A 144,179-nucleotide genomic window follows, 5' to 3' on the forward strand; every position below is an offset into this window, starting at 1 on the left:
AAGCTGGAAATTTTTTTTTATAAGTTTGAAATGAAAAAGAAATTAATTCGAAACTACGAATTAAAATCTAAAATTTTGTTTGGAAAACCAGACATCAGGCTATTGCCGATCTATGTGCTTGATATTTGAGAAACGTGAACTAATTTTAATTGGTCAGAAACAGTGACATCACTTGAAAGACGTAGGCCAGGTGGTGAATAATACTAGCACGTGGGGTTTGTTATCTGTTATCGGTAAAGGGGTAGATAGCAATATTGATAAAGTCATTTTCTCAATTCGCCTCGATGTGTGTGTGTGGACGATCCGAAGTGCTGTGGGATTACGGTAGTTTCTTTCAACAGCCGAGTTGATTTGCGATATCACGGCATGCGTTCTGCAAATCGACGATGGGCAGCCAGCCGTATGCAGTGATTTCAAATAAAACATGCGTGTAATTGTAATTTTGTGAGATTGAGTTATAATTAACAATCCACTTATTACAATTTCATTCACTGTTTTTAAATAACTTCGCGATAGCTGGTACTTGAGGGATTTCACCCCAAAAAGGTTAGTCTTTTGTACTTAATTTTAGTCAGTATTTAGCTATAACTTAATTTGTCAAAATTTAGATTAAGTTTCTTAATTTAACGTATAGCTGTCCATTTGAATGTATCGTTCGAAAAGGATAAAGACTAAAATAAATGATATCGATTTTGTTAAAGAAATTAGTTGTTAAAGTAAAATATTATTGGGAAAATGAAATAGCCAAAGTGATTCTAATTCATGAAGGTTGAAAATTTTGTTTTATTCTAACAAGAGTGCTTGTATGAAAAAAAAAATAATAATAATAAAGTAAAACACTATGCAATAAAATGACTAAGTTAAATACTAATCAAAAATAATTAATAGAGTTGATTAAATAAAATGTGATAAATTAAATGAAACTCTTGAAAAGCATATAAAGTGATGAAATGTAACTTGAGTGCGAAATTTGCTTACTGGAAAAAATTAAATAAGTTGATTTTTAAAATCCATGAAAATTTCTTAATGATAAGTGTTTATTAATGCTAAGAGTAAATTGATTCCAAGTTTTGAAATGAATTTCAGTAGAAGTTATTTTTCGGTAAGTCTATTTTTAAAATTTGCTGACATGAAGTTTTGATACTTGACTTATAATTTTAACATTTCTCGGGTTCTTCATTGATGTTTAACTTTTTTATGTGATGTGTTTTATTTTAGCGTAGGTAAAAATAATTAAATAAAAGTGAAATTTATAAATTGTAATGAAAATTCTGTTAATGAAATTAGTTGGTTGTAAAGTAATATTTTGGAAAAGCTGTAATGAATGATAAATAGTAAAACGCAGTAAGTAAAATAGTAAAGTATGGTAAAGTAAAATAAAATAGTCAGAGGGGATTTAATTCATGAAAGTTTAAAAATTTGTTTTATTCCATCAAGAGTGTTTGCATGAAAAATAAATAAAGGAAAATATGATTAACTTAAATATCGATGATAAAAAATAATTATTAGAGTTAATTAAATGAAATGCGATAAATTAAATGAAACTCATGAAAAGCATATGTAGTGATGAAATATAACTTGAGTGGGAAATTTGGTTACAGTAAAAAATTATTTAAGAAGATAATTTTTAAAATTCATGAAAATATTTGATAGTGATAAGTGTTAATTGAGCCGCTCAGAAGCCAATGCGGTTAAGTCCATTTTTGGATATTTTCTGATTTTTGGAAATTTTGATAAAATAAATGTTAATCTTCTTAGTTATTAAAGGATTTACTCGTTGGTTATTTTTTTCTAGGTTAGACAGCCCTTTTTTTAATAGCTTCTGAACATGTTGTATAATAATTTCAGAAGCCATTGTGAATAAGTCCACCTTTTATTAATATTTTTTTACATAAACTTTGAAATAAAAATTAAATTATTCTTCTTCTTTCGATAAACGTTGGCAACACTGAAAAACAAGAAATTCATTATACAAGAAGTCATAATCCCAGTAGCAGATACTTGAATTCATATTTTTCTATTGCAAAAATGTATAACCTGTATGTCGAACAATGTAATGAAGAGCAAATTGTACCAGTAAAGGAAAAGTTTTATTACCATATATTTTCGACAAAATTTAACTTACATTGTAAGCAACCTTCAAAAGATACTTGTGCAACATCCGAATATTTGGTAATAAAAAAGCAATCTACAATAGATGAAGAAAAAAATGCAGCTGAAGTTGAACATGACGAACACTTGCGAGATGCAGAAATTGCCCGCAATAGTATGGCTAATGATCGACTAAGAGCTTCAGACGAAATATGCATGTTCAGTTTTGATTTCGAAAAAGCATTACCATTTCCGAAACTATCAACATCAGTGGCTTATTACAAGAGAAACTTATTTGTATACAATCTTGGTTGCCATGATTTAAAGACTAACGAGGGCTACATGTATGTTTGGCCTATAACCCAAGCATCGCGGGGTTCATAAGAAGTGTCATCGTGTTTATCTAAACACATTAAATTGTACGCAAAGGATTTTCAAAAAATCATAATGTATTCAGATTTATGTTCAGGACAGAATCGAAATATAAAAACTGTGTTAAGTTTAATGAAATTGGTTCAGAGTGAAGATATAAAGGCTGAATCAATTGAGCTTAAATTTTTATTAAGCGGGCACAGTTATTTGCCCAATGATGCTGATTTTGCAGTTATAGAAGCTTATGCAAAAAAATTCTGTATATTTATAACCCTAGTGACTGGTATCATATAATACAAAATAGTAAAAGGAAGAACCCTTTCAGAGTTGTCGAAAAGAATCCATGAGAATTTCTTTTCACAAGACCATTGGAAGAAGCTGTTACCAACAGAAAAAAAAATCAACAAGTGTCAATTGGCTTAATATGTCAACAACAGTCAATTGGCTTAATATGAGATGCATAAAATTGGAACCCAAGCAGCATTAAGTTCAAACATAATTTTGACGAGGATGATACCTTTCATGTAATTGATTTTAAATAAATAAATAAAAAAAGGTAGGCCAGTGAATTTAAAAAAATGTAACTCAACCTATATTCAGAATAATTTCAAAAGAAACAAAAAAAGACATCATATGTTCAGTAAAGTATATACCTCCAATTAAACACTACTTTTACAGGACATTAAGGACAACACATGGAGATTAAGAATTACATTTAAATAACTTGTAAGAAGATGGTTTTTGTTATGATGAATAAACATAAAACTTATGACAATAAATGTTATTTTATTATTTTTACATAAATTTCTTATATTTTTCATCTGCCAAAAGGTATAAGTCCTAAAATTTTTAAGATGCTGTCATTATTTCAATAAATACTTACGTTTTTATTTACACATCGTGTACATATCTTGTTTTTTTGCAGAGTTTACATTTCGAAAAAAGATTTTATACACTTTTCTAATTAAATTAATAAACCAAGAATTTTAAAACTAATGTATCAAAAAACATTAATTTTCTCAATTTTTGTGTTTTGGACTTAACCGCATTGGCTTCTGAGCGGCTCAATTAATACGAAGAGTAAATTGATTGTAGATTTTGGAAAATTAAATGGATAAATGTATAAAAATGATAACGTATGTGATAATGTAAAATATTAACAATGAAAAAAGAATCAAAGACGATTAAATGAATCTAAATCGTAAATGAGTTGCTATTTTAGTAAACTCAAACTAGAGTGAAAAGCATTTTAGTAGGAACATGTTAAAATCTCTTGTGCTAAGAAAAATAAATAACTTTTAAGCATAATTTTGTAACTGGAATAAATGTATGATAAAATGATTAAGTTAAGTATTAATGAAAAAGTAATTATTAGAGTTAATTAAATGGAATGTGATAAATTCAATGAAACTCTTGAAACGTATATGCAGTGTTGGAATGTAACTTGAGTGCGAAATTTGCTTACTGGAAAAAATTAATTAAGTTGATTTCTTAAAATCCGTAAAAATTTGTTAATGATAGGTGTTAATTACTACTACGAGTAAATTGATTGCAAGTTTGACATGATTGCAAAAATTGAAGACATGATAACGTTTTGAAAAATCTGAGGTTTCAATTCCAGTCACTAATTGTGAAAAATTTCTAAGTTTAAAAATATCGGAAAAAAAACGATAAAGTAAAAACAAGCGAGAAAATGATCAAACTCTAAAATATACTAAAAAAAAATCGAAATCACGAAAAAATAATCTAAGTCTGAAATGCTTGAAATTAGTTAAAGACTAAAAAGTTAAGAAAATAGTTAAAGACTGAAAATAATTGAAAAACGCTAAAATAGTGAAAAAAAAAAAAATCAAAGTGCTAAATGACAGGAAAAAACGTTAAAGTTCAAAATGTGTGAAAGAATATTTAAGTTAATTATTTCTTCGAAAATTTAACAAGTAAGAAAAAATATTTTGTTGTATGAAAGTCAAAAAAAATTAGTTAAGAAAATTATTTCTTCGAAATTTTTACAAGTTAGAAAAAATATTTGTCAATTTGACAAAGAAAAAAGAAATTAGTTAAGAAAATTTAACAAGTTAGAAAAAAATAAAAATGATAAAGTTTGAAATGCATGAAAAAGAAAATCAAAGTTTAAAATATATTTCAAGTCCACCAAGCATTGAACCAAATCTAAAATCTCGAATGGGTTGTATTTAAATAAATCTTTACTTAAGTGAAAACTTTGTTATTATGAAAAATAATAATAATGATGATAGTTTCAATTATGAGCTGAAATACAGTTAATGATATGCCATGATTAGTACTAAAGAGTGAATTAACTGATGGTTTTAAAATTAATTTAATTGTAATATTCGTTGTCATGGTACAGATTCACATTAAGACTGAAAGTGTAATGGAAAATATAGCATAGTGGTTAGCATACGTTTTTGCTAACTCAAAGTTTGGGTGTTCGATTCCCGACACTCTGTAAAATAAAAATAATTAAATTCGCAGAAATGTTCTAAGTCCGGAAAAAAATATTCAAAGTTCCGATAGATGGCGCCACGAACGTTCTTAAAAGTAAAAATCGAAAAGTAAAAACATAGCAACAAGTGTTGCCACTCGAAAACTGGTGTTGCCATCCAAAAAGTAAAAAACCTCCTAATCTTCTTCAAAGTGTTGCCATTCCCTAAAACGAAGTCCAAAAACGCGGGCAAATATTCAAAAACGCGGGAAAATAACCTCATCATCTTCTTCAAGATTCAGGCGCAGCCCAAGGTCGAGAGGCGGTGGGAGGGGGATCGGCAGGCGCAACCAGGCGAGGTCACAGGCGCAGCCGGCTGCGCGGCTGCGCCTGCTGCAGGGAAACCGGCCTTTTTACACTACTAGTAACTTCACGTTTATGGAACCAACTAGTGGTACCCGCACGGCTTTGCCCGTAATAGAAAAATTAAAAGGTCTTTTGGTTCGCCTGTATATTTACAAATAATATATGGTGAATTTTCTCGCCAATTGGCTTGTACCCATGTTACGGTTCCATTTTATGATAATTTCGTACCTCGCCAATTGGCTTGTGGCCATGTTACGGTTCTACGTTATGATAATTTCGTAATTTACTCGTTCATCTTAAGATATTTTTGTCCTTAAAATTGGAATAGAAAAAGAACCACATCAAATTTTCGAAAAATCGCTTCTAGGTGCACACCCCCATGCTACAAACTAACTTTGTGCCAAATTTCATGAAAGTCGGCCGAACGGTCTATGCGCTATGCGCATCACAGAGATCCAGACATCCAGACATCCTCCTTACAGAGTTTTCAGCTTTATTATTAGGAAAGAAGAAACTTTTCAAATTTTTTGTTGTATAAGTCTTTATCTGTTGAAACTCGTTTGATAATTTGGCAACACTGTTTTTACTATAGTTATGTTTAGTGAACCTGGCAACGGAAAATGTTTAGAATTACTTTCTTTTGAATTGTCGTTATTATACGTCCTACGGTTCTAAGCTAATTATATACGATTATTATACGTTTTAAGTTGCTCAATATGTTTAAGAATTATATCCTGTGTATGTCATGTCGTCTACAATAAATTGTATACCCGGGATTTACGAAGTTTTATTTGAGTAACAACAAGTGGCGTCCGTGATATTTGAACTTTGTATTTTTTGATTCGAAAAGCGAATATGTCTGACAACGAAGACAAAGATGATGCCGTTATCACTCAGAATTTCGACAAATTTGAAAGATTACGGAAAGAAAGAACTAATTTACGAAGGTTATTTACCACGACTTGTAATCAATTTGAAAGAACACAGAAAGAAGAAGTCGGAGGTAATGAACTTGGCGCAATTTTTAATAAGTTGGCGGATAAAGCCGAGCGTTTATTTAGTGCTGATGCTCAATTATTGGAAATTTACGAGCAAAGCGATAAGGAATATGATGAAATGGAAACGTATAGAGATCGCTTTATTGAACTTAAAACAGAATATGAGCATTGTTTACGGCGTAGTACGATTAGCGCTTCTTCGCCAATTGATACAGCTACGATTGGGAAATTGAAGCTTCCAAAAATTGAATTGAAAGAATATGACCTAATGCCAAGGACTTGGGTTGCCTTTTGGGCGCAATACAGTCGTATTCATGAAGATACTAGTATATTAGAAGAGGATAAGTTTCAGTATCTTCTGTCATCATTGAAGCCTACTTCGAAAGCACGCAATATAGTAGAAAGTTATCCACCATCTAAGAAAAATTATGCCAAGGTTATCGAACATCTCGAGTCCAGGTTTGGCAGACGTGATTTATTAATTGACGTGTTTATACGAGATCTTTTAACATTGGTAAACAACCGAGCTAACATTAAGCTTTCTGATTTGTACGACAAGCTCGGTTCGTGTTTAAGAGCTCTGGAAACATTAGGCGTCACTACGCAAAATAATGCTGCCATGTTGAATCCGGTTGTGGAGTCGTGTCTTCCAACTGATGTATTAAAAGCTTGGGATAGATATTTATTAAACAGGGAGGTGGATGATGAAGAAACCGTCCAAATTACGAAAGAGAAACTGTTGGAAAGGTTGATGTCATTTCTTCGTCGCGAGATAGAAGGGGAAGAGCATCGGGCTTTAGCCGAAAGAGCCTTTGGTCAGCCCGCAAAAGTTAAGAAGGAATCTTCAAGCAAAGATGAACCTACAGCAATGACTTTAACATCTTCTTACGAAAGGCCTTGTAAGACTGAGTGCATTTTTTGTCAGAAACGTCATGACAGTCAAGACTGTCATAAAGCTGCCTCAATGAGTACAGAAGAGAGAAAATCAATTGTAATACGTAGACGCTGCTGCTTGGTGTGCTTGAAGATTGGACACATGGCGAAAAACTGTCGCAGTAATATTCATTGCCTTGTATGTGGAAAGCGACACTACGTAATTTTGTGCCCAGAATTGCCTAGAAAAAATAAGGTTCAACTCCCTAATGAATCAAAGATAGAAGTGAATACGTCCACTTTATTTACGGAACTTACACCTCAGAAGGTTATATATTTGAAAACAATATTGATACGTTTAAGAAATGGAAATCAAGAAATTTATGTCAGAGCCCTCCTTGATGATGGATCACAGCGATCTTACGTAACCAACCAAGTAGTTAAAGAGTTAAGGTTAAAGCCTTCAGGTACAGAGTTATTGTCCCAAGGACTATTTGGTGGTAAGCAAACAGCTGAAGTTAAACATGGTCGCTATGACATCAACGTTCAGAGTATCGATAGAAGGTTTTCGTGCAACATGTCAATTTTGGACCAGCCCAAGATATGTTCTTCTTTGCCTCGCATACGTGACGCAGATTTAGTACAAGAATTAAAACGTCGAGGAATTGAACTAACAGACATAGGTCCAGAAACTCCTCCTATTGACATGCTCATCGGTGCTGACTTTCTGGGAGGAATATTAACAGGAAGAATAGAAGTTCTGCCATCTGGTATAACAGCCGTAGAAACGAAACTCGGATGGAGTGTTTTAGGTCCAGGAAAGAAGAGCAGCATAAATATGGTATCGCTATGTATGCATCACTCAGAGATACACAAAATTTGGGACTTGGAATCTTTGGGTATAACAGATCCCACTGAGAGGAAAACAACTAAGGAGCTAGATGAAGAAACGGTCACATTTTTTCAAGAGACAATTCGGAAAACTGGAAACAGGTATGAGGTGGCTCTTCCATGGCTAGCAGGACATCCTGACTTGTATGATGGATACGACCAGGCAGAAGCAAGACTTCGCACCGTTACAAAGCGTCTTTTGAAAGACAATTACTACGAACTGTATGATGGTGTCTTACAGCAGTGGAAGAATGATAACATCATAGAGGAGGTGACAGAAGCTGAAATGTCAAGTTCAAAGGCTTGTCATTATTTGCCACATCATCCAGTCGTTAAATCATCAAGCGCTACAACGAAGGTCAGGCCAGTCTTTGACGCTTCATGCAAACGCCCCGGATATGCCTCCTTAAATGACTGTCTTAGTACAGGACCAAGTTTATTAAGTGAAATCCCTCGCCTCATAAGTAAATTTCGTTGTGGTGCCATTGGAGTAATTGCAGACATTAAACAAGCATTTCTTCAACTCTCTTTAGCTTCCAAAGATAGAGACTACCTAAGATTCCTTTGGTGGGAAGACAAAGAACACACTAAGATGAAATTTTACAGGCATTGTCGTGTTGTTTTCGGCGTTTCATCAAGCCCCTTCTTATTAAATGCCACGATTAAATTTCATCTTGAATCGCAGGAATTCCAATCAATAGTCCTGCAAAACACGATCAATCGAATGAAAGAAGGATTTTATGTAGACAACTTAGTCACGAGTGTGAATACCAGCGAAGAACTGGAACAATTAAAATCGCAAGCTATAGAAGTAATGCAAAAGGGTTCCTTTGAATTGAGATGCTGGGCTTACAGTGGAATTGAAGAAAGTATAGATCAGAATGTACTTGGCCTGAAATGGGACACTCATGCAGATGAACTTTATTGTGCTGGCTGTAAGAGGACTTCAGAAAAGATCCTTTCAAAGAGAAAGCTTCTCTCTATAGTTAACAGCATATACGATCCTATTGGATTTACGTCACCTGCAACGCTTCTTCCAAAATTATTGCTTCAAGAAGCTTGGAAAAACAAGATAGGCTGGGACGACGATCTGCCTCTAAATATTCAACATAGATATCAACACTGGGTGAAGCATATTGATCTCATAGAACAGTGCAGAATACCTCGTCGATTAATGCTAGGAACTCTTGAGAATACAAGCCTGCATGTCTTTACCGATGCTTCCACAGCTGCATACGCTTGCTGTGTATACTTACGCTCTGAAGAAGAAACGGGAACCTCTGTCCAATTAATAACTGCCAAAGCCAGAGTAGCTCCGATGAAAAGACCGACGATTCCACGCTTAGAGTTGCTTGGAGCTACAATGGGTGCAAGAATAGCAAGTACCGTTTTAGAAGCAATACAGCAACCTTTAAAAATTTCCTTTTGGGTCGATTCAATGGTTGTTCTAAGTTGGATAACGAAAGGAGAACCGTGGAATACTTTCGTCGGTAACCGGGTTAAAGAAATACGTCAACTTACAAATGTCGATAGTTGGAGATTTGTACCAGGATCTATGAATCCGGCCGACTTGCCCTCGCGTTCTTGTAATTGGAAGGAGCTGATAGATAGTCGATGGTGGGAGGGTCCCACTTGGCTACAAGAAACAGAAAATACCTGGCCAAATACTGAGATTACGATGCCTGAAGAAGCTTTAGTTGAAAGAAAGAAAAGTGTTATCTGCAGCACGAATATTAACTTACAGGAAAACTTCAGCAAGAAGCTTCTATACTTTTCTAAGTACAGCAAAGTTATAAGAATGGTAGCTTGGATGCTGAGATTTATAAATAATGCTAGGAATAAGTCCACCCGAGTTATCTCCGAGTTAACATGTGAAGAAATACAGAAGGCAGAACTCGCCGTCATTAAATTGGTACAAACAGAACTGCATGCTGAATTGAAGGAAAAATACTCGAAGTCTATACGATTTTCCGAAGAGTCTGGAGTTTTAAAAGTTGAAACTAAGTTAGTTTTGGGTGAAGACCCAGAAGATTTTCAAAAACCAACCGTACTACCAGATCATCCCATCGTGAGACTGTACATCGAATACGTTCATAAAGCTTTGATGCATAGTGGTGTTCAGACAACTCTGAATCATATTCGAGAGCTCTACTGGATTCCTCGCGGTCGGAGGGTTGTTAGAGAGGTTATAAGCAAGTGTGTGATCTGCAAGGGACATTCAAGCAAGCCAGTACAGCCGAATACAGCGCCTCTACCCATTGATAGAACAAAACGCATTTCTGCATTCCAAGTCACTGGTGTAGATTTGGCGGGACCTTTACACTTACGTCAAGGTACCAAGGCATGGATTGTTTTGTTCACATGTGCTGTATATAGAGCCATTCACCTAGAGCTCGTCACGTCATTGTCAGCTGAAGCATTCCGGCAAGCAATGAGAAGATTCTTCGCTAGAAGAGGGAGATGCTCTGTAATGTATTCTGACAATGGGTCAAATTTTACTGGAACAGCACGAGCCCTTCAATCATTGAATTGGGAGGAAATACAATCTGAATGTGCCTTGCAAAACATCAAATGGCATTTTAGCCCACCCACCGCGCCATGGTATGGTGGTTGGTGGGAGAGAATGGTACGTAGTATTAAACAAATTTTACGGAAGTGCTTGGGAAAGGCTTGCGTGACATACGAAGAGATGCTCACGGTGTTGTGCGAAGCAGAAAGTGTCATAGGAAGAGACCACTCACCTATATCTCGGACGATCCGAATGAAATGACACCTGTAACTCCAGCTCATTTCATACAAGACATAAGAGGATCAGAAACACATGACTTGGACATCCTTGACTCCCAGCATTTATTAAAAAGAGTGCGTTATGTGCAAAGTTTGCGCGATAATTTTCGAAAACGCTTCCAGAAGGAATATTTAGGTGAACTTGTACGCAATCCAAAATCTAGATCAAAACAGCAGGAAATTTCGGTGGGAGAAATAGTTCTCATAGGATGTGAGGACACTAAGAGATTGAACTGGCCATTAGGTCGTGTTGTTGAACTGTATCCTGGCAGGGATGGTATCCAAAGAATTGCCAAACTACGAGTTGCTAATGGCTACCTCGTTAGACCTTTGCAGAGGCTGTATGCTCTCGAAATGTCAATCAGTGATTTGCCATCAGACCTAGCAGCAAATGGAAAGGAGGTAGCAGCTAATCTCGATTCTGGATACTTGGAGTCCACAGCAGTTCCTATTCCAAAAACCCTCAACCCTGACGCTGAGATTTTCATTCCCATGACCGAGGTACCTCAGCCAGTGAAACAAACCCGCAGTGGTCGACGAATAGTCCCTCCACAACGTTTGGACTTGTAGACTTCAATTATTTTTTTTTTCTCGTACTGTGACTTCAAAATTGTGTTAACTATTATTTGCATTATTCATTACTGTCTTTCATTTTTGTTATATTTTGAAATTATTTATTATGTATTTTATTTTATTGTAGTTTTGTATTGCGACCAGCTTTATTTGCAATACAAAAGGTGGGAGTATGTTGAAACTCGTTTGATAATTTGGCAACACTGTTTTTACTATAGTTATGTTTAGTGAACCTGGCAACGGAAAATGTTTAGAATTACTTTCTTTTGAATTGTCGTTATTATACGTCCTACGGTTCTAAGCTAATTATATACGATTATTATACGTTTTAAGTTGCTCAATATGTTTAAGAATTATATCCTGTGTATGTCATGTCGTCTACAATAAATTGTATACCCGGGATTTACGAAGTTTTATTTGAGTAACAACATTATCTACTACAACTCCAGACAGGTAATGAATCCAAATATCTTCGCTTTTGCATTGATGAGTTCTGCTTGTTACTTGAATTGTCTATTTAATATATTTAATTTTCAAAGGTATCAACATAGAATAAATAGCTCTCAAAATCTTGTTTTCAGAGCTTTTCAACAAGTTCTCCCATAACCTCCCATCGGCGTGTCCTGACTGTTTTAACTTATTCAGTAATCAAATATTTGGGCTCACAGCAATTTTACTTATTTCTTCTTTCGCTAATTTTACTCCGATTTGAGTGCACAGCAAGTCATGCAAAAGCTATCAATTAATAATTCTTTTTTCAAACATATAAACCAAAATTTTTCAAGTTTGTAAACAATAGACACACCTGTATCTACTGGTTCTATAACCCGAGGGTAAGTACTCCACTCTCTGTTTCTATATAATGCATGTTGTACATCGTAGTCAATTTCTTGGATTGTTGCATCAGAGGCTCTCCCAAGAACAATATGACATCCTCTTCCCTTACCTTTCATTGGAATACTTTTCATCGGGTCTTCGATATCCCCGCCAATCATGTCAATAGATCGCACACCTTTATATTCCATGAATTCAAATTTTTCTTGTAGCCATTTTTTTGCATTCTTTGCAATTGATGTGGTGCATAATGATGGATCAATATCTGCTGGATCTTTAATTTCATCAATCATTTCCCACATTTTTTCTTGATCCTCGTTCAACTTGACCAAAGCAGCTATCATAGCGGGGGATATTATAAACGCCACAATCGTCAGTTTAACTATTTTTCCATAATGTCCCTTCACGTTATCTTTTAGGAAATGTTGTACTTCATCTTCCAAATCATCATGAAAAATCTTCATTGGACAAAATACAAAATCGCTATCTTTTAAATGAAAATATTCCTCAAAAGTTTGAAGGTTGCAAACTTGTGTGTACTCCTCTCTAAAATGTTTAACTTTTTCAAACAAGTGGTAAAAAAATGTAGCAGCTTCAATTCTCATAAGTTGAGAATTACCATCATTTAAAATAAAACCAAAAAAGTAGTGTTTAATATAAGTTATTACCGGTACAGGATCATCGGTACAGCGATTGGGATGTAATTTACGTAACGTTATTACAGGTGGGAAGATCAGAAGAATGTATAAAAATTCTTGTGCTATAAAGAAGTAAAACTCCAATTGTTCTTTGTCTGTAACACCATCAATAGCTATTAACTTGCGACCACTTTCACATTCTTTTTTCGTTTCATTTTTAACAAATCTGTGATAATCATCTACATCCAATTTATCAACTTCAATTTCTTTATCTTCACAATAGCTTTCTTGTGTAAACACGCGAACGCTCCATAATGGCATCAAATTTTTGAGAGCGTTATTTTTTCTTGCGCTTTCTTCTCCTAAAAATAAAAGGATGGTTTTCTCTCCTCTTATATCTAGCTCTTCTTTATATCCTGATGAAAAATGATTAAAATAGTCTTGAAATTTAGCAGCGTGCTCATGGCTTAGTTCCTCAAGATGATATTTTATACTTGAGTTGTCGTCTTCCATTTTTAAATTAATAAATTCGTAGTAGCTACCAACCAGTCAAAGCAAAGCTTCTCAACAGTTGCCAAAATCAACATTACTGATGTTAAAAATTTAGTGTTCAATTATTTAAAAAAAAGGCACTAAGCAAAACAAAAACTTGCATTAAAACGAAAAATAAAAATCTACTAAATAAATAAGTAAAGTCATTAAAATATAAAATAATCTACCAAATAAGAAAAAAAGAAAGAAAACAAGTCATTAACTAACAGGAAACGTTCCCTTTAAACATACTGAAGTTTGAGCAAGGCTTCACTTGATACGTGTTTCTATGACACGTATCGAGTGAAGCCTTGGTTTGAGGAATAAAAATGGCAGTAGTTTTTTGAGCAATGGCAAATGTTTTTGCCAATTTTGCTCCACTTTATGATAATTCCCCCTTACTGAATGATATATATTTCACTTCCGACTTCATAAAGGGCAAATAAAAATTTTATCTAATGGTAAAAGACTATCCAATTAGCGAAAATAACACAGAATGTAAACCATGATGTAAGGAAATATTGGAAACAATCAACTCGGTAATACAAATCTCATCAAAAACAACCCTGTTGTAAAAATTTCCCCGCCAAGAAAACCTTTAACTTTTCCGCACAAAAAAGAAAACCTGCATCCTAAACCCAAAAACCCCTCAGCCATAAAAAGTTATGATATCTAGTTTGCCTGTCAAGTATCTGCCAAACTATCATCCTCCCTCTTCTCCTTTTTCATTACAGCTACTTCCATTAGAACCTCCTCCCACCTTCAACTCCTCAGAAATATGGAAAGATCTTTTAAATTGTTTATCTTGTTTGGCGGGAAGCTTTTTGCTCACCAAGAAACCACTTCACCTTGAAAAGCTTCCCGCCAAACAAGATAAACTATTTAAAAGATTGGTGAGTGTGCGCTTACAACCGGTTAAGAACCACTGCTTTAGAAGATTATAAATCTATTCATGAAGCATATGCAGTACGTAAACCATGTGTAAGTTGACCACTTGCGATGCAGTGCTTGAGTGGTCAACTTAAACGGATGTTCAACTTATACAGAGGTTGATCAATATTATATTGATTCAGTGCTTGACAGAAGTCGTCCCCTTAGACAGGCGGTCAACTTACTGGGGGTGGCCACCTTTACAGGTTTTACTGCATTGCTTATTACGAATGAAAGGTGTAATGTCAAGTTCTATGTTTATTTTAAAACAAGAAGCACAAGTTCAATTGCAAATAAACTACTTTTTTTTTTTTTTTTTTTGAACCATAGCTCTGCAGAGTACTTTGCAAACTCCCTATCTTTTACGGCGAAATTTCATAATCTTACACAGAATTCTTGCGAGAACATACTAATAGGCTTATGCAGATGACTCCTAATTTAATTTTATCATGAAAAACTCCATTATCGAATAAATTCAATTCCAGATGTCATAATGCATGATCGTTAACGTAAGAGTAAAATCAATAAATGCGAGAAACTTGCGATATGCGCTGTCGTTCTGAGAGCGTCATGGCTTCTCTCATTTATTATTGCCTTATGCCATTGGAATAATCGAAAGATCGATGGTATAGTTGAAAATAAAGCAAAATAGTCGAAAAGCCATTTACTCAGGCTATTAAGTTCGAATTGAAAGGGATGTATTTATTAAAGGTATCGATTTGTTTCGAACGATCTTTTTAATAGAATTTGGCATCGAATGAGGTTTGATTTTGAATGTGAAAGTGCCATAGAGATGAATTGCCATTTTCACAATAAGTGAAAAGTAGATTTCCTTTTAATGACTTGGGCGATGATGTATTGAGCAGTGCCTTTTTATTGCGTCAAAGTTTCATTGACGTGTTTTTAAAAGAATCGCTAGACTTTTCTGTTACACATTTGAGTTCATATCCAAACACATAGTGATTTTGTTTCGAAAAAAAAAAATTTTTGGTAGAATTACGGTAACCGGGTCGAGGCAATAAATATTTCATTCTGCCAACCCGCTACCTTACCTTGGCGACGGAGCAATTTCGGCAACCCTGCACCAAAGCTTATTCGCTATTCGTTTGGCCAATCAACCATTTCAGAGTTCACAACACAAAATTGTAATTTACTTGTCTACTACTGTTTGACCACGGATTGTATGTAATTCGGCAATCTGCCAAGTAAAAACTATTCCATCTGAATGAATCTCCCAGGGAAGATGGGAAAATAGCGATGGGATATTGATACACGCGTTTTATAATGTCACTAGTGCCTTATTCATTTATTGTATTTTCGAAAATAAAATGAGGGGAAACAAAACTAGTTTCCATGGAAACAGCAAAAAGAAAATTAAACATTTTCATTTCGTTCAGGAACGTAAAAGCAAAATGGTAAGTTCAAAACTTTGTTGTGAATAAATAAATCAATTAATTTTTGTCGTGAGGATATAGATCGAATATACTGTAGATTTAAAAAATGCTGCTGTGAGCAAATATTCATTTTTACAAAACAAAGGCTATAAATAATAGAGAGGCAAAAGTGCACATCTGAAACAAACCAACTAACATCCCTATAAACTAATAGATACGTCCATTTCCGCCTATAAACCGGATATTAGCTTTTCCATGTAATCGATGGTCAAACAGTAAATATTTTTATTTTAATTCCATCGAACAATATTTTTTTAATTTCCCCAAAGGAGTGATTCCATACCAACTCAACCAAAATAAAAAAAGTTGGTTGCATGACCAACTCGGATTTTCTTTAAATTTCGTACACAGATTGATGATTTTGGTCCAAATTTTTAGGTTCCTGCTCCACTTATTTTTTGAGATACGGGTCCTCGAAGTTTGTCCATCCGCTCAAAATGCCAAGAAAGTGATGTCATTTAATTTTTTTTCTTAAAAATTCTACTCATGCAATATAGAAGTGTTTGGTATCTATGAAAATTAGTTACTCCAGGCATTCAGGAAAAAAATATTACAATGTTTAAAATGAAAACGGTTAAGGTACAGTACTCTTAGAAGTTACTACCACAAAAATTTGATTTTGCCGATTTCGCTGAAATTGAGACATTGATTTCAAACGAGCTGATGTGTGCATCACATGACTTCCTTTTACACCAATTTAATGCTATTTCCCTATTATTGCAATTTTAATGGGATTCTCTCTCTAACTCTTTAAATATCACTAGCAATGGCCACATTGAAAGCAGATTTAAAAAAAAAAAAAAAAAAAAATCGCCAAATTTTTCGCCAAGTTGGCGACAAAACTTGGCAACCAAAAGACTGGCGATATATCGCCAAGTGACCGCCAAATTATAACACCACTTGAGTTTGCATCGAAATTAACAATGATTTCCCCCCAAAAAGGTGCAAAAGACCCCTTTAGAAACACCCGAATGCAACCAAAATAGGAGGTGCACAACTAGACCCCACTACGAGTCTATGTACCAAATTTCAACTTTCTAGGACATACCATTTTTGAGTTATGCGAGATACATACGCACATACGCACATACACACATACGCACATACATACAGACGTCACGAGAAAAGTCGTTGTAATTACCTCGGTGATGGTCAAAATGGATATTTCGCGTGTCTATACATTCTTAGGCACTTTTCCGCATGTGGTCGAATCGAAAAAAAAACTCAACATTCATTTGGGGGTGAGCAAAATGGAAATTAAGGGCGATTTTTGAGTGAAAATTTTTTCGCGAATACAATACTTCCTTTTTTGTAAAAGGAAGTAAAAAAGGGAAACAAAACCAATGGTTTGCTCGCTTTCTGGTAGTCTACTGGTGTTCCCTATAAATAACTACACAATAAATTATTTGGGTTTCACACTCCTTCTTGGAAATATTTAAGCTGAAAGACAACCCATAAGTCAAAAAAAAAACGCAATTTTGACCATTTTGGCAGCCGTTTTTTCCTAAAGGGAGAGCACTAGGAACTTATTTCTTTTTTACTTCCTTTTACAAAAAAGGAAGTATTGTATTCGCGAAAAAATTTTCACTCAAAAATCGCCCTTAATTTCCATTTTGCTCACCCCCAAATGAATGTTGAGTTTTTTTTTCGATTCGACCACATGCGGAAAAGTGCCTAAGAATGTATAGACACGCGAAATATCCATTTTGACCATCACCGAGGTAATTACAACGACTTTTCTCGTGACGTCTGTATGTATGTGCGTATGTGTGTATGTGCGTATGTGCGTATGTGCGTATGTATCTCGCATAACTCAAAAATGGTATGTCCTAGAAAGTTGAAATTTGGTACATAGACTCGTAGTGGGGTCTAGTTGTGCACCTCCTATTTTGGTTGCATTCGGGTGTTTCTAAAGGGGTCTTTTGCACCTTTTTGGGGGGAAATCATTGTTAATTTCGATGCAAACTCAAGTGGTGTTATAATTTGGCGGTCACTTGGCGATATATCGCCAGTCTTTTGGTTGCCAAGTTTTGTCGCCAACTTGGCGAAAAATTTGGCGATTTTTTTTTTTTTTTTTTAAATCTGCTTTCAATGTGGCCATTGCTAGTGATATGTAAAGAGTTAGAGAGAGAATCCCATTAAAATTGCAATAATAGGGAAATAGCATTAAATTGGTGTAAAAGGAAGTCATGTGATGCACACATCAGCTCGTTTTTAAGTAAGCTACTGATATGTTAGCTATTCACAGGAAAAGAGTTTACTTTTGGTTATTATTTGCATAAAGAGATATCCCGCTGATAGCATATGCATGTTTTCCTCGTAATACCATATGCTTGTGTTCGTCCCCTCAGACTTTACAATAATAGGAAAGAAAAATAATAAGTTCAACTTCAAACGCTTCCCCAGTAAAATTTAATTTCTTCGTATTGTGGCATCTTCTAAATAAGCAATATGTAAAACAGTTAGTTTCTCAAAGCCGGGGGGGGGGGATTGACCTCGCTAAATTACGGGTCTGGATATTTCGATACCTGGAAGTTGGTATGGCGCGGTCCCCAAAATAAGCCAGGTCCGGATCTGCGTACCCGCAGTATGGGTAGTCCCACGTCCTTAAGGGGGCCCAACGGCACAAGAAATTGATAAAAACTAGCACTAAGACTTATTAACGTTGCAAATATACACATTTGGCCTCTGTGGAGGGGCCCGACGGATTTTTATGCAGGGGGGCCCACAATTCATAGATTCAGGCCTGCAATAATCTTCTCAAAATGACGATATCAGCAAGTACGAAATACATTAGTACCTATAGTCTTTGGCTTCGAAAAAATTCGGCGCCAGTTGAAAAAACTGGCAAGACTCCCGATTATTGAAAATTCCCCAAACAGCGTTAAAGAAAGCAACGTTCAAATGTTTAGTTTGTGACTCCCCTAAATGCATTGGCATCTAGTTCTTTCTGATTGTCAATACGAACTTTGACGATAGTTTGGTACGAGGAAACCACTAACATAACACTGAATACAAATTTGGCGACCATTTTCATTTATGTTTGACAAGAACATTGGCGACAGTGTTCGATTGAATGAATTCACTACGATGAGAATCGAGTTACATAATACGCAAAACTTCTCACTTGAAACTTTTAAAGAATGAATTCAAGTTTATTGTTTACTATCACACGAGTACACTGTTGTAGTTTAAATTCGTAATGACAGATAGAGATACTAGCCCTAGTTCTGTATACTTTCAGGTACAGCTATCGAAGAGACACACAAATCTCTAGATGCATTTGGAATGCAGCGTCATCTCTAGATTAAAGAAAAAGTTGCATGACTATCATCGTATTCACTGCATTTATTCTTTGGCTAGATTTTTCCAGACCATTACAGCTTTTACTTTTGTCAAGTGCAAATGCCGAAATCGAGATTGTATTGTACAGCTTCTACGCAGGAGTTTCCAAAATGGGTGGGGTATCGCAGGAAAAGGCGAAGGGTTCCGCGAAGTGTCCATGATACGATACCAATATTTTTCTTTATAAGGGTTAGAAGAAAATTCTAATCCTTCAAAAAGTGGTTTGAATCGGAAAAGTTTGGGAACCCCTGATCTACGCAACTAATGCCAGAGTTTACTTTAGTCCTTCATAAATAATAATTCGTACAATTAATGGATAGTGGTAATAAAATTTTCTCCGCTTTTTTTTTTCAAGTTTTATAAATTGTTGTTAAAACAGAGACATTCTGATTTTATATACTTTTGATTAGGTAAACGAAAGCTGAAAAGCAATGAATCGTGGTCCTTCCAGACATTCTGAATCAAAACTATTGCCAGATTTCAACTCCAAAAAAGGTCTCAGATTTGATTTTCCAGATCCCCCGCCATGTTGTGAAGCTAAACCTGCAGTACCTCATGATTTTTCCGGCCCGTATAAAGAGCAAAACCCTCCTGGAACAAGAACTCCGGCAGTTGGAGAAAAAGAATGGGGTGACGTGCCATACTTGCCATCGTACCAAGATCCAATGTACCGAAAACGTGAACCAGTATGCGGCCCACCTGATAATTTGTTGACCAGGGGTCCTTTCTATCGTGGCGCTTCTGAGACTCATGAAGAATATTTTGCTCGAGATCTGCCACCGAAAAGAGAATATCATAAATTTGTACGCCACTACCAGGAGCCCGGAATGAAGTATGACAAGAGCATTACCCAGACGGATTTCACGCCACCGATGCCGATGACGCCGAAAGACAAGTCGCCATGCTTACAGAAAGAAGATGCCAAGTCGTGGTATGAACCAAAGCCAACGGCAGCCAAAAATCCTCACGCCAAGGAACACGAAGTGCGAACACGAGAGCCGAAAATGGCGTACTTTGATGACCCACCAGAACATGTCTTCGAAACGGAATACGGCGACAATTTCGTTTCTTATCATTCGCCGAAAGAAGGTGACAAGATGAAAGACATTGAACCTGTTCCTGGTGAAATATTCCTGACGCAAGCTCGCAGAGCTCATGCTAAGTGCAACCACTCACCACCAAAAGCAAATTTCTGGGATCCCAGCTGTGGTAAAGAAAGCAAAATCAAATCTTCCCCTTGTAAAGGAAGTGTCGAAAAAAAGCCTTGGCTGCTATGTGGGAAAAATTATTCATTTTGTAATGGAGTCCTACTGCTCCCATGTGAACACAAAGAAAAAGAAGGCTAGCTGTGTACAGGTGTACATCCAATAGCGGCTGAAAAACTAACAAAGGAGCAAAATTCAAGCGTGTTTTTAGTAACGAATCCATCTCTTCAGTAAATAGAAAAACATGCTTTCAACCTCCAATTCATTTCAAAACTCTAGTTATTTAATAAGTTCAAAACGTTAAAGAGCTTCATCTGAAATTAAATTTGAATATTCTTTCAGTATAAAATAACTGTATCGTTAGGTTCCATCAAAAAAATATTTTTCAGCCTAATAGTCCTAGTATCCTAGTTATCCTTGTAGTCTTTCTTTAGCTTTTTGACAGATACGCAAATGGTACGGATTTTCCACTGTTGTCCTGTTACCATTGAAAGGTTTGATTATCCTTGGTAGGATAAAGTTATATAGAAAAAGAAGAAGCAATACAGGCACAAACCATACTGCCATGGGAAGATAAAGGGCAGTATCTGCAGAAATGAGGTTTTGAGATATTTGAAGAAACGCGTTTTAGATTCCATAGTAACAATAGGGAAATGTCAGAGTTAGACGTTTTTTTTTCATGCTTTAATTTCAGCGTCAAGCAAATAAGCAAGCTTGTACGATAAAGCTAAAGTACAATAGATGACAAAAATTCAAAAGAACCTCACCCGGGATCCGCCCATTGCTTTTGTGTCATTGTTTTCCTTCGTCGATGCCATTTATCTGTAATTAGTTTTCTCATATTACGAACGCTTGCAAGCAGTTACAATGAACGAATATTTTTTTGCATTATCCGACAGACGTTCTAATAACTTTCAAAGCATATGGTACCCCCTTTATTTTTCAATTTCGCCAATCCATCGCGAACTTTTGTCGCATTAACTAACTTTCTGCAAGTGATCAATCTGTCCGAAAAGATATAAAACCAATCGACTCTCGATTCTTGAGTTTCACAATCGGATCTCCACTCGGGATCTCATAAATCGATTTGCTGCCAAAAGTACTTTCCAAGAGAGGCAAGTCTTGAAACATGAATCTTTAAAGTACGTTGCATATGTCGTGTTGCCAGCGGAAGAAATAAAAGAAGAGAGAAAACCCTTCCGGCCTTTATCTTCACGGAAAGGATGTTTGGCGAAGGGTGTGTGAAGAGCTTTGGGAAATTTATTCCCCGATAGACAAAAATGTTGAAAGAAAAATCGATTTCTGTCTCTTGCCAAGGGTGTGTTCAGTACTTGACAGTTTTTTTAAAGCCATTTTTCTTTCTACGTGAGATTCCAAAAATGCTATTTTCCGTGTAGTTTATGGGCTACAGCGGTTTTTATGACCAAAGATTCAGTACGCGGAAGCATCTATTCAAACATGCAGCAGTTGACATTGAACTAGAAGTTGACACTTATAAAGAAAAATAAAAATGCATAAAAATTACAGCGTAGTGATTAAATTTTCCATGCTACTTTTCAATTTACTTTTAGCTGATCTTTCGGCCCCAGTGTTTCTCTTGTCCATCTATATTTTCTTTATAAGTGTCAACCACAGATCGTTTGACTTATAATTCCCTAAAATCAATTCATTTTCCAAAAAAAAAAAAAAAAGCGAAACACTTCGCGGAAAAGAAAACGTGTGTAGGGTGCAGGGGTGACCCGAACTTAAATTTTTGGGATAAAAGAAATTCTTAATTTTCCAAATGATAATTTTGTCGAAACGTCTGAAAAAAAAATCCGAATAAGGAAATGTTTTGGGAGGTCACAGTGACCTCCTGTTGGGGCGCCCCTGAACGTGTACTATAAGAAATTACATTCAATGCTACGTTTTCAATTACGAATTGTGCTTTAAATTCATCTATATTAGCTTCATCTAAATTTGTGAGTCTCTTTTATACCTCTTTTCAAAAAGGCTGACTATTATCTACTTTAATAAATAGCAGTTTTTTTTTTAAACAGCTATGAAATAAATACATGAATGTGTATATGCTTTTATTCCTCCCAATAAAATACGATTGGTGTTTTTTTTTTTAAATGCATAGCTGTTGTAATTTTTTTTCCCTATATTAAAGGAATTTTTTTGGTAGACTTCTTTAAATAGTTGCCTGTCATAACGCATTTGGAATAAAAATCATCGTAAAATCTTGTAAAGGATGAATGCATTTCCAGTTTCATGTAATTTAAACTGCTTTTCGCCTTCGGAAATAACTGTTTACATGTTGGGAGATTAATTCACGCTCTATTAGTAGAACGTTAAGCTATTTATTGAAAAAGAAGATACATAAAAAATGAAGAAAAATATCCATTCATTCCCAATCAAAATATTTCATACTGTATTTCGCTGTTACGGTATAAGTTCGAACTAGAAATTTATTCTCAACAATACTTAAACATAGAGTTAAATATTTTAGACGTTACTTTTTTATCCTTTGAGCTTAAAATGAATGGACTGTTGCCTGTTATAAGAGTTTTGAAGGGATAAAAATTTTCGATTTTCATTTGAAGTACATAAATAAGACAAATAATTCATCAAAATCCGCATCATTTTAGGTAACATTGTCATTTAAAATTAAAAGAATAATTAAAAAAAAAGTCAATTTCCTAAAATAATTACTGCGGAAAATGGGGAAAAAAAACTTATCTCTATCTTTATTCTACAGGTTTTTAAAGTCTGCATCTTTCACTTGCCATATTGTTTAGAGTTTCATTATTATAGTCGTTCAAGGTAGTTCTGATCCACAACTTCTCTATTTTCACTGACTCTTTATGTTTTGGTATTTTCACTGTATCAGTTTTCTTAAAACTGAAGAAAAATTTCTGCAGTATTGTCTAGTTATCCAAAATTAAGAAACAATAATTTAAAAAACCATAATTTAAAAAACCATTTAAAATAAAGTTGAATAAATGGTTTATCCCTAGTTTCGCTTACATTTCAAACTTCCTTCCCCTTTTAATGCATCAAAAAGTATAATTAGAACTGAAAAGTAGGAGGGGGGGGGTCAACGACACTGGGGGGGGGGGGGAGCACCGAATAAATAAATAACTTCGTGCTTGAAAAATAAAGTAAAAAATAACAACGTTAATTTGCACAAAATTGCAGATAACTGCATGGACGTGTTTCGAAGAAACAAAGAACACCTTTTTCAATGCAAAATAAGTGAGCTTAAATATGAAAAGACACCCGACAAAAGATTTTGTCGTATGGGGAGGGGGAGGGAAGGAGGCAAAGCATCCGAAGTACACCGTCGAACAAGGTGTACTACGGTACATCGGGGGAACAGTATGTCGTCTTTGCGGGTAGTGTTCTTTTAATATTGTAACGGATCCGGCGCGACTTCCAACTTTCTTGAAAGGACGACACAATTCTTGATAAAAACACAGGAGCTTTATTTACACTATGTACAGAAGAAATCGTTAACAACTGCTAAATTAATCATCAGCAATTAAACAAATATCACTCAACACCGTAAACTCAACGGTTACACACGTATTTACTTCCAAATACGAAAACAACACAGCGAAATGCCTCGCAATAAACAGAGCAAATACGCTCCCAGTTCGAATTTTCAATCGAAACTCCACTTTTTATCACGCGGGACGCTTTTATAAACATCGAAAGAAATCTCTCAAATATTCCACAAGGTTCCAAACGCTTCTGGAAAATAGTAGACCATTATCAAATTTTATCAATAAACAAAAAAGAAATACGCGGAACGTATACTTTAGCCGAATGTATAGGGGCTGTATATTCATTACGGGAAACTATTTACAGGTTACGTTACTACAATAATTACTATTTACAGAATTTGTAACAATATTGTATAGTGAAACAGACGAAATAAAACAAAATCTTGAAAGTTTAACGAGTCGGAGTAAGTTGATTTGCTTCATGTGACTTTCCAGAGGATTTTCTTGATTTTTTTTTTTGGGAGCAATATAACGTTCAATCAATAGAAAACAGCAGAAACAATATGTCCTGTCTACTTGCTATATTTTTCATAAAACATAAGATTATTCATCAATGAAATTTTATGCATTAAAGAAGTTTAAAAAATTAAATAACGAAGGATCTCTATCAGAATAAGAGTATTTATTTTTACCGAAAGAAATTATTTATTGTTATTTTTCTATCTATAGCACTTCCGCATTTATAAATGCTACTCATTATAGCATTTTAAACAAATTTAGTGAGAGGTTTTCTAAGGCTGCATTCAGTTTACCTTTGTTTAAAGGGCATTGACCGGAAAATGAAATTAAATTAAAAGAATTAAAAAAAAAAAAGTTTTTTTGACCGAAACCAGGAAATGAAGTTTTAGGTTACAGAACCTTCGGCAACCATTAATTAAAGACTTCGGTAAATAATACATTTTGCCTATCCTCTAGTAATGTATTAGTCAAGATAATGTAAATAAAAAAAGCATTTATGTGGTAAAAAAAAAAGAAAAATTTAATATGAATGACAAATCAAAAGGAAATAGAACTACAGAATAATGTACGATCAATTTTAGCCTCTTGTATACGTTTATTTTTAATCAAAATAGGATTAGCTAAAGAATGTAGTTTCTTAAAACATACAAGGCAAGGGGGGGGGGGGGGGGGGTATTATGGCGCGAGTTGCGCCATCAATTTTTTTTGGAGGGGGGGGGGGGGATTCTTCCAGAATTTATCTTTTCTTTAGAACATAAAATTTTTGATTTTTGGGGAGGAAAAAATATTTAAATTTATTCTACAAGAAATAGATGCATAAATACTTTTTTCACGTACTCTTTCCACAAGTTAATGACCGTGTCTCTTTTTCAGTAAAGGGAAAATCAGAGACGGGATGGAGTTGGTGTTAGTTTCAAGGCTGGATCAGGCGATTAGCTTTCTTTTTGATTTATTATGAATTTTCTCGACGTAGCACAATTCTGCATGATTGATGCGTGTAACAGTGATGAGAGGGAGAGAGATCAAAAATGACTAAAATAAAAAGTTTTTCCCTCTTCTTTACTTATTGTTTGAAATAATTCTGACCACTATACTTGAGTATTTCATTGATTCATTGTACCTTGACAATCGTTAAGAACTAGTTTTGAAGTTTTGCTAATAACATATTTTTAATCTCTCCGATCGACAATTACTATATTTTCTTCATAAACTAGCTTAAGTTTATGTAGAATTTTTCATTTCACTTTACTATCATTTCCACACACAAAGGAATGGGGTTATAAGTTTGACGTGTGTGTGTATCTGTGTGTCTGTCTGTGGCACTCTAGCACTATAAGACGAGAGAGAGATATCTTCATTTCTCGAAATCAACGATTTTAGGTCCCGTAATATAATATTTTAAAGTTAAGTACTGGAAGAAATCGGGTTTCTTCCACTAACCAAATGATCAGAAAGTACAGTACCTATAGCAACATTTGTTTCTCAGCTCAAATCCTTCTGAGTTTTGGCACCAACGTCAAGAATACTTTAAAGATTATCAAACTAATCAGTACATTATTGAAGAAAAAGACGGTGGAATTTAAAGACGAAGCAAACTTTATTTTCCTCCAGATAAATTACAACAGGGTAGTTCTGTACCCAAAAGATTAGTGCAGTGGAAGATTTTTATCTTTGGTGGCTCCGTGTTCGGGGCAAGTTTACGCAACCGACTTGGACTTAAAAAATATTTTTTTACGGTTAAAAACACAAGCTGAGCAGCAACTGAATATACATATTTTGACTTAATTAACTGCTTTATAAAACCACAATGTATACAATTTCCTAGGCTCAAACATAAAAATTAGAAAATTCATTGAAAAAAAATCCTCGTAAATGTGCCCCGGCCTACCCTACATCTAGTAATGCCCCCATCCCAAACCACAAAGTTGAATCCACTCTCCTTGTAATTATTCATACGTTAAAAAAAAAAAAATAAATAAAAAATATATAAATAATAATAAGGTGTAGCAAAACTCAGGGGTCTCCAAAACTTGTTTACTCAAGGTCCACGTTGTAAATTTTGGGAAGGCAAGGCGGGTCAACAATCCAACTATTATTTCAGTTCAAATGGTATTTGTTAGCACTACCCCCCTCCCCCCGGGATTTTCACTGGAAATTAAACACTCTTAAGACTGTTATGTTTAACCCGATTCGAAAGAGAGAAAAAATTTAGGGGGGGGGGAATTCGTGCCATTGAGCTTGGGGGGGGGGACACCCCTGATATAAGGTCAATGTTCTTTCAGTGTCACACACTCACGGTTTTTTTTTTTTTTTTTTTTAAATATATTTTCGTCCCGGAAGTTCTTCGATTGAAATTTAGAAAAGGTAGAACAATAAATAGCGACTTCAGTCGAGCAGGACAAATGATAGTTTTCCCGCACTTTTCAGAATTTTTCCCCTCAAGAAAAATATATGTATATTTTTATTTATATTTTCTTTTTTTAGTTCCTCTTTATCCCCTTTTATTAATGATAAAATAAAAAGACTGCATGTGTGTGTGTGTGTATGTGTGTAGGCGCGCGCGTGTGTGTAGACGTGTGCGTGTATGTGTAGGCGTGTGCGTGTATGTGTAGGCGTGTGCGTGTATGTGTAGGCGTGTGCGTGTATGTGTAGGCGTGTGGGTGTATGTGTAGGCGTGTGCGTGTATGTGTAGGCGTGTGCGTGTATGTGTAGGCGTGTGCGTGTATGTGTAAGCGTGTGTGTATGTGTGCAAGCGTGTGCGTGTGTGTAAGCGTGTTCGTGTGTGCATGTGTGAAAGCATGTGTGTGTGTGTGCATGTGTGTAAGCATGTGTGTGTGTGTGCATGTGTGTAGTGCGCAGACGTGGTGGAAGTGTGTGGATAAAGCATGGACGTCGTCCCCTAGGAGGAGGTTACACTGGCGAAGATTAGTGGACAGTGAAAGCCCAGGCCCAAAAATCAAAGGAACATCAACTGCGGTCAAGTGAGGGCAATAAGCAATTCGTGATTACTCAAAAAAAGGTTATTTTACTCTACTGTCGTCGATTTTTCCTAATCGTCACACAAAATCTGCCGAGTAATGAAATTTTTGTCTCTCATTAGCGAAGTGCTTTGTAGATGTACAGAAAAATGTATGGGTCTTAGAATTTCATCATTGCATCACTTTAGTATTCTTCCTCCGATTCAGAACTTATGCGTGCCAGTGGTTATTAACTTAGCAAAGCAGATTATCTTATTCTGCAGAGCTTAATTAGATTATAAGTTGAACGTGTCATCATCGGTAGCAGTCTAGCTCCAAGCGAAACCCTTAATTGACTTTCTTGTTCTTCTACATTTATCTCGTACTAAAATATATCCGAGAAAGGATATCGATATAAACTTATTTCGCTACCACGAACGGTAAACTGCATCATAATCGATGATGGGTTTGATGGCGACTTAATATCCTTTTAGGAAGATATTGCGTGACTTTTAACTTGGAAGATGAGTAAAGGTTTCTAGCTTTCCTATCCTGGTCTAAAGGTACAGCAATTTATTTTCTCAAAGAGAGTTCAAATTTATTACTTGACCTACATAAAGTTAAGAGTTTGGATAAGGATGTATTTTGACGAGCAGGAATAATTTCATTTCAAAAATCGATATAAGAAAAGAGAGACAAAATAAAGATTTCCTTTCTGATGAACTTCCAATTTTCTTTCAGCAAAGAAGGAATAACATTGAAGGAATAAAATTACTCCTATAGTCATAGTGGCTAACCCTAATGGGTAATAAAGCTCAAATTAGAAAACGAAAATAGAAGTCAATTTATTTCTAATTTTGAAAAAGCGTTATTTTTATCGATTTTTTAAGCGACAAATTTGAAAGGTGTAGGCAAAAAAAAAAAAAAAAAAAACACGCAAGTCTGATGGAACCCCTGAGAGAGCTCCGTGGAACCCCCTGGTTCCGCGGAACAAAATGTAAGAAACGCTGTCCTAGAAAATATGGTTTCTACAAATAAAACCGTTGAATCCAAAGGTGATGCATAGGCGCTCTTAAGGCGGTTGTAATCAATACAACCACTTTGATCGATAAAATTCAAGCATGAAAAAAATTTTCGCTCTTCTCAATCTCCTTAATAAACGAAAAGAAATTGGGAACTAAGGTAATATATCAGGCTGTTAATGAAAACGTCGAGTTTCTAAGAGAACCTTGCTGAATTTGGGGTAAAATGAGCGCCGACTTAAAAACTGTGAAGATGTTTACATGAATATTGAAATTTGAAACATAAGCGCTTTAATTTAGTTTGACTTGAAAATTATTGATAATTTGAAAAGGTACAGTTTCTGTAAATATATTTTGTAGTTTTTAATAAGTAGAATAATAGAAATTGTGCTCAACATACAGCAAGAGATAGCTACAACATTTGACCACATTAGTCTAAAAGCTGAGTAAGTTAATTTTTTTTAAAAAATAAAACCCTAATCAAAAATGTTCCTCGCAGGCCCATCATTTAGAGGGGTTAGGGGAGTCTATCCCCTCATTTGGCTTTGAAATCTGATCTTAGATTTAAAAAAAAAAATAAATAAATAAATAATAAATAAAAAAAAAAGCAACTCTGCCAAATTTGGCGATAAATTGATAAATATTTAGTTAAGAAATTCCAAAACAGATCCATTCTATCTAAACAAGTAAGAATTTGTCGTCCTATTTTATTTGTGAACTGTTGGAATATGTTTGGGGCTTTTGACTTTCAATTCTCGTTAAAAGTAAGTTCACGCTTCAAGAAATTGGTGAGTAAAAAATAATTTCATTAAATGCAGAAATTTAACTAAGTTTTTATCTCATTCTCACATTCACTATTTCACATTCTCACTTTAAGCTATGAAGTTTTGAATATTTAAGATAAATAGCAAAAAAGTATTTTGAGTTCTATCATAGGTTTACTGGTGTAACACATTTCAATATTTTGTGTCACGAAATAATTAAGAATCTCCTAATCTACAGTTTTTCATTAAATGTTTTTATAGCTTTGTGATGTAACACGTTTAAATGGTTTGTGTTACGAAATAATTAGTTAGAAATCTTCCAATCTACTGGCGGTGTTCCGCTAAATGTTCTAATGGACTAGTGACCTAACACCTTTAAATGGCTTTTGTTGTGAAATAATTAATTGGAAAAATTTCTAATTTACCGCAGCATTCAGTTAAATGCTGATATGGATTTGTGATGTAACACGTTTAAATGCTTTGCGTCGCTAAATAACGGGACAGCATTTTCTAGCTCACTTCAGTACTTGAAACATTCAGTACATGAACTGTACTTATGATGAAACACGTTTAATGGCTTACTAACAGAATATTTCCTGTATCCGCCTGTAATCCGTCAAATGTTTTTCAAGAACTTGTGACTTTTGATCTGAGTGCATATTTATTCTGTATAGATGTATTTTAAAGATTTACAATTACTCAAATGATTTAACGATCTTTGGCTGCAATGTGTTTTCTGTGAGTTCATATTTTTACATAAAAATCACTCTTTTTTTTTAATTTTACGTTTGTAGAAGTATGGAATAAGACGAATATCAGTCTGAAAAAAGTACTCGTACAACATTTTTTTTAGCTAATACATTATCAAATTTTACTTTCTTTGCACATATTTTCTCAAACATCTATGAATAAATATTGCCAAATTTACTTTACAAAGTAGTGTTTATATTGAAAAATCTCTTAGGAAGGTTGAAAAAAAAAAACAGATTTTTTAAAATTTTTTTATTACTATATTGCAGTTCAAGAACATAACTTATGCCTAGGACCGAAGTGGCGTAATTTACAGGTTTAGGGACCCGTCGCAGTGGAGGGAAAACGCCAGAAGTCGCTTAAAAATGTTTTTAAACCTCTCTCGCTTGTTTGTTTACACACGCATGTTATTTATGGAGTTTTTTCGATTTGTTTGGGCTCAGGGTCTAAAGTTCGCAGGTTTACGCATCTAATTCCTTTTCAGGGTCTTTCTACAGACTATTTATGATTAATTAGTATTATTTTCTAAGAGGACATAAGAGGACTTTTTTTTTTTTTTTTTTGTAGAGTTTAAAAAAAAATAACCTTGAATTCCCAAGTTTTCGGTGCTGATCAATACCGATTTTCGGTTTGAGAATTCGATTACTCATTTTTTTTCGTCCTATTACTATCATTGGACACGAGATAAATTAAATGTACCCGCCTTTAGTAAGAAAAAAAAATAGACTGCTTAAAAACAATTTTTGTAAATTCCCGCACTTATGGTTCTTCAACTTTCTAAAGGCTCCCTCCAGCTTTGTAGTGGACGAAACGCTCTAAAATTCCAGTTCTGATTGCCTGAGAGGTAGGCCTGTGCAAATTTGTTAATCACCAATGTAGGAATCGATCGATGCATCGGCGCCGATGGTTCAACAATTTTACCCGTCGGCATCGGCGGCCGATGCTAACTTGCAGGAAACATCGGCCTTAAAAACATCGAAAAAACCGATGGAATTGGCAGATGTTTTCGAAAAACAACCTTTGCTGTTTTACTTTTAAATACAAAGTAGAGGGAGTTATTGTTTTCATATGAAAATGTTTACTTAAATTTCAGTATAAATTTCTATTTTAGTCACCCACGAAAGAATTTTTAATACTGCATTCAGGTACAAACAAATTAATTATTGCATTGTTTTTTTGCGACTGGATGTACGCATGTATCTCTCATAAGTCATAACTCAAAAATGGTAATCTGGTTAAAATTTCGTATGTGGGGTCTGCGAACGTTCCAGTTGTGCACCTCCTCTTTCTGTTTTCAATCGGGTGTTCTAAAAGGCCTATTTTCTCATTTTTTGTGGCTATTAATTACTAATTTCAATGCAAAACTAATATAGCGTCTTAGACTGACGATCATTTGGTGATATATTGCCGAATTGGGAACCAACTTGGAAACAAATATGAGATGCCGAAACCAATTTTTGTGACATTTTGTTAGATTCCCGTTGAACCAAGAACGCCCATATGAGGAGGGGGGGGGGGCAAGACGGGGGTTCAAGCCCCCCCCTTTAAAATTAGAACTTCCTTGCTTTTAGTACTTTTTCTTTAGAAAATGTAAAAACATTTCTTCTCCAGCCATTAATGAATAAGTTATTAAAAATGTCAAATTTTAACAACTCTAATCTGTACTGAAATCGGTTTCTAAGGGGAAAATACTCTGCTAAAACCATGGGGAAAATGAGCCCCCCCTTTAAAATTTTGATTATGGGCGCCCTTGCGTTGAACCGACGGTAATTTTTTAATTTTTCGATAGTTTTAATAAAAATCACAGTAACGCAGTCTTTTCTGTATCGCTTCGGCGAGGTTACAAATTTGGCCCCGGTCGAAATACATTTTGAGGCCCTCTTTCTCTATCACGGAACTTGTAAAACTATTATCATAAGCATTTTTATAACTCCTACGCTGCCCCTATAGTTATGGGGCCTCTCGCGCAATTGCAACATTTGCGATATTTAAAATCCGCCACTGCACGTCAAAATAAACTGGGGTGCGAGTTTTAAAATTGTTTTTTTGCTCAACGGTTATGATTATTTTGAACTCTACTTTTTACGACTATTTTTTTATTTCCGAGAAAACTTGCGTACCCTCCCTCTAAATCTGAAATTAAACTCTAGTTGTACTTCCGAGTTGTTTAAAACTAAAACCATTCATAAAATGAGAGTTTTTCTTTTTTTCAAGCTTTATCTATTGTTTAAGAAGAATTTAGAGCATTACTGGAAGAAATTGATTGAAGACGTTTTGGATGGTGACATAATTCGGAAATCAAAGAGACTTTTGAATTTTTTCTTCGAAAATGCTTAAGTAGATTCAGAAACTCTTCTGACGTTGGTGGTAGCAATTCTGCACAAAAAAAAAAAAAAAAAAAAAAAGGAAGAAGCCGAAGTTAGGGCCGGAGTTTAATGTTGCGAGTTGCTCCAAAATCAGAGGGTGACCCCCCCCCCCCTTCTCCCGTCATTTCAAGCATTTCTTAAATATTTAGCGATTATTTATTTTGCTCAAGAAATGTCATTTGGCGTTGTATTTCTTGTACTTGTTTTACCTATTATATCGTGATTCGCCATTGCATCATTTAGCGATCGATTTTTTTTTTCTATTGTAAATAACTATTTTTATGTATTTTTATAAAATCAATCAATAAAAGTTATTTTTGTTTTCGTCATATTTTTAATAAAATGTTTTAGAAAAGTTTCAAGGATTTCCTATTATGCAGTTTTTTAAATTTCAAAAAAATATTTTTAAATTGAAAAAGTTAATTTGAACTTGTTTATAGAGCTTCATAAAAGATTAAACAATCAAATTGTTCAATATTATGTGTGCAAATACCAGACCAAGTAGTTTTCGTTTTAAGTTATTATTATCTTGGTATAAATATCGAGTTTGTTTATTGTAGCTGCATTTTAAGAAGCTCGACCTTTTCATGGTTTATGAAAAATGCAAACATTTTTGTTCATAAATTTTAAATAAGTATAGAAATATTCCTTTTATGATTTAATATTGTTATTTATCTGTTACCCTTTTTGTTTAATTTGATGACTAAAAAATGTCTAAGTGCTATTTTTTCACTTTCATTGTGTAATTTGTTGACGGTTTCATTGTTTTTTACTTCCTTTTACAAAAAAGGAAGTATTGTATTCGCGAAAAAATTTTCACTCAAAAATCGCCCTTAATTTCCATTTTGCTCACCCCCAAATGAATGTTGAGTTTTTTTTTTCGATTCGACCACATGCGGAAAAGTGCCTAAGAATGTATAGACACGCGAAATATCCATTTTGACCATCACCGAGGTAATTACAACGACTTTTCTCGTGACGTCTGTATGTATGTGCGTATGTGTGTATGTGCGTATGTGCGTATGTATCTCGCATAACTCAAAAATGGTATGTCCTAGAAAGTTGAAATTTGGTACATAGACTCGTAGTGGGGTCTAGTTGTGCACCTCCCCTTTTGGTTGCTTTCGGATGTTCCTAAGGGGGTCTTTTGCACCTTTTTGGGGGGAAATCATTGTTAATATCAATGCAAACTTAAGTGGTGTTATAATTTGGTAAACACTTGGTGACGTATCGCCAAGCTTTTGGTCGCCAAGTTTTTTCGCCAACTTGGCGACGATTTTTTTTTTTTTTAAATAACTTGGTATTAACTTGGCCACCGATGGAAATATTTAGAGAGTTAATCATTGAATCACATTAAAATTGCCAATTTTGGGAATGTTAATCTGTACAGAACGTTTTACTTCCTTTTAGATAGTAAAAGAAGTATTGTATTCGCGAAAAAAAAATTCCCTCACATTTCGTCCTAATTTATTTTTTTATAAGATCGCAAGATTTTACGGTGAGAGTGCCTACTCTGACGACCGAGGAGTTTTAAGGTTACCCAAAAAATGACCAATTTAACTTTTTACTTCCTTTTACAAAAAAGGAAGTATTGTATTCGCGAAAAAATTTTCACTCAAAAATCGACCTTAACTTCCATTTTACTCACCCCCGAATGAATATTGAGTTTTTTTTTTTGCGACTCGACCACACGTGGATAAGTGCCTAAGAACGTATAGACACGCGAAATATCCATAATGATGATTCCCGAGTTAATTACAACGAATTTTCTCGTGACGTCCGTATGTACGTATATATGTGCGTATGTGTGTATGTATCTCGCATAACTCAAAAACGGTATGTCCTAGAAAGTTGAAATTTGATACGTAGACTCCTAGTGCGGTCTAGTTGTGCACCTTCTCTTTTGGTTGCATTCAGATGTTCATAAGGGGGTCTTTTGCCCCTTTTTGGGAGGAAATCGTTGTTAATTTCGATGTAAACTCAAGAGGTGATATAATTTGTCGGACACTTGGCGATATATCGCCAGTCTTTTGGTCGCCAAGTTTTGTCGCCAACTTGGAGACAAATTTGGCTTTTTTTTAAAATCTGATTTCAATTTGGCCACTGTTGGTGATATTTAGAGAGATTCTATTGAATCACATGATTGATTGATATATGATTCTATTGAATCACATTAAAATTGCCAGTAACGGGGAAATGAGATTAAATTGGAGTAAAAGGAAGTCATGTGATGCACACATCAGCTCGTTTTTTTTAGCTTTTATTCTTAAATTTTTTTTTGAATGATTAAACAACATAATTTAATATTTTTTAACTATGTATAGTGTACCTAAATCCATACATTATTACTGAAATCTTATGTTATATGTTCAATTTTAAAAAAATAAATCAGTTGGTTATTAAACAGTGTCTTTGTTTCCCCCTCCCCCCTTTTTTAGCCTACTTTCCCAGTAAAAGTCAGAAAAAAGCATGAAAGAAGGCTTAATGCATCTTAAAAATATCGCGAAAAAAAAAATCAAAAATAAGTAAAATAATTTCATAAATATTGAAAAATTGGAAAGTAGGGTATTGAGATGGGGAAAAATGTCTGTCGGTCTGTCCCCCCCCCCCCTAATAACTTTTGAATGAATAGTCCGATTTGAACAAACTTTTCTTTGTTCGAAAGATCTCGGCAAATACACCTCATTCCCATATTTCACTTTTTGATTTGAACTATTTTTGTTCAATTTTGAACAATTCAAAAAAGCTTAACATTAGCGCCTACGGGGAAATTCAAGGCAATTCCGAACTGTGAGGTGAATTTGCTTCAAGCGAACTTTGTAGGAAAAAACTTTTGATGAAAAACTTGTATATAAAATATATTTTTGATCTGAACAATTTTCCGTTCAATTTTGAACAGTTCAAATCCCTTAACATTAGCGCCTACGGGGAAACTGAAAGTCAATGTAGATTCCGTACTTGAAGGCGGATTTACTTCAAACAAATTTTGTTGGAAACATCTCTTGACGCCAAACTCCAGACTCCGACAATTTAGGGGCACCTGACTCCGACTCGACTCCTGTGCCCGATAATTAATCGGACTCCGACTCCCCGACTTCGACTCTGACTTTGTAGATTTGGCAAAAATTTATACACGGAGGACAGATGACTGACTCCGATTTTTCGATATTCGACTCCGACTCCTTTATCCCAAAATGAGATTGACTCCGACTCCACAGCTATGGTTTTAACTGTGAAATAATTATTAATGATATGGCTTGTTTTTATTTTCACCCTAAAGTTTTAATTTAGGCATTCAGTTTTCGGCGAATAAACTCGAAGTCATTCATGTTTCTACATAAAGATATACACAGACGATTTTTTTTGTTTGACAATGAAAATCATTTCTTTAAGTTGACATTTTATTGTTTTTATTTATTTTGGTAATTGCATTAGTTCGTTTAAAAATTATTTTTGGCAACAGGGGAAAAAGAACGATTTTTTTTAATATGATGTATTTATTTTAATAAGTTTATTAATTTTAATTATTATTTTTTCGTTTCGAAAGCTGTTAAAGAATTTTTTTAATGGAAAAAAGTGTATTAGCTGCTTTGTTTAAAAGGTGCTGCTTTTTTAAAGATAAGTGAGGAATATTTTATTCCTAGAAATCAGCTTAAAATATTTAAAAAGTATTTTTGAAACAATTTGCGATTTTAGCTATTTTTGAGAATATTGTTCAGGTACTAGAAAGTAGTATGGATATATGGGAAAGTAGGCTCGTTTAGTTCTAGACAGAACTTCTTGTCTTTCTTTTTTTTTGCTGTTGTTTTTCCTCTTTCATCATACAGCAATCAAAAAAGGAGAAGCATAACTACACCCTGTACAGATTGTACGTAGTACGATCCAAAAGTTCGGTGACAAGCTGTATAAAACCTTACCCAGAATAGTTCACAGTTCACATTACCGAAGCACATCCACTTTCAAAGGGCACCTTGAGCGACTATGTACTTCTGCCTATGTTCATATAACTTTTGGAAACACTCCTGGAAGCCATTTTTCGCAACCTCCTGGGATGCAACTTTATCTTCAATCTGACGAAAGAAAGCGGCGTCCCTGCATGTTTTTTTTTTTTTTTTTGCTGGGAATAGTAAAAGTCACACGGAGTTAAATCCAACGAAACGTTGTTATTTGTTTGTCATATCAGAGTATTGACCAATCGAAGCGTGCATCCTCAACATGGAAGTCGCCTTCTTCCCCACGATGAAGTTAAAGCAGATGCGCAAGAGGCCTTACAGGAAGTTGCAAAAAATGGCTTCCAATGCTTCTAAAAGCTATACGAACGTTGGCAGAAATGCATAGTCGTTCAAGTTGACACTATTTTGTTGATAAATGTGCTTCGGTAATGTGAACTATTCAGGGTAAGGTTTTATACAGCTTGTCCTCGAACTTTCAGATCATACTACGTACGTATGAGTTTTCAACTTTCTATTTCATAACGTTTTATAGCAAGTAACGTTTTGGCAAGTTTAAGCGCATGAAAAGATCGCACGAGAACTTGCGATAATTAACTGAGGAGGTGTTCAAAATGGATATTTCAGCCACCTATACGTTCTTAGGTACATATGCATGTACAGATGCGCCGAAAAAACTTGTGAACTTTAAATTGGGTGATCGTAAAACAGAAATTTAGGTATATATGTATCGATATGATCTTTTTGTGATTACAATAGAGGAGTAATTTATCAAAAGGAAACGTATCTGCCTTTTAGAAAAATTCATTTTATGACATTTTCTAAATCTTTCAGATGACCTTTATCAAATAACTTACTCTCAAGAAGTCCAAACGTGGAAAATCCTATTTTAATTAATTGTAAAGTATGGCTTTTTGATCAAAAGCTAACAAATCTATCCTCTGCATGTTTTATTTTGAACAAAAGGGGACATATCCTGAAAGAATCTGTAGTACGAAGACTTTTAGATCCGAAGGAACACATTTCCAAAATCCTCAAATTTTAATCCACTACTTTTAGGTTCATGTACTTCGATAAGAGAATTTGAGAAGGTGACATATTACAGTTTTGGTGAAATTGGACTTTTCAACATTCAGGTTTTCGTTCAAAAGGACACATATCCAAAATTAAGATGGCAATATCTCATTGTTTTTTTTTACACAAACGTTTCTTACTCTGGGTCATAATTTGCTGGGCTTTTTGTGCTCAATTATGTACCCAGAGAAGTTAATAAAACTATTTTGCTCTTACCGTATAATTCGTTTTTTCTCCCCTCCTGAACATTTTTAAAAAATGGACATGTTCCCTTTGATGAATTAGTCCTCAATTCCCTATTCGTAGAAAGGAAGTAAAGTGAAATGAATAAATGATCCTTTAAATCGCTGACAATTTTAGCAATTTATTCGCGTTTGATTTTTTTTTTTTTTTTTTTTTTTTTTGCCATCTGCCATTTGAAGAAAAGCAGTCGGCATCGGTCGAATCCGACCTCAATTTGGTTTAATATAGAAAAAAAAAAATCTTTTTGGTAAACTCTTTTTGGCGTTTTTGCACCAGTGCGTCGTAGTGCAAGGGTGCGCACCTAGTGGGGAAGTGTCCATGGCGCAGACTGCGCCATGGACATTTTTAGGGGAGTGTTTTTAAGGGGTACTTTTTTCGGTGGGGGGGGGGTGGGGGGAGGGGGTCTTCGGGATATTTAGGGGGTACGCCCTTGCTTTTAGGGGGATGGGCACCTCTGCATAATGTGTTGTTTTTTTTTTGGGGGGGGGGGTCGCTTTTGTCTATCACAGAACTATATGTAAAATATTTATGTGCATTTTTGCGCATAAATATTTGCTCCTTGGGTCATAGAGACACCTTGCGATTGTAAAATGATAAATCCGGCCACTGTTAAGTCCTAACATGAATTACAACAGCTGAAATTTTTTTGCGTTACGGATAAAGCAGTAGTTCATAAATATTACGGTAAATTTTACATTTAATTAATACCAAAAACAATGGTGCCCATCGCCACTCCCAGAGATAGATCGCACCCCCCCCCCCCCAAATTGCAATGGTACCATTCTGCGCCATGAATCCCCCCCAGATGGGGACCCCTGCCAAAAAGGAGTTGTTTATTAAAACTGAAGGATTTATTACATTTTAATTTGGTTTTCCTTCATTGAAAGAATTCATAAAGCACATTTCAAATTTTCTAAATGAAGGTTGCGAGATTTCTGGTATCTGCATGGATACCGAGTGTTCATTTTGTTTGGAAAAAGATGCAAATCAGGATTTTAAAATTTCATTATTCCTTATTTCGTAAACATGAACCAGTTGTTGACATTCTCAAATTCATTTTTGCCACGATACACTTTTAGCATTTTAGAAACATGATCCACGATACACTGGCGCACTAATTATAAGGCTAACTTGATTGGCCGGTGTAACTATGAAATCAATTAAAAAAAAAAAAAATACCGAGAGGCAATTTCCAAGTAAATGGTACCATTTTTCAACGAAATCGAAAAACTCGGTGTGCTTTTGCAGCGCATTTGTCGCAGGTTCAGCATTACTGCTTTATAGTAGGGGAGCTATAAGTTTCGTTTTTCAAACAAGCTCAATATTTGTTTACTTAGTTCTAGAGTTATTATTTTCAGATTAAAATGGAGTAATGTATGCCCCTTTAATGTAAGACTTTTTTTAAAAAAAGTTGTATTTCGTAAATTTTGTTTATAATTAATTTTATAGTACCGAAAGTCGAGAACATTCCGGTGTAGAAAATGCATTTGTTGTTTAAAACCATAAATAAAAGAAGAAGAAACACACTACAAAACGAACTTTTATTGAGAAAACGATATGTACAATGATGTGACTTGAATTCCAAGTATGATATAAACAACTTTTCTCAGTACATGATTTGCTATTTGTTACAGATCTATAAATGAATGAAATATTTGATGTAAAAAATCATTAAACGTAAATACGTTTTCAAATGAGAGCGACAATTTTGCAAACAAGATCACCAGAAAAAGTTAATATTATTTCACAAAGAAAAAAAAAGACACTTCAAGTATTTCCAAATAAATCAAATGCATAACTGCCGACATTGGAGAGTATAAATATGGGATATTTTTGCATAAATAACTTTCACAGCACTGTTTTTTAAACTTTGGTGATTTTTCAGAAATTAAGCACGAATTTTTAAAATTAGGAAAATTGCTAATATGTTTAAAAAACATTTACCCTAACGGTTATAAAAAAAAAAGTCGTTACAAGAAATAGGATAAAAATAGACCAGAAAATCTACTTTCATATTTAACAATGTAGAAGCAATTTCCATTTCCCTGTATGAGCACTTAATTTTCAACACTTAAAATCATTTTTGAGAAGAATTTCCCCAAAAAAGAATTTATGAATGCTGTATGACTGTACGACCCTCCTGCCCCCAGAAACCCTACTTAAACAAAAGGCCTTTTTTTATTCTCATAGAAATTCTTTTGATAAAAATTCCAGAGAATGATTTTGTATAAGGGAATTCGGGAGAAGGAATCAAAATTATGGGGAATCGTGACTCCTTCACTTATAGGATCAGCCAAGTTGGCAGTTATGCATATGTGGTGAGAATTGGTTATGGCAGAGCTGTCCAACATTGCGTTCTTTCAACCCATTGTGTAGCACAATTTGTAACTTATGTTCCTTGCAAATATACAAGATAAATATTTGGAGAAAAAGTCCGAAATTATATCCAGGGCAAGGAAGGGAATGCGAACCCTTCTGTCCTCAAGGCGTTAAACCACTCAAGGTTCCCATTATTCTGCTGAAACAGCAAGTAGTGTTTGTGTCCCAGTCGAGCAAACAGCAAATAACAGCACCCTTCATTGTTTTTCACAAGCTCAGGTATCCCTGCTTACAGAAGTGTTGGACAGCCCTGGATACGCCTTACAGCAGGAGTGCCTAACCTACGATTCACGGGCAATATGCGGCCCGCGAAGCTGACCTGTGTATCCCATTTGTCATGTTTAACATTACGAATCGAAAACTGTATTCTGGAAACTTCTAAATCAACCGATCATCTTCATTGGGTATTAGGAATGATTGTTGCAAATTTGGAGCCAAATGATCGAAATCAGTTTCTTAAAGACAGAAGGAAACTTCGCATTGATAAAAAAAAAAACATGTGATAATGATAGCAGCAATTCTTGGTTTAATTTTCCTTCCTTTTCCTATGTTATCGGGGGGGGGGGGGGAGGGTGATCACATTGTGTTTTAATTTTATTATTTTGTTCTAACCCGAGACATTCATCTAAATATGACGTGCAGCTCTCCGGTGGAAAATATTGGGCGCCACCTCAGAGCAAGAATTAGTAACTATATGACGCAAAACCATTCATTGGCTTAGGAAAAGCTGAGCCAAAGATCCCATGTCACATAGTTAAACCACGACGAATGAGAGATACGTTTAGCGTGAAACTAGGGAAATAAACCTGTTTTCTTCCAATACGTTATTTAAAATTTATCACGTGACTTGGGTTCCTTACTTCAAGAATTGATTGCTTCACTCTCTCTACCTTTTATCTCTTCTCAATGAGCACCACTACTATGCAGCATACTATAAACTAAATCACGATGTTATTAAATTATCGATTATGACATAACTTTTGCTGTGGCAAATTTTCGCTCTGTTGGAACTTATATGAGTACATTATAATTGTCCATATTAAATTATCAATTCTTATCTGAAGTTTTAGGGATAGTTCTAACCTAAACGTTTTGCTGTTGTGCAGTAGCAACCCTCAAATAATGAAACAAAATACCAAAATAATATAAGAGGAACATATGAGGGGAGCTTGTGTTGTTGTGTTTTTGTTTAGGAAGCTTTATCCACCACTGCCACCCGCCTTTGTCACTACACTAAACTTAGTGGCCGAGCTATTTTAGATATCACTGATTTTCCACAGCAACTCAGACCAGCAGTCTCTTATAGAATTTGAACCGTATAACAGTAAACATTTCTATCACAGAAACAGCAATAGGACACAAAAACATTACGTCATTGCTTAAAAATAATGAATTTATGAGGAGAAAATAACTTTTTTTATTTGTCAAACAACAATTACGCTGTATATGAGCAATAAATGCATAATATTTTTTATTTAGAAGAACTAAATTAACGAAATCGAGACATCTTAGGATAAAGATGAAAACTATAAAGACAGTAATCTCAAGCTATCACAAATCTTCCTCTGAAGAAATAGCTGCTTTTTACATCTTAGTTTCGCTTAAAAATTTTAAGAAAATGATGAATTCAGATGAAACACATATGAGAAACATTAAAATATTTGCACTTGATGACACACATAAATTGTCTTCAATACAGGAACACGTGATCACCATAAATGACCTGGGCTGCATCCTCATCGGGATTTTCGAACATTTCATCATCCCCATCTAGGTCATTTTCAAACTCTTCCTCGTCATCATCTTCGTTGTCGTCATCGTCTATTTCCTGGCTGGGGAGAATTTCCACAGTGTCGTTTTCCTGAAATCACCAATAAAGTATTAAACACATAAATTTAGGTAGCAATAATGAAATCATCATGTATATTATTTTTCAAAGGTGCTTTTTGTGACTACGTCATAACTTAGTCAATAATTCATCGAACTTCATATGTAAGAAATCATTTAAAAAGAATTTCTTTAATCGCTTTCGGCGAAAAATAAACAGAAAGCACACATTGTATTGGTTTTTCGAAAAAATCTGTTTATTCTGTTTTTTAGTAAGCATTTCTTAAATGTATAGCGCTTCCCAAGCGAGGCTGTGTGGTTCAAATGATAAGAGTGTTGTGCTAGAAACGCAAACATCGTGGGTTCTCTCCTGATGTGGGTTTTGCCGTTTTTGAAGGACCTTTTTTTCCTTGGGTTGATCTTGATGGAAATTTCTGATAATATATCTCAGTGCAGGATTCTGAGCAACAGTCGTACTGTTGCATTAAAATCAGGAGAGAAAACTTTTATTTTAGCATGATAAATAGCAGTATCACGAATAATCTTTATTACTAATAATAAAGCTGAAAGTCTCTCAGTCTGGATGTCCGGAGGATGTCTGGATCTCTGTGACGCGCATAGCGCCTAGACCGTTCGGCCCTTTTTTCATGAAATTTGGCACAAAGTTAGTTTGTAGCATGGGGGTGTGCACCTCGAAGCGATTTTTCGAAAATTCGATGTGGTTCTTTTTCTATCCCAATTTTAAGAACAAAACTATCATAAGATGAACGAGTAAATTACGAAATTATCATAACGTGGAACCGTAACATGGGCACAAGCCAATTGGTGAGATACGAAATTATCATAACGTGGAACCGTAACATGGGTACAAGCCAATTGGAGAGATAATTCACCATACATTATTTGTATACATACAGGCGAACCAAAAGACCTTTTAATTTTTCTATTACGGGCAAAGTCGTGTGGGTACCACTAGTACTTCATAAGAATAAGACTAAGTAAGTTATCCTTTTATTTTATTTTTCATTGCCATGGGTAAAAAATAATCAAACAATTCACATTGTGACTGTTCTTTGAAATTTAACCATTAAAAAAAATCGGATTTTTGAATTATCACTGTCAAGTACGAATGTTTCTCACGGGTCAGTGGTCAGTTAATATAATAAAATAATAAAAGCACTAAACATCGTCATCTGTTATTTGCTAGATTTATGACCCACGGGACTATCCATGAATAGCAAAACAGAAAATATAAATGATAGTTTTATTTTATTTCATCGCTTTAAAAATTTTTTTAGGATTCTTATATGCGTCTTTAGTGCAGAATTTTAATATATAAATTTTCCGAAATTTAGATTTTTGTTCCATTAAAAATAAAAATGTTTCAGAGAAATATCATCTAAATGCCCTGTCCCACAGCTATAGTTCTCATGTTCTACAAAATCTACGCATAAACTGTCTAGAGATTTCAGCTCCGTTTTTTTACAATTAAATATATATACATTAGGGTGGTTCTTATTTTTGAAGTTGCAGATATTTTACGCGACGCCCTCTCAATTTGTTCCATTATATAAACAAATGATCCCTGCAAAATTTTAAGTCAATCTATGAATATTAACACGTGCCCCTAGGGTCCCTTTTTTTGAGTTTCGAAGAAAAAATTGCGGATTTTCTCATTTTTATGTAAAAATAATTCTATCGTTCTATATTTAAAGTAATTTTGATCCTCAATAGGTGCTGCTACTTCAGAATCGTTCATTCTCTCACCTTCATTCTATAAAATTTAACATGTTACAGAGGGTACATGTACACCAATCAGGGGCGCCGACTTGCAAAAGTTATTGGGGGGGGGGGGGCCGGACATCACCGGGGCTTTAAGGGGTTATGTAATCTCTCGGAGGTCCCCCCCCCCCCAAAAAAAAATGTTACATTTTTGTACATTGAAAATGCCATATTTTCTGGTGTGTATAATTTTAACAAACAAACAGTATGTGACATGGCGTTTTCGAAGTAAAACAATCTAAAAATTGGTTTACAAATTTTCTGGTTCAACTATATCATGTCACTTGTCTTAGTAAGAGACTTTTTTTTTTGTTCTATTTTATGGGGATCCTTTCAGTGCCATAGCTAGGCATTGACAGATATAAGATAGGACACTTGACTTTCATGGACGAGTACTATCAGAGACGCCGACTTTAAAAAATTGGGGGGGGGGGGGGGGGGGGGACAGCGGAGTTTTGCCACGGGAAATTTTCTAAATGTGAGTGAGTTTTAAAGTATTTTTTATAATCAACATTAGAGACACAAAAACTCCACAGGCCTGACACATATTTTTTGGCAATGAAAAAAGGAAAAAATAAATATTAACGCGCACAGCATTTTCGTAAAAAGGTAATTTAATTTACGCATGTTTTTTTAAGACCCGTTGTTTTTTCATTAGTGATATCGACTGACATATTCAAGCATAAACGCAGTCTCTCAATGTCTAAGTCATTTTTGTAAAACTCGGTTGATTTTTCAAAATTTGTTTCACCTCTGTTTAATAAAAGCAAGCACTCTTGTTCAACTACAATGACCTGTGCGAGTCCAGTTGATGCAAATCACCCAATGATGCAAAATTGCACCATTTCATAAACCTCAATGTTTTGCCTGTGGGTGCCTTGTAGTACTCCTTTGGGATTTGGAAAGTGTGCGGTGAGCTGGCTTCGTTGTTTTCATACTTCTTTGGTATACGGTGATTCCGAGGACGCGATGGATCATCATTTTGTAAAGGTTTTTCTTTTAAACATAATTCCCAAAAGTATTCAAAACTATCACGCCTCCCCCCCCCCATTTAATATATAAATCAAACCATCATATATTTTTTCAAGATCAGCAACACTTAGATGAGCGCCGCAGCGCGACCCAGAGGCGACAGACTTGACTTCTATCTTCGCGCACTGGAACAAAGTCTAAGTGTGCTTGTAGCACTGAAACACTATCATTTCGTTTCCACTCGTTTTCAGTTAACATGATTACTACCGTAATAATTATTCATTTTATCTCATTACTGAATGTATTTTGCAAGGAAAACTATCTTCAAATAAGGAAAATAAAAGATAAATTTGTGAGTTTAGAAAGCAAAATATAACTATTAATTTTCTTGATTTATTGGGGGGGGGGGGCTTTGCCCCCTCAGGCCCCATGGAGTCGGCGCCACTGACACCAATGGCCTTGGGTCAAGCGTACCGCTCTTCTGCGCTTGTTCGAACCAAGTAGCAGGGGAATGTTTCTTCCTGCCAAGATGGACACAAGGAATTCTATAGGCCATTAATGAATGGCCTAGGTCACTAATGAATGGCCTAGGTCACTAATGAATGATCTTTGACAGCAACAAATTGCTTCCTCCAGGCTTTGGGGGTGTTGATTTACAAAATTCCCTGTGTATGTAATAGGTGTGGCAAATAGAGTCGCAAGGTTTCAATGCTATAAATATAAGTAATTGCAATTATATTTTAATTCGCTGTTCTTTAGTTATAAGCATACCTAAATGCTGATACAATTTTTAAAATATAAATTTCGAAAAATCCTCGATTACTAATAACATAAAAATATAGGGTCTAGTGGGGTAAAGTGGTCATAAAATCGCAGGTTTTCAACTTAGGTGAATAATAAATACAATAAATTCTTTAAACACTTGAACTTTTTTTATTGTTATTTTACATTGCATTATTAAAGAACACGGTGCAATGAATTTCAGGAAAAAAAATATTGATTTAAGTAGTTTTATAACATTTTCTTCTCCCTTTGTATTTATGACCACTTTACCCCCTGGGGTGGGGGAAAGTGGTCATAGCATGGGGTAAAGTGGTCACAGTTAAAAATAGATGCAAAACCGTAACAAATAACCCTAATTTTTGTATATTTAGGTTATTTTTATAGTTGCAAGTATATATACGAGTATATGCGGGTATACACGAGTATACTATATGTGTCATGTAGACATGAGTAAACATGTTCATATATGAATAGATAAAAGTATACATCAGATACATGCATGCACGTGCCTACTTAAGTATATACGTGTATACACGAGTATATGAGCATGTATACTTGATTACCTACAGGAGTGAATACGTGTCTACACTAGTATATACGTGTCCCATGTATATGCGAGTATATACGCGTATAAACGAACATCATATGCGTGTTTGCACGCATCTCGAGTATATACGTGCATACCTGAGTATATACGTATAGTCGACGCATATATAAGTGTGCATACATAGTTATACGAGTATACACGAGTTAATTCGTGGATATATCCAGTGCGTGTTTGTACGTGTCTACTCACGTGTGTATATATATATGGAAGCACGAGTATATACGTATGTTTACGTGTAAACACGATTATATACCTGTTAGACGTATATACGTGCATTTACGTGTATACACCAGTACATGTATCCACGTATATCCACGAGTATATCCGCTAATGTACATTAATGCTTACAGAATGAATCCAAGATCTTGAGCAAAATCTAAGTGGTGTGAAAGGGGAGGATAAGAAGCAAAGAATCATAAGGAACTTGTTTCGCTGACGCGCTACATGCACACAAGGTCAGAAACTGATGTTAGCAAAACAGGTCACAGAATTGTTACACAAAGATGATCTTAGCCGACAATTCAGTTTTTAAGAAATATTTAGAGCAGTTGTTGACAGTTACTGCCTGTAGTAGCTCTAATACACGCATCGCAACAAAGGCGCAGCGACTGATGAAAGTTTTTCAAAAGTCTCGTAATTGCAACAGAGTGATTACGATGCATGTATTATAGCTGCCGGTCGCAAATTTCCTCAATCACTTTAAAACTTTCTGAAAACCTAAAATGTTGTGTAAAATTATCTTTGTGTAATAAATTTGTGACCTGTTTTGCATCCATCAGTTTCTGGCTTTGCGTGCATCTAGCGCGTCAGCGTTGAGTTTGTGTCCATATGTTTCTTATGATTCTTGCTCTTATCTTCCCGTCTAATACCTTTTAATTATTTGCTCAAGAGTTTAGACTCACCCTGTATATCATATGCTTGTATGTAAGTGTCTACTCGAGTACGTACGCGTATATACGTGTCTCCCTGAGTATATAAGTGTTCGTATATATACGAGCAGAAGCGGGTATATACGTGTATAGTCGAATGTATATCTGTATACAGTGGCTCCCAAAAGTCTTCGTACACCTATGACTTTCAACGAAATAGGCCCCAAATCATTGGTTAGAATTAATATTTCGGAATAGGTATTTAACTATAAGATCTATGATCAATTTTTAACAAAACTGCATGAAAAGTTTTCAAAAAATATTAAAACTTAATTTTTTAAAAACCAAAAACCGAAAAGTGCCCGAAATTTTATCTCACAAAAGTCTTCGTACACTTTATAAAATGTCTATATATTATTGAATAATCTAACTTTTGATTAAGTTATTAATTAGTAGAATATCATACAGTATTCGTAACACCTTTTAAACGTCTGGGAATAGACTTCATTCTTTTTCTTTCTTTTTTTAGCGTAATTTCTGAGTAAGTGTTCTACCACACTTCGAGTATTACTATTTCTAGCTCTATTTTCGTTTTAAAGCCCTATTTTCGTAATCTAGCCTTCAGATATCTCTAAATACGTTACATTAAGTTACAATCTGGAGATTGAGGTGGTATTTTCTAAACTTTAGGACAATTTTCGACGCTCTAGACGCAAACGTTGAAAACCGTGTGCTTCTTACCGTTATCTTGATAAAAAACAAAGTTGTTTCCAATAACCAAATTTTTGGCTAAGAGTTCAAAACTGGTTTTTAAAATATTTAAAGGAACAGCATGATTCATTATTCCATCAAAAAATTACAAACTACCAAGTCCTGATGCTGATATGCACCCTCACACTAAAACACCTTCACCGTCCTGATTAACTGATCCAACTAAGTTCTTAAGATTAAGTTCCTAATTTTTTCTTCTACTTACAGTTATACAACAATTTAACCAAAAATGTTGAATTACTTTTTATCTGTCAGTAAGACATGATTCTAAACTGTTTTTAGCTTATTTATTATTGATTTTGGGATAAAAACCGTAAGCTTTCTGTTTTTCACACGACCAAGAAAATTTCTGCGGGAGGAAGTCCCATTTAATCCAGCTAATCAAAGAACTTGGCGAACAATTTTAGGTGAAAATTAAATGTAAAATGTTTCATTTAACTCTGCAGAAACTTTTACAGTACTCAAATGTGTATTTTTCATAAATTTTTTAACTTTAAATCTACGATCACGTTTTGTCAACTTTGCCGGTCGACCTTTTCTTACCTTGTTTTCGGTCCGATTCCTTTCTTTAAAGCATTTTATCAAGCACTTTACTATACAAATAAATAAATTAACTAATTTAGAGACATTTCAAACCAATTTACCACTACTGTGGGAAAAAAATTCAAATTTGAATGGAGTTTGCGGTTTTTTACGAATACCAGCCATTTTGTAGTAATAAGCAATATATTATGGAATAAATAAACAAAAAAATTAAAGCCAAATGACTTATAAGGGTCAACACAATGCAAAAATACTAATAAAACGGTATATGATAATTTTAATCATGAATTTATTCGAAAATATTTGAGTGTACGATGACTTTTGTGGCGTGTTATTTCTCTGTCTCTTCGTTTTCTGACCCATTTCAAAAAGAAGATTCGTCAATATTTTGAAAAAAAACCAATGGGTTATATTTAGAATGACATAGGAATGATGTGAAAAAATATTGGACTTCATATTCGAATTCAGTTTTGAGTTATTTTGGTTTTACTAAAAAATTTCAAAGTGTACGAACACTTTTGGGAGCCACTGTAGATAAAAAATACTAGCAGATACCCAAATACGTGTTTATTGGTGCATTTATGTGAATGCTTATATATACGTGCCTACACGAGTATATGCGTATACATGCGCATATACTCGTATATTTAACTCTGTTTATTTTAAAAACAATACATATTAAGTGAAATTAATATTTAATTTATATCTGCCTTATACTTAAAGATTAAGTGACTTAAGAAGAACAATATTCGTTAAGCCTAATATTATGACCACTTTACCCCATCTTACTTAAATTGTTCTAAAAAATTATTCAAAATAGATTCAGCTAACTGCTAATGAGTAAGAGTTCTTGAGACACGCAGGAAGCTTCCTGTGCAGTCAATCTGTCCATAATTCTAACAAACAAAATTTCTCATGGACGTTAAAAAAGGTGTTTAGATTTTAAAAATTTTCATATTTACACAAAATATTTCTTTTTACCAAATAAAATTTTGCCAATTGTAAAATTTTGTATTTAAAATGTAGTTTCTAAATGCACTACTCTAAAATAAAATTTTCACATTCATTCGAACATTAATTTCCAAGCTATAGCCATTTACTTGAATTATGACCACTTTACCCCATTGACCACTTTCTCCCACCAGACCCTACCGTATTTTCCAAAGCTAAAATATAAATTAAAAAAAAAAAAAAACAGACCAGAACAATGTAGAAATCTATCCTTTAAATTAATTTTTTTCTACTTCAGTACATAGTCCTTTATTATCATCAAATTCTTACGATTCAGAAGCTTTATAAACCGAAATGGATATCTATCCTAAACTGTTGAACTTATGTTTTCTACAGCTGGTTTACCTCAATGCAAAAAAGCTTGACAACTATTGATATCTGCTTGCCTTTCATCACTGTTAGACAAATGCCATATTAGGGATAAAGATGTTGTTCATTTATTTAAAGCCTATAAAGATGCAGTAAATTTGAATCCAAATGACCTAGTGATCAATGGTACATTCCTTAAGAGAGCAAGAGAAAGTCTTCGAGAGGTAAAATTAAATTTCATGAATTTAAATGTGGATTTTGTAGTTATTCACTGGGATACAAAGCTACATCCAGATGTAACTGGAAAAAGAACGCCAACAGTATTACCGTGATAGCTTCAGGTCCTAATATTGAACAGCTACTCGGAATGCCTTAGATATTTCTTCAGTTGCTTATGATATCTTATATGATAGCTCTTTATTACTAACTATTCTAGATGTAGTGTTTGATACAACGACTTGCAATACCAATGAATTGTACATGCAATTTTTTAGAGCAAAAACTGAACGGTGATATATTACATTAGGATTGCCATCATCATGCACTTGAAATCGTACTGCAGAGTGTGTCCTTAAAGAAATTCTTGCCTTTCTTAGTTCTAGATCAGATATTCAATTATTTAAGCGCTTCAAAATTTTGTGGAAAGATCTCCATCATTCAGAACGTATAACATTTCAATCAAGTACACATATCACTTAAATTCTAAAAGACGAAGTTGATGACATTTTATTATTGTTCGTAAAAAGCGGAATTGAGTAAGATTACAGATAATTCTCATAATTTGTAATAATATTTCCTGGTTAATTTCCTCCTATAGGGATATGTTTTGGGCAACTTGGATTTTATCCCTGAGCCACATAGGTGCTAAAAGGAACTTTTGTTTGAAAATTTTTATATTAGGAAACAATTTAAATTGACCTTACATGAAAAGAAAGCCTTTCAATGCTGTTTTACAAAGCTGTTTTACAATTAAATGCTGTATGAAGATATGGTTTTTCACAGCAACCCAATCGAGACTCCTTTATATACTATGTCCGAAAACCTAGCAGCGTACAAAATGACGACAAACATGCAGCAGAAGCAGTGATTGGAAAATTTATAAATCACTTATGGTATTTAGGGGATAAACTAGTAGCTTTGTCCATATTGGATGAAGGAATTAACTTTGAAGATAGGAAAACACTAGTCCAAAAAATGCTTGTGATAAGGAAGACGTGTCTGATGACTGTTTAACAAATTTCAGATAACTGTAGATGATTTGGAATACTTTCTTGGTAAAGATCTTCCTCTTCATAGAACCAATTACGAGTCAATAAAACTGCTTGATAAGTTACAAACACTACAATATTTTTTTTCTTTTTGATCCTAATTCACGGCAAAAAGAAGGAAACTCTTTAAAAATAAGAAAGATCGTTAAAATACTGAAAATTGTGAATGATACAGCTGAAAGAGGAGCACAATTAATCGAAGAATTTCGCAACTAATTTACTGAATATGAGTCACAAAAACAATTATTTTACAGACCGTCCAAGACTATCGGAAAAAAATACACACTGTAGAGATACATTGAGAAAAGCGGGGTACGATTAAGAAAAGTTTCTAAAGCATTATTTCATTCTTATTCAACGTAAGAATCTTTAGATGATATAAAGTAATTATAAAGAGTAATTTTAGTGTTACCTCACTGTAAAAATATTTTGCAAATCTAGGAGAAACGATGTACAGAGTCTGAAGTAAAATTTCAAAGATTTGTGGGAAAATTATCAAAAGTGTTAAAGTTCAACGGCCTAGGGGCACGTGTTATTATTGACCGATCGAGTTCAAATTTTGCACACGTTACTTTTTATTATAGTGTCACAAAACTAGGGGGCGTCACTTGTTGAATTCCGAAATTTTTTTTCCCCATATAAATAAGGACCACCCTAATATACATATATGGCGAATCCTCTAGGAAAGTGTTATTTTGCACTTTAAAATTCTTGTAAAAATTCAACTTTTCACAAGAGATGCAATTAGACACTTTTCAGAAAACAGAATATATTTTCATTGGTCACTTGTTGATAGATTTTTAGTTAGAAAATACGCAACCCAGCTTTTGGAATAATTAGATTAGAATTTAATGTAATTTTACCGGTAAGAAAAAATAAAAATTGACACAGAACAGAATGTGTTGGATGCACGCTTTGTGAGCCTTCTAGCCTGTAGAATTTATTTCAATGCGAAAATCGTCTGAATTCAATTTCAAAATGTGAAAAATCAAGTAAAATTGGGAAGAAGTGCTCGAGCGGAGTTTCCGTAAGCTCTTATGCAAATTAAGTAGCACTGTATATAACTACCACCGCAACAAGTTTCATGAAATATTATGTATATTGTATACTGAAGCACTCATATCTCTCGAGACGAAACAAAAACATCTAAAAGTTTCAAATTAGGATATACGAATTCTGATACCTCTACTGAAATTTTAGGGGGCGTTTCCTCTTCTAAATCGAAGTCGCTGTCATCATTGTCTTCTACTTTTTCTTCACTTTGATTTTCATCGTCTACGGTGAATTCGAACTGTTGGTCTTTGTCTTCTTCTGAATCGTCGTCCGTGGCTACTCGGGAATAAGAATTCTTCCCAGTATGTCTTACCTGCAACAAAAAGAGGGAACATGTTGGTAACAGCGCTGTTTATCTTCATTCCAATTGATAAAAACAGAATAAGATGTAGTAGAGAGTAACGGAAGTTTTCACACTGCTAGGCTAATACAATTTCGATAAATGATGATTAAGTCCCCCCCCCCTTCTAAAGTTATCTTTTACCACCGTAATTAAGACAATTACTATATAATGGATTTTGTTGAAGAACCAGAGTAAGTCGACAAAATAGAATTAAAATGATAAAAAATGAAAAACCTCTGCATTTTTCAAACAGTCCTTTACTTGGCTTATTTGTTCCACGATGAAATGATAAAGGGATTGATTCTCTTGAAATCCGCTAGCACAATCGGTTGGGAGATGGTTGGTCAACGGTGGAGCTTACGGTTGGCCAACGGTTGACAATGTCCGCTTTGGCAACCGTAACCCAACCAACTATTTGCTAACGATCTGCTACAGTGCATAACAATTTCCCAACGATGGCCCATCGAAAATATTCACGGTTGGCCCAACGATGCTCAGAAACGGTAGGCCATCGTTGGCTCATCGTTTGTTGCCAACCCGCCATTCCCCACCCGTTTCTACTGTTCTAAATCATGTTGTACAGCAGCACCCACCAGGGCTTTTAGCACTATCTCTTGCCATAAGATAGAGGAGAGTTTCACCTATCATTTGTACTCGTTATCTCCAAATTTTTAATTTTGCCACTTACATGCCTTTGCTTCTTACTACCTCATTTGTTCGCGGTCGGACTATAACATAATTTGTTTCTATTTACCCCGTGCTTCCTTTTTCCCCGACTGATCCCACCTACCTTAATAGGGCCGTCATCATCTTCCAGCAGCAGTCTGTTATCTCTGGACGGCACGAACAGAAATTCTGAATCGTGTCTGTTTTGGGCTTCAGCAGAATCATCCTCGTCGTCGTCATCGTAAGGCATGGGAACGCCGCCGTGATCGAGGAGGACACCTTCTTGGTGCGGATCTTGCTCTTCCGCATCGTACTCGTACTCGTCGTTGTCTGTCGTTGGGGAGGGTGAAGCGTGTGACAACCAGTCATCTGAAACAATTTACAATCCATGATAATTGCATGGGAGATACAGAGAGAAGAAAAAAAACTTTCCTTTTCCGGAAAGTAGTCTGGTCGTGAGACTCTCGCCCGGCAGAAGATTCTAAAAATTATGCTCCAGGGGTTCTCAAACTGGGTGCCGTAGAAGGAAGCGCGGTGCCCATGGTATCAATATTTGTGCTTTTCAACAGATGGAGTAGGGTGCCGTGAGAAAATTCTGATTTTTCAAAGGGGGTTGCAAATGAGAAAAGTTTCAGATAGAGGAAATGTCAGAACCCTCCCCCCCCCCAGTAAAGCGTCAAAAATCCAAACACACATTTTAAAGCCCTTTCGGTCAAAAATCTGTTTTTTTTTTCATTTTTTTTTTAAATACAATTTTTTGTGTGAAATTGTTGTATTTTCCCGAAGTTTTATTATATTTCTTTGTTTTAATTACCATATAATAAATAGTTCCTCACAGTCTACATGTAATATTATAAATATTTTAAATTTCTCTTTTATTATTTCCTTAAAACGATTTTTCAACGGATAAAATAATGCAATAAGAGAGGGGGGGGGGGGGGGGTCAGAGAAAAAGAAAATATAGATAGACGATGTATAAATTGACAGCTCCTTACAGAGATCTGGTTAATTTCTTCGAATATTGCAATAGGCTGTGGTAGTCAGGGCCGCGTCGTTCCTATGTGCAAGGTCGAATGCGCCAGGGGCGCCAGAGTCAAAAAGGCGCCGAGCTCTACCGATCAAAAATGCTCAAAATAAAGGAAAACAATCTTCAACTGAAAAAAAAATAAATAAATAAAATTGATTGTATCATTAAATCTAATGGTGGCGGTGAAATTAAACTGCTCATTGCAACAAGCAATCCGTCTCACTGTCTATCTAAAAGAAAATTGTCTAAACATGCTATTCAGAAGCGCATCTTTTGCACTAAAAATACGTAATGCTGATTAATGCATACTTTACCATTTTCCTTCCTAATGCGAACCGTGAATGCTATTGCGATATGTCTATAGTCTATAAGGCTGAACATAAGAGGCGCAGCAAATTTGCTACTCTCCATTTTGGTTCTTGCGATGAATATGTTGTATTATAATTTCTACAATATGTCTCTTTGTGATTTTAACTATCGTTCTTGATAAATCGACTGTTTTTTATAATAATGCATAAAAGATACGGTAAGTCCATTTGTATATTATTTACTTGTGAGTAATATTTATATATTGAAAAAAAAAAAAAATATAAATTAGGTTAACTTTTTAATTCTGAAAAGTTACGACTTGACCATAATTACACGATTATTCCCCTCCACCTTTTCTTTTAACATTTTGGGCCTAAAATAATAAAAGAGCTTTAGACAATGTATTCATCTTTATTTCAATCCATTTTTTAACCCTTCTTAATCTATGTTCAAATAAGAAAATCTTAAAAATGACTAGTCCAGGATGCCTCACACCTATACTGACTATCCCCAATTTGAGGAAAGCCATCAAACACCTTGTGCTTTAATATCATTGAAGATCGTCCAAAATTGCTTTTCTGGAACTTCAATTTCGAAACATTTGCCAAAAAAAAGTCTACAGTTGAGTTTTCAAGGCTTCAAATTGGAAATTTTTTCGAGGTGGGGGCTTTTCCTCTCACATCACCAAAAAACGAAGAGAATTTAGTTTAAAAAAAAAAGAAAAGCAAAGGGAGAACGTTTGATCCTTTCTCTCTAATGATAACATTATGAACGTCTAAAAACTTCGTTTTTAGGACTTTAATTCCGAAACAGAAAAGGGGAGCTAAATCGATCAAAATCAACCTCTGAACCTTATTACTTTTCCAAAAGGCAAAATATGGTTTATAATCGCGTTTTTGACATCAATTTCAAAATATTGAAGAGGTTCTAGGAACTTTGTCTTCCCCTTACATCTCCAAAAACCGTCTAAAACTGCGTTTTTAGAACTAAAATTTTGAAAAATTTTCGGGGGAGAACACCTTGGAATTTCTTTCCCCCATATTATGTTTGTCTACAAAACCTCACTCCTGGTGTTAACTATATTTTCCCTGAACGCCATTGCATAACGACGCTCAAAAGACATTTACACGACGGCGCCGATAAGGCTTGGCGCGAGCCTGGTGGCAGTGTAGGTCCCTTTTGACTGGTATCATTTACTGAGATTAAAAAAATAGTAATTTTATCGAAAAATGGGATAAATCCCTGTTGAGTAAAATAATCCATAAACAGGTACTAGATAAAAGAGAGATTTTATTAGAAAACTGACAAGGTAGAAGAAGTCAATATTTTATACTAATGGAGAAATATGTTAGGTTTATGCTTAGTCATAAATTAGATTACACTTTTATCATCGACAACTAACAAATAAAGGCCGCAAATAGAAATAGGAAGGACTCAAAAAACTTATCTTTTCATCAAATTCTATTTCCCGTAACATCAGACGAAAAAAATAGAAAAGGTCAGACCAGTGTGAAAAAAACTAAATGAATTCCTTAGAGATTTGACAGTCGAAGAGAGGACAAAAAAGAAACAGGTAAAGCAAATAAAAAAGGAAATGGCTATTTTCGCTAATGGCGGAGTCAATTACATGCCCTAAAGACTTCACAGCGATTTGTCATCCTTAGCAGAAAATTCCTTCCCGAAGACTGGCAACGAGAGAGCGCGTTGCTATGGTAACATAGTACTTTAATTCTTTTCTGTATGGCGAGCGAAAGGGGGACTGGGCTATGGAACTAATAATAGAAACCGTAGCATGTTACAACAGGCTTTAACATTAATGGAACTTGGAACTTAGTGGGGCGAAGTTTCATAGACTTCGAGTATTGAAACTGTCAAGAATATTGCGCCCAAGACAATTTTCTTTCCTTAGTTAGTATTATGTAACAAAGACGCTAGTAAGGCGGAATAATCTAGAAAGTAAGCCTAGGGTTGGATTAAAAAAACCTTTTAAAGGTGTTACCTTACTTACTATGTGTTGAAACACGGAGTTACACGAACAGGGTATCATCGGAAAAAGAAAATTAAGAAAACTGAGGCAATCGTTTTATGCCTGTGAACAAAATAATAAGTAATGTATATATATATATATATATATATATATATATATATATATATATATATATATATATATATATATATATATATATATATATGTTTTTTTTTCTGTTAGTTATAAAATTCTGTATCAGCGTTGGACATATTTGATACTGATTTCAGAAAGGAAGTTAATCATCCACAACATATGTTTTTTTTCCTTCTATCTACCCATACTGCTCACTGGACGAACCAAATTTTGATAATTCTACTTTAAATCCGTAAAAGATGAGACTCCAACTTAGTCTCGTACTTTCGATTGAGCACATTTGTTATTTTAGAAACGAAGTTATAGCTAGAAAATCAGTAATTTTCGTCTAAATTGAAAGGCATTCAGTTATACTTTCGTTTTAAATAAATGACTAAATATACACTAATTGTTTGAATAACGCTGTGCAGCAAGAAAATTTGTCACTATCAATACTGATTCTTATGTAAAATGATATTCAGACCGCAAATATAACCACCCTTTCCCCCATTATCCACTGTTTGCTGGACACAGCTGACACTTCCGCTCCACGTTTTTCTCTTTCTGATAGTTTAACGACCAAGGTTTTCATTTTGGGAGAAAACTACATTTTTCCTGAAGGGTTCGAAAAACGAAAAGTTTAACATCGTGAACATCTGAAGTAAAAAGACGGAGACGTCAGCTGGGATTTTCTCCCTTAAATTTTTTTTTTTAAAAAAAGAAAGAAAAGAAAAAAAAAAGAGCCTTTTGTTTGCTTTAAAAACTTGAGTATCGACGTCACTTGGAGCACGTCCGATATCCAGTGTATTGGGAGGGGAGAAGGCCGCTATCCAGGGTTCGGAAAAAAAAGTTTTTTTTGTTCAAACCAGGTTTTTTGGGTTTAAACCGGGTTTATTTGGTTTAAACACTATTTGTAAGAAGATTGTTTTTATTTTTGGAAAGTTATGAATATTTAATGAATTAATTATTAATGAATGTTCAATATTCACATTTGAACCTAATTACTTGGTGATTAATTAAATAAATTAAAGTAAAATCTTGTAATTTAATTTCCTTATAAGAAGAGCTTTCTATAGGAGAATGTTTGAAAATCTTTTACCTACTAAAAAAGTACCATAAATTTAATAAATAGACCTTGGCACAAATGAATAATCAAAGAAATAATTTACTGTAACAGTCAAAGACATAATTATAAATGGCGAAGAATAAAATCTTGTAGATCAATTTCCTCATAATTATATATAGCTTTCTACGAAAAATATATAAATAAAAGTGAAATTAAAATCAAGTATTCTGAGCATAGAAATTATTTTGTAGTATGTACAAATGAATCACAAGCCTGATGTACGTTTCACAATTTTAAAAATGAAAGGACCAACACATATTTTGTTTAAAGATTTAAAAAAAAAGTTACAGATCATCTAATAATGGAGTCGTTTCCAATATTTAAAAAAAAAAAAAAATCTGAAAGAACATGCTTAGAAAAATAGGATCTAACCATTTTTTAAATAATTTGTTTAAGTTTAATATTTTTAAAAAATTACTTAAATCGGTGATCTTTTATTGTTTACATTTTTTGCCGATGACATTACAAATGATGAAATGCCATTCTGTGTTGCCATTCACAGAGCAAAATATTTAATTCGCATCTTTACTCACGTGTATTGGCAACGATAGGGTTGATAGCAAGCGCAGAGCGCAATGTTTAATTCGCCTCCTGATTATCACAACGTGGAAATGCTGTAGAAAGATGCGCCAAAATGCATCACTTGTGACGTCATAAAGACCGCGCCTTGTTTGAAAAATCGGACATTTTAAGAAAACTATTATGTTTTTCATTGTAGAAATTATTTCTCTTGGTTTAATGCGTTGTGGAATACAATTTATTTTTGAAAAAATCATTTTAATTAAAAGTCTCGAATAAATCGGCAAATTCTAAAATTCCGTATTTTTTAATCACATAAATACAAATAATGAAACGATTCTTTTGAAACATCTCAATAATAAAGACACTAATATTAGAAATTAATGTTTACTTATTCTTCTACCATTCAAACATCATTCTTTTATTACATTGCATTGGAATTAAAAAAGTTCTTCAAAGGATGGAAATTTGACGTTAATTTTTTTTTATACGAGAACACAGTTACACACGGATGTTTTCTTTTCTCCAAATTGTATACAATCTTTTTTCTTGCTCCGAATTCATCGTCTATCGTGGATGCCAAAAATGGAGAGAGCGAAGTTTTTGTTTTTCTATCGTCATTGAAATATTCTATAAGAGTTTAGATTTATTTAAACTACAGATTGCTTAAATGATACCAAGATTTATTCCAATGAACCTTAAGTAATTAAGCAAATTTAGTAGTAAAATGTAGTTTTGGCTGAAATCTACTTTTTGGGCTATCTTGAAATGTAAAAGGGCAGTTCTCAAAAGGTGGGAGCAAACACAGACCTCAACTTTGAAGCTTCAACACCAAATAACTTTCATTTTTATTTACTCAAAAATTTTTGAGTTGAATTATAATACTGTATAGAGACAAGAATTGACATAAATTATGGAAAAAATGCTCTTTAAATGCCCTTAAAAAAATATTTTCTTTGCTAAAAGGCGCAATTTTGGACATACCAAAACGTTAACTGAGCAAATGTACCATTAAAGAAAATTTTTTAAAAATTATTTCCATACGTTTCAAAAAAAATTTAAAGGTATGAATCTCACACTGAATAATTTTTTGTTAATATTTTACACAAATAACAAAAGTAAAGACAGATTATTCACTTTGTAAACGATTTTAGAAAATAGTAAGTTTGAAATTTGATGCATGTCCAAAATTTACGATCTTTACAATGCTATTTTTTGAGAACTAAGTATATGATGTTTTCATTTTAAAGGTGTTTATCGAGCCTCAGAATCAATTTTTAATTGTTTAAAAGTGTTTTCATAAGCTTTTATGCAGTATCTTAGAAGAAAAATAATTTTTTTTAAACGTACATGTGAGATGTCCAAATGGCGTTACGATCTTGACGCCGATAATTCTGTCCATTTATTCATAATTTTTGATGATCTACTGTCTCCTAACCTCAATAAAAAACGTTATTATAATGCTATCTTCTTTAATCCATTAGTATTTTGCGTAATTATACGTTACACATTGAACAATACATAAATTACAGTAGAAACATGGCTGAATATGATCGAACCGAAAGCCATTTTGCGCTAAAATCGCCAAGTAAACCTCCGTTGGCGACAACACAGTGTACGATAAGCTAAAGGTTACCAGAGGGGAATTCCAATTTGACAAATGTAGTTTATCGTCAGCTGTACCAGTTTTGGCGACTCTATCACCTGCGCTAGCATTTTTTTTTTGTTTTTTTTTTCCGCTTTTATTATTTTAGAATTCTTTTTCTCTTCTTTCTTTTAGAAACATAATTTAACGATCTCCAAATAGAAATACGAATTTCTTTCTTCAATAATTCTTTTAGACATCATTTTAATTCTTATGACATTAGAAAAAATATTCATTATTAAAACTGATGTCACTTTTTACAATTGTATTATTTTTAATTTGAAGCTTTTTGTTAACCTTGCATCAATTTCTTGAAAATCATTCCAAAACTTTATTATATGTAAGGAGCAGCATGTATAGCCATTCAAGTATTTCATTATTATCCTCTTTATTATTAAATTGCAAAATTTAAAAAGTAGTAAATAAAATTTTCATTGGAAAAGTTAAAAATCAGATTAACAATTGTCAAAAATGGTGAAACTTACGTTATGATGATGTCCAAAATCCGTTACCTACAGGACAACAATGTCCAAAATTTGTTACCTACAGATTGCTGATTTAATTTGCTAATTAACAATTTTTACAAATACCTGCTGTCTTTTCATGTTCATATATTGTGTTCTAGGTATGCATACTATAGAATAAAAGCAAAATTGATGTCAAATTCGAAAATTTTTGAAATTGCTCAAAGTTAACTTTTTTGTTCCCACCTTTTGAGAACTGCCCAAAAGAGAAATGAAAGAAAAACGAACAGATAAAGACAACAAACTACTTCGATTTTTTTTCTATCTAATTTTAGAAAAACAGTTTTTCTGCCATATATTTAAGTACCTAAAAGGAAAAGTTGCATTGATTTAATAAAGAAAAGAAAAAGTGCTTAGCAAATTTGTGTTACACTAAAAAAAATAAAAAAAAAAAAAAGCTAGCAAATTTATTACTCTGTAATTTATTTCTTAAAGCTTTGCTGATTACTTTGCATTAATTGGATTTTACATCTCTTGTTTATATGTAAAATTTTTGGAAACATTTGGGAGAAAACGATTTAGTTTTTCATAGAAACCATTTAAAAAAATCCACATAACGTGCAGCATTATCAAATCACCTCAGTTGTTGACAGCGTTGATAGAAAATCGTCGATGCTGTTTTTCTCACACCTACTATCGTCAATGCGAAACTTTAGTAGTTCTATGGAACTGCTATCGACTATAGAGAGCAAGAAAGAGCGGTAGTATCCTTGTTGTATGGTACTGTAAACCAGGACTGCTTGAACCACGGAGAAAAAAGTGTTTAACATCTGCCCTATAAAACTCAATATATAGACTTAGTTGACCTTCTCCCTAATAGGTAGCAGTACTAGGCAGAAGCTGGTGCATGAAACAATGTTTCTGCTATTCCCGCCTTTTTCTGATTGAGGTTATGATTGCCAGTGTTTAAACAGATGTTTTTAGTGTCTGCAAACTTTCATACGTAAGTTCATGGAAACAACTGATATCATCAAGGAAAAGATTTTTATGTTTGCATTGTATTTCTTAATAAAATAAGTGTTTTAAGGGATATAGCTATATAATTAACACAGCAACTAATATAAGTTAGTAAACGTGCACTGGTTGCCATAAAATGGAGCCCCCCGACCACGTTTCATCACTAAATTATGTTAAGTAAGGTTTGTAAATAAAGAGGTTAGTTACTATTTATACCCGTTTATTTGCAAATTTGAGGATAAAAAGGGTTAGAAAGTAAAAGAGAGCATCTGAAAGTAGACAGTCGACTCCCGCTACAACACTAATCGACTTACGCGAAACGGCTATAACGCGATTTTTTCCTAAGTAAAGAATTTTTGACCTAAGGCGAATCAATTGCCATCAACACGAAAAATCCCCCCCCCCCCCGCAAATGAACCTTCATTACTTTAGCATCACTGACAGCTGAAATTCCCACAGTGTAGTAACATGAACATGTCTTTGTTAGTGCATACTAATAACTACTATTTTCCATTTATTTTTTCATTCTAAATGCGAAAGTTGATGAAATGTAATGACACCTAAGACCGCTGTTATATCTAAAGTAAGGTAACACGACAATTGGGTATAAGTCACTCTTCCATACGCACAATTAAAAGTCAAGAAAAGGAAATTCGAAAAGTTCGCCGAGTAGTGTCTAAGCAAAACGCAAAAATGATGAAAATGGAAGCTGCTCTTGTGTTGTAAATTAAAGATACCTGGAAGAAGGGTCTTGCCATAGATGGGAACGTTATAAAAGAACTAGCGATGCAACTGTATTTAAAATATATATTCGAACAACGCATTGATCCACGCAGCATAAATCATCATTATCTTTATTTTTTAAAGTTAGAAATATCATTACTGGATCTACTGTACAGTACAATATAATGCATTATTTTATTCGTTTACTGTACGTGCCGTACTAGTTTATTTTATCCCTCTTTCCCATTGATCATTGATTTTGCATTGTAACAGTATTTTATGTCGAATAAAACAGCTTTAAAAAAATAAATACAAATAAAAATTCCGTTCTTAATGTAAAAATGGGAAATGTATAGTTATGGTTTAAGACAGTTTGAGGTAGTGTTTACAAGCGTCTTAAATAATTGGGTATGCTTATAAAAGTTTTTACGCATACCTTTTTCCATACCGCGAAATTTCCGACTTACGCGAGGGTCTTGGAACGCATCCCTCGCGTAAGTCGGGACTCGACTGTATGCGGATTTTTCGATTTAGTCCGGAGAAATGTCTCAGAAAGTGGCATCAGCTTATTTTGACTTAGTATATCAACTCTAAAAAGGAAATTAAAAGATCATTCACTAAACAAGCCTGGGCATCCTGTAGTACTTAGTAGTGAGGAAGAGCAGGCATTAAATAATATCAGAAAAAATAAATCCACACAAGCTATAAACAGGGTTCGTACTCAATTTCCGAAATAAAATGAAGGAGTTTTGGAGGAGTTTTAAAGGAGTAAAATGAGCTGTTATAAAAATAATGTTGCACTTTTTTCAACATATTTGAAAAGGGGGAAGGGGGTTCCCCCTTTATCACAAAATGTCACACTTTACCTAACTCCTCCTCCTGTTGCATGCCATATTTTTTATACACTTATTATTACAATAACTGTATTGGAGGCGATTCTGTGTATGTACCGCCTCAAGCTCGTGAGTCTCTGGAAGTTCCCTCATTACCTGTCTCTGTATGATAAACTGTGTGCAAAGACTTACTTTATGATGCCTTCAGACTGGATGTTAAAACAATTAAGCTTTAATGCCAATTATAACATTGTGTTTCCGTTCAGAGAGCAATGGAAGGGTATACAGGATATTATTGGCAAAGCGCACGAAATCTGGTTTACAGATGGTTCCAAGACTGCATCTGGAACTGGTTCTGGTGCATACTGCAGCAGCAATAACATAAATCTCTGCTTCTCATTAGGGAAGTTTGCTACTGTCTACCAGGCAGAAGCTTTGGCCCTATTGGCTTGTGTAAATAACTGCCTAGAACGAGGCATGAGCGGGAAGATTATCAGAATATTCTCTGATAGCCAAGCTGTGTTAAAAGCTCTCAATCGAGACTGCTTCTCTACCCAAACCGTTTGGGAGTGCCATAATGCACTGGTAAGACTAGCTGGCAGTAATTGGGTTTCCCTTTACTGGATTCCTGGTCATCGTGACATTGTGGGCAACGAATTGGCAGATCAGTTAGCTAAGCAGGGCTCCAATGCATTATTTATGGGACCCAAGCCTGCCCTACAATGCAGTACGGACTATTGCAAAGAACCTTCTTATGGATGAATCATATGGCCTGTGGCTTCAGTCCGACTCTCAAAAACAGACTAAGACTCTGAACCAGCAGCTTCCCTGGCTTAGATCCAAGGAACTGAATAATTTGAGTGGGAATGAGATCAAGACGTCTGTTGGGTTACTAACAGGACACTGCTTTCTTAATAGGCATCTTAATCTGATGGGCGTTACCGACAATTCTTCGTGTAGAGGATGCCATATGGCTGATGAAAGCTCAATTCATGTGCTATGTGAATGTGACTTCTATTTTGCGCAAAGATTTGAGCACTTGGGATACCACTATGTAGATCCCTGGGAACTGCCTAGAATTTCGGTTAGGCAACTGCTGAAATTTATTTCTGTTACTGGGCTCCTTTAGCAGTCTAAGCGGGGATAGTACAATAGACCTTAGTTCTCAGTGCTCGCGCTCGTTCCAAGCGCCCTCCCTTTTCACTTCATACTTCATACAATAACTGTGTGATGTCACTTTTTGTCACCCTCTCTCTTCCCTTGTCACAATTTCATGAACTGGTCTCCTCCTCAAGGCATGGCATCACTTGCGGATGACACTTTTTACTATATCATAACTGCGATTTACTAAACAATTGTTTTTTTAACACAATCACTTAATGTAGTACATCTACTTATCTATATATATATAAAAGTGGACTTTGGTAAATTTGTTCCCTAAGATCTCAGAAACTACCCGGCAGATTTGGCTGAAACTTTCACCGTTTGTTCAGTTTGGTACTGGGGAGGTTTGTAGACCAGTTCGAAAAAAAATCCGATTGATAGTTCCCTTTTTATTCCAATTTTAGTCCCAATTTTCGCATAAATGCCCTAATACGGGGGCGGAAAAAAACGTGCACATATTAACATTATATGTCCATCGAAAGCGCCAATTTTTCTGCTAAAGATAGCATCTGTTCGAAGTTTCTAAGTTGTATAAAAAACGAGTTATGAGCTTTTTTGTTCCCTGTTCGAAGGCTTTCATCAACCCAAGTCATTATTTAGTGTGTCATCTCAACTCCCAAGCATTGTTGTATTGTTGAATATTTTTGCGTTTCGTTTGACTTTTTGAGGCTTTTCTCAAGTCAAATCTTAAAGTAACGTTTTTCCACATGATTGGCTAAAAATAAATGGATTTGGCTGATCATTTTACTTTTAAACGGAACTTATGTAGTTAATGGTTTATTATTATTATTTATGCTGATTCGACACTTGCTTTCGGTCACTTGGCGATATATCGCCAGTCTTTTGGTTGCCAAGTTTTGTCGCCAACTTGGCGAAAAATTTGGCGATTTTTTTTTTTTTTTTAAATCTGCTTTCAATGTGGCCATTGCTAGTGATATTTAAAGAGTTAGAGAGAGAATCCCATTAAAATTGCAATAATAGGGAAATAGCATTAAATTGGTGTAAAAGGAAGTCATGTGATGCACACATCAGCTCGTTTAAGCTTTATTTTCGGGCCGTTAAAAACGTGTGAATTTTGTTTACGGATCGGTGGAGTTTATTCCATTTTTCATTTTCTTTTTACAAAAACAACTTTCGACTCGAGAATCTTAAAATACTCGTGAAAACTTTTGAGAACGACTGAGGCTTATTTTCCTTTTTTACAAAATATAGTAAAAAATGAATTCATAAATAAGAAGAAAAAAAACTTGGTGTTAAAGAATTGTTATAAAAAATTAATGTTATGATTAAAATAGGTAATTATTGTAATAATTATAAAATTATAAAATAGAAAACAATGCTGAAAAATCATACGAAAATTTATCAAAAAATTCACGTAGAAGATGTTCCTAAGGTGTTTTCATCTTCTTTTTTTTTTTTTTTTTGAAGGAATATTTTTTACGAGGACGTGCAAAAATATCTGGGGACCGGTCAAATTTTTCTGCGGACCGGTTGAGAATCGCTGATCTAACGCATTAAAGGGCATAAATAAGAATTTGAAATTCTTAGCACACACATTCACGTGTAGAGAGAAAAGTAACTTCAAATAAAAATTACGACATTTTGGCAGCCATTCCTGACACGGTTTTTAAAAAAACCTCCCGCGCCTATGCATAATCAAACACTTGCCAGACGTTTTCTATTTATATAGCACTTAGCAAAAGGGCATTAGTGAAGAAATTTTGGCAAGCTTTGGACATTAAGCAACGAAAGCGATGAAATGTTACAACACTGATAAACATTTACTAGTTTGACGGCTTAAAGAATCCCTCCCAGGAAAAGAAAAAACAAAATTCTTTTCTGAGCAAGTTGTTCCAAAAAATATTAGAGAGCAAAAAGTAAGAAATAAGGCACGTGTAATGATTTTTTCAAATGGGAGCAAAACTAAACCTCACAGCTTATTCTATATTTCGATTTTCTCTTCATCTTTACTAATAATAAAGCTGAAAGTTTCTCTGTCCGGATCTCTTTCTGTCCGGATCTCTGTCTGTCAGGATCTCTGTGACGCGCATAGCGCCTAGACCGTTCGGCCGATTTTCATAAAATTTGGCACAAAGTTACTTTGTAGCATGGGGTGTGGCATCTCGAAGCGATTTTTCGAAAATTCGATGTGATTCTTTTTCTATTCCAATTTTAAGAACAAAATTATCATAAGATGAACGAGTAAATTACGAAATTATCATAACGTGGAACCGTAACATGGGCACAGGCCAATTGGTGAGATACGAAATTATAACGTGGAACCGTAACATGGGTACAAGCCGATTGGCGAGAAAATTCACCACATTATTTGTAAATATACAGGCGAACCAAAAGACCTTTTAATTTTTCTATTACAGGCAAAGTCGTGCGGGTACCACTAGTAGTAAATAAAAGTAAGGTTTCAAAGAAAATCTGGAAGGAAGTCGTGGCGGACGTGCGTCCAAAAGACCCCATAGCACCTACAGCCTTGAAATTTTGTACAAAATTACTTCGAGTCTCAGGGGTGTGACCCTGGGGTTTTATTTTTTAAAATTAGAATTATAGTTTTTTTCTTGTAATTAATTTTTTAAGCTCAAATTTCACGTAAATTGCCTACTAAAGGGATGAAAAATTATTTCCACATATTAATACTATATATCGTAGGAAAGGGATTTTCCGCAATATATTTTCCGTAAGGAATTTTCCGCATTCTACGCAATTTGTTCCAATGCTGTAAACTTAAATACGGCGGGAGTTATTTGCGTTTTAGCTAAAAACTTTTTAGGCTTAGCTAAAATTAAGGCACTACTTTCTTCATTAAATCTTTCAGTAAAAAGCGAAGGAATTGTCCTACAGTTTTCTTTTCGACATCACTGAAAAGAGCGGCTTGTTTTACTCCAGATTTAACTCGACCTATGATTGAAAAACTGAGCTTCTATCTCCAAAGGAAAAAAAAATACAAGCCGTTAAACATCAAGTTCGAATAATCTTCATCTCCATTAAAATTATTGATGTTTTATCTAGCGTTGCCATAGTTACGTCTCTTCGATTCGCATGTTTCTTCTTTCCCTCATTCACAAACTTTAAGGGTTTCGATTTTAACGGAAAATCTTAGGCTCAACTCAATTCAAGCTTCGAGCTAAAAAGCATAATATACAAAACTGCACCATGCAATGGTGCTTCTGACCATGAATGTACAAAACTGCAGTTTTGCAATGCTCAGGAGCCCCTTATCTCTTACAGCTCTTCTAGTTGGTACAAGTTATTTTGAAACCCGGGGAAGGGGTGCTTTTTGATCCAAAGGGCGTTTATAATCTGTTTCTGTTCAACTGACGATTTAAATCTTTGCGAATCAAATAAGATTGCGAAGCAATCTTCGGGGTAGGTGAGCGTTAGAGAGCAGGGGGCAGAGCCCCCTAGTGTCTTAAATTCACAGATTCATAACTACTTATCATTTCAATCTGTTATAAAGTTTATCATACTTTCCATAACTTTAGTGACTGAAGAAACATACGGCAGAATCTAGATGCCCTGAGACAGGGCCGACGGGAGGCCATGTCAGCCTAGTCAGATTGAGGGGATCCGGCTCGGAATCGTATATATTTGGCAAGTTTTAGGGGTTGCAGGGGGCCCAACGACCTAACTGACAAGGGGCCCGCCTTGGCTCTCGGCGGCCCTGCTCTGAGAAGGACAAAAGAATACAGCATAGCTAACAACCTTGAAAGCTGAAAATTACAGACTTATGAGCAAGATTAGAGAGACTTTGCAATAGTAAAGAGATTTTTGAAGTATTAGAAGAATTCTTTAAATTTAGCTTACTTAGGACCCGAAATTTGAAAATAGAGACAATACTTTTTTCGCAGCTAAAAGAACAGCTACTTTTAAGTTTAAAATTTTTTTTATAATAGGCACAAGTTTATTTTCTATTAAGTCATGATACAACCGGTAAAAATTTAGGAAATTCCGGGAAAATTTGTGAACATTTAATCGCATTTTTTGGAGAATAAAGTTTCTTTAAAGAAGGGGAAAGAAATAAACATGTTTAAAAATGATCAGAGATATAAGATTTTTTTTGTACTCGAGTATGAAAAGGGTTCGTTTTTGCGATCGTGTTCGTTTAGCTGTAGAAATTTTCCCTGAAATTCTAATCACTGAAAAAAAAAAAAAAAAAAAAAAAAAAAACTCTTTTCAATGGAATTTTGTTGTTCTGATGACATTTCGGGATATATTTACTTTATTAGGAAGTATTATGGGAGAGGCACCGAAATTCAGGTGGCTCCCGAGCAAATCGGGAGAGTTGGCAGCTATGATACAGTAGAGTCTTGAAAACTTAGCACCCGGTAACTTGGCCAAATCCAGAAAACTCGCCCCTTTTCGGAGTTCTGCCGTATCTGTGCTGCGAAAGAAGAATGATCTCTTTAAAACGGATGCACTGAAGATCAACTTTGATGTTTTGAGAAGTGCACTGTTATCTTGAAGATTAAGATGCAATCAGATCTCGATACCTCGAAACTTATAACTCGAATATTCCTTTATCTCTAAGTTTCTATTAGGTCCCAAACTTTTGAGACTGTTGTGGAAACTTCCCATAACTCGAACGTTTTAGCCGGTCCCTTGGGACTTCCGAGTTATCGAGAGTTGATTGCAGCTCAACCAAAGGGCCATCAGATTCAAAATATTATAAAATACAAATTTTGCATTTGTTTTTTGTGGAGTAGCCTCTCGTTATATCACGCTAGTCGGGAGACAGTACAAAAGCGCGATGTATCCAAAAATGCGATATAACCAAGGTCGTTAAAAATAACGATTGAACTAACATATAAGCGTGAACAGATAGTGTATAATAATACACTAAAACAATAAACATAGCTTATTCTTATATTAGGACCAATTTTTTTTTATTTAAGCATCAAAAGAAAATTATCCTGCCAAATGATTTTTTTAAACAGTATATAAAAAACAATTAAAATATACGAAAGGTTTTTGGTGAAATAAGAATTCAAACAGTTATAACAGAAAGTGCAGCGAATTCAGAAGATAGACATCCCCGTTTTAGTTATTGGCTAAAAAGGGAAGCTAAAGAATTTCCCTGAGAAATACAAGGTTTTTAGACTTTAGTGATCTCAAATTTAGAACGAAGTTTTATTATCTTTAATTTTTCAAGGAACACAGGGAAAGCACGAGATATCCGAAACAGCGACAATGAGGGATTACTGTATATGGATCCACCTTCCCAAAATCTTTACAAGAATGTATAAGCTTTGAACACTCTCTGTTAGAGACGTACCGAGTACTCGGTAATTACTCGGTACTCGGTCAATTTGCCGAGTACTCGGTACTCGGCCAAATTCTGATCAGATACTCGGCCAATACCGAGTAGTTGCAAAAAATTGAATATTGTCCAAGACAGATGCTAAAATTTATTAAAAAAAAAAAAAAAAAAAGAGCAAGCATAATAATCTGCAATCATTTACAATTAAAATTTATAAGTCAAATTTAAATTTTGAGAATAATGAAGTTTGTAATGCTTCAATGGAATAAATCTTTATTTTAATGTTCCGAAGTTAATAAAACTTATTTATTAAAAACTATGCAAAAAAGGTAAGTATAGAAAATATGGATTTTTTTTAATTAAAAATGAATTTTTGCTACAAACAAAAATTAGTTATAAAAAATATAAAAATACCTTTGCTTAAAAATATAAGGAAATAAAACAACGTTAAAAGCACAGTGGAGGAACACTGCAGACACGTGTTTTGGCGTTACAAGGAATTCCTTTTTCAGTGCACAAAAAGGGGGCTTGTGGATTTAAAGGCATCCGACAAAAGTCAGATTTTTTTGTCGAATGTCTTTACATTCTTTAGCTCACATGTTATGCACTGAAAAAGACGTTCCTTGTAACGGATGGGGGGGGGGGGGCGAATCACGTGTCTGCAGTGTTCCTGCACATTTGTTTTATCTGCTTTTAAAAATTATTTGTTTGGTGCACTAGAACTATGATTGATTGGTATGCAGTGAAACTCCTCCTAACGGGCACTCCTCTTATGCGGACAATTTTTAATTCCCCAGTTCCGATGCAAATAACAATATTAAACCCCTGTCCTGCGGACACCTCTCTATTGCAGACAAAAAAAAAAATTGCCCTGTTAGTGTCCCCAATAGAGAGATTTTTCTGTAATTTGTTTTAATTCCAACTTGATTAATCATACCTTTTATTTATTTATTTTAATTTTAAAAATAATTTTTTTGTAAAATTTTTGACACAAACAAAATTGTTTAGATAATGCGTAATTAAATTTCAGCAGGAATTTAGTTTTAAAAACTATTATATGGACAAGGAGGTCTATACTACTATTCCAATAAGTTCAAAATTCATTACATGTGTGTCGGTGGTTCTTCTTAAAACATAATTGGTACTTGGTAACTCGGCCAAGTAGTGAAAGGCCGAGTACTCGGTAACTCGGTACAGTAGTGAAAGGCCGAGTACTCGGTACTCGGCTACTTGGCCAAAGTGCTACTCGGTACGTCTCTACTCTCTGTATATATGACATCGGATAAGATGTCTATCAACTGAATGAGATGAATAATGCAATGTTGGATTTGCGAAAATGTACTGTTGTTTAAAACTGCACTTATAAAACATACATACACTATTCTATCCAGTTTCGGACAATGAAGCTGAACTATTCAATCAAGCACAGCAAACACGGGGCAAATCATTAATAATGAATGATGATGCGGAACAAAGGAGAGTTCTAACCACATCTTTGATAGACAGCTATTCGATTTAACGAGGATTGATCGCGTGAAACCGAATCTGTACGAAATGGTTACTGGAATTGAATTTGGTATTAGCCTTCATTAGTCTTATGCTCTCTAAAAGCATATAAATATTTAAAAGACTTAGATTCATTATGCCATCTCACAATTTAAGCGTAAAACAAGAAATCACTTTCTCGTTTATGGATCAGAAAGATTTCCCATGGCGCAAAGTTTTAAAGAATATGTCTTTCACATTTTGTAACCCGTAGCTTTTCATATGCTTTTTGCTTTATGTTCTTGTGATTTCTTTCATTTAAATCGTCTAGCACAGTGGTGCCCAACCTTTTTTTTTTTTTTTTCAGGGCTGCATCTCACATTAAGATGAATTTAGCGGGCCAAAACAGAAATACAATTTGAATTGATTTGAAATTTTTCTAAATGTCATCGGAAAAAGTGAAAAAGGACAGAAAATTAGAATGAGAAATTTTTTCACTATTTATTGCTCCTTTTTTTTTAATTAATGGGGGTTTGCAATGAGACCAATCTCTCTCAAAAATTGTAGCATTGTGAAGCCTGCATTTAAGAAATTGTAACAGAAATAAAGAATAAGAAAGAATAGCAGCAATGAAGTGAGAAGTGCATACCCACTCTCCAACATTGCTAATCAAATTCACAGTATTTCAAAACCCATTGAATATAAAAATCCATCGAATACGATGATTTTAAACTATGATACAGTTCAGAACTTTCAACTTATGACATCAAGACGAGCTGCAGCCCTCCACCGCTTCCAACCTCTTTAATCAATGCGAGCATGTTTTTTCCCCGTTCATTTTTTCAATTTATTATCATTGGAGACCGTGATAGAAAACTTTTAATTTGCAGTTTTAAATCCCTTTTAATGAAAACAAAAGCTTTTCCCTAAACGACAATGTTCATTCACCATGTTACTCGAAATCTTGAATTTTAATCAAAAACTCGTATGACATCTGCAAAGGAAGAATTCGAAAAATTTTGCAGGGAGTCTAAAAAGTAAATAGTTCGGTATGGTAGAATATAAAACCCGTTCAACATTGAAAACTTCGTCAAATACATTACCCAAAATCAGAATCCACCTCCCCCAATTCATTCTTTCAGTTGTTCACGTTATAAGGGAATTTCAGGATGACAATACATCCTGTCAAATGAAAGCGCGCGACCATTGGAATTCTGTGGTTCGAGCTAATAAGAAAAAGAGAAGAAAAGAAAAAAAGGGTGCATATTCTGCGGAAAGGATGCAGAAGTGGAAGAAGAAATGGTGGATTTATTCTTTTGCGATGCGGACTCCCTGAAGGGCGAGAAAATGAAGAGCAGGAGGAATGTCATGAATACAAAATACCGAAGGTGATGAATGGGTATACTGGGTATTAAATCCCATTTCATCAGTAGGTAATGTGAAAAATGATGGAGTTGTGAACGATTTTATTGTGATACTGTCATCCATCATGGAATATACGAACAAGATCGACAAAGCAGATGCAAATAAACAGGCACGTAGAAATTAAAAGACCATGTTGACAAGAAAACTCCTACGTATTCTCATTACATAATATTTAATACAATTTAAAATTCCAATAATGGTTGCTTAGCTGTAATTAAAAAAAATTTGGAAATATGAATGACATCCTTGTTGCAAATAACTTTTTTCTATGAAGCTTCTATCAAAGCAAGTGTGTATCATTTTGATTGCAAACTTGTGCATTAACAGTTTTGGATTTGCTAATGTGAACACTGGAGAAATATCCAAATTTTAAAGTAAGGCATATCAATAAAACTTAGGGGGTCTGACGCAGATTGCGCCATTAAAATTTTTAAGTGGACAGAGTCTTTTTATTTTCGAGGCGTATTGTGCTTGTGGAGTGCAAACTCGCTGGTTTGATGTCAGCCGCGAAGATTTTCCGTGTATGCTAATGGTGTCTACTTCTCGTTAAATATCATGGACACAAAGTTCTCCAAATTCTAATTCTAAATCAATAACCTCTGAGGGTACTGGATCAGGTGTTGCTTGGCTCCAGGCGAAATTTAAAATGACAGAGCAGTCTTCAGGACATTCCAACCGTTAAAAAATTTGCTGTGGGAGGCACGAAAGACCATGGGGTTGTAGTGCTTTGGAGGCGTTTCGTAGCTTTTTCTTTGGGGGATGGGGGGGGGGGGGAGGTATCCGGTGATAAATAGAACAACTTTAGTTTTTAGTCAGTTATCACGTAGTATCAATAAGCTGTTGTGAATGTTATAGCTACAACACAACTCAAAAACGTAAGTTTTTTTTTTCGTATACTTTTAATCAATCATTCTCGCGTAATATGTTCTTCTCATGTTTCATTCAAAACAAACGAAAGAACGAAAATAATGGGGAAAGAGAAGGGGTCAGGGGGGGGGGGGGGATCATAACATATTTTAGAAATGACTCGTATTCTTCACATAAAATCTTAATAATTCCTAATCCGCCTTGTGCAATATTCACTTCAGAAAAGAATTACATGTTGTCAAAAACTTCCATCAAATATAAGTGCTCGCTCGAGGAAATTCAAGAAGGGAATGGCTCATATTGCTCGGAGAAAGAATGGATGCAGCGGGAATTATTTTACTGCGGCGAGGACTTACCTGAAAGATGGAAATAATGGGCAGAAATGCCGTGAATAAGAAACACGAAGTGATGTATGGATGGGAGCATAAGGTCTCATTTCATCAATGGGTGATATGATAAATGAAACAAAATGAATGCTGAGGAGGGAGGTTATCCAAATGAGAAGAAATGAGAAACTGCTGTGGAACAGAATATCAGTAGAGCCCAAAATGCACCCTTAAGATTACCGCTATTTTAAGTTTGGCGTAACTTAGGAACCAGTACTCTTTGAAGGAAATTAGTTTAATAAAATGGTTTTTCACTCCATTTCCACTTGTTAGGGTAGATAACTACGTGTTGTAAAATTCTAAAAGTAATGGCATTAGTAAAGCTTCCCCTTCAGTTTTGGTATAGCTTGATCACGGAGAAAAGGGCGGATGACATTGAAGCGGAAACATCATTTGCATCACTTATAATAGGTTGTTATTATTTTGTAATAATAGATAGGATTTGCGAAAACGAGCCTCTTGCTACTCGGCGCTTTCTGGCTATTCCTACCTTTTACAAATAATACAAATGATGTTTCCACTTCAAGGTCATCCGCCATCTCCCCGTGGTCAAACTTTACGCCTGCTCCAGACTCTCCCGCAATAGCACGAGAGGTTTTTATCGCCGAAGTTCCTGTGACATCATAGCGAGAGGAGCGCTGAACGAGAGAGGCTTTTATTACACTCTCGGGCGAGTGTTTTGCGCGCGAGCCGGTGACGTCACGAGCATTCGCGCGCGTTTCAAATGTCAAACTCTGTTTCGTTTGTTTTGCAGCAAATTGATGCATTCAAATGCATGCATGAATTGCAATATAAAACCGGCTAAAAATCTCATGAACTCTATGAACACTGTCAAAACTTTTTTTCCTAGTTCAGCCGAATTACTCATTTTAATAATGCTGTTCAAGTACAGGTGAAATTAAGCTAGAACTTAAGGAATACGTTTTATAAATATCTATAAAGCCTGATTGAAAATTCTTAATATTTTTGGAGTTTTGATACCTTAAATATTTCATATAACTATACTAAAATAAAACTTATAACATTGCATGATATATTATACATTTTTCTTTAAAAAGCAGAAAATAATAAACTTGTCTGTGGGTTAGTTTTTTCTTCTCTCAGTCATTTGTTCATTAGTAAAAATCATTTAACTCGTAACCGAGAGGAATGAAATGTTCTTCAGTTTTAAAGAATTTCGTGCTAAAATACTTGCTGTCCAGACCTATTTAGCATTTTGTGTTAAACATTTATAAGTGTTTTATATATGGTCCTGAAGCAACCATCTGTTTATGAAAGAAATTCTTGTTTCTCGATGCAAAAAAAAAAAAAAAAAAACCATGACAATTAAAAACCCTCAACATAAGTAGTATAAGTAATACAGGTAAAAAAACTATGACAAGTAATATTGATATGATAGACCACTTTTAATGAGAGACAATGTGATAATATGTGTACTGTAAATTACATGGTTTGATAAAAATAATAATAAGAAAAAAGTGAAAACTCTTGAACTTTTTTTATTGATTATTAATTTCAAACAGCTGCACACTATGTTTCAGAAACTATTTAATGGAAGCAAATGTGCATAAGAAAATTAAGATTACTAGTAGAAATGGCCACAATCTTATATAATTTTGATGTGAAAATGAAATAAAAAGATCTTAACTCATGATTTTCATAGCATTAAATCACTAATTTAACTTTGGGTACAATATGCAGAACTGTTATATTTTTCAGAAAATTAGTTTAGGACATTAAAAAATATATTTTCCACAATAGGTTCTATTAAGTAAAATTGTTTACTTGGGTTTGGGTTTGGTGTTGAACCCAATCGATGTCAAAAATGCTCGCATTGTTTCAAATGCAAACCATACAGGTTTACAGACATCATCTGGTGATGCTCCGGACAGCAGCGGATTGGAGGGGGGGGGGGACAATGGGCTTTGGCCCCTCCCAAAGTGAAAAATTTAACTCTTTCATTTATTATTTTTAATTGACTTCTCTACAACATTTTTTTTTGTACAGTTATTTAAAAGAAAGCACACACATAAAGCATACTTGAATAAAATGATTTTTTTTTTTTGCTAAAGAAGTAATATTGTAATAAGAGGTCAGAGTTTCAGAAAACATTGAACCTACTCAACTAACTAGTTTTGAAATCAAGGGAACGTAATATCATGATTCGTCTATTAATTCTTTTTTGATAGAATCAATAATTAACATTTAAAAAAACAGTGTAGACCTACGTATTCACTAGAAGAGTGAATCGTAGTTTCTACCATGAAGCTAATTGCGAGATAATAGATTCCTTTTTAAGCTTTTAAGATATGCGAGATAAAAAAAAAAAACACCTGGTAGTTTCTTGGCAAAAACTATAATATTGAAGGAAACGGTATGTAGTACCAAAATGATATCTCAACTGCATCATGGCTTTAAGAACTAAACACCAATTGCTTTAAATTGTCTATGGTTTAGCAGCCCCGGATCCACGTACCCGCAGATCCCGCGGTGTGAGGAGGGGGGGGGGGAGACAGCACAAGAAACCAAAAAAAAAAAAATTTTTTTTTTGAAAAAACTATACTAAAGTTTTAACAGTTGAAAATATTTTTGTAATGTTTTGCTTAAAATATGAGAAAATTGAATCCCAACTGGTACTTAAGTTATGGCAGACTTGTTTTCTTGCCGACATAACTTGTAAATAAAATGAGTTTCCCAAAATCCAAAAAAATTAAACAAAACGTGTTAACAAATGAACTCAGTTTTTGTAGAAATATTGAAGCACTTAAAAAAATACAACCAACACCCGTTGATTTTTTTTTTGTGATGGTAGGGGGGAGAGGAAGCAATCTAGTGGGCGCTTAGGGGTCCTGTTGATTTTTGCAGGGGGGGGGGCGAAGTTAATAGATCTGGGCTTGTGGTTTGGCATTTAAAAGGCCGAATTCTCAAAGATATTTTGCGTACACATTCGAAGTATATTAGTGCATAATATTTATGTACCTAAAAGTTGACTTATTGTCATTGGATCCTTAAAGACATTTAAAAATAAACACATGAAAATTTTGTTTTTGAAAAATTTTGTGTGTGTGTGTGGTGGCGAGGGGGGTGGGGTCGCCTTACACGCCATAAGCGAGTCTTTCATCTTTTTCATAATATCTATAGGAATCGACATTTCCGTTGAAATTTAATGCCATGCATCAAAAACCTGCTGCTTATTTTTGTGCTTCGCATTGCAACTAATAATATTTCAATTAATAATTATATAATTCCTGTTTGCAAAAACTCTATAAAACTTAATTTCAAAGAGTTATTCCATACAATACTTTTGCCATGATGAACAGTGAAGAAAAGAGCTATGCTTGCTGAACACGGAAAACAAAGCAAAATCTGCGCGGCAGACAGCTGCCTTCGCGTTGAAAATGGAGACGCCACGAGGCGAGGCACCGCGCGCCGAGCAAAGAGTTCCAATCCACATTCTCGCCCTCGCACTGTCTCGGCGGGGTCTCGTCTGCGAATGGTGAGGAGGCACGCAATTCATTCAGGGTAACGTTGCGCCAATTCGTTTCTTTTAATTTGAGCCTCACCGACTGAACGATGGGGCTGAAAAAGTAGCAATTACCTGTCCTTGTATAACGGAACTAGCGAATAGGTATTTTCAAAGGGTGCGAAACTTGGAATATCGATTATTTAAATAAACGACAACCATTGTACCGTTTACGTAAACTATCTAGACTACAGGATAATTATATCACTTCTTACATGATCTATTTTATGACAAGCCCTCTCTCAAGACCGTGTGCCATTTTGCTAATTTTAGAGAACTTTTATGTCGAGCTCTTGTTTTAATAAATATGCAATATTCAGTGGCCTTGCCGAATATTGATACGATGCTCTATAGAATTCTTTTTATGATGAAACTAGGGGGCTATCGCCCCCAGCTTGCTATCGCTCGTCAACCCCTGGAACTGCTTCGCAGTTTCATGCGGATCCCTTCGGGATCCAAGCTTGTTCCGCTCGCCCACCTGAAACTACAATACTGTAGTCCAGTGTTGCCAGATTGGGGGGAATTTCCCCATTTTGGGGAAATCTGGTGCTCTTTGGGGAAATTTTGGGGAAATGGGTTTTGAGAGGAATTCACTGGGGAAATTTTTTTTCCTTTGGGAAAACCGGGGGAAAAAAAAACCTCGCGAAAAAAGTTTTTTTTTTCGTATTTAAATTCGCGTCAAGAAGTAGTGGGAACATAGTTTGTATCAAACAGCGTTGGGTTAGCTTTGCTCAACTTTATGGATTTCGCATTATGTGCAATACTATGCTATGGAATTCGCATTAATGTTCTGCGTGAGTAACTAGTTGATACGTGAAACAGGTAAAAATAAGTAATGAAGAGTGTTCTTGGATAAATATATACAAAAATCATAGTTTAAATGTACATACAGAAGCAGAGTAGTAAATGCGAGTAGAAAAAAATACTTGGTTATTTCTTATCTCTCGGTCAGGCGCTTGTATTTATGACTAGTGGCACTCGCACGGCTTTGCCCGTAGTAGAAAATTAAAAGGTCTTTTGGTCCCCTGTATATTTACAAATAATGCATAATGAATTTCTCACCAATTGGATTGCCCACGTTACGATTCCACGTTATGATAACTTGGTAATTTACTCGTCGATCTTATGAGAATTTTGCTCGGGAAAATGTTCTTAAAATTGGAATAGAAAAAGAACAAAATCAAATTTTCAAAAAATCGCTTAAAGGTTCACACCCCCATGCTACAAACTAATTCTTTGCCAAATTTCATGAAAATCAACCAAACGGTCTTGGCGCTACATGCGCGTTAGAGATCCTGACAGACAGAAAGAGAACCGGACAGAGATATCCAGACAGAGAGACTTTCAGCTTTATTATTAGTAAAGATAAAGATAAAGAAGACCAAAAAAAAAAAAAAAAAACGAAAATGTGAAGAAAAAAAAAGTTAGGGAATTTTATAAGAAAATTTTGCTATTTGGGGAAAATTTTTTCAAGAGACAAAAATATTAGAGGAAGTCGATTCATTTTATGAAAATATTAGTAGAAAAATAATTTTTGCATTTGAGGAATTTTGGTAGAAAACATCGCTTTTTGGGGAAAAGTTGGAAGGGAATTGGGGAAATATGGATTTGACCATCTGGCAACACTGCTGTAGTCTAGTAGTGATTATTCAATGTGTACAATCAGCACGGTATAAAAACTAAAATGTAAACTATAAAAATTACACGTTAAGCAAATGTAGGTAACTTTTACCCTTTTTCTGAGAGCAGGGTGCTCCGAAAACTTATATCAGCTTTGAAAACAGTTTCAACTCCAGGCATACATTCTAATACTTTATTATTTATAGACATATTTACTAAGTGTTGTATAAATAGCCTGGTATAAAAATTAAAATCTAAACTACAAAATTTACACTTTGAGCAAATGTAGGCAATTTTACCCTTTTTCTGAGAGCAGCGTGCTCTGAAAACTTAAATAGCATGAGTTTTGCACAACTCAACCACTGAACACTTCCTCGTGAACGCAATTGAATACTTCATCTTTTGGAGCTACCACAGAAACCGACTGAAAAGAACGTGCCCTTGAAAATCCCAAATATAGTTGCCCATGGCTAAAAACTGGTTCATTCAAAACTAAACACATCTTTTTAAAAGTTTGGCCCTGTGATTTATTTATCGTCATATTAAATGCTAAACGATTTGGGGTCAAAACTTCGCGGCCAAAACTGCACCGATCAATTACTTCGCGTGGACAAAACTTTGCCAATTCATAACTTCGCGTGGACAAAACTTTGCCCATTCATAACTTCGCGTATCTAAAACTTCGCCTATCCCGAACTTCACATGAATAGAACTTCGCGCATTCATAACGATGAGCTTCCATAAACATATCATATAAACTTAGCAAACAAGTAAAAATTTGGCTTTTTTTGGGGGGGGGGGGATTGTTCAATAAATTCCAGGAACGCATTAGACACACACTGTATAGAAAAACTAAATTTTAAAAGATTTTTCTGAAAGAGCAGGCTTAAAAACATAGGATCTGACCATTTTTTGATAAACTTGTTTACGTTTAATATTTTTAAAAAATTACTTAAATCGGAGGGCTTTCATTGTTTACGGCTTCTGCCGATGACATCACAAATGATGAAATGCCATTCAGTGTTGCTATTCACAGTGTAAAACATTTAATTCGCATCTTTACTCACGTGAATGGGCAACGATATGGTTGGTAGGAAGCGTAGAATGCAATTTTAATGCGCTGCTTGATTATCATAACGTGGAAACGTAGTAGAAAGATGCGGCAAAGTGCATCATTTGTGCTGTCATCAAAACCACGCCTTGTTTGAAAAATCGGACATTTAAAAAAATTAATTTAAAAAAAAAAACTGTTGGGAAAATAAAAGTATTTTCTGGGCCCATGTTTTTTTTTTTTTTTTTTTTTTGCTTATTCTATCCATTTCAATGACTAAAAGTAGTACTTTTGATTGAAGGAAACCACACCATTCTGCAAACGATCTCATTTTTGTGCATTCATATACTATCGAACACGTTGGAAATCACATACTCTTTTTCGAACATTTGCGCAATTAGAAGTAAAAAGTACATCAGCGATGAAAATAAAAGTTTTAAGTTATCACTCCCTAATTTTTGAGTAAATTTAAACAAAACATAAATAACTATGAAGTAAAGCATAACAGTCGAAAAGATCTTTTCTGTAGCACTTTTCTTCCCCCATTTGAAAGCTCGTCTTCTCTATATTTTAAATTTAAAATATAAAATAAAAAACTCTCCTCGATTTGATTTTTTTTTTTTTTTTTGCAGGTGTATTCCGATTTTTAATGCGTCGAAAATGTTTCTGGTTGCCACTTATATTATTGTACATAATAAAATTTAAGAACATTGTAGTAGAACTTTTTTTCTGCAGCTTTGATCTGTAAAAGGTCTAACATTCGAGTTGATGATGAAAGAGTTCTCCACAACTTCGCTCATTTTACAAGACGCACCGTTCAGGCTGCTTTGATAAATGAATGGTTCTACTTGATAAAAGGATAAGCGAACTTTTAATTCACCTTAAAATGAAGTGCCCACGTGCCGCCATATATCATACAGAGACAGTAGTACCATTGATCTTAAAGTTCAGCCGAATACTTCAAACCCACGCAAAATACTCATTCTTTGGAACACTTCATGGATGAGCAGTTTTCAACGGTTTAGGAACAAAGAAGTCGTCTTTTTGGATTCGAAAAACTTAAATAATTACTTTTTAAGAAAACGTCAATGTGCTCTTATGATTTCCTCAAGAGCAAAGTTCAAACATAATGGCGTTAAATGTTTTCGCGTGGAAAAACATCAAATACTAAAATATTGTATTCAATCATAAATAACCTCACGTATATACTTGCATTTGAATGTACATTATCAATTCATTTTGTGATCAATAAATATTTTTCATCACTATGATCATGGCCAAAGCATTAATTCGTGCATAGCTACTGCACTTTTATTGTTAAAACCGTTTCTTCGACTTTAACCGTAATTTTTATCCGATTTATTATCTTGGATTTCAAGTTTTCTCAAAGTTCACAAATATTGTGCATAGATTAAAACAAATTAAATTGATACAAAAAATAAAATATTATCAGTGATCTACCGTTTAATTTCATAATACTAGGAAAAACAGACTCGAAATAATCTTGGAATTTCGTTTAAAAATTTTTAAACTCAGGTTTTAGAAAAAAAAAGTAATAGAAAGTAAAGAGAAAAACTTATCAACAAAACTTAATGAACATAAATCCAGTTTTTATTATCGGTGCAAAAAAATGTCGCGTTTACAAATTGAAGGCATCAGAAGCATAATAAAATTTTTTTAAAGTCTATTGAAAAACTTCATTTTGCTACGCTGATCAAAATTATAAATTTAACAGCGATGATCGTCAAAACTAAAAAAAACTTATGTACCCAGTAACAATAATTTGGCCTTTCGATAGTTTTTGAAAATAGGGCCTTTTTTAGAGATTACTATAATACAAAATTTAAGACATTTTAAAGACTGCAAAGAACATTTCTTAATGTACCATATTTCACTTCTTTTCTTCGAAAATTTATTCTATTGACATTTATCGTTTGGTAGTTGACACTAATGAATTTTTCTGTCAAGGTTTGAAAACCTTAAGTATTTTATAATTTTGTAACTAACGAAAGTTGTGTCAGTTTTTCCTTAATAAAAACAAAGCACTGATATAACGACTTTCTAACAGGGTTTCCAGGACTGAGGCAAAATTTGGAAAATACACTGCTCGACATTGAAAATGCAACACTAAGAAGGAGTGTTCAGAAATTAATGCAAATTTTAGAGTAAACGTACATCACTGAGTTATGTAAATGATGTGAAATGTGCAGCTCTCCGACGCACGTGAAATAAGATATAATGGAAGGAACTTGCAGAATGGGCAATATTCGTGTCGTTATTTCTGATTGGAGAATTATCGAAGAAATTTTGTTTTTGTTTTGGAGGACACGTGTAACACGAGAGAATGCCTGGCCGCCATCAACGAAGGCACTTCCAGCAGATAGACCATTTTACGAGGGGTATGGTGATCGGACTGAGAAGGGGAGGTTGGTTCGTACGTCGAATCGCAGCTAGTACCCACATGGATGCGAGCACGGTGCATCGGCTGTGCCGAAGATGGTTGGAACAACGAAATATGGCAGGATTGAGGGGTGCAGGGGCAGCCAGAGTGACGTCAGAACGCGTGGATCCATGCATCCACCGACAAGCTGTAGCAGATCCACAAGTCACTTGTTCCTCGATTCTACAGCAGGTGCAAGATACCCTAAATGTTCCCGTGTCAACCAGAACCATTTCCCGTCGTTTGGTCGCACGTGGTCTGCAATCACGGCGTCCGCTAAGAAGACTGCCATTGATCCCACAACATAGACAACAACGTTTAATATGGTGCCGGTCTAGAGCGACATGGATGACAGAATGGCGAAATGTCGTGTTCTCAGATGAATCCCGCTTCTGTTTATCCAGTGATAGTCGCCGCATTCGTGTGTGGCGTCGACGTGGAGTCAGATCTAATCCGGCAGTAACTGTGGAAAGTCCCACCGCCCGACAACGTGGCATGATGGTTTGGGGCGCAACTACGTACAATTCCATATCACCTCTAGTTCGTATTTAGGGCACTATGACGGCCCAACAATACTTGGATAATGTGATGCGGCCGGTGGCAATCCCTTACCTTCAAGGGATACCTAATGCAATTTTTCAGCAGGATAACGCCCGACCACACAGTGTTCGCATCTGCCAACATGCTCTCCAAAGCACACAGATGCCTCCCTAGTCACCATACTCTCCTTACCTGTCACCAATCGAACATGTGTGGGATGTGATTAGACGCCGTTTGAGGAACTCTGTCCCTGCCTCGTTCAGAAGATGAACTGTGGCAAATGGTTGAAAGGGAATGGAGAACCATCCCTCTGGACACCATCTGCACCCTTACTGACTCTATGCCTAGACGTAATTCTTCGTGTATCGCTTATACGCGGTGGTCCTACAGCCTACTGAGTCGACGTCGTTCTCGCTCTGTACTCTGCCTATCATTTTGAAATTAAGATCATTTATTATTCCTTGCTGTCTCTGTCTTTTTTCCAAACTTCATCACTTTCTGACCACTCCTTCTTGGTGTTGCATTTTCAATGTCGATCAGTGTACTTCGTAAAAAATGGGAAAAACTGGAAAATTGCCTCGATTTCAAAAATGTACACATAATCCAATTGAGGTTTAAATCAAAACATACAATTGAGGCTTAATTAGGTTTTTTAATGATTTTAAACTGATAAAATAATTTGAAATAACACAAAAACAATTCGAAAAAGGTTGGAAATAGATAAGGTTTGAAAACTTGACTTTTGTGATGCAATGTTAAAAGGAAAAAAAAAATGTGTTCCGATAAAGAGAATCAATTGAACTATAATGGGGTCGTTTCCCAAATTTTAAAAGTATTTTTTTCTGAAAGAACATGCTTAAAAACATAGGATCTAACCATTTTTTAAATAATTTGTTTAAGTTTAATATTTAAAAAAAATTACTTAAATCGTTGTGCTTTCATTGTTTACATTTCTTGCCGATGACATCACAAATGATGAAATGCCATTCCATGTTGCCATTCACAGTGCAAAATATTTAATTCGCATCTTAACTCACGTGTATTGGCAACGATATGGTTGGTAGAAAGATGCGGCAAAGTGCATCATTTATGACGTCATAAAGTCCATGCCTTGTTTGAAAAATCGGACAGTTAAAAAAATCCACTATAATATTAAAATCTGTTCGCGTCCGTCTGTCTGTCTGTCTGTCTGAAGATCGATCTTCTCGAGAACCACTGCGAATCGGGAGTCAAACGAGATACCGATCACTTCGAAATTTTCCAAAGAAAACAATAGGACCAATCTCATAATTGTACGACTTTAATTAGCGGAGATATTAATTAAAACGTTAATTAACATAACGCTATTCAGGAATTTTTATTTCTTTCCTGTTGCCATTTTGCATATGGGTGAGCAAATAAAATTCTAATAATTGTGTCAAAAGATATTTTTTTGGCTGCTGTCCAAATCTTAAAACAACGTTTCCATCTAGAATTTCATTTTTAATTAGTTTAAAATTGGTTGCTCTATTCGGACATTTATCTCGTCTGTCCTTTCTTATTTTTTCACATTCAACGTTCTTAACGCTTTTCAGCATATGAAAAATGTTTCTTTAGTAATGTTTATTGATTGAAGTGTAAGTTTATCATTCACCGGCCTCATATTTGGGTACATTTAGGATGTGTGACTAATTATGTTTATTTTGTTGGACTTTTTTCCGTCACATGGGTGAGTTTTCGAATTGTAATAAATCTCTTTTTCCTTCCTGTTTCGATTTTTGCAATACAGTTTGTATCGTTAAAAGAACACGTTAAATTAAGATTGTTTGGATTTCTTTAAGTGAAACAGAGTTGAACAAAAAATATTGTTTTTAAGGATTTTAACTAAAGCTTAATTGGAATCTGATGGCTTGATATTAAATTAATGCTTATTGGTATTTAATAAGTCTTGGTGCTTTAGTTTCCGTAATCAACAAAAAAGTGTGTGTCATTTTATGTAAAAAGCTGATTGTAATTGTACATAAATATTTCAGATATATTCTATCAGATTTAATTCAGTTTAAAGTGAGCACATATTATAGTTGAGAATGCATATATTTTCATCTTTTGTGCTAATTGAAAATACTCATAACTTGAATTATTGATAAATATGATTAACGTTAAAGAGGTTTTTGCCAAAAATATGCTCTACTGGTGTTTTGCAAACCTTGCATTACGCGTAATTATTTACTCCTTAGCGCTTTAGAAACTGATGTCAGAATAATACAAAAACATCAATTGAACAGCTCTTTCATTTTTTAAGTAGCCCGTGCAACGCCGGGCACGCAGGCTAGTCAATTAATAAAAACTGTTGGGAAAATAAAAGTATTTTCTAGGTCCATGTTTTTTTTTTGTTCATTGTGTCCATTTCAATGACTAAAAGTAGTACTTTTGACTGATAGAAACCACCCCATTAGATCAAACTATTTTAGTTTTCATAAGTGAAGTTATACTTTATTTGTATTACATATTTATCATAGTTTTTCTTTTCAAATTCATACTATTCTAGTAACATAGCCAAATTGGTATTATTTCTAAAAGTTACAACCAAAGTCTGAGTTAATTTAGCCACTTTGGCAAACATTTGCAAAAATGTATTTTTGCCAGAACAATTTTCACCAGTTTCCTATGTGGTTTCCCACAAAAATGTACCCTACCCCCCCCCCACGCCCCCAACCCTAGTTTCCAGTTATATTATTACTTAAAAATCTAGTATTTTAACTAATAAAGGGAACAAAAGGGGTATATAAAATCCGCCAAGACATCATCAAAACAATCATGAAACTTTTTTAGAAGTTGGTTTTGCACAAACAGCTTCCAAAGCATCTTACATGCGAGTGTACAGAATCAAAATACGAAAATAAACTTAAATTCAATTGCATCCCATTCTAGGTAGACATTGAAAAATTGCAAGAATTCAGTTTCAGAAGGGCTTCATGGATACTTAATAAATGTATTTCCAGCCAAAATTGTCATGACTGCCTCTTAGATGTAGAAATAATGTGTAAGAATGAAATGAAACATGTTTTAGCATTTTTGCTACCAGTATCAGCATATTATTTAATTTATTTAAAAATGGAAAGGCGATGAAATGGATGCAAAAGAGAACTAAAAAAATTCTAGACCCTATTCTCTGCACAAAAAAATATTTCAAACAAGACTCAATTGATTTCATTTCATACCGTTTATAAAATAAAATAATAAAACTTAACATATTAATTTCCAACCCCAACCACAACAAAAATCATTCTCTACATCCAAAAACAATCAAAACTCTAAACAATAATTGGAATTTTAATTAAATAAGGCAAAAATAACTTAACGCAAAATAGAGTTAATAGTGGAATGCCGGTATTCAGTATTTCTTTTGATCAAAAAGAGCCAAAGAACAATTTAGACAAAAAAAAAAAAGTTAATGGCTTGTCTTTTTAAACAGCATTTTTAGCTTCATCATCGGAAAAATCATCCCGAGTATGTTTTAATCAGTCTGGATAACGTAGCACCCCTTCATATTTTTTGTATTATAGTAAATTTTGAAATCATTAAGAGCAGAAATCTTATTTTATGATCTCGCCAGCAAGAATGCATTACTGGGACTCCTTGGTGTTTTCCCCCCTAAGTCAAATAAAGTAAAAAGAAATGAGGTGGCGCAAAGGTATCCGAACCGTCTCAAAGATACCCCGAATGACTGTACTTCCCTGTTAAAACAAGACAAATATTCTAACTGATACACAAACGACATTATTTAAACGCATTTGTTTTGCAAAAATACCGAGTCCACTTAAGGGGACGACTTATACTCTCTTGGCATTTATCTTACTCTTTTTGAAATAAATTATCGCTTTGCGAATTTACTTTCTTCCTCTTTTTGGTTTCGCTTTCATAGCGAATATAGACACAACAAAAAGGCCAACATAAGAACATTTATTTCTTACAACTAATTTATTTGTGGAACTGATGTCTTTCAATCCGGAAACTAACAACTATTTTTAAACGAAATATCAGACTGCATAACAACGAAACGGAACTTTTCATCAAAATCTTCGTGCAGCCTATATTTAGGATTGAAGCCAAAGCGCCGGCTCTTCTCAGTGTTTACGCTTCGTCGCTTCTTGCTGGAGCGAAGCGGAAAACAAAAACAGCAATAAGAACATGTTTCGTGTTTTTTTTTTTTTTTTTTGGCACCTCCCCTCTTCTTACGTAAGATTTTCTTGACCTTGAGGAAAGTACGGAAGATTCAAAACGCACGCAAAGGAGAGCGTACTCCTCCCCCTCCCACCATTTTCTCTCATATCATTGTTTATTGTAAACAAAAGCGTAATCATGAGAAATGTTGACGCAATGAAATGACTGAAGAAACGTCAAGAGGCGCGTCATCGGGCAAAGCATAAATCAAGAACATTTTAACTAAAAATCGAGTTAAATACTAACAAGACAAATTATCTTATAAATTATTATCATTTGAAGACTTGAGATCGGGCCAATGCCCAGCGGACAGGTTATTTATAGATGGGCATTTTCCTGGGAATTAGCCCCAAACACGTTCAAGCACCCATAATCTGAGTATTTATAACAAGACATACTTTAAAAAACATTTTAACTTTTGATAAGTGTTACAGCTAGTAAATACCCTTACAATTATACAGAATGTACGAAAAGTCCTTGACACATTAAAAAAAATTCATAGAAAAGCAACAAATTGTCGTATCAATATGCAGCTTGAGCCGTAATACTTCACAGGTTCAAGAATTTTTATAACGTATTAAAAAAAAAGTAATTTACATTGTCGGCTGTACCATCACGCAGTAAGAAAAACATACTCTTACTGTGACAATACAGCGAATACTTATAGATATTCTTCTTTAACTTTTTTCTCTTTTTTTACGATGTGATAAAAAAATTCTTGATCCTATAAAGTATTATGGCCACACCTCATATTGATACTACAATTTGTTGCTTTTCTATGAATTTTTAAGATGTGTCAAGGGCAGGGTTCAAAATATCACGATATTTTGATATATATAGGATGTTTTGATATCGATCGGATATTTTGATATCCATCCGATATTTTTAATGATTACTAACAATACTACAAACTAAAGTCTTCAAAATAGTAAATGCGTCCTCAAATCATTCTTAATTTTCCTATATTATTATTACAATATGGGTTGTAGACTTACAATTAAGGTCTCTTTCATTATTTATATCTAATATTTCATTTTACATTTTTTATCAATTTTAATTAAGTTAATTTAGTATTAGATGTTCTAATCATTTTTCTTCTGTTAACTACTTTTACACAGTTATATGATTCAGGAATAAAAAATGCATTAGTCGGTGCACAGTCATAAAATATTTTCTTTTTTTTCTGACCAACGTTTAATACTTAACTATGCACTTTTAATATTAAAATTGTTACATTATCAAAAATTGTATGAATATAAAATAAAAAAGGAATAGTATATTACTTTGTTATGGGTAAATGATATATTAATACATCATAAAAATACAGTACAAAACTTTTTGGTTATTTTTAATAATAAATGAATAATATTACTATGCTTAATATAATTTTTATATAGAAAATACTGAAGTTGAAAAAATTAATATTGAAAATATCAAAATATCATGATATTTTCAAAATAAATATCGGATATATATCGTGATATATATTGGCGAACCTGGTCAAGGACTTGTCGGAAACCTTGTGTTATATTTCACTAATCAAAGTAATGAGGGTAAGTATATAAACGTCAATTTATATTTTTATCAATTTTAACATAAATCATGTAATAATTTCTCAACATGATAATCCGGTAATTCCTGTTGCTGCAACAGCGTTTAAACAGCAATGAGTCAAGTGAATAACGTCACGTCGTTGACACACCATCACAAAAAGCCCTTCGATTTTTGAAATAATATGAAATGAAAACCTTTGCATTAGGGGAGGTCGTTTTTCCGGCAAAAAATGCCAGAATTAGTCATTTTTGCTGGGGCAGCGACAAAAACTGGAAAATTGGCTGGATTTCAAAAATGTACTAAAGAAAAAAAAATACTTTTGTGCATAAATCCAATTGGCACTTGAATCAGAACAGACATCATACTCAAAAAAGTTTAGAAACAGATAACATCAAAAAACTTAATGTATTTGATTGCATACGGTAGGTAGCTCAACGCAGATGTGGGCAATTAAAGATTTTTAAGGACAAAATAGAGAGGGTGTTTCTAAGGGCCCTTCAATTTTTCAAAGCAAATGAGGCCTTTTTAAGGATTTTCTAAAGTAGCGATTCTCAACCGGTGTTCCTGCGGACTGGGCTCTGGTCTGCAGAAAAATTTGACCGGTCCTCTGATATTTTTGCTGTTCAAGTTGAAAAGGTTTCCTTACTCAAAAACAGAAAACACCATTAAAAAAAATCCTGTAAGACATCTTTTACGGAAATTTTGTGATTAATTTTCGTACTTTTCTATGATTTTTTAACAATGATCATCACTTCTGGTGATTATCATAATAATTACTTATCTTATCCTTAATATTTAAATATTTTTTGCTTGAACACCAAGTAAAGTTCTAATTATATGTGTATATATATATACTAGCTGACCCAGCCACGCGTAGCTGTGGCAAAGAAATAGGATTAAAATAAACTTTTACTCATTATCTTGATAGAATCAAATAAATATTTTTAATAAAGCTTAAAATAGTATAGCCGATTTTAAAACATATGAGATTGATAATGGGAGTGATTCAATGTAAAAACGATTCACAAATGTTCCTGGAAAATTATGGGCAGCTGATGTGGCCAATTTCTGCTAGTAACATGTCATGCCAAAACCCGGAAAGTTCTCCGATAAAAGTTAATAACCTTCCTGAAATCATCTCGGAAGCCTCTTGAAAAATTCGAAGATCTTCCCGTTTGAAGTTAGTCGTGTTTCTGCAACTTTAGTGTAAACTTAGGAAGGGATACAAAAAAAAAAAAAAGCTTAGCACCTTTCTGATTTATTAAGGAACTTCTATAAGCAGTAATTGAAACATAGCCGAAGCTTAGCCAGAACTGCAAGCAAGTATCGAAAATTTTTACTCAGTAATGTTTCGGATTTTTTTTTCTTTTACAGTGCAGGCTGAAGAAAGTACTTATTGAATTCAGTAAGTACTAACTAAATTTTCTATGGAAAAAGCACTATACTTATGCTTGGTAAATTTTGTAAGTATGACTTCCGCAAAAAAAAAAAAAAAAAAAAAAAAAAAAAAAAAAAAACTTGAAAGTGATAATAAATATCGAAACTAATTGCAAAACAACCGAATGTAGAAACTAAGCGTAAACCACCATACACTTTTAGATTCTACACTACATTTTATTCGCCTCAGCTTTCTCTATAGTTTGTAATCAATAACTTCTTTACAAAATACACTAACTAAATTAAAAACATATAAAAATTAAATATTTTCAATGAAGTAGATAACATTGACTTCGAACTATTGTTTCTATTATTTGAAAACTGAAAACTGTCTAAGCACTAAGCTCTGCACAATGTTCTTGCTTTACCAGTCTTTTACTAATACGAAAAGTATGATAACTTTCCTCGTGTGAGTAGGCGATATATGGTTGCCCATAAGAGAAATATTTATGTTTCAAGTCCAAACCGAAAGAAGACATTGTTCGTTCTTGAAATCTATTTATGGTCTTTGCAAAAGCTAAACGAATCAAAAATTGAAACCTTTCAAATGTGTTTGAAAATTATGACGCTATTAATGGATTACGTGGAAACACAAACATTTCTCCTTTAAACTTTCCCGACACAATTGTTGACTTTTGATGAAGAAACGTGTACCGTTGCGTAATTTAGGTGGGTTTAAATGGCGAAAAAGAATAAATTGTTGAGCGAATTTTCAACCGGAAATCGTGTAGTCGCATTCCTGGTGTATCCAGGGAACTGAAAAATTCAGTTGGAATGTTTACTGCTTTGTTTTCATCGACAAATGTATTAGACTTCTTCAGCATCAATGGGGAGTTTTTTTTCCAGCCGTCAGTAATGGCTCATTATTCGCAATAATTTTAGCTAAGACAGAGTCATTGCTCTGTTGTTATACGTTGCAAATCAGTGTTAACTAAGTCGGTGGCCCAACTATCATGTGACGGCATATCATAATAACTAAGTGGCAAATTTGAAATTGAAACGCAAAAACCTTCAGTTAAAACTAAAGCTTCATATTCATCTCTGGTGTAAAATCTGGATTTGGACATTTGTGTGTTTGTTAAACTTTATGAAATACGTCTTCAAACGTGAAAGTTATATAGTTTCTCCTTAAAAAATAATGATTGTGTTGGATAGTATGTCGTCAAAATTGTTTTAAACAGTTGACGAATACTGTTTCTCCTTATGTCAAACCTGCATTAGAAAGTGTCAACTCCCAATGACTTTGTGCGCCCAATAAATACAATTTGCGACATGCATCGGGATAAGTATTTGACAGTCAACAATTGACGATCTACAAATATTCCTATCTGTTCGGGAATGTTTATCAAAAACAAAATTGTGCTACAAAACCAGCGCGATTACAGAGGCAATTATGATTTTTAAAAAATTAAATTTATCTGGGAATAGACTCTCAATTAGTTCACTTTTCGTCTCAACGGCAGTGTAAATTGTCTGGCTATTTGTTGTACTGTATATTTTGATACAGTTCAATTTCACCGTTTCCAATACTCAGCAGTTGCTTAGAAAAGACTTATACGATTAGATTATTTTGCGTTTATACTCGCATGTTCATGGCCAATCGCATTATCTCGACATTACGCTATAAAAACGATTGTTTTAAACATGCGTTGATTTCATCGGAATAACTGGTAATGTCTGCCGGAAGTCCCTAGACAGTATTCAGATGATTTCGCCTAAAAGTTTATCGTTGCCGTTCAAATCTTGCACAATCCTAGGATGTGCTTCGAAGGAATGCTTTTACTCATGAGCCATAATACACTTATTCCAAATTATAATTTCACTCTCTTGCAACACTACAGCCATACCACGTTTTTTTTTTTTCTTTAAAGTTACACATTGCGTTTAGTTTGTTATGAATATCTAATAGGCAACTTTAAAGTTGAATATGCTGTTCGTCTACCATCTAGAAAAAGTAGCAGCAATGCCTGACGATGCAATTTTCACTGCAATTTTCTGTTGCGAACGTATCTTTGCAAGAATTAATAATAATAAAAATCTCTTGGGGAACAAAATAAAGAAAAAAAATTGTTTTTTGCTTAAGTTCATTAACCTTCCTGAAATTAACCTGGAATATTTTTGAAGAACTCAGCTGTCTTCTTGGTTAAAGGCAGTTATGATTCTGGCACCTTCAGAGAAGCCTAACGCAGGTTTAATATAATAGCATGGAATCTTCCTGCTTTTCTAAGAAAGCTCTCAAAGCATTAATACACGCATTGCCAACGCGAAGACAGACTCTCAAGCAAGTAGCTCGAATGTAACTCCTTTGCAACTCTTGCAAAGCTTCGTGATCCAAATATCTTCTCACACTCATTTTGTGTTGAGTCAATCTAGACAAACCGTACTCGCTCCGAAACCGATACACCTATTAAATACGTTTAGTTAATCTTGATACTGGTGGAGAAAAATACTTTTCACAACGGTGTGAAAACTGCAATTTGTAGCAATTCAAGGAAACGTTTTGAAAAATATAGTTGATTTTCTCAGGAAGTAAATAATAACCTGTAATATCCCGAAACGTTATATGGAAATTCTAAGCAGCATATCTGAGTTTTTTTATCATGGTGTTTTTAGCAGTAAGTCATAAGATGTTAGAGTTATATCGATTAATTAACTTACAACGCCATCTATTAAGAAATTTTAGAACTAAACAATTAATTCACACTATTATTGCATAATTAATATGAAATTTGCAATAAAAAATTATAAAAACTATCCTATCTTTTAAGTTGGACCAAATGACGCATAGGTATGAAATTTGATAAAAATCAGTCGGGTAGTTTCGGAGTTTACCCCGAACAAACATCGTGACACGAGATTTTTATTTATATATATATATATATATATATATATATATATATATATATATATATATATATATATATATATTTATATTATATATATATATATATATATATATATATATATATATATATATATATATATATATATATATATATATATATATATATCTTGATCTATTTACATATTTTGTAAAAACAGAAAATCATCCTCAGTCTTTCGCAATATTTTTTCACAAGTATTTAACGATCCTCAAGTTATTTATTTTTTTTTTTGGAAAAAAAAAAGAGAGAGAGAGAGAAGAGGAGAGAAAGAAAGAAGAGGAAAAAATCTGGTCCGCGATTTTTTTTTCAAAAGCTCTTGCCGGTCCGACGGTCAAAAAAGGTTGAAAAACGCTGTTCCAAAGGGTTTCTGTGGATCTGATACGCATAGTAGTTGACTCGCAAGTTTAAAATGTTATATTGCTTGTTACCACTTGCGGAGCCTTTAGCAATCCTTCTCATGGGAACCCCAGAGATCCAGAGGTTCTTGACGTATTTATGCCTTCATCTAGTAATACAACCCTAACATGTCATGACTGGCATTCATCTGAAATAGCTTGCCCTTTGTAATTACATTACTATGTGTGAATATTCCTCTCCGATCTTCAGTTCTTAGTAATGAAGACTTACAATTCTGCATATAAATATATTTTTACTGGAATGATAATCACCCAACTTATTTTGAGAAAACAGGTTATTATTTCCATAAAATATGTCCTGATGCCCATCTGAAAGCCATTAGCAAATGCAATTTTCGTGAGTAATTTACCTCCAGGTATTCATACAAGTAATACACGAAGGGGTTTAACGTTTGTGAAAGACAGGAATTCGCTTGGAAAATACCGTCAACTTTCTTTGCAGACAATTTATCTAATGCGTTTCAATAACAAAATACGTAATGTTCAGTGGAGACGCGAATGCAAAGAGATTCAAAATGGCTAGGCATTTAAAAAAAAAAAGCCTTCTGGAGATCCAACGCATGCGTAAAAGTTTCTTAGGGGCTGGTCTAAAATTTCATTTTTTCCCTTCAATAAAAAAGTTTAGAGACAAAGTTTTGTTGATAATTTAGAATTTTTTTTCCCTATTTCAGTATATACAGGATTTAAAGTTGAGTAATGCACAGGGTGGCAAAAAAATAACTTGGACACACATGATACATTGTAACTTTAATACTAATGAAAATATTACGACCTAATTTCAAAATAAATATGAAGAAATACATTATTTTGTCTAATATATTTAGAAATTTCTAATGTAGCTACCTTTAGCCTTTATACAGAGCTTCAAACGTGTCACAAAATTTTCGGCATTGTGTCGCAACTCACTCACTGATATTTTATCCCATTCCTTGCACAAGGATTTTTTTTAGAATCGCCAAATTTTTTTGAGGTTTAGCATACGCCCTCGTTTCAAAGACCTTCTTGCATTGTTGACCGGCGTCAACGACACCAATCTGTAATGGTTTGGTGTAGGATATGTGCTAGTTCGAAAACACCACTTGTTTTTGATGATCAAGGGATAAATATAAATCAAAAAACATACCGCAAACTCATTTTAGATGTTGTCTTACTTTAATCGCAAAAGTTCTTGGAAGCGAAAGATTGACCTTCCAACTGGATTCCGCAACTGCACACAGAGCTAAAGGCACTCCAAGATTGGGCAAGACACATTTTCCCAACTTCATTGGAACTTAAACATAGTCACCGTATCCCCCAGATTTGAACCCAATGGATTATTCTGTTTGGTCCATATTATAGCTTTTTGAAAAATTTTAAATATATTAGATGAAATAATCTATTCATATATACATTTTGAAGTTTGGTCGAAAAATTTTCATTAGCTTTAAAATCATAATGTATCAAGTGCGTCTAGGTTATTTCTTGTCACCCTGTACATTGTACGACTCTCAAATGTGTATTTTTATCAAAGACTTTTATCATTTGAAGAAAAGAAGTGTAGTTTCTGTATGGCAGAAAACATTTTTTCTCGATATGCACAGAGAAATTGAGGAAGTAGTTCAGTAAAATTAAGCCTCGGGTTGAAAAATTGAGTAAGGTAACAAAATGTCTAATTTGTTAAAAGAATAAAGTGCAATCGTCAGAATTTGAAAAGCTCTGAAATTTTTGTGTTAATTTCGGAGATAATATAAATCATTAAGCAAAACAAAATTTAGCATCGTGTGCAGGGCTCAAAAATATCATGACATTTTCAAAAATATCGAAAATATCCGATATTTTGGTATATATCGGATATTTTGTATATCCGATTTTTCCATTAGCACAAACACAAGTCTTCAAAATAGTAAATGCATCCTCAAATCTTTCTTTAATTTCTTATATGATAGTTGCAATATGTAGACTTAAAATTAATGTTCCTTTCATTATTTATACCTAATATTTCAGTTCACTTTTCTTTTAATTTGAATGGAGTTAAATTCCCATTAGCTGTTTTAATCATTTTTCTTCTATTAGCTACATTTACAGTTAGTACCTGGACGACCGAGCCTCGCTCGGTTTTAAAAGAATAATTTTTTGTCAAATTGTGTTTTTTTTTAAGGTTCAATACTTTTCCAAATATACTTGAAAAGCTTCACGTTAACGAAATATTATGTACTCGACCTTCTTATAACACTAAAGTACCAAACAAAGAAGATTCTGAATGTAATTAAATCAACATTTTGCTTTAAACTATCTGTTACGTTTGTTTCCACTATACGATTTTATTGTAAGTAATTAAAATATTTTGACCTTAGTTTTGCTATGGTGAAATCGATTTTTAACCGAATACTTCCTTTCATACTATGATGCGTTTCACGATTTTATCCCAATCGAGATTTTCTTTTTGAATAAGTACTTTTAGTTTTTACGCCAAAAAATGCTACATACAGCATGATATCCATCAAAACTGATGATCCACAAACCATTCCAACAAATGATAACAACTGTCTTAACAAAACATAAACAATCTCAAGACATACACTTCTTTGAAATAAAATTTAGATGTGTGATTTAGAAAACATGTTAAACTATTTGAAGTGTAAAAAGAAAATAAATAAATAAAATAAAATAAAATAAAATAGGATGATCAAGCAATAGTTTCACTTAAAAAAGGAAAAAGCCTTGCATCGACTTACATAATGCTTTTGAATTTGTTTTCAGCCAAGTGTGTTTGAAATTAGCCAAAGTGGCCAATATCAGCCAAGCCTGGTAACCTTAAGCAAGCATAAAATTTTGAAGCGAGAAGAGACAAATTTTCATTGTTATTGTTGCAAATCGTCTGCCTGATGCGTATTGAAATACTCTTTTTTGTAAAAAAATCGCGTTTTTACAGAAAAAACACTGATGTAGATCAACTTAGAATGCTAATTTACAATTAAATCCAAAATTTCATCCAAATCGTTAGAGCCGTTTTCGAGATACGAAATATATACATACCCATAAGAATTGCTCGTTTAAATATATAAGATATGATTCAAAAGAAGTAATATGCATTAGTTGGTGCACAGTCATAAGACAATTTTTTTTCTGAGCAATGTTTAAATACTTAACTATGCACTTTTAATATGAATTAAAATTGCTACATTACTAATATTTTTATGAATATAAAACGCAAGTAAAAAGGAATATTCTATTACTTTGATATATTTATGATGTATTATACATTATAAAATATAGTAAATAACTTTTTGGTTATTTTTAATAATGAATGAACAAAATTACTATGATTAACATACTTTTATTTTGAAAATACCATAGTTGAAAAAATAAATATCGAAAATATCAAAATATCGTGATATTTTCAAAATAAATATCGGATATATATCGTGACATATATCATGATATATATATCGGCGAACCCTGATTGCGTGTGTGTGTGTGTGTGTTTTTGGTAACATTACCATTTTATTTTGGATAGTCGTTCTTATTAACTGTTTAACAAGCATTAATGTAACTGAATTGCTTACATATTCGTCACAAGTAAAAAGGGGGATAGATGAGAGGTTGTGTATATTTTTATTTCGCTCTTTTCCTGTTTTTCCGATGAAGACACTTTTCAGATGCTGTGAGACAAGACATTGAAGATACATTTGTTCCCCTTCGAGGTTATAAATAGCAAGATGGAGATTATACGGTAAATGCTGAGTAGATAACATCGGATATTGTACAGACCCTAGAGAAACTTTTTATATTTATTCAAACTGCTGACTGATGTCTTCTAGGTAGATAAAATTTCAAATTCTTTGAGTAGCATTTCCTCGTTTCCTTTTTGGTTATTTTTCCGCGATCTGTCGGGACATTTTGCAGATTTTTTTTTTTTTTTTTTAAGCCTGATTGTTGAACATGCGTCACTTGACTTGAGCTAACATTTATTTTCGAGGTAGACCGTGCAAAGTCGAGCGATGCAGCTAGTTTTAAATAAAAGAAATAAAGCAAGTTTCGTAGAACTCTGGGGTTCCAGGAAACACAATTAAAGAACCGCTGCTATTGATCAACAATTTTAATTTGGATTTCAGATGGGTAACAATTAATGTCTTGGAGAGAAAATGAAAAAGAATTTCCAAAAGTTATCAGTTTCTTTTCTCATCTTGAAAATCATCACCAATCAACTTTTACTGTTAACAGCTGGTTGATGTTAAAAAAGATCATCAATCAGCCGTTAATTTTGAGTTAAAGGTGATTTAGTCAATTGTAAAATCAAGTTTTTTTTTCCTACAGAAATGTGATTTTTTAAAAAAATTGTCAGATTTTAAACAGAAGTTAAAAAAAAAATAATTTGTTACATGCAGGGCCGCAGAGAGCCAAGACAGGCCCCTTGTCAGTTATGTCGCCGCCCCCTTCCCCCCCCCTCCCCAAAAAAAAAGAAAAGGGGGAAAAGGAAAGAAAATGGGATAAAAGAAGGAAAAAAGGGGTACAAAAAGAAAAAAAAATCAAAACTGCTTACTGGAAAAAAATTAACTCTGTTTTAAGTGCCACAACAGTAAATATCAAAAGAGTCAATTTTACTTGATCTTTAAATTTTCTCTTCCTTTTTTTTCACGTAATGAGTAGGTTTAGTTTTAAAGACTAATTTCGCGTTTAGTTAAATTAGTGTATAATTCAGGATTCGGTGGGTTGTCAGTTACGTTAGGTAGTAGTTTGTATGAGGCCCCGACTTTAAAAGGTTATTAAAAATTAGGAGATCGTATATAATTAGTTAGGTATTTAAAATAATTCATCGTATAGTAATTAAAATCAGTGTTTATTTTATAATTGAGTGTTTAGTTTAGCCTTTTTTTGTACTGGAATTGTAAAATAAATTTCATTTATAGGTTTGTGTAGGAAATAGCATGTAAGTGTAATCAGTAATTTTTTGCTTTTTAGTTCGTAGGTGTTTTTTGAAGGCATTTTTTTTTAATTTAAAAGTAATTTACAGTGTCAATGATAAAAGTATTTTGGTGTACATAGAAATTAGTTATCTTAGAGCTGCATTAACAAAGTTCATGTTTTCATGTGGAATACTATGAATATTTAAACGAAAAAAAAGCATTCAAGTGTAAGTTTTTTTTTTTTTTTTTTTGAATTTAAAATTTCTACAAATTTCAAATTTTGCTAATTTTTCCCGAGTAGAATAAAAACTCTTCGAAAAAAACCCGCCCCCCCCCAATTTCAGTTTTTTTTTTCCTCCCATCATTCTTATCTCTGATAGTAACATGCTGAAGAACACAGCTGTTTTTTAAAGAAAAAATTACAGTAGAATTGTTTTCTTTATGCTGGAAACGGTAATACACAGTTGAAGAATGGTTTAACACAGTTCTATGGGTCTTTTTGCAAAGCAAAATTTCCGACTTACGCGAGGGATTTTGGAGCGCATCCATCGCGGAAGTCAAGACGCAACCAGAGTCGGCTTTAGCACATGCCGGGCCCCGATTGGAGAATTCTGGCGGGGCCTTTTACAGAATGGTTGTACAAATTCGAGAAGTGCCATCATTTTTTGATTCGGGCAAGGATTCAAAACTGCCACAATTATCCGTGTTTTCTCAAATTTCTATATCACGTTTAATTGTTACTTATTTTTTCTTAAGAAATGAATGAATGAATTGGCCACAAAAATAAGTGTAAATTTTAAAAACGTAAGATAGTAGCTCTGAGAATCTTTATGTCCAATCAAAGGCGGTTGGTGCACAAAAAAAGTGGGGGGTCAAAAGAAGTGGGAGCAGGGTTGGCAAGGTTTTGGACACTAGGGTTAAAACCATAGTAAAAACTCTGGTTTTTACCTTCCTGTCCAAAACCCTTGTGCCCAAAAGTGTCCAAAACTATATTTTTAGAAAAATTGTAGTCTGTGATAAAACATAAAAAAACAATAAAATGTATCAAAGTAATGTTTTATATTGAACATTTATTCAATGAAAACATTTAACTTATTTATGCAACTAATTTTAATCTAGTTACATAGAAGTTGAATTCTTGATTAAAATTTCAATTGTTATGCATGAGTTAATTTAGGTTTTTTTTCTTTTCTTTTTTCAACATTAGTAACCAAATTTTTTTATGTTTATGCATGCGTGCAAATGAAAGGGTAAACAAGTTCTGTTCAAAACTCTTGTGTCCAAAAGTGTCCAAAACTACTTTTTGGGAAACTATATTCTGTAAGAAAATATCAGAAACAGAATAAAATGTGTCAAAATTATTATTATTTTTTTTAAAACTATTTAATATATTTATTCAATGTGAACATTCAAGTATAAATATATATATATATAACTTATTTATGCGGCTGATTTTAATTTAGTTACGTAGAAATTAAATTCTTCCTTAAAAATTTCAATTTGTGTGAAGGAGTTTTTTTTTTCTTCTATAAACCAAATTTTTTGACATTTATACATGTGTGCAAAAGAAAGTGTTATTAAACTTTTTTTTTTGCCCCTAAATATTGCACATTTAATAATATTCTCTTGAGTTATAAATAGAACTGAAATTAGTTGTCTTGGTAGTGGTGTTTTTTCTTTCATAACTCTACCAACTGTTACATAAGGAAGTTTTTATGTAATAGTTACTGGCAATTTTTTTAAGTAAAATATTTTGTAAATTAACATTTTGGAGAAAAATATCAATATCAAATACTCATTAATTAAACCTCATTAATAACTATATTTATGCATTGCAAATAGTTCATTAAATAATAATTGATTAGATTACACTGCTTTAGCTTTAGCATAGTTTTGGACAGTTTAAGACAGTTTCGGACACTTTTAGACAGTTTTGGACGGTAAAAACCACCTGTCCTGTCCTAAACCAGTTTTGGACAGTCCAAAAGCCAACCCTGGGGGGAGGGGTTAGAAAACGGTGCCCCTGATGCTGGTTTTTTCTTCATTTTTTTTTTAAATCGGACGATAATATGGGATTTTAATTTGACTGATTAAATGATCTCCAAAAAATGTGTAATATGGCCTCCAAAACCGGGATGGATGGCCACCGTGAACTTCCCTCTTTCAATTTCAAGCTCGATTATTGTGAAATAATTTGGAGAAAAGTCCATTTTGTTGGAATTTTTAATTTTTATTTTCGTGGAGTTAAGCAATCCACCCAGTAAAAAATCATTTTTCTATCGATCATTATTGCGTAACTTTGAGAAGTGGTAGGGCAAGCTCCTTCACCATTGGAAGTGAGCAGGTGGTTGCCCTCCCCCCTTCCCCTTCCGTAAGAGCCGCCCATGTGCGCAATTTATAGCTTAAATGGAAAAGGAAAAAGCACCAAAATTTACCAGTTCTGGAAAAGCAATTTTAGTCTACATGCTAGAAACCAGACATCTTTGGGATGTCAGAAGTGGAACTGAATTGCAGGGAACAGGGGAGCTCTTCTTGGAAATGCTTCGAAATTGAAGTTTAAAAAAGCAGTTTTGATACGAAGATGAGGTTGGGGTAAGGGGGGGGGGGCGTTAGAGGTCAGATAAACCGCCCACGGTCCCCGGTAGGGTCTTTAAAGCTGACGCCTAAAATAGCAAATTTGGACAATTTTGTGTAAAATTAAGGGAAAGGGGGAGAGGCGGAGGTTCCCTGCCTACCGAATTATTTTTAAAACTTAAGATAAGTTTAGATTAATTTTGGTAACGATAGGGAATTGGGGGCTCCTCTCTGAAATTTTTTCCGAAATTTTGGTCGCAATTAGGTGATTTTTGATGAAGATGGAGAAGAAATGAATTTGATGATCTCCTAAAAACGAAATTTTAGGCCCTGCTTAGTAACGATAAACGATAAGAAGCAAAGGTAGGAGATTCCTCCCGCGGAATTTTTTTCATAACTGAAATCAATTTTGTGCTATCCATGGGAAGAAAGGGTTCGAAGGTTTTCCAGTGGTAGTATTTTCTGAAAGGGAAATTTTGAGCTATTGTGCTGATGCTAAGGAAAGGGGTCATTAGTTAGGAAAAAGGTTTCAGAGACCTTCCCTATGAAATATTTCGAAATTTAAAACACTATTTTTAGCTATCTTTGGAGACGTTAGAGGAGAAAAAGGTGAGGAGGGTTGTGAAATTTATTAATCTTCCTTCCTTGGAAATCCTTTAAAATTGAAACTGAATGATGTAATTTTAGTCAGCTTTTTGTGATAAAAGTTGAAGTAGTGTGTGTGCGTGGGCGTGTTCTCCTGAATGTTTTTGAAAACCCATCTTCAGTCATGTTAGAAGATATGTTAGGGTTTGGTGGCTGCCCCAAGAAATTTTTTGGCTTTGAAGATTTAAATACCACATTCTAGGCTATATGTATAAACGTTAGAAGATTAATGGAATTAGTTTTCTTCAGAATTGTTATGGAGTTATGAAGATGTTTTATGCGTATTAAGCACGCAGTATTTCAAGTGTATCATTTATTTATTTTTCAGAATTGCCCCTACGTTCATGTTAGTTGTGTATTAAAAAAAATGTCATTGTTGCTGAGTTTTAAGATTTTTTATCAACACAGATAAAGAAAGTAAAAAATAAATAGAAGTAAATATATAAGTGAAATAAATTAAAAAGATAGCTTTGGAAATTCCTGAAAATTTGAAGTCTCAGGTAAATTTACACATTGCCCATGTGATAGTAAGATCATAGGATAGGAGCAGTTGACCCTTACGTTATTGCGAACCGTACTAATTGCTCATAATCAATAAAAATTTGTACTTTGGTTCCCCACTACCCAGTTCCTTTCTCTTGACCGGAAATTATAGGGTACAGCGAGTACGGCCTTAGATATTGATTTAAAAATGTTCAACTGGCTATATGTTTTTTTTTTCTTCTGAAAATTTATTTGAGACTAGCAGTTTTGGACACATATTTGCTAACTTGAATAGGGATTCTAAAAGCCTCAGGAAACTCCCCCTACTCCCTTAATGGCACTGAAAACAGCACCATACCCCCAGATTAACTAGCAGTTAAGCATATTATGGTTCATTTGAACTTTTTATTTCCCTTTCTAATTTATTTTCGCGAGAAAAAAAAAATAGAGCGGGGTCCCATTGGGCCCTTTTAATCTAATCAGCTTAAGGCCAGCTCTGGACTCAACTGTATTTATACCTCACTAGCAGTACCCGCACAGCGATGCCTGTGCTAAAAATTTAAAGAAAATCCGTTGAATTAAAGAAAAACAAATTCAAAATTACATTTGCAGTACCTTTCAAATGTAAAAAACTCCATAATTCATCGCCAAACTCGCCAAGCTACTTTCTAATTTAAAAAAATCAATTAACATACGCACAATGAATTTAAAACAAAGTAATAACAGTAAAAAATATTCATAAGCGACAAAGGCAACTTCCTCCAAAATGTTTTAAAAGAAAGTAATTGAAAAATTGTCTCAAAAATGGACTTAGTGTTATAGTTGAAAATTGTCTGGAAAGTGGACCTAGTGTTATAGCAATTTCTTAAAAGAGAAGCCTTGAAAATTGGTTCAATTAGAATCGCTTATATCTCCTGTTCTAATTAAGTGAGAGAAATGGAACAAACACCTTCTTGTTTAGAAAAAAAAAACCCTTTCCAACGATACATAATGTTAGGGGGTGGGGGGATTTTTTCAACTACCAATTTGGCGAAACCTGTGAATTTTTAGCTTAATTATTAATTTAGAAAAAAACTAACTCGAAATTTAGAATTCGTGCTTCGAGGTGCACACCCCCGGGGTACGTTCAAATTTTGTGCCAAGTTTCATGGCTGTATAGGTGCTATGGGGTCTTCTGGCCATTGGGTACAAACAAAGAAACGCCGTCACCTTTATATATATATAGATAATTAGGAAGGTTATTGACCTTTGGTAGAGCTAGTCTCAACATTAATGTGAAAGTTTCAATACTTTTCCCTCCAAAATCAAGATTAAAAAGCAAAAGTTTCTCCATTAAAGCGGAAAAAGATTAACTTACAATTTTTTCTGCAATTTTATATGTAAGTTATTCAAATGCTCTATAAAGTGCGAGAAAGCTAAGCCCATAGTCCAAGTGGGTGCCTCAGGGAGAAACAACTGATGCCACGAAGTGTCCACGGTATCAATATTCATTTTATAACAGGGATTAAGGTGCCGTGAGCAATTTCTAATTTTCCAAAGGGTGCCGCGATTCAGAAAAGTTTGGCTCAAAAGTTTGGTCGCGATAACTTCTCCCTTAAAGCTGTACCACACTACAATGAAGGAGCAACTAGCAATACTCTTCCATTTCTTCTCGGGAAACCCCCAAGTAATATTAACTAAGTATTAATGAAGCCGATGGGGTCGTTTCCGAAATTTTAAAAAGTATTTTTTTTTTGAAAGAGCATGATTAAAAACATAGGATTTAACCATTTTTTAAAAACAATTATTTTAAACGGTGTAATTTCATATTTTATGCTTTTGCACGACATCACAAATGATGAAATGCCATTCACTGATGTCATTAGCAGAGTACAACATTGAATTCGCATCTTTACTCACGTGTACTGGCAACGCTATGGTTGATAGCAAGCGTAGAGCGCAATATTTAATTCGCTTCTTGATTAACATAACGTAAAAACGCGGTGGACAGATGCGCCAAAGTACATCATTAGTGACGTCATAAAGATCATGTCTTATTTTCAAATTTGGACATTTAAAAAATTGAATAAAAAAATTAAGCGATGGTAAAATGAAAGTTTTTTCTCGCTCCATGTAATTTTGTTGCTTAGTCTATCAATTTTAGTGGCTAAAAATAATACTTTTGACTGAAGGAAACAACCACATTAAGAAATGAGATATTTTTGAAGCATTAATTTTTCATGTAATTTATAGCATATAGTTAATGTGGATTTGAAAAAATGTTGAAAAATACTGTATTTAAAGAATTCACCCTTAATTAGGCTTGCCAGATTTCTGAGATGTTTAACTGGGACACGGGAATGTCCCCCCCCCCTCCCCCATCAACGTCGTTAGTATCCCAAAGGGTACACACCTGTGGATAAATTTTTTGATTGTATGGCAGTTTATTCCTATGAATAAATGTTTACTAATTATAAACATAAAACAGTAGTAATAAAACATGACATAAGCAGATAAAATTTGAAAATTTCACTTCTTAGATGTGGACATTTACAATTTATTTTAGTTAGAAAAAAATACTTTGAATGAAAAATAAAAAATTGAAGGCTACTTAGTTATACTTTTTATTTTATAGTGTTCTTTCAGACAGTCTCTTTTGGTTTTGATCTTGTAAAAATCTTCAGAAGCTAATCCAGTGTTAATTTTACAACTCAAATTTACAAATGATATAGTAATTATCCTAAATTATCCTTCACAGTTAATTATTTTTAAGCCTCTTTGGTCATTTAATCAAATTTATCTTTTTCCAGGACGTGAAGTAAACCGGCCGGGACTCCGGGATTTTGTCTGAAAACCGGGAATGTCCCGGTCAATCCGGGACGTCTGGCAAGAATATCTTTAATCATTTTCTCTGCATCAATTTAGGTTTGGAACAGATTAAACCAGATTTTGACACTTGTTTCGCCAAAAATACTAACTCTGAGGAACACCACTGTCTTCATCTCTAATGGGGATGTTTCCTTCCGTCAAAAGTACTACTTTTAGTCACTGTAATTAATAGAATAAACAAAAAAACAACACGCACACACACAGAACCAGAAATTTTTTTTTATTTTCCCAACTGTTTTTTTTTACTTAATTTTTTTAAATGTACGATTTTGGAAATAGGCGTTTTTGTGCCGCTACAAGTCATGTACTTCGGCAGAGTACTCTGTTGTCGCTCTGATTGTTTACGCCTTCCTGTCAAACACGTTGCCAGCACATGAAGAAGCGAATTAAATATTGCGCTCTACGCTTGACGTCAACCGCGTTGCCAGTACTTGTGAATAAAGAAGCGTATTAAATATTGCGCTCAGCGCTAATGGCATCAGTGAATGGCATTTCATCACTTGTGATGTCATGTGCAGAAGCGTAAAAAATAAAATTAAATCTGCGCACCGATTAAAATATTTTTTAAAAATATTAAATTTGGTCAAATTTTGTTTAAAAAAAGTTAAAACCTATATTTTAAGCATGCTCTTTCAAAAAAAAAAAATTCTTTTAAAATTTCGGAAACAACCCAATTTTTAAATGTTATTTTAAAAATGAAGAAGTTCGATAAATTTGTTATTGCGCGTGCATCATTCATTCTTCTGAATTTCTTTTTTAACAAAGTCGTTTGGGGACAAGTAAAAAAAAATAATGTGTCAAGACAATGAATAATTTTATTCCATGCAACTTCAAAATTTTATCACGATCACGAAATAAACATTCCAACATTCAACTGTCTTTAAAATAACTTAATATAGAAAATATATCATTGTGCAAAAATAAGTTTCATAAATTTCAACAGTTAAAAAGAAATTGAAATTTTTGAATTAAAGGAACAGCCTTAATCATATTGTCAATTTCGAATAATTTAATGGCTATGCAAATGCAAATAATCGTACACGAAATTAACCTCTCATAAAATGGAATTAAACAAAGAAACATACTTTTTCTCTTCCTAATTCAAACTTTTTTGCATAGGAAATATTTCAAAACGATGAAATAAATTCTAGTGGCCTAACTTACCTGCTAAAACGAAATCATCACTATCATCCCAAACCGTTCCATCGTTTGTCACAAGCGCGGCGGGATCCGAAGAAGTCGTTTCGGTATAAGTGACAAATTGCCTTCTCGTCGGAGAAGCGATAACACAGAACACCATACACAAACAGTAAAAAACAGTCACCGACACCGGCGCCCGGTACGCACTTGTTGCGGAAGCCATAATACACGAGTTTCCGAATCGAAATTTATTATGCGCTGTATTCACACCGAAATCAAAGTCCCATATCCCGAAACAACCTCGTTGCCAGAGTTTTTGACGCCATAGTCAGACGATTTTAAGGATCTGCTTTTAGCTTTCCGCGCAGGATTGCAGCGCCACTCGCGGACGCGGATCTAAACGAATAAAATCGATAATGCATGCGTTCCTGGAATGCATTTGCTGCAAGAGATCTTTCACGGCTGAACGGATGAATTTGGAAATGGGAATTAAATTGCAGAAGCAAGTGAACTAAACAAAACGAAATTTTTCCTTTCTCAGCGAAATTTTTAAGAGATTTCATATTTATTCGTTTTGCGAAATGTGTGATGAAAAGATATTTTTGTCAAACGAGCGAATAAAAGCTAAACTTTTCGTAAGAACCTTTTAAAAAAATTCATATTTCTTAAGATTCGATTGAAAAATATTTCTTTGCTATTTGTAGCATACTTTACTATTATAATGCAAATATTATTTGAATTAAAAATTTGTTTCCAATTATATTTGGAGTAGAAAAATAGTAAGAATATTTTTCGGTAGGAGAAGGTTTGAAATGTCCCAATATGTTAACACAAATTTGATAGAATCAGAACTCATCAGAGTATTTAGAGTTTTCACAACAAATGAAAAAAAAAATAATAATAATTTGAATTTTGACATCTGGAATTCAAATTATGTTTTTCGCAATCACGAGTGTGTGAGTGTGTATGTAGGCATGTGTTTGTGCATCTGTGCAGCAAAGGCGCCCATATAGGGGGGCAGGGGGGGTGCTCGAGCCCCCCCCCCCTTGGAAATTTGAACTTCCTTGCTTTTAGTACATTTTCTTTGCAAAAATATAAAAATATTTCTTCTCCAGCCATTAATGAATAAATAATTAGAAATGTCAAATTTTAATGACTCGAATCTGTCCTGAAATCTGCCTCCATGGGAAAAATATCCTGCTAAACAATGGTTAAAGTTTCTGAGCCCCCCCCCCCCTTACAATTTTGCATATGGACGCCCATGGTGTGCAGGCATGAGTGGGTGGGTAGTTGTGTGTAGGTGTGTGTGTGTGTTTAGGTGTCTGTATGTATGCGTGTGTGTGTAGGTGTATGTATGTGTATGTATGTGTTTGTTTGTACGTGCGTGTATGTATGCGTGTAAGTGTAGGATATTGACGCAACGTGGAGATGGCTTTCGCTAGAGGAGCAGCATCGTGAGGAGCCGGTCGACGGTGATGCTGCAGAGGGTGCTGGTGGGAAAATAAAATGATAGCCAATCAAAACAGTCAAATGAAAGCAATAAGCAATCGTGATTGTTCAATAAATATGAAAAAAATGAAAAATTAGTTTGAATTTTGAATTTAAATTGTGTTTTTTGCAAACACGAATTGCGATTCGCAACTCCAACGAACTATAGGGGACACTGTAGCCACTTTCTAATGGCGGACGAAAAAGGTAAAACAAACGCACGTGGTAACGAAGAAAATGCTAATAAGCCTAGTAAATTTCGTTCGTATGCATGATTTTTTCGCTTTATTCTTTTTAAATTAATTTTCAAAGTCTTGTTGATATTCTGGCCCATGTAGAACGAAATGAGAATTCAAGAAGCATTGCTAAACGTCAAATATTAAAGCAAACTACGTAGTTCGTAGTTCTAAGCAGCCATTTCCATGATGTTGAATTCGATAGCAATCAATTCTTGATAAAACGAAAGAATAATTGTGGCCTGACAAGAATAACAATAAATACTAGAAAATTTAATGTGACATTACGAATTACTATCAAAAGAAGATGAAACTTCTTTGCCTTGCTTGGCTAGCGCTTATTGTTTTGCATGTGTAGCTGAGTTATTTCTCTCAGATTCCCGAATCTGTTAATTTAAAATTTTTCTGTTTTGATGTTTCTAATTTCTGAGTTATGATTTAACTATGTCATGCTATGCAAATTATCAACAAAATTCTCACGGATATGTGGTGGCAGTTTTCTTTTTAGTTGATCTACCATTACTTCTTTTTACTTATCGAATTCTGTAATCTTCCTACCATTTTATTCCACTCATGATAAAAATTAAAAATGGTTTAACTAAAAACGCGGAATCTCGCCAAGGGTACTCTGCTCGCACAATACTAAAACTATAACCCTAAACAAATTTGGCGATACCTTTCAGCTGAGAATAAAAGGAATAAAGTAAATTCTTTCTCAGTTAAACATTTTTCATTTTGTTAGACGATAATATATTCAAGAAAATATTTTGCATACTGTCCATTCCAACTAAATACTGCTGTAAAATATGGTTAGTTAGATTAATTTAAGATTAAAAAAAAACATATTCTTAGAAATTCACACAAAACAATAAAAATGTTTACCTGGTATAGCGTTATCCAAGTTTGTTAATCCAGAGTTTTCTTGTGTTAGCGCTTTCACCATTTCTCAATCAACTCACTTTTTAGAAAGAAATAAGGAAAACTAACATTATTTTGAGAAGCTCGAGAATACTACTAAGGGACGAAACAATTTCTGTAGCTGAAAGCAATCTAAGACACATCGATTGCGTTAATAAATACTCAGAACAAACTGCCTGTGTTTACGTCAACAGACACACGTAGAACGCAATGTGGCAATGTTTTAGTTTTTTTCGGCAGTTTTGTCTCTCTCTGTTCTCACCGCAAGGTAGCGTATTCGAGTGCTGGAGTTGCGAATAGACCCTACTCGTTGGGTTTCTTGTTTCCACTAATGGGTTTCAGTGCAACCGTACTTTGAATTCAAGACATAAAAATTCAAATGAATGCCAAGGGCTCTATGTTATCAGAGGCGTGCACAGAAATTTTGGTGCCCGTCACAAATGACTTTTCCGGGCCCCCTTTCATATTGTTTCCCCCTATATTTCTCCCCTAGTTTTAAAAATATTGGGCCCCCCTTCAGGCTCGTGCCCGGGTCAACAGGTGTCCCTTCTCACCCCCCCCCCCTTTCCCCGCCTCTGCACACCCCTCGATACTGTATGCTGGATACTGTTTTCGCGTAAAAGAGATTGTGTGATGTCGAGAATTTCGTTTATAAATAATTCGATTGCGAGGCACACGGATGCCTGCATTATAAGCATAGAAAACCAAAAATCAAATTACACGGAAGTCATTCAACGGTCAAGTGATAACAATAAACAATTCGTAATTTGCTCAAAAAAAAAAAAAAAATATTATTGTTATTATTAGGAGAAAAAATTAACATTTATAAATGCACTACATTTTCTGCTTTCTTTTGTAGCACATTGAATATTATTTATGTTCAACATTAGATTTTTTAAAGGCGTATTTGCAAGCATCAAAATAAGTATTCACACTTTTTTTTTTTTTCAGTTATTGAAAATTTGAATATCATTTTAATTAACAACATTTTGAAAAATGAAAGAAAACAAATTATTAATAATGAGACAAGCTAAAAGGAACCGAAATCCAAAATCTGTTCCCCTATGATCGCAGATAGCCATGCCCCATTCAAAGAGAATTCAAGTAATGTGACTACGACGTGAGGTATTTTTTAAAAGTTTTATTCTGTACCCCCCCCCCTCCTAAACTGATGTTTACCGAAGCAGCTAGACTAGACAGACATTGATAGTACTAATTTTTAACACACATAACTACCTCCAGAATTCTTCTAAAACCCAATGCGCGAATATAAATTGTGCTAGAAGGCTACTACTGTTCGCTAACTCCCTGAGCTGCTTACGCAATTTCCATTGGATCGCTTCTCTCACTCGCTCGACACTAAAATATTTTAGTCCAGCTTCATCACTATCACAGAGAAAATCGGTATTCTGTCAGGGAAAAAATCATATAAGCCTTCGGAATCTAAAAGAAACATGAGAAAATTCGGATTCTTCTGTTGTATTTCAAAAATAGTTTATTTGACATACGCTGATTCGGAGTAATTTAAAATTTGTTTGAAAACACTTGGGTTTTTCCTAGTCTGTCTAAGGGAAGATTTCGATAACTGGGATTCTTGGTGAATTTCCCTGCAGTTGCCATTTTTTTTTCACGCCTTAGATTAACAGAATGAAACGATTGTTGTCCATAATTTGACGGTTGCTTAAACGTATTAAGATGATGGAAGTAAGCCCCTTATCTGCTTCATTTACGGGATCTTTCGATTCGATTTTCACCCACTTCCAGTGCTGGAATTGCTTTTAAATTTGGTATGTAGCCTCATACTAATTGACAACTCGATATTTTATAATCATATTAGTTAAATAAAACCTAATAATTAGTTTATTCCAATTTTAAGCAATGTTTTCATAAATTTCATCTTCAAAGTATAAAAATTGAAGAAGTTTTACTAGAAAAAAAGATTTAACGAGACAAAGAAAAATGCACAAAGCTATAATCTATTATTTCATAGAAAGTAATACAAAGGAAAACAATGTGATATGACTTGGCAATACCGCTGTCTGCTTGGCGTAATGAAAACAGTAAAACAGCTTATGACACTTTTGCCTGAAAATATTCTCAATTTTTGGTTTTAAGAAATAGAAAAAAAGTTGTGAATAAAAATCAAAATATAATATCTCGTAGACTGAACATTGACGCAAGAATGAGAAAATACGACTGAATCAAAATGTTATAAATTTAAACCACTAATGTTTTTACGAGGGCTGTGAAGTCGGAGTTGGAGTCGAAGAGACGGAATCGGACTGATTTTGGGGTAAAAAAGTCTGAGTCGGAATCGCTCGAAAACATGCCGACTCCAACTCCAGGTTTCTTTTTTTTTTTAAATTTTTACTGCCTCTCCTTGCAATTTTTAAAAAACTGACTACCAATTAATTTGATTACGTGTATAAAGATCTACTAATAAGAAAATAGCTGTCATTGTGGTAACCAGCTGGCTTAATTGTTTATCGAGCTATCTGTAACCGTTACCTGGGCCGCAGTCTCCAAGGCTGCGTTCGGAAACGATAAACCGGTTACACCGCGTGGTTAGTCCGGTGTGGTTATGACGTATTTGGAATTTCTCTAGGAATTCCGGTAGAACAGCAGTGTTTCCGAACGCTCGTGGTTAAACCGCGGTAGTTCTAGCTCAGCAGCAAACGACACTCCAATCAACGCGTAACTTTCATAATAGGCAAGTCACGTGCGTTACGATCAAAACATGAAACACGACCGGATTGGCCAACACAGACTTTGTGACGTTTGTGATCTCGCTAACCGCTTCCAGACAGCGGTGCCACAGGTTGCTACCAAGTCGACCGCCAGAAAACAACCGCAGTGTTTCCGAACGCGGTTAAGTGACGTCACCGGTTCCACCGCAAGCGTTTCCGAACGCTTGCGGTTGCACCGAGGCGACCGATCCGCGTTTCCGAATGCACCCCTAGTTTGCTTATTTGATAACTTCATTTAACTGATAAAAAGTGTCTGCAAACAGTTTTGGTGCCTAACATTTTCTAAGTAATTACTTTCATATAAAAATAATAATATATTTTTTACCTCGGGGGGGGGGGGGGGGAGGAGGATCTCAGTTATAAAATAGTAAAAGGAATGTATCGCTAAAGCAAGTCAGGAAACTTCTGACGGTGCATGGTAAAATCAAATGAGTGTTGGCACGAAAGAGTAAATCCAAAAGATCCGATAAAGTATACAGTGGCTCCCAAAAGTGTTAGTACACCTTGAAATTTTGTATTAAAACCAAAATAATGCAAAACAGAATTCGAATATGAAGTTCATTTTTTTTCACACCATTCCTATGCCATTCTGAATAAAAAGCAGTAGTTTTTTTCAAAATATTGCCAGATTTTATTTTTGAAATTTGTCAAAAACGAAGAGACAGAGAAAAAATACGCCACAAAAGTCATGGTACACTGAAATATTTTCGAATAAATTCATGATTAAAATTATCAGATGTGTTTTTTTTTAATTATTATTATTTCATTGTAATCACACTAAAGTCATTTGCATTTAATTTTTTGTTTATTTATTCCCTAATATTCTGCTTATTGTTTTAAAATGGCAGGTATGCGTAGAAAACAACAAACACGATTCGAAATTTGATTTTTTCCCCTCACAGTAGATATAAATTGGTTTAAACTGTCTCTGAATTAGCTAATTTATTCCATTCTATAGTGAAGTGCTTGATAAAATGATTTAAAGACAAGAATCGGATCGAAAACAAGGTAAGAAAAGTTCAACTGGCAAAGTTAACAAAGCGTGATTGGAGGTTTACAGTTAAAAAAATTATGAAAAATACACATTTGAGTGCTGTAAAAGTTTCTACAGAGTTAAATGAAACATTTTACATTTAATTTTCACCTAAAATTGTTCGCCAAGTTCTCTGATTAGTTGGATTAAAGGGGGCCTCTTCACGCAGAAATGTTCTTGTCCGTGCGAAAAACAGTAAGCTTACGCTTTCCGTCGTGAAATCAATGATAAATAAGCTCAAAACGTTTTGGAACAACGTCTTACTTATAGATAAAAATAAATTCAATATTTTGGGTTAAATTTTTCTACATCTGTCAATAGAAGAAAAAATGAGGAATTTAATCTTAAGAACTTAGTTGGATCAGTTAATCAGGACGGAGAAGGTGTTCTTGTGTGAGGGTGCATAACTGCATCAGGACTTGGAAATTTAGGATTTTTAGAAGAAACTAGCAAAAATACCCGGCGTTGCCTGGGTCAGTAATAATTATGAGAAACAATCGTTACTTTCCCTTGTTTTCTGTTTTAAGCGAAAGAATTTAAAACAAACCTTTTTGACGTGATTAAAAATCGAGCTTCTTCCTTACTCATTGAACTAAAATAGCAATAAGTATAAAGAACAAAATAGTATTCAGTTAGAAACGAAAGCACGACATTTAAGCATATACAAATTTGAAGAATTTCCGAAATATGAAATTAAACTTTACATGTTTAAAAAGATTTATCTGTTAGTACTTTTTTTTTAAATCTAAAACCTTCTCTGTATGGCTGTCCATACAGAGTTCCCCTTACACTTGCTTTAGTTATTTTGGGAAATTTTAATTTTTGTGGGCACTTGGTGCGGTTTAAAATCTTACCAAATTTGCGAGAATCATTTTGGGACACTTTCAATAATACTCCCCCTCCTTACTAATTTTTTATTATAGAAATATTGTTGCCAGATGCTGAGATACTTTTGGTCAAAATAAAATGGCGCTAAACGGTTTCATCCGAAATGTTTTTAAAATAAGTAGTAAAATTTGGCGATTGTTTGAAATCGTGCAAAAAGAAAAATTAATGGAAGTTCTTGTGCGATTTATGGATTTGCCTAATTTAGTTGTCGAATTATTTGACACAGTATTTTTTTTTAAAGTATCTTTGATTGGCGATATTTTGTTTATATGGTGAAAGCTGAGAAACATTATTACGTAGTCTTTGGGCTCAAAAACCGCGACAGTGGAAAAAACTGCCAAAGGCATCAGCTACTGAAATCTTTCTGAAAAAATTCTGGCGATATTTCTGCTGGTTGGTTGGATATAGTGAACAAGTGTCCAATCAGCATAAATAATAATAATAAACCATTAATTACATAAGTTCCGTTTAAAAGTAAAATGATCAGCCAAATCCATTTATTTTTAGCCAATTTTGTGGAAAAACGTTACTTTAAGATTTGACTTGAGAAAAGCCTCAAAAAGTCAGACGAAACGCAAAAATATTCAACAATACAACAATTCTTGGGAGTTGAAATGACACACTAAATAATGACTTGGGTTGATGAAAGCCTTCGAACAGGGAACAAAAAAGCTCATAACTCGTTTTTTATACAACTTAGAAACTTCGAACAGATGCTATCTTCGGAAGAAAAATTGGCGCTTTCGATGGACATTATAATGTTAATATGTGCACGTTTTTTTCCACCCCCATATTGGGGCATTTATGCAAAAATTGGGACTAAAATTGGAATAAAAAAGAAATTATCAATCGGATTTTTTTCGAACTGGTCTATAAACCTTCCCAGTACCAAACTGAACAAACGGTGAAAGTTTCAGCCAAATCTGCCGGGTAGTTTCTGAGATCTTAGGGAACAAATTTACCAAACTCCAATTTTATATATATAGATAATGAATCGTGCTGTTCATTTAAATATTTTACAAAACAATTTTAAACTATTAGCCCAAAATTTGGTGATCGGAAACAACTTTGTTTTTTTTTAATCAAGATAACGAAAAGAAGTACACGTTTGCGTTTGGTGCCTCAAAAATTTTCCTTAAACTTAGAAATATCCCCTCAATTGCTAGATTTAAACTTAATGGAACACATTTGGAGATATCTGGCGGCTAGATTACGAAAATACACCATTGAAACGAAAAGCGATTTAAAAACAGTAAGACTCGTAGAACGGCTGAACACTTGCTTAGAAATTGCATCAAAAACGAAAGAAAAAACCAGTGAAATCTATTCCCATACGTTTACAAGCTGTTGTTGTTACAGCATGATATTCTACTAAATAATAATTTTGTAAAAAGTTAGATTATTTACTAATTTTTTGACATTTTTTTCAAAGTGTACGAAGACTTTTGTGAGGTAAAATTTCCGGCACTTTTTGGTTTTTGATTTTTTAGAAATTAATTTTTAATGTTTATTAACAATTTTCGTGTAGTTTTGTTGAAAATAGATCATAGATCTTATAATTAAATACCTATTCCGAAATATTAATTCTAACCAATGCATTGGGCCTAATTTCATTGAAAGTCGTAGGTGTACGAACACTTTTGGGAGCCACTGTATATATTTTTTTGAATCTAAAGACTTTAAGAAAGCTTGGTTATCACTAAAAAGTACAAAATAAAATCAGTACATGATTTATTGGTTGCAATACTCAATAATTGTAGTTAATCCTAAAATCTTCATATTAAGGTTAATTCTAAAGCTGCCAATAAAATTAAAATTAAAATTGAGTCAAGAAATGCAGATATAGTAAAAGCTATTCGTACAAAGCTGTATACCGCCGCATTTTGTGTAAAATTTGCTCCAGACGTATGATATGTACCCGACCTCTCCGCGTTGAAATTTTTAAGATGAAATTTAAGATTTATTATTGTGGAAATTTTTCTGAATTAAAGTATTTCAATTTTTATAGAATCTGAAATTAAGTTAAGGGCCACCAGATGGGACTCACCCGGGAGGGGTGAAGGGAGGGGAGGGGGGACCTCCCTCTCTCAAAAAAAGTTTTTTGACTTATTAATAAAAAAAATTTTCCTCTCAAGTTACAGCTTTAAAAAATTGAAAGCCCAGGATTTGATCAACATCTATTTGTGAAACATTAAAGGGGAGCAAATTAATCCTTTTTAATTTTTTTAAAATGGGAATTTTAAGTAATCTCAATTTAGAAATTGCAACTATTGGATAATTTTATTTTCAAGTTGAAAATCTAAAGTTAGATGCATCTTAGGTTTACAATAAAATTCAACACGAAAATTTCATAAAAAGGAATTAATATTTCAATCTCTGTTTCGGAATTTCCTCCCCTTCCCATGAGGGGGTGGGGGGATTTGAAAAAAAATAATAAATAATTAAATAAACCGGAGTCGAACGTTTCAAAATCCAAGAATCGGAATCGGAGGCGGCCATTTTTATTCCGACTCCACAGCTCTGGTTTTTACCAGGGCTGCGGAGTCGTTGGGAAAATGGTCAACTCCGAGTCCAAAATTTTTAGGACCTTTGACTCCACGATTCTGATTCCGCAGCCTTGGCAGAAATACAGATCGGGAGGGAAAGTGACCAAGACCTCGAGTCTTGGAAGTTTTAAAACCTTTGACTCCCAACTCCGACTCCTTTATCCCAAAATCAATCCGACTCTGAAGCTGGTTTTTACTGTGAAATAATGACTGTTGACATGATTTGTTTTTATTCTCTCTCGAAAATTTTAATTAATTAATTTCATTTTTGTTATCGGAAAATAAAAAAGATTCGAAGTGCTTTGTTTTTTTAACAGAAAGAAAGAGCTACGCAGATGATGTTATTTTTGAAGAAAATTATTTATTTAAGAGAACATTTTATTATTTATCTATTTGTTTTCTAAAGTTTACCTACTTACATTTTAAAAAATTTTAGCAAAAGTCGAGGCGCTTCCTTTTTAGCAACAAGCGAGTTTTATTTATTTATTTATTATTTTTAATATGCATTTTATTTCTACTTCTTGTTTTTTTTTTTTTTTTTTCTTTTTCTTTCTTTTCTTTTTTTTTTTTTTTTTTTTTGAAGACGACTGAAAAGTTGTTTATGGAAAAAATATATCAGCTGTGCGTTGTTTAAAATGAGCTATTACATTATTTGTTCGTTTATAGATTCGTTGCTTATCCATTTAAACGGATGAGAAATGCTAGAAATAAGCTTTAAATTATAAAGGGGGTGATTGACATAATTTGCAGTATTAGCTAACAAAAAGAGTATTGACCAGATGCTAGAAAGAGGATGCTGGTTTTCGGGATATTAGGCTCGTTTATTTCTGGATGGAACGTCTTGTTATTTACCGAATAAATTGGAAATATGATATTTTGTCCGAGGCGGGTTTTTCCACTGTTAATGATAATGAAATGGTTTTAATTAATGAATGGAATTTTCACGAGGCTGAAAAAAAACTGGACAACCCTGTATACGCCACCAGCATTCTATCCACATTTGCCTGCCTGCGCAAGAGAGGGAGAGAGACCCAGGCAGACTTTTTTCCTGCATTAACATTGAACTGACAAGAAAACAACTTTTACAGAGTTATTATTTTTACATCCTTTTTACAAAAAAGGAAGTATTGTAGTCGCGAAAAAAATTTCATTCAAAAAAAATCGACCTTAATTTCCATTTTACTCATCTCGGAATGAATGATCAGTTGTTTTTTCGACTCGACTACACGTGCCTAAGAACGTATAGACACGCGAAATGTCCATTTTGACGATTCCCGAGTTAATTACAACGAGTTTTCTGGGGACGTGCGTATGTGCGTATTTGCGGATGTGCGTATGTATGACGCATAACTCAAGAACGGTAAGTCCTAGACAGTTGAAATTTGGTACGTAGACTCCTAGTGGGGTCTAGTTGTGCACCTCCCCTTTTGGTAACATTCGGGTGTTTCTAAAGGGGTCTTTTGCCCCCTGTTTGGGGGGGGGAATCATTGTTAGTTTTGATGTAAACTCAAGTGGTGTTATAATTTGGCGGACACTTGGCGATATATCGCCAGCCTTTGGTTGTCAAGTTTTAACACCAACTTGGCGACAAATTTGGCGATTTTTTTTTTAATTTGGCCACTGTTGGTGATATTTAGAGAGTAAAGTATTGAATCACATTAAAATTGCCAGTAATGGGGAAATGACCTTGAACTGGAGTAAAAGGAAATCATGTGATGCAGACATCAGTGTTTCGTTTTTTTAAATTTTTGTTGATAGTAGAAGTGGGAACGATAGCAAAAAAAAAAAAAAAAAACGGACGTTTTGGGGGGGGGGATGCCCCATTTTATTTCTATTTCCCCCGGAAGATTTATTTCCACTCGGAAAATTCGAAAATTTTAATGTTTCTGCCCCAAAATGCATGTGTTCAGAAATGTACTACATTTAAATATCAATACCTCTTTGCTTAAAAAGTTTATTTTGTTTGCTGCTTTTCTTTGTAAAATTGTTGTGTATACACAGGACAGAATTAGTATATCAATATTATTAATTAGTGGAAAGGTTTAAGTAAAAATTGTAATATATTTTCATTTAGTGGTTGTGCAAAAATGTGCACATATATGCATAAATGCGTGTAACTCTAAAAATTAAAAAGTACCTTTCTGTTAAAGAGCTCAAAAATTTACAAAAAAAAATCTGTCAAAACAATTTATTGAACTATTCGCAACTCCAGAGCTCGAATACGCTACCTTTGCGGTGATTAATAATACTAAAGAAAAAGGTAAAACATTCTATTCCACGTGTTTTCTTTGGGATAAATTACAGGCTTCAGACAGTTTGTGGTGTAACGTAATTTCAGAAGAATCAAAAAGAAAACTTCGCACAAACACGATGAAAATTTACTGTCATTCACTAAGCGTCAAAGCAAGTTATAAGTTACGGCATTTATTTGTTTTACCTTTTTCATCCGCCATTAGACAATGGCTGCAGCACCCCATAGTTTATTAGAGTTCCGAATTAACAAAAATCACAACTTATACAAGATCAACGGTCGAAAGACAATTAGAATGATTTGGATAATTTTTGGTGTTTTGAACTAAGAAAGCTACAGGCATTTTTTTTTAAACCAATTTAATAGTTTGGTGCTAAAAAGAAAAAAAACAATATGAACCGCTAAAATATTTTAAAATATTTTGCAATTTTTATAATTTCAAGAAAATGCAACTCGCAACTCCAACAAACTATAGGAGGTACTGCAGTCACTGTCTAATGGCGGATGAAAAAGGTAAAACAAACGCACGCCGTAGCGTAGAAAATACTCATAAGCCTAGTAAATTTTGTTCGTATGCATGATTTTTTCGCTTTATTCTTTTTTAACTAATTTTCAAAGTCTTGTGGATATTCTGGTCCACGTAAAAAGAAATGAGAATTCAAGAAGCATTTCTAAACGTCAAAAATTAATGCAAATTACGTAGTTCGTAGTTCTAAGCAGTCATTTCCACGATGTTGAAATCGATATTTATCAATTCTTGATATACCTAAATAATAATTGTAACCTAACAAGAATAACAATTAATGCTAGATAATTTAATTGTATGACATTACGAATTATTATCAAAAGAAGATGATACTTCTTTGCCTTGCTTGGCTAGCGCTAATTGTTTTGCATTAGTAGCTGAGTTATTTTTCTCAAATTGCCGAATCGGTTAATTTAAAACTTTTTCGTTTCATATGTTTCTAACTTCTGAGTTATGATTTAATTATGTCATGCTATGCAGATCATCAACAAAACTCTCACGGATACATGGTGGTAGTTTTCTTTTAAATTGATCTGCCATTATTTCTTTTTACTTATCGAATTCTGTAATCTTTATACCATTTTATTCCACTCATGATAAAAAATAAAAATGGTTTAACTGACATGCGAAATCTCGCCAAGTGTTCTTTGCTCGCTCAATACTAAAACTATATCCCTAAACAAATTTGGAGAAATCTTTCAGCTGAGAATGTAAGCAATGAAATAAATTTTTTCTCGGTTAAACATTTTTCATTTCGTTCTACGATAATGTATTCAAGAAAACATTTTGCATACTGTCCATTCCAACAAAATACTGCTGTAAAATATGGTTAGTTAAACTAATTTAAGATAAAAAAAACCCATATTCTTACAAATTCACACAAAAAAATAAAATTTTTTACCTGTGATAACGTTGTCCAAGTTTGTTAATCCAGAGTTTTCTTGTGTTTACGCTTTCACCATTTAACAATCAACTCAATTTTTAGAAGGAAATAAAGAAAACTAACATTATTTTGAGAAGCTCGGGAATACCATTAAGAGACGAAACAATTTTTGTAGCTGAAAGCAATCTAAGACACATCGATTGCGTTAATAAATACTCAGAACAAACTGCCTGTGTTTACGTCAACAGACACACGTAGAACGCAAAGTGGCAATGTTTTAGTTTTTTCGGCAGTTTTGTCTCTCTCTGTTCTCACCGCAAGGTAGCGTATTCGAGTGCTGGAGTTGCGAATAGACCCTACTCGTTGGGTTTCTTGTTTCCACTAATGGCTTTCAGTGCAACCATAATTTGAATTCAAGACATAAAAATTCAAATGAATGACACATCGAATGCGTTAATAAATATTCATAATAAACTGCCTATGTTTTCCAAAAGACACACGTGGAACGCACCGTTTTATCTTTTTCTTTAATTTTGTAAATCACCGCAAGGTAGCGTATTCGAGCCATGGAGTTGCGAACTAGTAAACTACATTTTAATTTGCAAATTTTTTTTTCTGATTTTTTTTTTACCATCTGAAAATTTCCTGAAATTTTTATCACTAATTGAGAGTTTAAGATATTATTAGTTTGGTGAAAAATTTGGCGAAAAGACTTTAATATGCCACTTTCCAGTTCTCTTTCATTTTCCATGGAATGACTCCATTTATTGAGGCTCGTGTTGAGTAGTTATCTGTAAGCGGATCTAATGGGGGTAAAAAAAGTTGAGTACCAGTACCATAGGTCTAACTGGGCTGAATCAGTGATTAGAAAAACTACAGTTTTACACACCTGACACACAAAAGAAGGGGGTTATAAGTTTGACGTATCTGTGTATATGTGTATCTGTCTGTGCATTCTAGCGCCTAAACGGATGGACCGATTTTGAAAAAAAAAATTTTTTTTTTTCGAAAAGAGAGTTGAGGAGAATGTTCTTAGCTAGGTTGCATCTTCGGATGACATTAATTAACGAATATATTAATTAAAAACCTCTAAAAGGTTTTCGCGATTTTTGTAGTGAAAACATATTTAAAAATTTAAAACTTTAGTAAGAAAATGAAGAGTAATTTTCTCTGCCTCTAATAGAATGTTTGTAACTTCCATGTTATATAGAATTCGAACTAGAACGTTTTTTAAGCAGATTTTATACATGGCTAAGCCTTTATTCTGGCGATTGGTAACCGAATTCATTGTTGGCCGACAATTAAAGAAAACGCAATGATTTAAAATTTTTATCTGTTGCCAGTTTCTATCTGTTAACAAATAAAATACTTGTAATTGATTTTCAATAGTATAAAGCTTTTAAAAAAGATTTTCAATTTTCCCTCTTGGTTCTACATTTGCGGTTCAGTCGGTTTTTGTTTTGTTTTTGTTTAATTTTTAATTTTAGTTACTTGTTTTTGTAGCAAACTGCAACTACAACTGCTTTATTAAAATTGTAAAAGACGATTACCTTTTTTTTTTAATGTAGCGATCACAAATTCCTTTTTGGATGCAGTCACTACTTTGCTACTTTTTTTTATATAAATAAAAAAACATACTCACACACCACTTGAGGATTGAACGAAAATTTTCGAAAGTTCCTCTGACAAATTAGCTCATTTGAACTAGGAATATTATTAAGAGTTATCCTATTCTTTCTTTCTTTCATTTTTTAAACCATTCTTACGAATATTCGCTGGAAGAAAGGTTTAAAAATTTTAAAGAATCAAATTTTCACAATACGGCAACTTGAAAAACGCAAATAGAAGCAGTTATAATTTGATTTAAATTTTACATCGAAATACGTTTTCATAAAACTGAATACATGAGGAAAACATCTTTTAAACGGAAGAGAAAAATTTTAATTTTCTATGTAGGAATTAATTTTAAAAGAACATGTAGTTTGTAGGATCTAATAACTTAGTTGTGAGCTTTAAGCTAGGGGTCCAGACCTGAACACCATCCCCTTTCATACCCCACTAATAAAATGTTTTTTTTTTTTTTTTAATAATTTAAAAGTAGTTTCCAAAAATCGCTATAAAGTACTGTTTTTTGTATCGAACGCTACTCTATTTTCTTTTTAAGTAGTACGATACACTACAAACTACTAAAAATGTAGTTGCTACTACTTCCGACTACTGGGCTGAAGTTTGTAATACTTTTTAATTTTATTTAAAAAGCTCAAACTAAACAGATTGACTGGTGAACTTCTTTCTCTTATCTTTTGTTTATTTCTGTCTTTTAATAGGGTCAGGTGGGGGAAAAGTGGGTCTAAAATCAAGCTTTTTTTAAGAAATAGTCCTAAAATAAGACTATTAAATTGTAATTAAATGAAAATTTTGGTACATTTTAGCTACATTGGATTCATGTTGTTTAAGCATGAAGCAGAACCATTTAATTTTGTATGATAATTTTCTCTCAGTGTCACATTTAAAAGATCATGTTTTGAAGGTACAACTTCCCCCCATGGTGGGGTATAGTGGGGATAACTTAGAAATTAGAGTTTATTCAAACGAAAATGTGTAAATATTGATTTTGAAATAGGATTACAGTGAAATAAATGTACGTTGGTTACATTTAGCGGTACGACCGCCCAAAAATATGCATTTATCTTTACCTGTTATTTAAACAAATAATGTCAACAGTTATCAACTTTTACTTAGTCTCTTTTCATTCTACACTACATTTTAGAGGGCAACTGCAAAAGAAATTGACTTTTAAAGGATGAAAGTACTTCCTAAGGTTATAAAAAATGAGAAAAAGTTACATCATTTTAATACAAAATGATGTAACTTTTTCGTCAATTTAATACAAAATATAGAGCATTGATCTTTGAAAAACGTTAACTCAGAGACAAAAAGAATGAGCGAAAGCAAAACTTAGCTGAGCTTAATCGTAGACCCAATTTACCTCACCTGGTACATTCGGTATACATCCTAAAAAATAGAATCTTCAAGTTCATTCTCACCTTTTTATAGAGCTCTATTCTCTAAATAATGAACTTTTAGTCTGAATTAAAAATTAGAGCTTGCGGCGGTCAATAATGATTTTGGAAACAAGTTGATCAACAGCATAAAATTACGTTCCACATAGAACGATCATAAACAAATATTTTTTTGTCACTTCACTTGTCGACTAGTTAAAAAAAAAAAAAAAAGCTTTGCTAAAATCTCCATGCATACCTCCAAAAAAAAAAAAAAAAAAAAAAAAAAATCAGTAAATATCGAAAATTAAAAGGCAGAAAATATGTGCTTTTCAATGTAGCCCCACTTTACTTCATAGGCCCACTTCCTCCACGTGATCATATTCTTTATTTAAATTGGCTGCATTGCTTATTAATGAAAATTTCATTTACTTATATATATATAACTTCTATTTTACACGATCATTAACATCCTCTTACTAAGACCTAATTACACCTCATTCACGCACAAAGAAGGGAAAAAATAAATTAAGGATCCTTGAAACCGCTTTTGTGCTTTAGAAAACTAAACTCTAGCGAAAGTTATTTCCCGTTAGGGGCCATTCATTAATTACGTATGGATGATTTTGGCAATTTTTGACCCCCCTTCCCCATGTGAGAGTACGAAAGATTTTTCAAATCCCTCCCCCTCTTCTTACGTAAGATTCCATTTCGTTTTTCAAAATAACCACTATAAAAATGTAACCTTTAATTTTTAAAACCACTATAAAAATGTAACCTTTTTGCGCAAAAAAATACTAACTAAAAAATTGAAATTTAGACTCAATGTTTTTTTGACTTTTTTTTTGTATATGATGCGATACTAATTAAAAACGAAACATGCCATAAATAGTGCAATTCTTTTATTATATTTTACACTACTCATTCCTCTGTAAAACAGAAATAAAACAGCTCATCCTAATACGTTTTTGTACCTTCCAGACGCAAATGAAATATGATCACTGCCAAACCACTTGACCGCGCGATTTCTAATCTAAAATATCGACTTGGTAAATATTACGTAAGAAAAGGTTTGACATCCCCCCCCCCTAAGTAAGCGTATGTAGAGATTTCTCCAACCCCTTTCCCCCTTGGGACACTAACGTGATTAATGAATGGTCCCTGAAGTGTTCAATTAGATATAACATTTGTGTTGTGAAAGCATTGCATTTCAAACAAACAGAAGTTAATGCCATAACAGTGTATAAATTTTTCAAGGATTCAAAGGAGATGTACTTGGAAAGTCATTAAATGAAGACAGAAGAAAAACTATTTTCTCAATAGTTCTGTATTTTAATGCCATTTAAGCAAGAAAACTGAAAGTAACGAAATTGGCTTCGTTATTTGAGCTCGTAATTGAATTCAGTATTCAAGGATGCGGAAAATATTGGCTAACATTTTTTAAAAATGTTGCAGGTTTTTTTTTCTTTCAAACTTCTTTTGAATGATTTTGTAACAGAATCCGAAAGGAGGGAAATATTGTTTTTATTAGCATTATTTTTCATCGTCTCTGCATTTCTTATTTTATGTACCTTGTTTCAAAATTTCAAAATCAGGAAGATACTTTTAATCCTAAACGAAGGAATAATAGCGCAAGTTAGAAATCCAATTACCCGACAAAATGTTTTATCACTTAAAGTGTGTACTTAGAATTTGTGTGCTAAAATTGCACTTATTCAGCTCGTGCGCTTAACTGAACGAAGCGAAAAATTCCAATAACGGCTAAATTGGGAAACCACTTATTCTAGAAAATTCTATCTCAGAGAGGAATTCTTAGCGCTTAAGAAGATATGTCTTGTACAGAAATGAAACATGAAGAGGTCAAACTTTTCAAATCTAGTTTTTTAAAATTTCTTGAAGTAGTGTAGGGTTCGGTTAAAATTCCAGTGTTGCTGTCACCGTGACTACAGATGTACTATTCCCAAAAATATAGAGGCGGTAGAAAAAACCCCAGTTTTCCGGGTTTTTTCTGGGCTTGGGCTCAAATGGTTAGCATGGCAGAAATTATTTTTTCACAAACTTTTCTTTAAATTGTATTTAAATTGTTTATTTTTCATAAGCAAGTTTATTATTTCGCTGAGGTAACACACATGTTTTGTTTTTTCATTCAAGGAATGCTAGTGAAATGAACTGAAATTCCAGCAACAGCATGCCTTTTAGATGTAGAACTTGGGCACTTAGCAATTAAGAAAAAAAAAACACTTGAGATACTGAGAATAAGAAACAAATTAGGAGAAAAGGTAAGACAATTTCATTAAAACCTGTTTATGACCAAGATGCCTGGAACTAAACACTTCGGAGAAGTTTATTGTTTAAGAGATTTTTGAACAAATGGGACATCATTCATAGCTGTCATCATTGAGTGATGAAAATTCAGGAGAATGAATACATGTAACAACAAGTGTCGATGAGTAAAAGGCATAAATTTTAAAATTTAAGTAGGGATTTCTCAAATTATGCCGGTACAAAAGCGAAATCGCGGGGGTTTAAAAGAGCTATAGGAAATTGATGTATAAGATTTGAAACAATTTGGTATTCTGCATAAAATTACTCTTGTGCAAATTTATTTATAGTTGTTATTTCTGAGCAATACGTTATTTTTCGTCGCTATTGTATTATTATTAAAGAATTATCATTTAGTTGCAATGCAAATCTACAGATGGCGCATCGAGTGTTTATCTTCGTGTCCAAATCGATTTTACTACAAAAATTAATGTCAATAATGAAGCAACAGTTTGCGATTGGCTGTTGTTTAACAGAAGTTTTTCATCAATAATTTTCATGATAGTATGTTTTAGATTTTGCTCCTTGAAAGGTATCTAACACTTTATTTAAATTTTTGCACCTAAAAATTGTGGCTAATTAATTGCTTTTCTTGAGCAAAAATAAAATAAAATCGAATTTCGAAAAAATAAATATAAATAAATAAAAAGAAAAAATTGATCTACTAGATGAAAAAATTTTTATTGTCTGCAATGAAAAATAAATAAATAAATAAATAAACGAGTAAACAAAAGCGATTTTAAAAAATAAGAATAAAACGAAAAAAAAAAAAAATGATTCAGTAGAATGCGAAAAGATTTATCGCTTAAGCAATCTTGATTGCTTTGAAAAAGATCATAAATCTTGAGAATTCAAAGCATTTAATTGCAGTGTACGATGCAATAGCAGAGAATAGAAAGCACATTTTCATTTAGGGAGAGAGCCAGAGCCTGATTACCGCACAGGCCTGAAAGCTGTGGCCGATCCACAAGGGGGGGGGGGGGGGGGGGGTCGGTGCGATCGCTCCCCTCAAAAGGCTTGAAAATTCAAAACATTTCCGGAGAGAGACTACCGAACATTCTTTCCCTCCCCCCCCCCCCACATCACAAAAATCACCTCCAGCCTACAGCAGAGTTTTTAGGGCTTGGAATTCCAAACAATTCATGAGCAAGAGTCCTCTCTCCCTCTTGTCATTGTTACATCAGCTAAAATTTTTCACTCATGGAGCTTCAATTTCAAAAAAAAAAAAAAAATGTCTGGGAAGGTTCTTTGAAATAATCCCTTGCCCTCACGTTTGCAAAGCGCAACGTTTGCAATCGCGTTTTTAAGATTCCAGTTCCCAAAAATTTCCGGGGGAAGAACACATGATCTCTTTTCCTAATATCACGAAAAGATGTCGAAAATTGCATTTCTGGAATTTCAGTATCAACACATTTCCGGTCGGGAGCGGAGTTCTGAACGCCATGCTTTCGCGTAATGTCATCAAAGAAGGCCTAAAGTTTCGTTTTTAGAACTTCAACTCTGGAAATTTCCCGGAGAAGAACTCCTATCCCATACCATCATTTAGGATTGTCTGAAGTTGTATCTTTGGGAACTTCAATGCTGAAAAGTGGAGCTGCATCTGCATCAATTGCATCGCTTCTTTTAACTCTGCCAAAGATGGTCAACAATAGCGTTTTTAAGACTCCTTTTTGAACAATTTCCGGAGGAAGGCCTCCGAACCTCCAATTATACCGAATTTAGTATAAAATTACTTTTTTGGACTTCCATTTAAAAAATTTCCGGATCAAAATTCCGAGCCCCGTCCCTTCTCCTAACGTCATAAAAGATGTTCTTCAATTGCTTTTGTGGAGCACGGTCACCATCATATGGCGTACGGATCTGGAAGCAAATAGCAATGTAAGAGAAGCTGGATCATGGCGGTGTTTGATCTACGGACCTTTATAATGCTAATTTGTACTTTACTGCTAAGCCAATTCTCTGAATGTACGTCAAATGTTTATAGGACTTCAGTTTCGAAAAATTTCCGTAGAAGGGCCCTCAAGTCCTTCTACCTCTCCACCTTCGAAAATCATCTAAAGCTGCATTTTTGGCCCTTCAATATCAAAATATTTCTAGTCAAAAGTTCTGAATGGCCTACAATCGCACTTTAAGACTATATCTCCGAATATTTTTGGGGGGAATGCCTCCAAACCGCCCTTTTCCAAGCATCATTAAAGATCCTCTGATATCGTATTTCGGAACTCCAATATCGAAATTTAACTGAATCCCATCTCTTCCCTTCACATCCCGAAAGAGGACAACAATCGCATTGTTGAAGCTTCAATTTAAAAAAAAATTCCGCAGAAGAGCCACGATCTCCCTTATTCCATATACAACCAAAGACAGTCGAAAACTGAATTTTTTGAATAAAATTTTCTGGGGAGAGCCCAGTGGTGAATCTTCAATTTTTCTGAGACGGAGCAAAAACTTGATACTGCCGCCCTTACTTCCACTCCCTTTTTAGCCTACTTTCCCAGTAAAAGTCAGAGAAAGACAAAAAAAAAAAAAAAAAAAAAAAGCATGAAAGAAGGCTTAATGCATCTTGAAAATATTACAAAAAAAAAAAAAAAAAAAAAGTCAAAAATAAAAATAATAATTAAACAAATAACGAAAAATTAAAAATTGGAAAGTAGGGTATTGAGATGGGGGACAATGTCTGTCGGTCTCCCCCCCCCCAATAACTTTTAAGTGAATAGTCCGATTCGAACAAATTTTTTTTTGTTCGAAAGATCTCGGCGAGGACACCTCATTCCTATATTTTTTATTTTTTGATTTGAACTATTTTTTGTTCAATTTTGAACAGTTCCAAAAAACTTAACATTAGCGCCTACGGAGAAATTCAAGGCAATTCCGAACTGTGAGGCGAATTTGCTTCAAACTTTGTAGAAAAAAAGCTTTTGATGAAAAACTTGTATATAAAATATCTTTTTGATTTGAATAATTTTCCGTTCAATTTTGAACGGTTCAAATCCCTTAACATTAGCGCTTACGGGGAAACTGAAAGTCAATGAGTACTTGAAGGCGGATTTTTTTTTCAAACAAATTTTGCTGGAAATAGCTCTTGACGACAAACTCCAGACTCCGACTCCGAGAATTTAGGGGCACCTGGCTCCGACTCCGACTACTGTGCCCGACAATTGTTCGCACTCCGACTCCCCGATTTCGACTCTGACTTCGTAGCTTTGGCAAAAATTTATACACGGAGGACAAATGACTGACTCCGATTCTTGAATATTCGACTCCGACTCCTTTATCCCAAAATGAGATTGACTCCGACTCCGACTCCGCAGCTATGGTTTTAACTGTGAAATAATTATTGTTAATATGACTTGTTTTTATTTTCACGCTAAAGTTTTAATTTAGGTATTCAGTTTTCGGGGGATAAAGATATGCGCAGACGATTTTTTTTTTTTTGACAGTGAAAATTATTTCTTTAAAAAGGGAACGATTTTTTTTTTGATATGAAGTGTTTATTTTAATGAGTTTATTAATTTTAATTATTATTTTTTCGTTTTGAAAGCTGTTAAAGAATTTTTTTAATGGAAAAAAGTGTATTATCTGCTTTGTTTAAAAGGTGCTGCTATTTTATTTGTTTGTTTGTTTATTTTTTTTTACGCATCTAATTTTTTATATGAGTGAGGAAAAATTTTATTCCTAGAAATCAGCCCAAAATATTTAAAAAATATGTTTGAAACAATTTGCGATTTTAGCTATTTCTGAGAATATTGATCAGGTACTAGAAAGTAGTATGGGTATACGGGAAAGTAGGCTTGTTTGGTTCTAGACGGAACTTCTTGCTTCTTTTTTTTTTTTTTTGGCGTTTTAACTTTTTATTCTTTGTATTCAAAGCACTAGTAACATTCAATTAAACTCTTTTAATCAAATATTATGGAAAATAAAAACAATAAATAAAAGAAACTTAAAACTTTTTTTTAGTTATCCCCCCCCCCCCTTGTTTATCAGCGATTCGTCCCTCCCGAGAGGATCGTCTGGATCCGCCACTGCCTGCAAGGCCTGGGCCAGGGGCCTCCTTTTCCTAAGGGGCCCCATGCCCCAAATTAATTAAAGACACATGCATAGCATTATACTGTACGAAAAATACACACATTTTGATACACACATACATAAGAGTTAAAAAATAATGACTTCAGTTCATTCAGTTAGCAGAAAATTCACCATGTTACAATTGAGAGAGGTCCCGAAAGAGATTCACAAATGCACATTATGGTTTACACAGTTCTATGATAAACAAAACCCTAAAAATGCATTCCGACGTGCCCCCAAACCTGTAAATACCCAATGCATTCCGCTAGAGAGCGTTCAGAGGGCCTCCAAACTATTATGGGCCTAGGGCCTCACTTTTAGTTAGTCGGGCCATTGAGAGAGCAGAATTCGTCGTTAATACAATATTCTAAACCCAAACGAAAAATTATAAATTTTTGTATTATGAAATAGATAAAAAAAGATAGAGAAATATGGAGAAAATATTAGTGGACTAATTCAAGAGAATAAATATTTCAGAAATAAAATTTTTCACGAAAAATTTAAATGAATGTAATCAGATCTTTTCATAAATATGAAAGTATGTTCCGAATACTGAGCTACAGTTTATGTCTAATCTTTGGATAACCAGTAGCGGAGACTGGGGATACTGTATCTCCACTTTAGTTTTCAATGTTTTCCTCTGTTGCAAATTATCAGTTTTTTTTTTTTTGATTGCGTGAACAATGGTGCTTTTTTCCTCCGTCTGACAATATTTTTTCAGTTGAAATTAAACAGATAGTTTGGATAAAATATGTTTTTTTCAATATTTTTAAGCAGGGATCATGTATCCACACATCAAGGGAAACATGATCCCTTCATTTGAGATACTTGATCCCACTGAGACAATACATAAACTTTTCATTAGACCAGCAATGTACTTATGGATTTAAGTTTTCTGAAAAATATATATTTCTAAAAAAGTAACCCTATTTCTAATTTTCTTCATTAGTTTATAATAATGTGAACACAAAATAACAGTTTTAAATTCCACTGGGAAATTTGTTAAAAAATGTACACAACTTTAACGAACTTATGCTTTTGATCAGTTACTTACTCTCCAACACAGTTGTAAACAATATCTCTACACAGTATAAAATGAAGTGTCGAAAAAGCGTCTGTTTGTTTGAACTCGCAAAACTCGAGAACTACCCGGCCGATTTCGCTGAAATTTTCACAATTTATTCCTTTAAGTCCTGAGAAGGTTTGCAGACCAGTTCGAAAAAAAATTCGATGAATAGTTCTTCTTTTATTCCAATTTAGGCCCAATTTTCACATAAATTCCCGAATATGGGGGTTAAAAATTAGTCGCGATTAGTAATATTATATATCGTTGGAAAGGGAAGAATTTTCCGCGTTCTACGCAATTTGTTCCAACGCTCTAACATAATTGCGGCGGGAGTTATTTATGTTTTTAGCTCGAATTTGTTTAGGCTTAGCTGAAATTTAGGCACTACTTTCTTCATTAAATTTATCAATAAAAAGTGAATGAATTGTCGGCCGACTTAAAAACTAAAACAAACGCATGTGGTAACGAAGAAAATGCTAAAAGTGTTGTGATTTTTGTTCGTATGTATGATATTTTTCGCTTTATTCTTTTTAAATTAATTTTCAAAGTCTTGTGGATATTCTGGCCCACGTAGAAAGAAATGAGAATTCAAGAAGCATTACTAAACGTCAAAGATTAATGCAAACTACGTAGTTCGTAGTTCTAAGCAGCTATTTCCACGATGTTGAATTCGATATTTATCAATTCTTGATAAAACTAAATAATAATTGTGACCTGACAAGAACAACAATTAATGCTAGAAAATTCAATATGACATTACAAATTATTATCGAAAGAAGATGATACTTTTTTGCCTTGCTTGGCTAGCGCTTGCATTTGTAGCTGAGTTATTTCTCTCGAATTCCCGAATCGGTTAATTAAAAATTTTTCTGTTTCGATTTTTCTAATTTCTGAGTTATGATTTAATTATGTCATGTTATGCAAATCATCAACAAAATTCTCACGGATATATGGTGGTAGTTTTCTTTTCAGTTGATTGAACATTATTTCTTTTTACTTATCGAATTCTGTAATCTTACTACCATTTTATTCCACTCATGATAAAAATTAAAAATGGTTTAACTAAAAACGCGAAATCTTGCCAAGGCTACTTTGCTCGCACAATACTAAAACTTTAACCCTAAACAAATTTGGCGAAACCTTTCAGCTGAGAATAAAAGGAATAAAGTAAATTCTTTCTCGGTGAACATTTTTCATTTTGTTCTACGATGATATATTCAAGAAAATATTTTGCATACCGTCCATTCCAACTAAATGCTGCTGTAAAAGATGGTTACTTAAATTAATTTAAGATTAAAAAAAACTCATATTCTTACAAATTCATACAAAACAATAAAAAATTTTTACCTTGTATAACGTTATCCAAGTTTGTTAATCCAGTTTTCGCTTTCACCATTTTCAATCAACTCATATTTTAGAAGGAAATAAGGAAAACTAACATTATTTTGAGAAGCTCGAGAATACTACTAAGGGACGAATTAATTTCTGTAGCTGAAAGCAAACTAAGACTCATCGATTGCGTTAATAAATACTCAGAACAAACTGCCTGTGTTTACGTCAACAGACACACGTGGAACGCAACGTGGTAATGTTTTAGTTTCATCGGCAGTTTTGTAAATCACCGCAAGGTAGCGAGCGCTGGAGTTCCGAATTGAAAAGAGCTACCTTTTTTACTCCAGATCTAACTCGACCTATGGTCGGAAGTTTAATTCTCTATCTCCATTAGAAAAAAAGTTACAAGCGAATTAAATGTAGTTCAAAAATCTGTTCTCCATTCAAGTTTTTAAACTTTTTTTTTTTTTTTTTTTTGCGTTTCCACGGTAACGCTTTTTGAATCCATTGTTTCTATCTTTCTCATTTTCAATTCTGAAACTTATTTTATTTTGTGTTTCCATAGTTACACTTTTTAAATCCATCTTTCTCATTTTATTTTAATTTCTTAAAAGTATTTTAATATCTGTCGTCATTGTTTGGAGTTGAAATTTTGCATGATGATTTTTTTTCTTTTATTTATGTCTGATTGTTGAACATACGTCACTTGACACAATTTTTGTTTTCAAAATAGACCGGGCAAAGCCGGGCAACGCAGCTAATACTTTATAAATAAAACTAACAATCTTTTTTTTAATGTAGTGTAATGAAGCTAAAACTACAACAAATAATAAAAAATAGGATGATAAGCATAAAGTGAACTTATTTGCTACTTGTCTTGCAATAATAAAATTAAGCGTTTTATCAATTGAACTAGCAATACCGTCACGGCGTTGCTCGTGCTAAGAATTTAAAGGAAGTCCGTTGAATAAAAAATCCATGCGCCCCCCTCCCTTTCTGATGTGAGATGAGCATTTTTCTTCAACTAAAATGCGTACACACCTTTTCAAAAAAAAAAAAAAAAAATTAAAGTCTTTTTGAAATTTAAAACTATTTTCCAAAATACATAAATGGATAGTTGCTTGTGGCGACCAGCTGGTTCGCCTTTCTATGAAAGCAATCCCAAAGGAGGGGAGGGGGGCGGAGATGTACTCTCAATGCCCATTTCGACGAAGAATAACAAAAAGCACGTCCACTTTTATGTGAGTGCTTTATTATTTTTTTTTTCAAAATCGGGAGCGAGGGGCATTGATCAACCGTTGAAGTTTCTTAAATACGGGTCTTTCTCTTACTGATCATCTACCTATATCGACCTCTATTTATCTATCGATCTGTCTATACGATCTATGCATATCTACCTCTGTTGGTAATTAACAATCTTTTTCTATGTATATAAAGCAAAGATCATGCAAAAAACCGCACGCTTTATTTGTTTAGTTTTTATAATAGCACCAAAAAAAAAAAAAAAAAAAAAACTCTCTGTTCCCCGTAGTGTGCAAAAGATAAAAAAAAAACTCTGATGCTATTGATTGAATCAAATGCGCACAAGTATCTTACATGTCTTGAAACGAGCAAGTCTTGTGGCTGACTATATATATATATATATATATATATATATATATATATATATATACACACTGGTGTGCAAAAATTAAGGACGAGACGGTTTTTTCAATATAACTTTGTACAAAAGCTTTCCAAATCAACACATTTAATACCGTAAGATCACCAATACGTAAGGACATGTGTAATGTAAGCAACACTTACTAAAAGAGAAATCAGAGGGATAAAAAGAAGCTTTATTGAAAAAGTAGCATGGAGTGCAATGCGACTGAAGGCCGAAACATCCCTGTGATGGGTGTCCAGCAAGAAACATCCGGTCTTTAGTAGGGGATATGATCTCCTCCGACTGCTAGGCAACAGGTTTCACAGCGTCTGCCCATGCTGAGAATGAGGGTGTCAATGAGTTGTTGAGGCATTGCTGCCCATTCGTCTTGCAGCGCCAATCGAAGCTCCCAAATCGTTACTGGTGGTAAGGTACGAGCTGTCAAGCGTCTGCCTAGAAAATCCCATACATGCTCGATGGAATTGAGATCCGGAGATCGTGCCGGCCAATCCATACGTTCAATATCCTCAATCTCTAAGAGCTGTTTGGCAGCTACTGTGCGATGACATGGTGCATTGTCGTCCATGAAAACGAACTGCGGACCCATAGCGCCTCTAAAAAGACGCACATATGGAAGAAGAATCTCGTTATAATAACGGGTCCCGTTATTGTAATGAATCTTAATCTTCGTTACAATAACGAATCCGTTATTATAACGAATTATTGTAACGAATCTGCGTCGAAGATGTGAAGGTCTGTACGACTACCAAGCATGATGCCTCCCCAAACGAGAACACCACAACCTCCATACCTGTCCCTTTCAATGATGTTCGAGGGATGATTGCGGCTTCCCCGCTCTCTCCAGATGAGTATGCGATGAGAATCGCTACTCAGACTGAATCTGCTCTCATCTGTAAAGAGTACTCGTACCCATTCATTGTCTCTCCAATTCTGGTGTTCCCGGCATCACAGAGAACGCCTTCTCCGATGGGCAGGCGTTAGAGGTACACACCGTATAGGGCGTCGTGCAAACGGACCACCACCGTGCAGTCTTCTGGCCACAGTAAAACGCGATATCGGTCGTCCAGTCGCTTGTGTCGTGTGTCTAGGGATTTCTCCCGCTGTCTGCCGCCTGTTTCTTCTGGCCTGTAAAACAATATACCGGTCATCTGCGGGTGTGGTTCCTCGTGGACGACCACTACTGAACACCCGGATAGCTGTTCCTGATAGTTTGAAATTGTCTCCAAGTCCTGAAACGATGCTGTGAGCAATTCCGAACTCTGCAGCCACACTTGTCACACTGCGGCCTTCCTCCAACTTCCCAATGATTCGACCTCGGGTAAAAGCGTCCAGATGTCGTCTAACAGATTTTTTATTCGCCATTTCTCGCTGAAGCAGCAACTCGGTGTGATTTTAACTGCTATACGGCGTGCAATCTCTTTGCCAGAAATACTGATCTTACACCGACAACATGCTTTATACTTCTCAGACATTCCCTCATTACGTCTGCCTGCATATCTGCGCATGTGCTGCCGTACATCACCTTACTTAATCTCCTGATTGGTCTTTCTGTCCGCTCTGCCTCTTCGTTCAGCTGATATGCTAATTTTTCGACTTCGTCCTTAATTTTTGCACACCAGTGTAGTTCATCGCTTAACGTGCCAAGCAACCACGCTACCGTAAAACTGCCCTTTAGCGAGTGAAGCGGTTTTTTTTCCACCTGCAATTTAAAGTGTTTCGTCAAATAAACAATGCTATAATAAAAACGTTATGAAGAACAATCATAATTGAATAATACGAAAAATCAAATTATTTACTTGGGATGAGTAACTATCTTCAACTATAAGAACAAAAACAAAGGTTGAAGAAATAAGGAAAACAAAACCCAATAGAAAAATCCTACAAAATTAAATTATGTTCCTGAACATCAAAAAAAAAAAAAAAAAAAAAAACTCTTCGCTGATCACAACAGCGTAGCATGGGCATGGTTCCTCGCAGCTATCGACACTGTCGGCCAGCGCGCTCTCGAAGGGTTAATTACCTCACCATCTGTTAGGAATTCATAGAACTAAACTTACCACGCCATCTATTAGGAATTCATTGAACTAAACAATTAGTTAAACATCAAATTTGCAATTACAAATTTTTCGGTTAATCTGAATTTAAAAAAAAAAAGAGCTTGTAGCCTTCCTCAATAAATGGACTATTCAACTTAAAAATTAATATTTCAATTCGAACCAGTAGTTCCCGAGATTAGCGCGTTCAAACAAACAAACTCTTCAGCTTCATATAATTAGTTAATTAATAATACAATGATACACATATATATATTTTTTTTACAAATCATTTTTAGCATCGTTTATGATTTTCTCTGAAAAGTGTCCTCGAGATTTTCTTCATGGCTGACTCGAACTTACGCCCACTGGATCACGAAGCTCGCGCTTTCAGGTCGAGCTAACGTGGCTACGCATATTCTGCGCTCCTAGCAATTCGTATTATAGTCTAAATTTTCGCGTTTTCATAACATTTTTATTGCTACTCCACTCCTATTAGTCATAGCGTGATGTTATATAGTCTATAGCCTTCCTCAATGAATGGACTATTTAACACAAAAAGAATTTTTCAACTCGAACTAGTCGTTCAAACAAACAAACTCTACAGCTTTATATTATTAGTATAGATTTTCTTTTTTTTTAAATCTGCTTTAAGTAAATGTGTAAATTAGGTTTATTGTACGCTTACTATTCTTTTGGCATTTTTAAACAAACATTTCAAAATGAATACCCTCTTTAAAAAATTCATTTTTATATATAGAGCTGAAAAATGTACCCTGTCTTTGATTCTAGAACGAACACTATTAATATTTCATAAATGAATTGCTAATGTTATTCATTTTGTTGAATTTTTAAATGAATTGGTGCGGGAGGTGGGTACCATTCCTAAAGTCTGCCAGGGACGCTAGATCCACATAGGTACGCCACAGGCTGCTGTAGATTTTGAGTTAGAATTTTTTTTAATGAAAGCCTATCTAGGATCTGAACTTTAAACGCGACTAACTCGAAACTTTAAATAGTCCACTTACATCCCTTTGCTTCTCAGTGCCTCAATCACATTTTCCTCCCAAAATTTCGTATCAGTAAGTATGCCATTTGAGCCATAATACTTCACAGGTTCAAGAATTGTTTATAATATCGTAAAAAAAAAGTTGTTATTATAAGAAATTGACATTGACGGCTATATGGTAACAGAATGAAAAACAAATATTTACTTTGACGATACAACGGTTGCTTATAGCTATAATGGGCTTCTTTCCTTTAGTCAAAAGTACTACTTTGTCACTGAAATTGGTAGAATAAGCAAAAAGAGTGACATGAACCCAGAAAATCATTTTTTTTCCCAACAGTTAATTTTTAATTATTATTTTTTTAAATGTCTGATTTTCAAACCAAAATGTTTCATCGTGTGACGTCACAAGTGATGAAAGCCATCTTGAATCGGAGCGCGTGGTTTTCTTTTCTGGCAAGATATCGCTTTTTAATGATTTTATTCTGGTAACCCTCAGCAACTTACTAACTTGTGACGTCAGCAGCAAAAATGAAAACGGCTGAATGTCGTTTGAGATTATTTTTTTGAGAGAGAAAATAAGTCAAAACTAATAAAAAAAAAGTAAAACTTACCCCATATTTTTGATCATGCTCTTTCAAAAAAAAAAAAAAAAAGGAAACAACCCTCTTTCTTTCATTTTTTTTTTCTTTTTTGATGTCATGAAAATCTTGAACCTACTATCAAGTGATTTGACACAACCCACAACACTGCATGCTGATACAACTTATTGCTTTTCAATGAATTTTTAAAATGTGTCAAGGACTTTTCGGGCACCCTGCATATTTAAGTTAGTATTTGTTTGTATGTTCGTGGATACTTATCTACCCATCATTCTTGCATAAAACGATATTTTTTTTTGGCTTTTAGTGTGTGTCTGGTGTCAGTCTCAACATCTATGAATTTTTATGAATCTGCATATCAATTTACTCTCAAATTCTCATTAACATACCACGTGGTAAGTAGTTGACTACACTGTAAAAAATCTCGGAAAACTCAATCTCGGAAAAATTTTCTCAAACAGACAATAATGGGGGTCGTTTCCAAAATTTTAAAAGTATTTTTTTTTAAAGAGCATGCTTAAAAACATAGGATCTGACTATTTTTTAAATAATTTGTTTAAGTTTAATATTTTTTAAAAACTACTTAAATTGGTACGCTTTTATTGTTTATACGTCTGTCAATGACATCACAAATGATGAAATGCCATTCAGTGTTGCCATTCACAGAACAAAATATTTAATTCGCATCTTTACTCACGTGTTTTGGCAACAATATGGTTGGTACACTGTAAAAAATCTCGGAAAACTCTCTGAATATATAAAAAAGTTTTCCGTAATACACAGATTCGTACGCCCTCCGCAGTTTTCTGCTATAATCAAAAACGTTTCCCGTATAGCAAGAAAGTAAGAGTCGACGCATGCGCAGCTCGCAATTTTATAGTCCAGCAGCAAATCTAAACTGAAACTTTCGAAAGCACGCAATGAAAACAAGTGCTGACTCATGTATGCGAAGTAAAACTCATCAAGGGGATTAGTAGAAGTTTTGTTCCTCGCATGAATTCACTGAAGATAATTCTAAAGTCTTATTACTTCCTTTTACAAAAAAGGAAGTATTGTATTCGCGAAAAAATTTTCACTCAAAAATCGCCCTTAATTTCCATTTTGCTCTTCCCCAAATGAATGTTGAGTTTATTTTTCGATTCGACCACATGCGGAAAAGTGCCTAAGAATGTATAGACACGCGAAATATCCATTTTGACCATCACCGAGGTAATTACAACGACTTTTCTCGTGACGTCTGTATGTATGTGCGTATGTGTGTATGTGCGTATGTGCGTATGTGCGTATGTATCTCGCATAACTCAAAAATGGTATGTCCTAGAAAGTTGAAATTTGGTACATAGACTCGTAGTGGGGTCTAGTTGTGCACCTCCCCTTTTGGTTGCTTTCGGATGTTCCTAAGGAGGTCTTTTGCACCTTTTTGGGGGGAAATCATTGTTAATTTCGATGTAAACTCAAGTGGCGTTATAATTTGTCGGACACTTGGCGATATATCGCCAGTCTTTTGGTCGCCAAGTTTTGTCGCCAACTTGGCGACAAATTTGGCGTTTTTTTTTTTTTTTTGGTTTCAATTTGGCCATTGTTGGTGATATTTAGAGAATAAATATTGAATCACATTAAAATAGCGAATAATGGGGAAATGACATTAAATTGGAGTAAAAGGAAGTCATGTGATGCACACATCAGCTCGTATTTTCTTGCATATGTATCGTCATAAGATTGAATTTGAAGCTATGTCACTTATTTTTAAGTACGAAGTGCAAATTCTCGACGCATGCTCGCGGAAGGAATACAAACTGAAATTGAAAACCAAATAGCTACCAAGAGGACGCCATGTAAATTCATTGCGTCGCATAACTTGTGTAGGTAATTTACTTTTTTCTTGGATACTTTTCTTCTTTCTACCAAATGGGTAATTTTTGTTGGCAGAATTTTATTCTGTCATAAAAATCACCTTTTTGGTGACCAAAGCCTGCAAAAGACCACCACCGACGAATAGGTAAGTCGCTTTGCAACTCTATTACTTTAAAGAGATTTAGTTCATATAAATCTCGTTAAAAAAAAACTATTTTCTTCAGTATTATTTTTTCGTTGTGAACTATTGCAATTTGAAAATATTTTACATTACATAGAACACACATTTAAAGTGCAAGTGTGTCTAGTTTTATTCTGTAAAATTTATGAATTGAAGATTATAAAAAAATTTAAATATGTGTTATTGTGTACTTTGTTTTTATGTGTCAATCTCAGTTAATATTTGGCTATGTATCAAGCATTATGAATTAAATGTTATAATATGCAAATTGTCAGGTTTGATAGTTCGTCTTTAAGGTTGCATGTTTTCATTCTCTTGTAAACAGTGTAGCTAGATTGTATGAAGTAAAAAAAAAAAAAAAACTATCTCTTGTAATTAGGAACATAGTGCTTCAGTATTATCTAAATGACGATATCTCTTTAAATATTTGCATTAGCGAAACGCTTTAAATTAGTTAAATGTGTATTAATTTATTTAACAAATAGATACATATATGTATTTAAAAGTGTCTTCATTTTTTTCGTTTTACGAGCCTCAATTTTACCAAAAGCAAAAAAAAAAAAAAAAAAAAAGAAAAAGACTTAATAAAATAATTTTGTATTTTTACACCATATTAAAGTATTTGACTTATAATTTATATGATACTTTGATTTATAATGTATGTGATACTTTGATTTATAATGTATATGATGTTGCTTTTTCAAGGGGGGGGGGGGCGCTTCATAGCATTTTATGGGTGCACCATCACTTTTATGGTGGGGGAGGGGTTATTCTCGTATATATGAAATGGAATAATCATGTAATAGAGTTCAATGTTTTAATAAATAAAATATATAATGCATTTTGCGCACACTGTAAAAATAAAATCAGTAACCTATTTTGAATAAGTATTTATATTTGTGATGAGCTGGAAAAGGGCAAGAACAGAAGAATCAACCCGAATGGTTCCAGCAGGGGGACTTGGTGTCATATTTAAATTCATCAATTTCTCTGTTGGTACTTTTCGGTACACTTTGTTCGTCAGAGAAATTGACTTGAGGTGAACGAATTCCGGAACGCGAAGGGTAGGTAAGTCCTGTCAAATTTTATCCGAAGATAAAAGCTATCAAGTTTGATACAAGATATGTTTTTAAGTTCTGCATTAAAAATACAATATGTTGATAGTTATGTCTTGAAAATATTGAGAGAAAAACTGAAGTTTAAGATTGTTTAACAAACAATCCCCACTTTTCAGAAGGTACCCCCACTCCAATTCCCCGACGATTTTGTGATTAGGAATGAAACTACTAGATTATTTCATAATTTTTCAAAAATTTATAACTGTGCATATGTTATGCTGTTAACCATGCTATTTGTCATTAGAAATTCCAAAAAAAAAAAAAAATCCACGAATAATTCTAAAATTGCTTGTATTATTGCTCTTAGATATGAAAGAATTGAAACTGATATGGTATGCAATACTATAATAAAGAATTATGTTTTAGAAAAAATCACGGAAAAAGGATTCTGAAATTCTCGGAAACGTTTTTGAAAATTGTTTGCAGAATTCCGAAATACTCGGAAACGTTTTCGAAACTTTCATGAACCACAGCTGCACAGAATACTCAGAAACATTTCTGGAAATTACGGAAAGAGGATTCCGAAATACTCAGAAACGTTTCTGAAAATTATAGAAAGAGGATTCCGAATTACTCAGACACGTTTCTGGACATTACAGAAAGAGGATTCCGAAATACTCAGACCCGTTTCTGGACATTACAGAAAGAGGATTCCGAAATACTCAGAAACGTTTTTGAAACTTTCATGAACCACAGCTGCACGATATACTCAGAAACGTTTCCGGATTTTTTTTACAGTGTACATATGAAGTACAGGAGAAGATATAACTATTTTCAATTAATAACACTTTGAAACTAAAACAAAGCGCTGCAAAATCTCTTTAACTGAGGAGCAGTTCAGTTTTCCCCTCACATTTTACCTTGAACTTTAAACGCCACTTTGTGCACGTGTTGGATTCCCATCCTTAGATTTATTCCATCCTTGATGATATCATTCCACACTAAACTTTAACCTTAAAGGCTTATGTTTGGCAATCCTTTCTGTCTGAACAAGAAGCATAAAAAAATTGCACGAAACTCATCGTTTAGTTTTGTGGTTTTTCATGCGTCAACCCGTGTGGATGATGATGGAAAAATTAATTTTTTTCGGCAGTTACTGCTGATGGATTGTGGTCAATTATTTGTAAATTACCAGTATCCGTTTTAGAAGCTTTAACTGGAAATTTATCGTTACGACAGCCCTTATAGGTATTCACCACCTCCTGGTTGCTTTCAAGGTCCACTGATTACGTCTCTCGCTCTCTTTCTCTTTTTTTACAGAGATCATTTAGTTTTCCTGAAAATCTAGAAAGTCGCCCGTCATACGTATGACAGGTGAAAATTGCTTCTACTTTTGTACTTTTGAACGATGCAATTGCCTGTTTGGTGATATTTTGATACTTGAAATTTTAACCCTTATTCCAGTGGATTAATTCTAAACTCCAGTAGATAGCGTTCACCGCTTTTTTGTTTCTTCATTACCCTGAAATGACACAGTCTTACCAGTAAAACAGTTAAGTTATCGGATCGAGTCCAGCCATGTCGCAATAAAGTCTTTCCCTGCATGTTAAACATTACCGAAACAATTTATCAAACTACCATGCAGTGGCGCGAGTTTCATTATTGAAACACGCGGGTTATCCGCTCATCGGCTATTTTTTATATGAGGATGTCTCCAACAGCAGGTGACTCAAAAAGAAAGAGACAACAAAAATTAAATCGGTCTCAGAAAATCATAATGAACAAAACCTCATCGCTATGCACGGGTTTGAACGCCCACATTGAGAACATCGAAATATTTTCATCGACTACAAGGTTTCAGAAAATTTGTGCCTAAAAGCAAGCTTACCCATCACATTAATATTGTTTCTTTTTTTCACCACTTATTTTGTTTAAGGAAATTTTAGACATTTTTCTTTCTTTTATCTAAGCCTGATGGTTGTGGAACTTGCGTCATTTGACATAACTTTTATTTTCGAGATAGACCGCGCAACGCCGGGTATTGCAGTTGATAAATGAACAAATAAATACTCACCTGCAGTTTAGAACCATAAGCAGCTGTCGGTGAAAACTCTCAGTGACATATAGACATAGTTATTGTAATTTTATGCTAGCGTGTTCTGCCCAAAAGTCATGATATTACCTCAGTTTTGGTTTAAATTTCAAGTTTTTTTTCTAAATTCTTCTTGGTTTATGAAACTACAAGAAGTTCAAGGCTTTTCAAGTAATTCTAGAATAAGAAAGAAAACGAAAAATTCTTCCAGAGCCATTTCTTAACATTACGCAAGTTTTACCTCCACTGAAAGAGTAAAATAATAAGAGCCATGTTTAACTAAAAGTAAAGACATTTTCTTTTATTTTCGGGGAAAAAAAAAAAACATGACTTTGTCAGTCATTGAGACTTCAGAGAATTTTCTTCACAATTATGTTCAGAAGCTTCTCATCCCTCTACCATAATTATGATTTTCTATTTTGTTTCTTATTTACCTTAATTTATATGCAGAAAAGCACGACAAGAAAATAATTTTTGAAGAACGAAAGCCCTTAGTGTTTCTACTTAATTCAAAACTTTAAAAGGCCATCCATCTTCATCTTAATTTACTTTATCCGTGAAACTAGAAGCTCGTCTTCATATGCAATTCTTCGGTTCTTTAGAACAGAATTACCTTACATGAATAGAGAATAATGATGTTGCCATCTGGTACGAACTAAATAATGGAGATTAAATAGTGGATGGGTCGTGGCGTAGCGCTAATTTGAAAGAAGCAAATCTTTTACCTAACCTTTTACGATGTAATTGAAACAGATGTTATACATTTCTGTGAAAAAAATCTACAGCGAATTATACAAATCCGAAATGTAATTGAAATTTTAGACCTCAAATGTAAGCTTTCCACCGAATTTTCTGATTTTTTTTCACCTGTTCGCGTTTTCATAATTGTTTGAGTCAATTATTATTATCCCTTATTATTTGCACATTGTCATTATCAACCTGAATGACAATTTTTTTTACAGTAATTACACTTAAGACATTATAGGTGTAAAGAACAATTTTTATTCCTGAAATAAGCTTCCCCCATGAATTGTTGAAGTTGTTGCCTTTATTAAGTCTAGACGTTTAAAACAACTGGAAAATAACTTCAACCAAAGAACTGATTTTTGCTCCTTTTCAGGAAGATATACAAAAAGTTATTCAAAAGTCAGAAATCATTCGAAATTCAAATGATTTGCGAAAAATTGTGCACAGCCAAGGAAAAAAAAATGCGCATTTTTACTGAAATCTTAGCAAAATAAACATTCAAAATACCAAATAGATGATGAAAGTGTGATAACACTGGTAAACGCATGATTTGCCTCTGTGTAGAACTGGTAAGACATTAGTGGCTGATAGCGTTTTTAAGCATCTTTAAACATATCTTACGATTGCAATTCACATTTATAATTTTTTACGGCTTCAAACAAAACATTTCAAGCATGTATATCAGTTTCTACCGTGAAATATCGATATTTTAATTAAAGACCTCGGTACGAGAAGAGTACAGCTCCTCTTTTTGCAGACAGACGAAAGCCGATTGATAACAAATAATTATGCATTGGTAAGAAAATCATTGACATTGGCTTCATACACTGTAAAAAATTTCGGAAAACTCTCTGAATATACAAAAAAGTTTTCCGCAAAACACAGATTCGTACGCCCTCCGCAGTTTTCTGCTATAATCAAAAACCTTTCCCGTTTAGCAAGAAAGTAAGAGTCGACGCATGCGCAGCTCACACGGCAATTTTATAGTCCAGCAGCAAATCTAAACTGAAACTTTCGAAAGCACGCAATGAAAACAAGTGCTGACTCATGTATGCGAAGTAACACTCATCAAGGGGATTAGTAGAAGTTTTGTTCCTCGCATGAATTCACTGAAGATAATTTTAAAGTCTTATATTTTCTTGCTTATGTATCGTCATGAGATTGAATTTGAAGCTATGTCACTTATTTTTAAGTACGAAGTGCAAATTCTCGACGCATGCTCGCGGAAGGAATACAAACTGAAATTAAAAACCAAATAACTGCCGAGAGGACGCCATGTAAATTCATTGCGTCGCATAACTTGTGTAGGTAATTTACTTTTTTCTTGGATACTTTTCTTCTTTCTACCAAATGGGTAATTTTTGTGGGCAGAATTTTATTCTGTCATAAAAATCACCTTTTTGGTGACCAAAGCCTGCAAAAGACCACCACCGACGAATAGGTAAGTCGCTTTGCAACTCTATTACTTTAAAGAGATTTAGTTCATATAAATCTCGTTAAAAAAAACTATTTTCCTCAGTATCATTTTTTCGTTGTGAACTATTGCAATTTGAAAATATTTTACATTACATAGAACACATATTTAAAGTGCAAGTGTGTCTAGTTTTATTCTGTAAAATTTATGAATTGAAGATTATAAAAAACTTTAAATAAGTGTTATTGTGTACTTTGTTTTTATGTATCAATCTCAGTTAATATTTGGCTGAACATTTATGTATCAAGCATTATGAATTAAATGTTATAATATGCAAATTGTCAGGTTTGATAGTTCGTCTTTAAGGTTGCATGTTTTCATTCTCTTGTAAACAGTGTAGCTAGATTGTATGAAGTAAAAAAAGAACTATCTCTTGTAATTAGGAACATAGTGCTTCAGTATTATCTAAATGACGATATCTCTTTAAATACTTGCATTAGCGAAACGCTTTAAATCAGTTAAATGTGTATTAATTTCTTTAACAAATAGATATATATATGTATTTAAAAGTGTCTTCATTTTTTTCGTTTTACAAGCCTCAATTTTACCAAAAGCAAAAAAAAAAAAAAAAAAAAAAGAAAAAGACTTAATAAAATAATTTTGTATTTTTACAGCATATTAAAGTATTTGACTTATAATTTATATGATACTTTGATTTATAATGTATATGATACTTTGATTTATAATGTATATGATGTTGCTTTTTCAAGGGGGGGTGGGCGCTTCATAGCATTTTATGGGTGTACCATCACTCTTATAGTGGGGGGAGGGATTCTCGTATATATGAAATGGAATAATCATGTAATAGAGTTCAATGTTTTAATAAATAAAATATATAATGCATTTTGCGCACACTGTAAAAATAAAATCAGTAATCTATTTTGA

General features: G+C 34.0%; 1 protein-coding gene across 1 annotated transcript; it reads right to left on the reverse strand.

Annotated features, from left to right (window-relative positions):
• Positions 1-38,986: 38,986 nt before the first annotated feature.
• Positions 38,987-105,587, reverse strand: LOC129220353 (mitotic apparatus protein p62-like). Its single transcript, XM_054854757.1, has 4 exons — positions 105,300-105,587; positions 52,772-53,016; positions 51,769-51,951; positions 38,987-41,704 (listed from the first exon to the last, which is right to left on the reverse strand). The coding sequence occupies exons 1-4, from the start codon at positions 105,496-105,498 to the stop codon at positions 41,534-41,536; spliced, it is 798 nt and encodes a 265-aa protein (XP_054710732.1). The 5' UTR covers positions 105,499-105,587; the 3' UTR covers positions 38,987-41,533.
• Positions 105,588-144,179: the final 38,592 nt, after the last annotated feature.

This window comes from Uloborus diversus, chromosome 4 (assembly GCF_026930045.1).
Source record: "Uloborus diversus isolate 005 chromosome 4, Udiv.v.3.1, whole genome shotgun sequence".
Lineage (NCBI taxonomy): Eukaryota > Metazoa > Arthropoda > Arachnida > Araneae > Uloboridae > Uloborus > Uloborus diversus.

What these genes read in the sequence shown, in the direction of transcription:
- LOC129220353 (XM_054854757.1), bottom strand. Translation starts at nt 105,498, where the DNA reads ATGGCTTCCGCAACAAGTGCGTACCGGGCGCCGGTGTCGGTGACTGTT. An exon ending in TGATGATTTCGTTTTAGCAG is followed by an intron (nt 53,017 to 105,299) that starts GTAAGTTAGGCC and finishes AAATTGTTTCAG; the next exon opens with ATGACTGGTTGTCACACGCT. An exon ending in CCCCTAAAATTTCAGTAGAG is followed by an intron (nt 41,705 to 51,768) that starts GTATCAGAATTC and finishes TGGTGATTTCAG; the next exon opens with GAAAACGACACTGTGGAAAT.